The 144,179-nt window shown below is 40.4% G+C and overlaps 1 protein-coding gene and 1 long non-coding RNA gene across 3 annotated transcripts; both read left to right on the forward strand.

Annotated features, from left to right (window-relative positions):
- Positions 1-5,022: 5,022 nt before the first annotated feature.
- Positions 5,023-30,791, forward strand: LOC122862031. The gene is made up of 3 exons (XR_006374621.1): positions 5,023-5,664; positions 19,501-19,640; positions 29,764-30,791. It is a non-coding gene; the product is annotated as an uncharacterized LOC122862031 (long non-coding RNA).
- An 11,192-nt stretch (positions 30,792-41,983) lies between these two features.
- On the forward strand, positions 41,984-103,336 carry LOC122862003 (protein jagged-2-like). 2 transcript variants are annotated; one of them, XM_044167148.1, is made up of 26 exons: positions 41,984-42,334; positions 43,358-43,681; positions 60,940-60,997; positions 69,031-69,285; positions 70,256-70,316; positions 77,628-77,758; positions 78,637-78,756; positions 78,907-79,020; positions 79,672-79,785; positions 81,443-81,556; positions 82,907-82,953; positions 83,808-83,981; positions 84,098-84,248; positions 84,385-84,549; positions 85,144-85,257; positions 85,886-85,999; positions 86,495-86,608; positions 86,800-86,916; positions 87,456-87,483; positions 90,582-90,667; positions 91,511-91,624; positions 92,199-92,314; positions 92,479-92,742; positions 94,285-94,416; positions 98,918-99,077; positions 99,522-103,336. In XM_044167148.1, the coding sequence occupies exons 1-26, from the start codon at positions 42,266-42,268 to the stop codon at positions 100,031-100,033; spliced, it is 3,768 nt and encodes a 1,255-aa protein (XP_044023083.1). In that variant the 5' UTR covers positions 41,984-42,265; the 3' UTR covers positions 100,034-103,336. The 2 variants fall into 2 exon arrangements, with proteins under 2 accessions (XP_044023083.1, XP_044023084.1); XM_044167149.1 differs by lacking the exon at positions 81,443-81,556.
- Positions 103,337-144,179: the final 40,843 nt, after the last annotated feature.

A 144,179-nucleotide genomic window follows, 5' to 3' on the forward strand; every position in this document is an offset into this window, starting at 1 on the left:
GATACAGTTAAGCAATGAGCATCCGCCTCTGCTGTGTGACATGTAGAAAAATGCTGAGAAGGCGCAGATCTGAGCCCTGCTGGACACCTATGGGAGGCTTTGGACCGGTGGTGTCAGACCTGCGTTTATAACAGCAACATTTCAGACTGAAATCATTTCAGTGGAAATGCCACAGTCAGTGGATTCACAAATGGGCCTTTTTTCATGTCACAGTAGGAAAAGCACAGGCGTAAATAATAAAACATGGTCCTGGTATTGTACGTTGGTCATATCGAGATATGGCGATAATTCTCCAGTCGGATAGCATCGCTGCAGAAGAACCAGTCAAACCTCAAATGAATGTAAACGATGAAAGACCACTTGAACCTGAGCTCAAGTAAAAAACAGAACAGGTTGCAGAGAGGACTTCCTGTATCAGGTTGTTGGGTTTTTTTTTTTAAATATTTGGCAGCGATTACAGAAATGTGAGGAGCCAGGGAGGAGCAGATTATTCTGTGTAATTGAGTTGACCTGGAACATGAGAGTGAGGTGTTATGTTGAAGATGGAGAGACGAGGAGGAGGAGGAGGAGGAGGAGGGAGTGTGAAAGGCTACATTATGGTTTTTTTGTATCCCAGAGAATGAATCAGAGAATGAATCTCTTTGCGACAACAACAATGGAGGAAAGAGTCACTTATTTCATCGTTATGAAGCCGGGGTGTTTCCGACTGGGTGCCCTCCGATGGGCCAAGATGATATTATTTAATGATGTAGGTCTGTAATTAAATGTTCAGCCCTGTCCAAATATTAACACATTATGTTTTGTTTCTATGGAAACATAGATTCCAGGAGGCACAGTGACTGTTATATCACAGTATTTTTATTTTTTAATGATAGCACATGGGTCTCATAATTAGCAAGCAGTGATAAACAGCTCACTTCACAGGGGACATTATGTTTTAATATTTCAGACAAAGGAAAACATTTTTTCAGGAGAAATACATGGATAAAAAAAAATAAAAAATCTAAATCAAATATTACCCCAAACCACATAGATGATAAATTAGATGTTTATTGTAATATAAAGTCACATAGATTCATTTATAGTTATTTATTCATGATTTTATTTATGATACAGATTCATTTGTCATAAACGTTTGCCTAGGCTCAGACGTTTTACATTTAATAACCATTTGAGTGATGGAGCTTTAACCACAGGCACAATGTAGAACTGAGCGGATAAAAGATTATGGAGAGATAATACCTGCGTGAGGAGTATCATGGCGAGGTAGCCTTCTGGTTGAATTTCTGCTATAGTTTTATTAACACTGTATTTTAATAATTAATGTCATATATACACACAGTACTGGAAGCTTGGTCCTTAAATAACTAATAAACAGTTACAAATTACACTGCATAATATCAGCAAGTTATTATTTATGAATGATAAGTCTGTGTGAGGGGAAACAGGGAGACAGTTGACCTGGACGACCCCACAGTAAAAGAACAGGGATGGTCGGTCGGCGCCATCCAGTGGTGGAAAGACAACACTGCAGCTTCTGTCAACACAACTTTTTATTTGCCTCACTCTCACTTCCAAACCTACTCCACTTAAAATAAGGTTTGTTTTGCATGAATGGGTGACAGCTATTGTTTGAATGATATGACACGATATATGTAGAAACACTTCCTCTCTTTTCCTCACCTTCTCTCAAACTCCCCCCTCTCCTCCCCCCTTTTCTTCAGATCCCTTTTGTCTTTGTCTTTCCGTTGTCTGTCTCTCCATCTTTTCTTCCTCCTTTCTGTCTTTCTTTGTTTCTTTCCTTCCTTCCTTCCTTCATTCACTCATTCTTTCTTCTCTCCTTACATTATTTTCCTTCTTTTTCTTCTCTTTATCCCTCACTTTGATTCTTCAGCCTCTTCCTCTTTGTTCCTCTTCACCCTTACTCCCTCCTCTACCTTTCTTTCCCTGCTTGACCTTCCCAGCCTCCTCCTCCTGCTTCTCCTCCTCCTCCTCCTCCTCTCTCAGTGTATATATACCAGAAGCACTCAAGCACCTCCTCAGGCTGCAGAAAGACCAATTAATTAAAAACACTAACAACCCTTTCTCTACTGGGAGAGAGAGCATTTTCCTTCTCATACATTATTAATGTGGCTCTGTATGATCATTTGCAGGTAGTGTGTGTGTGTGTGACATTCCTATCTTAAAGAGTGCTACTTTGAACAGATGTGTGCGTGTGTGTGTGTGTGTGTGTGTGTGTGATAGTGATTTTCACTCGGCGGTGCTCATTAAGAGCTGACCAGCTGAGAGTGAGTAAGTGAGTGAGACGGTCTGGGTGTGCATAGTAAGAGCTGGCCAAAGTGTGTGTGTGTGTGTGTGTGTGTGTGGTATCTTGTAGCTCATTTGTAGCTCTTGTTAAGTGGCGACTGAGTGGGCCCCGGGGCCACTCAGATGCAGCGAAGAGGAAATTAAGTTAAGAGCCTAATGAAAAGGTTTTCGGATCCTGATCTGTTACAGTTTTTCTCTATTGTTTGGATGCAATGTTTGAAGAAAAGCCCAGTTATGAGAACCGGTGACACAAACACCAAACGAGGAGGTGCGTACCGCCACGCTACAATGTGCCTTCACGTGAGCATTTTAGTGCATTTTGTTCTTGATATTCCAAATTGTTCCAAATATTCCACAGTGTGACACAAGTGACACCGTGCTACATTACGGAGAAATACAAAACCGTAATAATGAGCCTTTAAAATATACATTTTACAAGGGGCCCGAACCGAGCCGCCTGTTGCTAACGGCAAAAGCGGTAATGATTCTGAGTTGGAACAGCCAGCAAGGACACAGAACATTTTGTTAATATATTTCAACACAGTGTTGTTTTCCCTGTCGTCACACTGGGCTCCATCGTCTCGGAGTTTGTGTTCGATCCCGGTCCGGCCGCGATCACTGGGAGGCTGCTGAGCCGCCCCGCCCCGGGCCTGAAAACCTCCTCCTCTCAGAGGGCCGAAGCTCCTGTGTTAGCGGCGAAAACAAACACCAACACTCCCCCGGTACTCCGAGCTCCCCGTCCGGGTGGAGTCAGCCAATATGACTGCTAAGTTAGGTGACTAGCTAACGGCAGCTAGTACAGTTAGCAGCAGTGCCGGTAAGTGACTTCCTGTGCTACAAGAGAAACGGTCCGTGTTGCAACAATCGCCTGGTAGTTTCGTCCTGCTGACAAGGCGCAGCTCCCGAATGGATTTTGAGGGTTGTTTTTTTTCTGCCTGCGACTACACGACTTATGAAAAGGTGGTCGACTAAGACTCTTCTCATCGACTAACGGTTAGTCGACTATTAGGGGGCAGCCCTAGAAACAAGCACATCGTGGTCGTGCACAGAGGAATCTCCCAGATAACCCAGAGAGATTTACTACTGGTCTCTGTGTCTTAGGGAAGCAGACTGTTTCTTCAGGAAGATTTGACTTCAAGCTTCAGGTTAGAAGGAAGAGCATTTGTCTGTCAACCCTACTTAGCAGAATAGCCATCGAATTTTCTGGAAGCAGCAAATCTCCATATTTAGTGGTAATGTAGCCTACAGTGTGTACTTGTTTTCTTCAGATTCTAATGATTCTAATTAATGTGGATTTTGCCTTCTTTGCTGTCTTTGCTACTTTCTATTGCAACACAATAATTTGATACCAAATCATTTAAATGATACTGTATAATGTAGTTTAATCTAAGTGTTATGCCTGTCTTTAAATGTCAGGACACCACAGAGTCCAATAACCACAGGCCTAGCTTGGGTATTTTTCTCATGCTTTATTTTGCAGAGTTACCTTCATGTTGTTTTGCATACTTTTTATGTGAGATGAACCTCTATTTTTGTGTAACTGTCTGCATCTTCTGTGATTTTATGAAAATGATTCAAATTAAACAACAGGTGAACTTTTTATTCAAATATGACTTTTTGTGGGTGACATTTATTAAATGGCACATTTTAAATTTCAAGCATAACATGCGTGCTTTCAGTATCAGAGCAACAACCATGCACATCTGTCTGTGCATATGTGGTGAATACACGCAGGGTCGGACTGGGATGTCACATTTCGTACGGACTGCCCCCATAACCCCCCTTTCACCTGTCCCTCAACAGGATTTACAGTGGGCTACAGGAACACTCAAAGCCAACAGCACAATAACTAGAAATGAATTCACCTGTAGCTCAACAACACAGGATTTACAGCGCAGGTACACTCAATTAAAGCCAACAGCAGATTCACAAAATACACAAATAAGAGATGAGTTTAAGCACTTAAGCACAACAACAGCAAGCCATGGTGTCACATATAGCATACACAGGAAGACTTTATAAGCCAAAATTAATCTTAGTCATCTTAGTCCTCAGTTCATTTCCCGGACAGGTGTGAGAATGGCTGCTGCACCTCGCCCCCCGACAGTAGGACAGGTGTCCCGCCGGGGTCTCTGTTAATGTTAGCACAGCAGCCTTTTCCTTTTTCGGCCCTTTATCCATTTCATTTGTATTTTCGATTAGCACTAAGCTCTTTCTGTCTTGACCTCTGACATTACATGAATGGATGGATCCACTTGAAGGGGTGGGGGGAGGTGACGGTCGGTACCACTTACTGCACCTGCCTTACAGTACAGGTAGCCTATTGAGAATTTCGGGACCGTGTAAACCCCGATCAGATGGGCTGTTCCAACATCAGATGGGTCAGATTTTTGCTGGTCCTGCTTCTGGCATCGGCCCAAATTGCAGATGGCCAGTCCGAGCCTGAATACACGTGTGCTCTACCTCTAGATGTATGTTATACACTCATTACCAGTGCGTAACAAGTGAGAAAAGTGGGATTATTGTGCCTTTATGTGGTTGTTCAAACTAATGACGAAAACTAGTGTTTGATACTGTGCCCATAATGAAATAAAGTATGAATAAAGATTCTGTGAGTTTTCTTTACTTAGTCTTTAAAAAAAAAAAGTTTTCTTTTAATCAAACAACGAAACAGACAACCCCACACAGTCAGGGCAAAGACAGAGATACAAACCGTACAATAAAGAGTTATAAAGTTGGAGTGAGACGGTTAAATAATAATAAAAAAAATAAGTAGGTAAATAGATGAATAAATAAAGCAAGAACACAAAGGATCCAGACTTGGACACAACAGGTTTATTAAAGGGTAAATCAGATGACACCGTGGTCATTTTAATAATAAGATTTTATAATTTTATAACTTTGTCACATAACTGACAATTTGAGTTTCCTCAAATGAGTGAAACAGCGCCCCTCTGGGTTGTAACGGCTGGTGAATGTCTGCCAGTCTGTGCGGTCAAACGAGGCGTTGCACCCTCATGGTATGGAGGTGTTGCGAAGAAAACAAAGTGAAGTTGCATCTTTTCATTATAAAATAGTACGTGGATGCGGTCACTGTCAAGCTGCTGATAAACCGAGAATGGACAGGTGTCTGAAAAAGAAACCCTGAAGTGAATTGTGAAGCCAGTTAAACTCACTACAAACAATACAGTTAAAAACGGTATTTAAATGAAACAACACAGGAGAGTTAGCTTGTTCCCAGTGTTGCTAATCCTGCTAGCTAAGTGTTTTTGAAGGGCTAAGCTAGCAGCAGATGGAGAGAGGAGTTCTGCAGTGGGACGTTATATGATGTGGACACTTCATCTCAAATCAAATAACGTGAGTTAAATACATCTTTTGACTGTTTCTGTGTCTGTCTCTCTCTTGACCACTGGTTTCTTCTCTGATGGTTAAATGTCTCTCCATAGTTGTGTGTGCAGCCTTGGCTCCATTTTAACAACAGGAGTTTAAACTTCCAAAACAGATTTGCAAATAGAGCATTGTACAACATAAAACATTTTGTGAACAGTGAATTTTAATCATTGTTGCAATTTAAAATGAAACAATTGTTCTCAAATAAAGCTGTCAAACAGTAATTCTTATCAGGAGTATGCAGTGGTCATTTTTCTCCAGATTGTAGAAATATGAGAAAAATGCAGTTTTTAAGTCAGTATTTGAAATGATGCAAACTAAGAATGACATTTGAAAACTTTTTTTCAACTTCACTGAACATGCTGCATTCCTGTAAACATGGATAATGAAGTCTAGAGTATGACTTTACACTGCGTTGAGAAAATCAGGAGAAATTAAACTGCACCTGTGGTTCAATCTAAACCCAGCTGCTGTGTCCTGTGGAAACCACTAGAGGTCATCCTATCTGAGTTTTATAAACCTGCTTCAGACCTGGTCTAACAGAGGTGTTAGCTCACAGAGTTCAGTACAGGGACAGATTTCATTGTAATCATTTCTAAAAGTAAAAAATGTTCACCATGTATGATCTTATGAAGGCAAAAACCATCATAACTGTGAAACTAATGTAACTGTGTAATTGGCGTCACATCTGCTTCAGTTTAGTTTTTTACTCCAGAAAAGAGTGTCACTGATTATCTGACAAACTGATAACTCACAATAGTTCAAATAATTATGAACTAATGCGACACTATAAGTCCTGTACCTGTCAGTAATGTCGGGAGGTGAGACACGTGAACTGTTTATTCATTTGAGGCTGTAAGTAACAGAAAAAACAGACATGTAATGTAACAGATGTATGTAATGCAATATATTTTATAGGTTATTGATACTGAAGTAGATTGTAAGTTATAATTATAGGGGCAAAATATTTTACAATATGATTTCCATTTGTATTAGGCCACCTGAGCTTTAAATAATTTTGAACTTAATTAATTCTGCTTTGGTTGTTAAGCTACCTGTTGACTGTGTGTGATTTATTTATTTATTTAGAATATTTGCCTGTGCAGAGGGGCTGCTCGTGCTTGGGAGAATTCCTTCATTTTTGTATTGTTTTTAAGTTATGCTGTATAATGAATCATTGGCATTAATAAGTAACTAGTATACTGTAGGCCTTGTAGGCACACCAATCATATAGATAGAACTGTGTAAGTCATGTATTTAATACATGCAATGATACTTTTTGATGTGAACATCAAACTTTTCAATCTGTGAATGTTTTTAATGTTCAGTACTGAGCTCTATGTGCATCAGTGCTTTAACTGGCCCCTGCATAAGAACAGCTTACCCCAGTCTGGCCCCTGTGGTTTAAATGGTCCAGAGCTAGGGTCTGACCTAATCCGCAGCCCCCTTGTGGGCAAAAATTAGTTGTGGGCTCCATAGTTTTTAATTCCCCACCGTGCAGATTTAGGGAAGAGAGGTGGACTCATATATACGTTGACAATAATTCACAAACTACATCACTGATTTAATTAGAATAAGTTATTTCCCTGATGAAATGATTACACCGCTTAGGCTGCAATGTTAGGCTACTTTTTCCTTGTCCCCCTCTTCACTCATATTCTTTCAGAGAAAGAAAGTAGTCGCTCCAAAGACTGTAAACTGTGATTCAAGTGGACGTTGAGGGGCCCTGAAGGAGGCTTGTCTCGTCTCTTCTCCCCTCCTGAGTCCGACTAATCCAATATGACTGCTAATTAGATCATTCGAGTGTCTGCCACCCTGTCTGCGGCCCGCTAATGCATTATTACCAATACCTGCCTTAACTGTTAGGATGAAGGAGCGCTTCTGTGACGAGACAGGAAATAGGAGAGATGACGAGTGTCTTTGAAGCATGCCAGAGGGGGAGGAAGAAGACATTTCCTGGAATTAAATGTTGCGAGGATGAAGATCAGAGTCACATGATGGCTGAGAGTTTTTAAGTGAAGGTGAAGGTCTGTAGCAGTTGTACAGCTGATGAAAGTGAGCTCTGAAGTGTTTGTGATATCGAGGCCTTGTGCGCATCAGAGGCTGGGAGAAGATTTGACGTTTCATGTCAGGATTAGATTCAGTGATCTGTCATTTCATATTTCACTTTTCTTTAATAATCCAGGAAGTGCATTTCCTGAGTGTGCATGCTCTTTCTCCTGCACTGATCTGCTTTTTAAGGTTTCACTGATATGTGGTTTTAACCTTCTGACACACAGTTTTCCCCTTTTTGACCTTATGAAGCCTTAACATTGGACAAATCATCTTAGTCCACTGGTGGTCTGACAGTCTCACATATATATTCTCATATCAGCTTGTTCCAACTGTACTTTGAAGCTATATGACGGTTACACTGAGTGAAACATTCAAATTCAAAATGCTTTTTATAGCTGCACCATTCCATCAAATGAAAATATAGATTTCTTGTGCATAATTTTAAACACATTTCACCCAAATAGACATATTTGGTATCTTCAGCACTTAAAATGGTTACAGGTCACTACGGTTATTTTTAAACTACAGCTGTGAAATAAATGTAGTCTTTGTGCTGCTGCCGCCAGGAGGTGGCACTGTTGTCTAGGCAAAGGTTCTCGGTTCATGTGGAACCGATTAGTGTTTAACTTTATTCAGCTTGTGTGAATCCATCTATTACATACTCACACACACACACACACCGCTCTTGCTTGTTGTCAGGTATCAGGTGTCAAACTACCAACCACACACACTTGAGGCAGTGTCGCCACAACACCTGAGAAGCTGAGAAACCCCCTCGGAGCTCAGAGAGGAGGACAGGACAGATGCTGCTGTGCTGAGAATAATAAACTTTACTTGCATAGACTTTCTTAAAACAGTCACAATAATAAAAATAAGAGAAATGTGAAGTCCAACCTGAATTAGTAAGGAGGAGTTGATTAAAAAAACAAAACAAAGATTCATTTTTGAGGAGATTATTTTGAAGCAACCTCCTTAGATTTTAGATTTATTTGACATGATTCAGTTTATCACTTTATTCGGTTTTACATTCATATGGGCATTACCCAAGAGATCACTGTTGGCGGTCCTAGGATGTCGTCCTCTTTCTATTTTCTGTATCTTTTCTAACCCGGTTCAGTTTTCTACCCAATTCTTCTTCTGTTTATTGTTAACAAACTGCAGCTGCCAGAGATGTTAAACATCTTAATTTTAATGTTCACAAGGTTTTTACCAGAGAAAGGCTGGAACCAGGCAGTTTTGCTTAAAAAATGGCTTAAATGATGAACAGATTATCAAAATTGTTGCTAAATATTTTCCTGTCGATGGAGTAATTGATTAAGCGTTAAGGCTGTATTCTGTTTTATGTGTTCTATTGTCCTTTTTAATTGTCAAATGTTGTTCAGTCTGATAAAACAGAAAGATTGTTTTAAACATGGATGATGCACAGACAGAGTTGGTTTTTCACATATGAAACATTAAGTTAGTCATCAAGTTAGAGCGAGGATTATAAATCGAACACCCCTAAACATTGCCACCCTTTAGCAGTCCGTTATTGATTGTTCGAAAGCGCAGTTTGCGGCAGCGAAGGCTCCGCTGCCTGCTGCTACCTACCTATTACAACGAAGTTCAGCGAAGACGTAGAGAGAATTGCACAGCTCAGAGGAAGACCTCTCCTCTTTATCATAGGGGTACCCTCTTTGTCTTTATGTTCTTTAGCTAACTTGCATTTATATATATATATATATATATATATATATATATATATATATATATATATATATATATATATATATATATATATATATAGGACCGGATATCTTAAGGACCACTAAACTCTATTATAAGATATTAAATTCCACACTGTGCCAACTCACATACACCAAAAGTGACGAGTTTGCTGTAACGTTACATCAATTCGCTGTCGAAATTTCCCCCCTTGTGGGCGTATTGTTGGATGTCCCCGGGTAGAAACATCAGTAGCAAAAATCGGTTTAAATTCACGGTTTATTAATGAATGTATGTTAGCCTTATGTCTACATGGTATGGGTTTTTACTAGCCTATGTTTTCTGTTATGATTTGATTAGCTAAACTAAATTTGTTTGTAATAAGCTAATAGTGTTTGCTACTTCAGCAGTTAACTAACATAGGGGACATCAATAATCTTCACCAGTTTCCTCCAAGCACGACTTTTCCTGTCATTATTTTTGTATTGGGGAGATTATATTGGAGATTTTGACGTTATATGTATTGTATTATATGTTCAATAAAAGTGTGTAAGTCTTGAAGCATTTTATTAAATGTTATTCAACATCTACAACTGTGTACAAATATGTGTCTAAAGCCCTTCTTGTGTCAGTGGGCGTGCTAAATAACTTCAGACGGCGCAAAATAAAACTCATGGACTTCAGAAACCTTGGGGGAAACACTGAACCCCCCCCATTATTAGGAAAAACTTCTTTCTTCTGCTATTTGGTACACAATTTCTTTGAAATGTTCGCACACAAACACATTTTACCTGAATATGTAGAAGTATATATATAATGTAATTATTTTTTTTATGAATTTTGATACATAGCAGTGTCTTGTAATCCCATGTGGGACGGGCCAAGCGTTTGGCATGCCATGGAAACATAAACAAACTCACTAACTAGCTTCTGTGGATTGTTGAAGTGATTGATTCATTTATTTGTGGTTGCAGTTTTCTGAAGTTTATTGGACTTTATTTTGAAGTTCCATGTGTTCATTATACGCACAGGTGCATGAGAGTGGGATTTATTGTTGGTATGAATTAGAGTGAATGTATACTGTATAGTATTATTCACCTTACTACTGATGACCACCACATGAAGAGCTCTGTGAAAAAGAACAACAGAGTTAATCTCACCCGCTCAGGCCTACCTGCTGTCGCCGGGCGAACGCTACAGCGAACGTACTGATTGGCTATCGGCCTCCGGCTCCATTGTTGAGGCCGCCCTTCTGTTGTCTCATACCTCAACAGCTGTAATGAGAGAGGAGAGGCTGGGAGGGGGGAGGCGGGGGAGGACTTTTTCCCCTTCTGTAGGGAAGCTGTTGAGCTTAATGTTTAATAAGCCACTGGACACAGAAGGAAACCTGATCCTCTCCGGAGAGGGTGGCGTGTGTGTGTTTTTGTGTTTGTGTATTTGTGTGTGCTCCCTCTCCGTGCATTTGTTGTGTGAGTATCCAAGCGTGCTGCATTATTCTCTGGTCAATGTGTGAATCAGATACACTGTGTTGATTGGGCTCTCTTGTAATCGACTCTTTATTCAACTCAAGGCCGGCTAGTATTTCTCCTCAGAGCCCAGCTTCTTGACAAAACGGAAGACTCCTTTTTCTTTTTGTCTTTTAAAGCTCAATAGATCAATATCTTTATTAACACTGAATCAATGACTGCAATATGTGAAAGATACAGTCGCTTGTTTTGATGAACCCACGGGGAATTATCCCCAACTCTGCAACAGAGCTTTTTAGCCTCCTTAGCTTGCTGTTTTGGTTTTACTGCACATACAGACTCATTTACACCTGCTATTAACATGGATAATAAAAAAATGCAAAAAACGAATGCTAATGAGAGATGTAAATGCAGAATGCAGATACTGAATGGTATTGGATTGGGCAGGCTACATCTGGAGGTGCCACATTTAGCCATTTAGCGGCTCAGTTTGCCAGATCACTAATACGATTGCGATCTGTGTTAGTTGCATGCAAATCAGGTTTATGAATGAATGATGAATAATAATGTTGCTCCGTCTCTGCTCTGTGTAAATAGGCAAGTGTTTGCTAACCTGTTAGCAATAATAACTTTAAAGGGCTTTCAGGGCTGTGCGTCTGTCTGCTTGTATTGGAGTTATTAAAATTGATTATTGCAGCTTCAAGGTGATGTCTTGTAATGCTGGTGGCTTGCTTGTACTATTATCATCTATCTTAAAATATCAACATGCGGGAAGGTTTTGATCAAATTGAGGGAGCCTAGGTTTTGTCAGAAAACATTTAGGCGAGTAACCACCAAGTCCTTCGGTGTACAATAAAAACACATTTCATGTGTAGTGGCCCTTTCATTACTGCATCTCCTTAAAATGAAAAGGAATACAAATCTCATGTGACTCCGCTTAACGTGACGACTTTTATCCTGTTGGGGGGAAAAAAGTGAAAATGAATGTTCTTTTCCAGCAGCTGCTGGATGTTGAATCATCGAGTTTATTGTTTTCCCATTCATCACAGCCCCGCTGCATCTTTTACTTTATATCTCATTGAAACCTATTTTATTGTTTCATCCCTAACAGTGGAACAACTGTGTCACTCCCCTCTCCTTTACTTCCCCTCTCCTGTCGTAGGATGAAATGTAATTGCCATCCTTCTCAAATGAATCATATCCTCTCCTTTGCATCCTTCACCTCCTTTTATTTGCTCGCATTAAAAACGGCTGCTTACAAGCCTTTTATTCTGTTTCAGTAACAAGTTTCTCAGCCTTAGCCTTCTTAGCTTCTGCACAATGGCTAAGTGTAACACCATACTGTACAGCTACAGTACCTTAAATCTATCCATAATCCATATAGTATATTATGCAGCATGGTATTGTGCTTCTATTAATTCATTTGTTTTGGAGTGCCACATGGTTTCTGTGTGTTTTTTTTAAAAAAGTAAATCTTAACAAGCTAGAAATGCTTATACGGAGTCATCTGTGTGACTCCATCCATTACAACAGCTGATGGTTGGCTAAAATGTTGCACTGCACCTTTTTCAGTCCACTTAAAAGATATTTTTCATGCTATTTTGACATCTTCGTCACTATCTGCTAAGTCGGACCGTGAGATCCAGAAAAAGATAGTAATAGCACCTTGAGTCAAGTGTTTTGTCAAACATATTGGGTATGTTTTGTCAATATGAGTTGCTATTAATATACATGTAGGGATTATCAATGATCAGCTGTGTGTTTACTGAAAAATAATGCATGGCAATTTATGGAGGGTTACTTATACTATGGCCAGCAATCAAAATATAAGTAATGTTTATTCATATTTTAGGGCAATATGTTCTTCAACTGGCATTATGTTTGAATAAAAGTTGGATGTGCTGAAACTAGAAGTGCTCCATCTCTAGGTATTTATTGAAATGGGTGATGAGGACATCAGATCTGATCAGAGCTGTGCAGTTATCTGAAATTAATGCACACTCTCCAGCCAGTGCTCTCCCTCCACAGCTGCGTGCACCACAGCAGCTGGACACACACTGAGGCTACAGTTGTAGGCACCAGCCAGTTAAGCGTTTATATCAACCACATGGTGTTTCGCTGGCGGTAATAATACAGCTTTTACTCATCAACGGTCACACTGAATGGCTGTTCTGCTGTGGTCACGTGTCCTCTGTTGGCTGAAGCCGATGGCCTGCCTCCTGTCCTGGGACTTGGGTAGAGTTACAGGGCAGCTAAAGCCTCTGATCTATTATTCATCTACTCATGTCAGATATTACAGGGGAACAGGGTGATGTGGGGAGAGGGTGCCATGCACTGCTGCACCACAGGGTCAGGAAGTGGACACAAACAGGCTGACAACCAGATAGACAAACAGGCAGCCAGACAGGGACTGTAGGGCTCTGTCCCTCACGATGCATCTGTCACAGTGTCCCCGAAAACACTGTCGTCCCTCTTCTACAAACGTCCCATCTGTTTCCCTCTTGTTGCTTTCAGTCCAAACTTCAAGAGTGGCTGTAAACTTCACTATAAGTTCATTAAAAGCCTAATCCCTGAAGCCAATATAACCATAACTTTAACTTATCAAAGACAAGTGTCATTTTTCTGTGCTAGAGGCTCTGAGTCGGGCCAGGTCCAAGTTATATTCAGTCTAATTGGGTTGGATAGGATCCCAGTGTATTGCCGTAGGTCTCAGGTCTGTGTGTCAGTATGTCGGATGGTGCGTCGCCATCATCTCAGGAAAAAAACGTTTTTCGAGGCGAGACAGAGAGCGTGAACTGTGTTCTGGAAAAACGATGTGTATTGCTGCTCTGTTGAACCATGGCTGTTTTTTTGGTGGTGCATCATGCTACTGCCAGAGTTGGTGTTCTTTATCGTGTCTAATTATCCTGCATTTATTTACACACATTAGGTAGGGGTCCATTTCGGATCGGGCCTTACTTTCTGACCTGTGAAGATTTCTACTTTCTGCACAGCATTCACAAAAATACGTCACAGGCTCCAAAGCGAATCTGAGGAAACCTGTGACAAATATGTCTTCCGCACAAATGCACAAAAAGCTAAAAGCTATTGAAGTATATTTATACGTGCCTCTTGGTGTGTAATCATTTACTTTGACTTTGCTTAACTTGCCTAACTAGGATACAGGGCAAAATGTGTCTTAATGTCGATAGGGGCCCGCAGGTCATTTTTGCACTAGGGCCTCGAGCTGATTAATCTGACTCTAGTTTCACCAAATGTTTGTAGTGAAAACTACATGCAATTACACGTTAACGCATGGTAGACGAATGTAATGAAAAAATTACATTTTGCCAGCCGTCACATCGTGAACAGTTAAGCTAACGCATTTTCCGCCAAGTTCATGATATGTATGTACAATATGTATGTTCTTTAATAAAATTGTCTCTCGCAAGTCTCCCAATAATAGTTGTCATAATGTGTTGTGTCGGTTATTCTGTAAACAAATACAGATCATTTCAACGCAGTGCTGTTTTTGCTCTCTGATTTGATGATTAGGTGACTATTCCCACAGCAGACAGTAGGCCATAGAAGAGAACGGCGTTGTCATTGTCATTGTATTGGCTTCACAGCATTTAGCAGTGGAATAGAGACCTCAGGACTTTGGTCCAATGACGGGCCAGGCCGGACACCAACCAAACGCCCTCCTGTATTCCCAGTGAGATCTGGAATTAGCAGAGCACCCGTTGCCTGTGTGATCCATTACTCTGTACGCACAACATGTGGAGGAGGGGGGAGAGAAGACGGTCCTGAACAGGGTGAAAAAAAAAAAAGTTAAAACCTGACCCTGTCCCTGCACACAAAGCCTAGGGGTATGTGAGGGGTATGGGAGCAATAATAGCCCTGCCTAAAAATAAAAGGGGCAAAATGACAGTGGAGGATACCGTTACAAAGAGCTCCAGTGGACAAATAGGAGGGCTAGCGCTTTGAAGAGTTTCTCACAAAAGACGGACCACACACTCCCCTCCCCCCCCAACCTCCTCCGCCCGCTCTGCTCTCCCTCCGATCAGGTTCCCATTATTGGCGAGGCCACACGGTGGAGAGGGCAGGAGGGGTTTGAAATGCCTGTCAGAAGCCGCTCGTCTGTGTCCGGCCTCCGTGGCTCATCTGAGGCACGCAGGCAGCGGGACGGCATGCACACACTCACACAAAGGCAGACAAACAAACACATGCATACATGCCTAGTAATGCTTTCTAGTAGTACAATATTCATTCCCCAATCCATTCTAAACCTGATCCTGATCATAACTGGTAACCCTTTCCTAAACTATATTAATTCATTCATTTTCCACTTATTCTTGTTCAGGTTCGCAGTGGGTCTAGAGTAGGGCCGCACCCATAGACTGTATATAAAGATGGACGACGTGTCTCCTCCCACTGTACAAAAATGAAGCCAAAATATCGAGGATACGGGAGCTGCCATCTTGCTCTGGTGACGTTATTTGGAGTCTGCGCAGTAGTGATCAGAGTTGGAGCTGCAGGCGCGAGCAGGGCTCAGCTGTCAATCATGACGTGAAACCCTTTTTATAGCATCAAATAACTATTTAAAACCAAACTTATAAGAAAAATGAACACTTGAACATATATCAGCGTGGTAAGAACTACCTAAAATGACAGAAACCATCTTTGGGGAAAAATGTATTTGCCGTGTACTTTGGCTTTTAGTTTGGCTCACGTCCCATCCGCTTACATGGAGGGGGCGGGGTTTATGACCTATACTGCAGCCAGCCACCAGGGGGCGATCCAGATGTTTTGGCTTCACTTTTGGGGAGCTGTCATGTTGTCCATCTTTATATACATTCTATGGTTACCCCTAATGATTATTTTCATCATCAATTATTTAATGTATTGTTTTTATTAACCATGCTAGCAGCATGGCTCAAGGGTGAACTTCTTTTGGATGGATTTGGAAGGCCATGAAATTTGGTATCCACATTCATGTTCCCTTCAGGATGAATTGTTATAACCGATGATGCCCCGACTTCTCTTCTAGCGCAAGTCAATATTTTAATTTGTTTAATACTTTTGTTTATGGCTAAACACCTTCGATATTATTCATGTTTCACTGGATATGTGAAAACTTTGACCTGCTGATGGCTCTGGAGGAAAAGTTGAGATCACCAAAGTCAGCAGGCTTCATCTTTTGTGGATCATACAAACTTTCGTGCAATCCAGCCAACAGTTATAGAGATATTTCATTCTGGACAAAAGTGGTGTTACGACTTCTTGGCATTTTCAAACCTTCTTGTGCTCCATTAAGAGCTCTGTCAGGCTAAATTAACTGCAAGTGACCCGACTCTCAGAGCAGCTGCAGATACACTTAATTTCAGTATGTAGCTTAGAACCAGATGGGTGGGAATTTAGTGTTTAAAGCGAGTTGTCACTTACAGGAAGGTAAACTGAACAAACTGAAACAATATTTTCCTGTGATTGAACACTTCTTTGCTCATTGTATTCTCTAATATGGTAAACCACACCCATTTAGTAATTCAAAAGGCTTAAATAAACCATAAAATGTTTTCATTCTCACAGACAGAGTGACTGACAGAGTGGTTGACTAATGGTAGTGACTGAGCTACAGGTGTGTGTATGTGTGTGTCTGTCAGGGTGCCCAAGTGTTGGACTAGGTCCACATGTCCAGGCATGTGTCCTGCTCTCTGTGTCCCACAGTTGGCCTCTGTAATTAGGGTAATGGCCGTGTGCACTCCCACCACCACTCTGACATGAGGAGGACAAAGTTGCCTCCAGATGCTGATGGAGTGTAGTTGCACAATAAGTGATGGTGAGAACATCAGGATCAACAAGTGCCTTCGGGTTTTATGTTTTGTTTTGGTGACATAAATATAAGGTAGTGATGGGAAAGATTTGGAAAAGTTAAGATAGCAACTGCAGATGTTACTACTGCAGATGTTTGTATTTACGAGAACAGTCCACTGATGTGGAATACACCTTCAAATTTTCTATTAGGTCAGAGTTCACGAGTTACGCTGTTTTTTTAAAATGTCAACTTTTTCTTATTCAGTCATTTCAGTTCATTCAGTTCACCACTTCAGTTCCATGCATATCGATTACCCATGTCAGATTTCATCCTCACGAGTTCTATTTGAAGGCAGCATTATATCAAACGTAATTTGTACACAGAACTATCTAGAATGGGCCGTGGTTGCTTTGCTCACGATGGGGTATAAAATTGTGTTATTGTTTAAGAGAGAATTTGGTTGGGGTTTAACTGCTTTAAACATTGGACTTATTCACCATCTAGTCTCTAAATTTGTCTGTCTGCTGTTTGGTGCTGAGCAGATTCTGTACTTTGGGTTTTTAGAGCTTTTTCTCGGAAAACTGCCCACTGAGGCCGAAAGGGACGCTGTGAGAGCAGTGAGAGCGAACCAAAACAGGCTGAAACTTGCTATAAAGCTCTGTAAAGAAATATTGTCATTTGATACATTATTATTATAAAAAAATATTGATTTAAAGCAGCTTTAAACTGAATGCAGTGCATCACTTCCCAGCTTCAGTTAAATTAGCAGCAAGGTTTTCTCAAGGACAAGCAAGTATTTTCTTCAAGCATCCAGTCTGTTCTTGAGCAAAACACTGAATCCCAAGCAGCTGCTGTTCTGCAACTAACCCTCACCTCTGACCTCCCTGTGGAGAGTGGACAAATAAAAGGACCATTTTGCTAAATGGTCCTTACTGGTAAACTTTCACATTGACAAAGATACTCAGAACATGTCACAACATATGTGTACTTAATGAGGTTACACACCTGTGGCCTATTTTTGGTTGCCTAATCATCCCTTCACAGAGTCTTGACTTTAGAGAGAATACAAAGACACTGAACCCTTATTAGTTCAGTCATAGCTTTAAAAACTATATTTATTATGATGTGTAGTCACTGCCTTAAATATTTGAGTTTTCTTGTGTATTTGAAAGGATGCAGTAAGAGCAATAGCTCGTCTCCTTCTCCATTTCTTATCTCCTGTTCCTCCCAGTTATCTTGCTGGATGCGTTACTTATCCTCAGTTGAACTGAGCCACTCACGTAACTGCACCTTAAATGAGTCACCTCTTTCCTCTAAGTCCCTTTTTTTTTTTCTAGATCATCACATCCCTGGAGGATTTGGTGGTAGGTGACATCATGCAGGGTCACTCAGGGTGTTAATCAGAACAGTTCGTACCGCGGCGCTCCCTTGTTCTCGTCACAGCCTCGTGGCAGGTGCTTATCAGGCCCGCCAGCCGGACCACTCCTTCAGCTCGGAACCAGACCGGCCGGGGGAGGATACCGTGGCCCACTCCCATTTTCAACACCGCATTGTTGTGACTGGCAGTGTGCTCCGCCAGATTGAGATCTTGTGGGAGAAAGTGTCATTTCCTTAAGCTAAACCCACCCGAGTGCGGCCCGCTGCCACCTTCTTAAGAAAGCCTGGAACGTACATTTCCAGTCCGTCTGTCACTCAATGCAACACAAAATGACCATGTATTAACAATGCGGCTGCACCCTCTTGAGATCCTGGCCACGATAAACACACATGCACACACCCACGAACACATGTAGTCACACTGCTTTGGCTTTTTGACCTTCAGTTCCCACAATTTATTCTCAAATGCTGACTGCTGTATCTGTGTTGTTCTAAGTAAAAGTTATCTTTACCTTTTATCTTTTTTGGGGGGTTCCTGTTGGAAAGAGTGACAGAAATAGGGAGCAGAGGGCAAATGAAAATGGGGAAGAAAGAAAACATAAATGCTTCGTGACGAAAGGCTGAACTAAATAAAAAGAAAAGGGTAGATTATAAATGGAACAGTGTACATTGACAGTGCAAAAGAGGGAATTCTCAGGTTTCCAGCCAAGTCAGGCTGACTGCAGCAGAGTATCGGCACACTCGGCTGTGTTCTGACCAAATGTGAGCTGGCTTAGGCCTACGTATGGCTACTGGATTTGTTCAGGTTTTGAGGGTGTGGACTTCAGCCAATTTGGGCTGAAAATCAGCTGAAGTTAGCCGCACTCGGGCCATCTTTCTAGTTGCCAGTGTCGGCAACCGGAATCCAACCAGCGCACTTAATGACTGATGTTATTTATCTTTTGTCTGGAAACTTGCGCTGGGTTTAGGCTGCTGTTGGACCAAAAAATACCCAAAAGTGATGTCTTATTTAGCTTTATTTCAACAATAGTTTTAAAAATTCACATTATTATTGAACCTATGTGCAGACATTTGCAGCTTTGCGTGCAGCTTGTAAAACACAGCTTGCTGAAAAATAGAAACGTGACCTGTATTTTTCTTCTACGTTGAATCGTAGTAATGAGTCGAGCCAGTCACGGGTTGTTTCGGCTTTTGGCTTTTAAGTGGAACGTTACACGTTTCAGCTGTAGAGCTTTCATCAGAGTACATAATTACTTTCTACTTTTTAATTAGTACAGGTTGAATGAGATGAGGTTGGCGTTCTGCACTGACTCTTTTCATTATTTCTTTTCTTCTTTTAGCACAAAAAAAGAGAAGCAAGGTTCTCACCCAACATTGAAATTAAACTCTGTTTTTTACATTTTGTAGGCCCGATCCAAGACCATCATACTATGAATCATTATCATGCAAAATCAAAGATGGCAGTGGATTTCTTCCCCGGCCCCTGAGAGTGCGTCTCAGCAGCAACTTGACACTATCCAAGCTGCACCAACGCTGTGATCCCACCGGTACCTACGCCACACAAACTACACATCCTTTGAAAGTTAAAACATTATTTTTCACCTAGAACCAGTAAAACACATGAGAGGAGACATTTCTTTTTTTTAATATAATGCTACATCCATGCTCAATCAAATTCAAGGTCCTCTTAGTTCATTTTGTTCCTGGGCATGCCTGCTGTCTATATCACGACCTAATGGGGATTCAGAGTCACAATAGGTTGGTATAGACCTTTATGTAGGGGTCCCCTCCCTCTGTAGAGACATATTAACAGGCTTCTGTGACTAATGGATGTAGTGGGATCTAATTTAAAGGATGGAGGGTATCAAATCCACGCATGCACAAAGACATTAAAGGACGTCCTTCGGGAGGCCGCAGAGTTTTGATCCCTGCCGCCCCCCATGGGACGCCTAGCCATTCATTATGTCGGATAAAAACCAGGACAAGAAAGAAGAAAGTACAGTATGCTGTGCTTTTAATGCCCCTGTAATTTATCGAACGATACACAGCGTTTGGAGTCTAGATCATCATCAAGTATCATGTCTCAGACAGGAAGTGTAGTGGGTGTGTGTTGTACTTTGTTTTGGATGTGTGGTTGTGTAGATTATGACCCTCTAAGAGAGGAGAGTTTAAGAGAAATAAGTTGGTAAATAATGGTGCCATTCTGGGCTTGTTTTTGTCCCATTTAAAGTACTAGTAGTTCACATTCACCAAACACTTTTACGATGCAAACAATTGAACAATTAGTTTAGCAAGGCACTCATTATGAGTTGCTTGTAATCTTAACTATCCAAGATTTCCAGCTTGTTTTACAGTAGCATTTCATCTAAATAACTGTATACAAGTGCTTGAAGGGTTAGTTCTCCCAAAAAAGCATTATCCCGCTTAATCCTATTGGTATGTAGCCATCCAATGAGTTTTGATTTGAAAACATTCACATTACAGAACTCTTTCCAGATGAAAGGTGTTCACAGCAAAGTAGTTGATTTATATTAAATACCTAGAGGCCTTTCTCAATACAGAATATGCCAAATTCCAGCTTGCGTTCCTGGGACTTTGAACCCTAAAACTCCTGAGAACTCGTTGCTGTTTTTGCATTAAGCACCAGCTTGTATTGTGGTAGCGATTTTAGACAGTTTAGATTTTTGTCAAACAACATTTTGTGTGACAAAATAATCCAAATTCAAAGGTCCAGGTAGCTTTTTGAGAGCTTTCAACCACGTCGACCTTGAGCTGTGGTCAACCCAATATCCTCACTCTAATTTATATTTACAATAAAACAAGCTGGTCTTGCCCAGGCCCCATTATTTTGTTAAATTGATTACGTATTTAAAATTTAAACAGTTAATTTTTCGCCTAAAAAAAAATCTCAAATCTAAATTTGGAGACAGTAACAGTTGTAATGCAACAATTCTAACAGTTGTGAGTCTCCGCCATCGCCGCTGGTTGATGTTAAATGCATGCTGGGATACTTTTCTACCCCAATTTCAGACAAGTCAGCTCCCAAAATATTTTCGATAAAATGGGTGAAGAAGGAACACTTTGGACCTTTTTTCTTTGCTAAATGCGGACTTTGAATTGGAACGGTACTTTTGCCGTGACTGATGACGTTTCACAAGAACAGACAAGAACACAGATTGAGACAGACCACAACATTGTTTCCTGCGAGATATGAAGCTGTTTCATTTTTCAATGCTTTGAGCACCAAATATGAAATTCCATTTAACTCTGATGTATTGAGGTCAGAGCAGAAGTCTCAAAGATGGTTATCTCAAAACCTCAGCAAATGAAACCAAAACCACCTACATGGCTGGATATTTGAGTTATTGGGAAAGTATGTAGTTTTTGTGATTCGTGTGAAGTGACCTTTTACTGCCTTCAAGTGACACTTCTCTAACGAGGTTAACTGCTGTTGTAAATTAAAGGAACAAAAAGTGTAAAATCTGGAGACTGTCATGTGTCATAGGATGCTCTGCAGTTACACTATCTTATCAGAATTCCAAACACCTGCTTTTAGCTGATTTGAAAAGATTGTAAATCAGAGAGGGCTGCAGGCCTCCACATGCTGGTGACTACACCTTGTAGCTAATCATCCATAGAATGCTTTGATCAGAATTGAACGTGAAAACGATAATGAGACATGTCTTTGCTTCATTATGGCATTTAAAAAATTACTTTGATTAAAATGACAGAATGGCCCCAGGGGAGCTACAGTTCTCAGAGTATAGTAGTTTGCATATAGTGATGAACTTCTGCTGTAACTGTAAATGGTATTCTTGTGCATGCCTTTGTGTTTCTTTGCATGTGAGTGCCTATGCTTCGTGATAGACAGCATGGTGTTTAGTACAGTGATTTGTGGTGTAGAGCAGTTATGACTTTGTGTTTTAATTGCTCCTCTGCAATGCTGCTGCTCCTGCTGTTGACAATGACATGCCCAGCCCTTCCCTCTGCACGTCGCAGTAGGATATTTTCACAGGAGGTGGGCACCTGCCTCAGCTTCCTCACTGATTGTTTCCAGGACCGGGGGCCTCTATAGTCCTGACATTTTTTGCACTGAGGTAACGTTTCCTTGCATTATGGTCGCAGAATAGCTCCCCTTGTCCATTGTGCTGCACGTTAAAACTCCTTATGGATTCGTGAAAGTGGAGGGAGGGAAGGGGGGAGATTCCGGGGAATTCCAGTGGCATTCCTATCAGATTGCCTTCCTCACTCTTTTTTCTTTTTTCTATCAGCATAATCAGTGCAGCTCTGTGGTGTCAAGGCCATGTTAGAGCTCTGTGCTTAACACATAATATTAATAAGAACTTACTGCATACTTTTGCAGCTTGATGAGCGTCTAAATAAACAGTGATCAAAAGTCAAGAAATGAGAAATTCCGCTAGGAGAGAAAAGAAATGTTAGGATATTCCTTTCCCCTGAATGTTTTAACAATGAACCAAAATCTTTAAACAGCAGGCCGCAAATGTGAAAATGAAAATGAAAATCCCAGTTTTAAAAAAAGAGGGAATTAAAATTATTTATTAAGTTTAAAATTAAAGTACTCAATTAAAGTACTACCACAGGCATGGGAGCAGTGCTGAAAATGCCTTACGAACTGACTCCTTAGAGGAACAAGGATGTTTGGGTTTTCCCATCCCAAACACAAACTTAAAATGGAAACATTAAACACTTGAATCATGCAGCTATGAGAGTACCTGCTGCATCGAGTTTCAGAGCGATTAGACCAAGAATCCTCCAACAATGTGCCCGCAAATAATGCTGCTTCTCCGCTGGAGACAGATAAACAAAATCACAGTTTGAAAAGGCTTCTTATCTGTGTTGACAGTAAACAGAGAACAGAGAGTGTGCAGCAATAGAGGAACAGAGATGGAAGGTCAGTCTGAGTGCTGTCGGTGTGATGAGGGAGCAGCTCAGGTCGGTGTGTTTACCCCGGTGCTGCTTGGTTTGACTTAAAAGCCTCAAAGCCAAATCCACCTCCCCGTCACTGACCATCCACCCATTTACTAATTCATCAGTCACAGACAGTGGTGGACAAAGTACTCAGAACCCTGACTTAAGCAGTAATCCCACAATTTAAAAATACAAGTGAGTAAGTGCTGCGTTCAAAGTTTTGCTCAAAGTATTAACAGCATGTTGCAATGTTCATGTATCAAAGTACTCATTATGTAGCGCACTGCAGCTTAAGAGACATGAAGACAACATCTTCATCACTTTGACAACACATAGAAAAAAATCCTGCAAATAAATAAAACACAAGCAAATTAAGACACACATTCACCAGTCGCACTGCAAATACAGAAACTCACAGAACAAAACAGAACTATGTTCAACACAAAAGAAGTTTCTGTGAATGTAAAAACTGATGAATGTAATTTGTTTTCACAAAGTTGTAAGCAAGTTGTAGGTTTATAGCCAATATGTTTAGTAATATTGGAATCATGCAATCACAATACTGTAAATATTGTTACCTCTAACACCAGTACTGCTTGTCCAGGCATGATTATCATTTGAAAAATGTGAATTTTCTGCTTACAGTTGTAAGTTTGAGTAGTGTAGGTACTGTCTGCAAAATACAAGTGAGTGCGCTAACATAGCTAACAATAGTCATAACATTCAACTCATCTTAGCACATTATTATCTTGAAGCGACTTCTCTGTAGCTCTCCATGCATGTATTATTGTGACAGGAAACAGGAAGGATAAAGATTTTAAGGGACAACGAATATGGCAGCAACACCAACCACCGATTCCCAAAGCTTGATATTCTTCCTTCATAGTAGCTAACCAGCTATGATTGTAAGATAGCTAGCCAGTTAGTTAGCAATTATCAGTCTCTGGTTGGAGCTACTGAGCTAGCTAGATGATATAATGAAGATGTAAGTTTAGAAAAAAATATTAGCTAGCTAACTCGAAGCTGACATGTTGAAATCATTTTCTAAATGTACTTTCATCATCATTTGCAGCTCTTATAGTCAGTACAGGAAGCATAAAACTACCTTCTCTTCACCAGGTGTGATTCATGGAGCTTTAAGCTGTTGTGAATTCAGATATTTCTTAAAATATCTTATATTTCAAATCATAGTTTTGTCATTTTTATTCTGTTTTTGACACCTGACCAAATCAGGCGAGCTCTATAGTTACTACTAAGGGTTACTACATCAGCTGTAAGGTTCAACAGCAAATTCTGACATCCACAATTAGACTTTGCAAGATTACATCAGATAACTTCTAGTAAGCAATGCAACTCCTAGACTACCACCTGATTGCTCCCATATCCTTTATGAATAATAGAGAAAAGCTAAATAAAGAAATAAAAAGCTGGCAGGAAAAGTATTTCTCTTTTTTTAAGACAAGGGCCGGATCTGGTCCAAGTTCAGGAGAAGGTTGGACAGAAGGAAACTTCAAGTGTTTTGAGGAGATGGCTCCTGCTTGGATCAGCTCCAGAGCTTCAGGTCATTAGTTTTCCTACAGTACCTCTGATGTTTATCACTGCAGCCCTAAATCATCTTGGCATAGACTTCTTGTTAGACTACTTATGTAAGTAGCCCTACGTGTTACTTGTCAGCAGCAAAAGCCATGACATAAGAGTGAAATGTTGGGTATGCATGAATTTTTATCTTTAATTTGTCTGAGCATAAAGGCTGTAAGTTTGATATGTGATGTCTTTTTCTACAGTATCTGTGTCCCTTCCACATCTGTATTGTATGTGTTTGTGTATTTGTGTGCGTTCGGGTGCTCCAGAGAGCACACAGGAACATTTTCCCACTGCTCCGTGGAGCCGCCATTCTGTTGTCGCGAACCCGCAGCCACGCTGGTCATTGTATTTGTGTCCTGTGTATCACTTCCTGCGTCAGATTGTGGATTGTTAGCGAAACAATGGTGTGTTTCGCCTTGAAAGAACACCTCAATCATTTACCACTAGGCTGTAAATGCAGACATATACAGCGCTGTTGCCCTAGGACAATATGTATTTTCCCGCTTGTGCTGTCACTTGAATGCAGCCTGAGCCGGCAGTCGTGTAATGCATTATAATTTAGATATGAGCATAGCGCTGATTTTTTTTTTTTTTTTTTTTTACAACATCTAAATACAATACAATGAACTGCAACTGGCATTCAGTGTTCCCCATCAAGTAACAGGGCGCCAAGTTTCTAAACCCTCCCATTTCTGCTGATAAAAGAAAGCAAAAAGCAAAAGAGAAAGATCTTCTCAAAGATAATGCAGACAACAATTATATTTCCAGTGAAAAGAGAAGATTTATGTCTTCTTCTGGTGTTAAAAAACAGCCTGTCTATGAAAGGGGCTTATTTCCTGTGAATTCAGCCAGTGCAGGGTATCACCTACTATACTTGAACAGAAATATTCGTGTGAGCCAAAGCAAACATGCCCACCTCCGCAAATATGCAGTCAAGCACACACATGTCGCTCCTGGTTGTGGTTGTGGTTGTGGTGATGGTAGTGAGAATGAAGCCTCTCCCGCATCCCAGCTCACCTCCCACCGAGGATGTTGTGCAAAAAAGAAGAGAAAAAAAAAAAAAGTAATCAAAGCAAAATGTAGGCCAATGCAAATCTTTGTCAGAAAAACTAACATGTTTAGACCGAATGGCATTCTTCAGGTCAGGAAGTCAGTTTTTATTAGGCTCCAACATGTTGCTGCTTCTGCTGTGGCATGACAGCAGTCTGTTCTGAAATGGAAAGTACAGTAAGTCAGGACACTTTCTGTTGCTAAGTGCAGTATGGAAGTATTGGTATTTTCTTTTTGGAAACTGTATTTACTAGTCACTTTGCAGATTCACATTTTTACATTAACATGAGATAAGCTCATAAAATATTGGTATTGTCAGGTAAAGGTCTCATTTCAGCTTTATGACAAAATTACTTTTGATATTGTGTAAAAAGTCTTAGAAATGTACAAAGATTGGATCTCAGCTCTTGTAGGAGCAACTCTTAAAGTTACTGACCATTATTTCCAATTTTCCAACACTCTAAAAGGGATCATACTTACCATGAGTAATATACCTTTGATGCTTGAGTGCAGTCAGGTGTTATCATTGTTTAAAATAAAAAAACTAATGAAAATCAGATTTTCAAAAATCAATAATACAAAAACTCTGGTGAAAAGCTGACTTCAAAAATGCCATCTGTAATTTAAACCATAAAACTTAGACTTGCAATGAAGAGCCTACTTTCAGTTTCTACCCACCTTTCTCTTTATGTTCAGTCACAGCCTTTTCTGAGCTCTGTTCCTCACAAAGGGACCTTATTTACTCTAAACTGCAATGACCAATGTCTTTCTGTGGGAACAACTTCTGTGCATGTGAAGACATTACATCCATGTGTCCATGTGTATCAAGTTTAAACGTATCTCCTTAAATTTGAACTGATTCTCAAGTTTGAATACAATGCACAAAGAAATTCTTATTCACCTGTGAGGTTACCCAAAGCCGTGCTGAAATCTTCATCTTTTCATCAAAGAATGTAATGTGTTCATTCACACTCACACCCCATAGCAGTGAGTAGATAACACACAGAGAAAGTGGTGGTTTCTTCCATCACTATCTGCTGCCACAGCAGAGGGCCATCACAACAACACAAAGGCCATGTGCAGATAAAATACACAATTCTCAGATCTGATCGAGATGTAGATGATGCGTACCATCTGTTGGGAACCATTGGAAGAGTTTTATTCCCAAAAGGAGCTTACCACTTTTTAGAAAAAAGAAATGGACTGAATCAACTGTATTTTAAAACTCCAGCATCAGTCTTCTTATTACATAAATAGCATTTACGTGATGCTGTTCCAGTGTAGCTTACAGAAACTGAACGGGGATGTCTCATTCTGCTTCATGAAAACCAACTTTGACCAACACTTTGGTCCATGACCAGGTCTCTCAAAAACAAATGGATTTCCAGAGGATCAGTCCTAATGTTTTTGGTGACCTCCTGAACTTTCCTGTAACGCCACCAATTTCTTGCACACAAGAAATAACAAAATGTAATGGGCAGATTGCTATTAAAGCACATTAATGCAGATGATGAACACTCCATGTTTCGGACACTCTATCAGCCATCCATTAGAATTTCCTCTAACCCCACCATCACCTAAATTTCCCACAGTTCATAAAGTGTTGCAGATATATTTGTACGGAGTAAATATATTTTCATGAAGAATTCACTTTCCTATAAAAGGGAATGCTGTGTTTTAACAGCCAGTACAGCAGTGTTTTATTTTACAAACCGTATGTGTCACACTCCGGCTAGCCTTACTTTCTCTTTTTGTTGTGGACTTTTTCCCAGGAAAGTATGCATTTTCCTTGCTCTGTTTTACTTTCGGTGTTTTTGCAATACATGTGATGCTAAGTTACTGTAAACAAGTATAGTTATTTCTATGCTTTGGAGCTTAAGTTTGACTTATTTTCTTATATAAATCTGTTAATTAGAGGGAAAGTTTGCTGAGGCATGTGTATAGCAGAGCTGCTGTGTAGCTTGCAACATTAGAGTCTACTTTGCCGTGGAGCATTTTGGGGGTGAGCATTCACATTTGACACCATCAAACTCCAGACTCCCTCTCTCAGACCTCTAGGTCTTTGTGTTCAGTGTTGCGTCTCCTCTGATATCCCAGCAGAGAGACACTCAACGGGTCACCAGAGAAGAAGTCCTGACCTCTGTTGACCCTTAACACCTAAACCTGCTTTGAAAAGGGACAAGTTCTTTTTTGTACTTGTCTTTGTCTTTGGTGTGTTCATGTGTCCAGTTATGTGCTCATAAAATGCTTGTGATTAGACAAATGTTCAGCACATAAATATTTGATCTGCATGCTCACTGATCTGACTTATCAGGTGTGCAGGATGCAGGAAGGAGCCTCATCCATACCTTTTTAAAAGCTTTCACAGACTTCACAGAAAGCCCCTTGAGCTCGCGCAGGCATTAATTTGCAGTGATTACCTGTAGCTTCACAGGACCTGCAGCACCTCCAGCCAGCAATCTCAGACGGGGGCCTAATTGACACTGTCTGTGGGGAGGGGGGTTGCTGTCGTTTTGTTCCTTCCTTTTTAGAGCTGAGGGCTCCCCGCCCTGCAGAGCTTAATGAGATGTTTACAGGAGCTGGATGTGGGAACTGGGGCCCATATGCCGCTGTGTAAGATGACAGGGACCTGCTTTGTGTTTTTGTTGAGGTTTAAGTGCTGAAATCAGAGCCTTCGGCCTCCACCGACCTGCAGCGAGGTGAGAGACACTCAGCATAACATCTGCTATCAGTCAAAGTGCTACAGCATAATGGAAGAAAAGGTTTCCCTTTATGAAAATCCAGTTAAAACCCACTTGAAAGACAGTTTTGGATCTGGCTTTTAGCATGTAGGCTGACTCAGAAAGGTTCCTTAGTTTAACAGACACACACTCTCTTCTTTTTATATGGCTTTTTTAACGAATTTTAGAGCTGCAGATTCCCCTCTTAATGTTTATTAGGGCTGGGTATCTTAATTTTTCAGTTCCAGTGTCAATACTTTTTTCATTACCTTACTTGGAGGAATATAAACATGCCTTTTCTACAAAGCTGTTGTTTTTTTTAAAGAAAATATCTAACTTCTCAGCACATCAACATAAGCAGCCCAATGAAATAAAATACAGTCTAAACTAATCAAAGTTATCAGAATCCGAATCAGAAATACTTTATTGATCCCCGACTGGAAACCCTTTACTCTTTATGATTTGTAAATGATCAGGAAAAGTTTGATCACAGGTTAAGTAGACAAAGGCAAGAATGAATCACTTGATGTCAACTTTCATTACTAGACAGTTTTTGATACTTGATACTATGGACACATTTCAGTTGAATCTCAGCAAGTATTGGGTTCACCATGCTTCCATTTCTCCCTTGCCACAGAAAAAGCAAATCAATTGCAAAGCTGATTGCCATCCAGTTGCCACAACTTAGGGGCCATAGATATCGCCTGTTTGCCCAAATTAATTGATGTTAGGTTTGGACACTTCTACAACCACAATAAAGGACAAACTGAAACTTAACCATGTGTTCTAAAAAAAGCAGAGTGAGCTCTGTGTTCAGAAACCCTCTAAAGGGAGGCATCCATGAAGCATCACATGCTCAGAACACCTCAACTGACTCCTTTTAATGCAAAGGAGCAGCAGTTCCACTCCAAGCTGCCTCCGGATGTCTGAGTTCCTCCCCCCTGTCTCTGTGGATGAGCCCAAGTACCCTTTGAAGGAAACCAATTTCCGTCGCGTGTAACTGTGGTCTCGTTCTTTTGGTCATTACCCAAAGCACGTGACCATAAGCGATGGCTGGAATGTAAATTGACCAATAAATCAGTTCCCTCTTCACCACGGCAGTCCAGGACAGCATCACCAGTAATATGGACACTTCCGAAACCATGCTCTATCTTACCCTCACTCGTCAACAAGAGCTCAAGATATGTAAACTCCTTCATCTCAGACTTGGAGGTGCTGATTCTCATTCTCACCTCTTTACAAACTGCACACTGGTGGTTCATTTACTTCAATACAAATTCGAATGCAGGACTTTTTACGTGGATAATGTTCTCACTTTGTTGTTGCTATTTTTAAGTACACTTAGTAAAAGAATGGCCTTTTTATTTTTCTTCCTCTGCTTTTTCAGGCTGTACATTATCAGAACAACTTGTCATTAATATCCCTGTCAAGCCTGCGTTGCATACCATTGCAATCAGAAAAAGAGACTTGGACAAACTGACGGACAGGACGGACAGACAGGTTTAAAGGTTTCAGTCCTCCTGCCTGCTGCTGATGATAAAGGCAGTAAACCATCATGGCTCCAGTGTTATCAGACACACACCTTTGGATTAGAGCGGCTACACCTGCTGCTGCTGCTGCTGCTGCTCACACACTGACCTCAGCTCGGAGGAATTGAATCCGCCTGCCAACAAACACCTGCTCACCTGCCATCTGCCCTGTATGGGCATCTGTGATTAGTGTGTGTTTGTGTGTGTAGGCGTGTGGGTGTAGATGGGTGTGGGCTGGTCGGAATGGTGGCTTTGGATTATTGTGTGCTTGCATCTTTGTGTGTGAACTTGCGCCCTATGATTTTTATGTGTGTTAGAGGAGGTTTGTGTTTGTGTGTGTGTGTGTGTGTGTGTGTGTGTATGAGTGGACATGGATTATGAATGCTTTTGCCGTGTCCCAATTCCAGACTACATACTGATTCTAAGCAGGTTTTTAGTATGTAATGTGTTTACACTAGAATAGTGACAAAATAAAGTATAAAACAGCCAGTATGCATACTAAATACAGTCTCCCACAATGCAGTGCTCAAAGGAAATGGAGGGGCTGCTCACGGCTGAAAAAGAAATTGTGGGTAGTGGTGAAACAACTCCAAAAAAATCAAGTATTAAATCATAAGAAAAACATTTGATGTCTATTTGTGATGTTTAATTAGCAGTGATATTCCAAAGTTGCAGTCTGATTGATATCTGTGACGCTTAGTATGTAATACATACTGTATAGAATTAGTATGTAGTATGTATTTGGGACACAGCTCATGTCTTATTTGAAGTGTTTCATTGAACCTATCTGGCTCTTAATTATGCTGTGACATTCTCTACACCTTCTCTTGTGGTCCTGCATTCATGTATTTTGCTTTTAAAAGACAAATTATATATTTTGTCCCTTGTCGTCGTGTTTGCATTTAACCATCACTGCAAATCCTCCACTGAACACCTTCATCCCAATGTTACCTGACTGCCAGTGTGGAATTGTGACCAATGAAGCACTGAAGTTACATAAAACGCTGATACAATTGTTCAGGCTGAGGCCACATTTACCAGAAAACAGCGACGGTCCAGACTGAATATGTCATATTCAGTGTGATTTATTTCTGTTTACACTGTCATCAAAACAGATGATGGAGGGGAAAAATTCCGATTGAATCCACTTTAACCTGCAGTCTGAATGTAGCCTGATAGGAAACTGGAGCCTTTGGATCAGCCCCAAAGCATTCAGAAAAATGACGCATAATCCCAGTTCATTGCATAAGGAATGTTTCTACAGGCAGCATAAGAACTATGTAAACAAGGAAAATATGTGTGTGGGGTGTGTGTGATTCAAATGCACAGGGCAAGAGGAAGGTAATGCTTCATTTGCCTGTTCCAACAGTTCAGTCATGAGGTAGAGACAACTGTTTGTGTGTGTGTGTGTGTGTGTGTGTGTGTGTGTGTTCCCTGGCAGGTATGTGCAGAGGTGGAGAGTGGGCTTCCAGCCTGTCAGCGAGCTGTCAGGTGATCAAACAGTGTTTCCTCTGAAGGTGTGAGCCTTTTAAAGCAGAGGTGAGAGGAGCTGCAGACTGAGGTCAAACAGGGTTTCGACTTTCTTCACCCTGTCTACCTGCAGGAGGTCCCATCTCTCAGAACGCTGCAGAATATGAAGCTGTCTTGCTCAAAGGCACTTCAGCAGGGTGGACGCTTGCTGACATGGAAGCTTGAACCTCGTCCCCTCAGGATATTCTCATTGCTCTTGGCATCATCAATTTATAACCCTCCAATTGGTATAAAATATTACCTGTAGTGCAGGCCATGACTATAGAAAACATACAGCCTGCTGGAGTCAGTATTTATGAAGAAAGTAATGACACTAAACCTTGCAGCTGCATTGCCTTTATTTAACTCTGACCTTCCAAAGTACGTCCATACAGATTACTCTTGACTACGGATCTTAAGCACAGAGAAAGTGTCTTTGTGTTACCAGTGATACATACTTTTGCCTGTACAGCACCTTCACTGGGTGCTATAGGTGTCAAATGACATGATGCTACATGATGCAGCTATTGTGTCTTGCCCTTTATGATATATTCTCAACTAGCAGCCCAGTGTCCCTGGGAAGTGTGTCCAAATCGGACGATTCCGTGCCTCACAATTTACTTCCAATGTCAGCGTTCCCTTGCGATGCTGGAAGTGGTGTGCCCTTTATGTAGCGGGATGGAAAGTAAAGGTGTGAAAGTTGGGATGAGGGATGAGCGAGACCGGAGTTCACAGACCTGCAATTAACATTTGCCTTTTTATTAACCATAACCACGATATTTCCCTGAACCTCACCATGCTGTAGTTGCCATGCACAGATGCTGTAGAAAGAAAGAATTTTGAAATCGTTTGCCATTAGATAAATTGAACGTAATCTTGGTAGAATCGATTTTGCAGAATCATGTAATATTGATGTTCTTGCTGGTCTGGCGATAGGGTTGCTACTAGATGTTGCTGCTTGTTATTTTGTGGTATCATTTTGAAAAATTACTTCATTTTAAATATAAGGTTTTGTTACAAAACATAAAAATCACTGCTATTCTGCTCCACTGCACCATTTGCACCGTAAAGAAGGGAAAGTATTTAAGAATATGGTCATTTTCAGCAAATTGTGCCTCTGCTCCATGTGTTTGCTCCTTCCAGTGGTGCTAAAGTCTCAGTTAAGAAACAGTGAATTCACTATTTTCTCTTCATCCCTTGTACATCTTTTAAAACAACGTTCAACCACCATACCAGTATTTTTGTCTTCTTTTCCCCAGATTATCTGCATTCATGTGCTGAGGGAAGAATTGACGGATGAACAAAATTCACGTTATCATTTAAAGCTGACTATGTTTTCTTACTGTTTGTTTTCCTAGTTTGATTTGCTTGATCTGACTACGTAGCTTGTGAGTGTAATGCTTTTCAGCAGCCCGCACTCAAGTTTTCAGATTGTTGCACTAGCACACACAGTAAATGCAGCGCAGAGAGAGACGCAGAGCAGACAGCTTTGCTTCCAGACGCTGATCCACATCTGGGTATGACACGCTCGTCTCAGACTGCCTGATACCTTACCTGACGCAACCTGAGGACTCCTGATCTGTGAACTCCACGTGCCTGCTTCTCCAAACAGCTCACAGCTACTATTTGACCCAGACCTTCACCCCACCCTGTGATGAGCAACAGTGATCTGTCAGAGGGATAGTTGCTGCTTTGGGAATTGAGCATCACATGTTTGAATCCCTGCTGGGAACTTGAGAGTGAATCAGCAACTCTCTCCACTCCCTAAACAACAGCATCATCAACTTCACATATCCTTGATCACTGGCACTGAGTGTGTGAATGTGTGTAATCCTCTTTTTTCCCTCTCTAGAAACTACCCCCTCCTGAGCTGCTCCCGTAAACAAGAATGCATTTTCATTCAAGTTGCTGGGTTATACAAGAATTGAAAAACTAAGACAATCATCCTTCTGAGAAAATGATTCTCCAATGTGCTGTATTGTAGTTGAAAGACCACAAAGGCAAGCTGCGACAAGACTGTCTAAAGTTTACTCTTTTGTCAGATAAGAGCTCTACTCAGTTCTGTTTGCATTCTTCAGGACGGGACTTGTAAACGTTTCTATGGCAGCTCTCTCAGCCCTCAGCCTGTTTGTGTGCTGTTGCACTCAACATTGTGTGCAGAAGCTGCGGGTGAAGGTGAAAGTGATTGTGTTTTGGGGCATATCCCTTCCTGAAAACGCATTAGTCTTTTAGGATTTTCATCAAGATCCTCGAAAAACAGTAGCTCATGAGGAAGGAGATAGAAGTCAGAAAGGGAAATCAGGGGTTTCAGAAAGACAGAAAAGCAAAGATATGAAGACTCTAAAGCCAGATTAGAAAAGAAAACTTAGAAAGTGATATTATTTTACTGGTATGATGAGTCATCAGCAGAGCTTCACTTTCAGAGTTTGAACTGTATGGTTTTTGAGGCTCATCCCTGTAGCGATTTTGTAACATTGGCAGATAAATTTAAGAAAGTGAAAGAGAATTCTAACCTAACAAAGAGACTCCTGTCTTGTGTTTAGAAGTTCTAAGAAGGCCTTTATTTTTCTATGGCTGGTCTAATAGTCATCGACCGTCACGGACTGTCACCATGTTCTGTCTGTTCAGCAAGATATTTTAAACAACTACAAGTTCATTTGACTCAAATCTGTGGAACTGATGTTGCTCAAGTGAAATGATCAGCAACTATGAAAACAACATTTTTATTCTGTTTTGTCAGATAATCAGAGTGGGGCAAGGTTTTTGAATAATAGAAGCTGAATTAGTGCATTCTACCTTTTCAACTATTCTTTACATTTACAAGTGTCTTTTGACCACATAAATTACTGTTAATATATAATTGAACAACATGACAAAGTAAAAAAAGCATCATTCTTTTGTGTTTGGGATCATAACTTTATTATTTTATTATTAATGAAGACAATTTGATTCATTGATTAACTTAATTATGCCTAAGGGAAATTGGTTTGCAGGGTGGGCACAAAAAAAGAGCATAAAAAGAACATAGACAACGAAAACAACATAGACATAGGCCACACGTGCAAAAAGCAAAGTGCTGGCTGCTGGCAGCCCACGTGATAGCTCACCGTTAGAGGTGGGAATGTTTGGGAATGTCACGATTCAATTCAGAATTGATTCTCGATTCAAAACCGATTCTTGATTCAATAAGCAGAAAAGGGCACTATTCTCAGGCCCCTACTCTGGCGCACTGTGTGCCGAACTATTCACTCATGTCCTCGGCCCACTGAATTGTGATATGAAACTTAAATGTTTACAGTCTTCTGCCTAAGTACAATAAAACAAATGTGTAATTTTCTGACCACCGCCGAGCTGTTCTGTCTCCAGCGGAGAACAGCTTCTCTGCTGTAACCCAGTTACCAGTGACACCCATCATTATCCACAACTCTGTACGGTCGCAGGTCCATTGAAATGAAACAAACTATGGACACTCACTTGCCTTCTTTGAAGATGAACCACAGAATTAGGGGTGGTTGATATTGCCCTAAAATAATATCACGATATTTCAGGGTATTTCTGCAATAATGATATTCTTGATGATATGACAAAATCCTGAAAAATATTTGTATTAGTCTACTGAAAAATAATTATATATATATATATATATATATATATTTGAAAGAATATATTTCTGTTTGGTTATGTCTTATTTCACCATTTAATTCTACTTAATTCTCCACCTTTAGTGTGTGTTTTTAATGTGTACTAGTTCCCCCCCTACACACTCTGTCTCCGACTGCACACACACCAGCTTGCCCCGCCTCTTTCTGTTTCTCTCTCCCTGTATCTGCCCGCTCTGTTGACTTTCTTCGTCAGCGGTATGTTTTATAAAGTCGCCCAAAAAACACAACTCGCATTTTGGATTTTTTCACATCATTTTTCACAACAGCAGGTGAGCTGTGTGAGGCTTGTTGTTAATGACGTCGCCTGTCGAAACAATCAAAACCAACGCGGTACTGAATGACGTCGGCACCAACAGGTGCACTTACAAGCTTTTACAAAAAGTCTCTCTCTGTGTTTCTCTGCAGAGCATGTGCGATTGTCAGTAGACCGCACGGGAGGGGTAGAGCCAGGGGAGATCGTCCACTAGTTAATCAATAGCGAATGGCGTCGTTCTCTTGGATGGATAAAAAAATAAAATATTTTAAAATCGGTCGCCAAATATACCTGGGTGGTCCGCCCAAGTAAAGTCTATGTGTGGGAAACACTGAAACCACTTCCACACTACTAAAGTCGCTCCCCGTTTTGGAACTAACTTCTTCATAGACCATAAGAATCATTATTCTTATGTGAATCCCCCCTACACACCACGCAGGGAGAAGAAAACAACACATCAACAAACAGCTGCGATACTATGCTTCACTGACCTGTAGTGCTCATACAAGTACAAGTGACTTCACGATATTACAGCATTAGAAAACATTAATAACTTATATTTAATTGTTGTCTTGTGTAAGTCTTATTAAAAAAACCTAATAACTGGTTGTAATTATGCGTTTGAGTTTTGGTAGTGTGGTGACCCTTTTAATTGCATGTGGATCTCAGATTGTAGCTTTAATTCAGGGATTACCCACTGAGCTTTGACCTCTCAACCTGAGTTACAAAATGAATCCCTTCACATGTAGATGGTGTAAATTCGGAAAAAGTAGATGGAGTTTGAACAGAGTTATTTGGTGATATGCAAGTGAAGCCATCAGATGCAAAATAGAGCCATAAAAAGTGAAGGGGAGTCAAAAATCACTGAGTCCTCCTGTGCAGGTAGGCACACGCTGGGCTGTACTCACCCGTGGAGCTGACTCAGGACTTCAAACACCGACAGAGGGATAAGTCTGAATATTTCATGTCCACTCAGATCGTTAAATACAGTCATCAGAGGCACAATTACTTTAATCACCAGGTGTGATTAATGTGCAGGAATTTGTATCAGTGGGATCGGTGCAGAGACAGACCTGAGCTTGTAAAGTAGTGCAGGACATACACAGAACGGAAGACATGTAGATAGTATAAATCAATCGACAGTAAATATATAGTGCATAACTATATATAGACAGCACGCTTTGGGGTAATGGCAAACAATTTCAAGAGAGACCAAAAGAGAAACCAACATGTTTCAGATTAAATGAGAGCTCTGGATTGACACATTAATAGTCTGAATCCACATTTTTAAATAATGAATAAACCGTAATACTATTTAAAAAAACAACAACATGTCATATCCTTGGAGAAAAGTCTTTGTGGATGGCGGCTGAAGGATTATTTGACGTGGTGCGGTGCTCGTAAACATCAGCATCATATCTACACTGCAGGACATACCAGATCAGTGTGTGTAGACTTCAGCAGGGCTCTTGTTTAGTCTTTGTTCCGCATTAGAGGCCCCAGCAGCGAGATGGGACTTTATCTCCTGCTGAATTTCTTAAACCTTCAAACATTCAGCTGCCGAATATGAAAACAGGGTTTTTTTTTTAGTTGTACTCTTCCATCTCCAGACCAAAAGTCAACATGTACAGTAGGTCTACACATGCTGTACTGTACACAGTGTTATGATCCTTTTCTAAAGGTAATTTGTACCAACGGTGCCGATGTACATTTCCTTTTCACTTAAACAACTTCATTTAGAATATCTTGATTTGTGTGAGGCTGAAACTAAACAGGTACCATTTCAATGAAGCCACCGAGACTGGCAAGCACGCCGCATGGCTCAAAGGATGGCGATGTCGGTTGGTCTGTCACTTGGTTCGTCCACCACTTTGGTCCAGACTGAAATATCTCAACAACCATTTGATGGATTGCCATTATATATGATATAGATATCCATGGTGCCCAGAGGATTAATCCTAATGACTTTGGTGATCCTCTGACTTTTTCTGAAGCGCCATCAGCAGGTCAAAGTTCTCACGTATCCTGTGAAATATCTCAACATCAACTGGATGCACTGACACAGTATTACATTCATGGTCACCAGAGGATGTGTTAATCTGCAATGTTACTGCAACTGTCAGTGGAGTAAATGGTGCAATACTTTCATCTGAAATGTTGTGGAGGAAAAATAGAAGTACTCATTATTTACTCGCATAAAGTACACGTATCTCCAAATTATACTTAAGTACAGTACTCATACAGTTAGACCTGCCTTCATACAAGCATATGCAGGTTTGTCTAATTGTGACATTGTGAAGTGACCATTGATCCACTGCTAATTAACCTCATTACTTCCCCAATTTATCTGTCTGAGCCGTGTTTCCCATACTTCCTTATCACTGCTGGTAAGAGCCATCGTAAAGAGATGAACACAAGACGTTTGTGTCTGTGTGCAGGCATGTGAATGAGTCATATTTACACAAGTATTTGCAAATGACAAAATGTGTGTGTGCGTGCGCGCGCGCATGTGTGCGTGTCTGCACCTGCTTCCCTGGGAGGAAACATCTGCTGCAGGGTGTCAGAGGCCACCTGTCTCTGTCCTACAGGAACACAGCAGCCGCTGCCTGACCAGCCTGCAGAACTGATCTACTGTCTGCACGAGCTAAAGCTGCAGCAGGAAGATCTGTATGAAGAGAAACAGCTGTCTTATTAGACCGTCCCATGGCCCGCGTTCTGAGTGTGGGTTCACCCTGTTTGCTCAAACGAAAGCCTGGTGTGTCGAATATGGAAGCGACAGGAAATCTTCTCTTCATGCTGGAAGTAAAAGATTGAAAGGGCTTTCATGCTTGCTGAAAGGCTTGAAATTGAAACAGAATTGGTCTGAAACATGGCAAAATTGCGAAAAGTATCCTGAAAAACACAACTCACTTGACAGGAAGAAGATTGATGCTGGACAATTATGCAAAACATTTCTGATTAATAGCAACTTATTTGAACATTCATCTCTATTTCAGCCACATTAGCATTGTGGCAATAGGAATGGCAATATCGAACTGTTGGTTCACCACTTTGGTCCAAACTGAAATATCAAAATTGACACCAGATTTTGTACACACATTCATGTTGCCCAGAGGATGAATCTCAGTGACTTTGGTGATCCTCTGACTTTTCATCTAGTGGCCACCATGAGGTTGACATTTGTGGTTTTGAGTGTAATACCTCAACAACTATTGGAGGGACTGGCATGAAATTTGGTACACATTGATGAGGATGAATTGTAATAACTTTGGTGATCCAATGACTTTTCATCTAACGCCATCATCAGGTCAACATTTCACTTTGTCCAATACTTTGATTTATGACTAAAAACCTGCAAAACTAATGATTCTCTCATCAGCCTCGGCTGCACTTTTATTTTGGTGTTAATCGGCAAATGTTAGCATGCTAACATGCTAAACTAAGATGGTGAACATGGTAAACATTAAACCTGCTTAATATCAGCATGTCAGCATTGTCACTGTGAGCATGTTAGCATGCTGACTTTAGCATTTAGTTCAACTGAGCGCCGTGCCTAAGTACAGCCTCACAGAGCCGCTAGCATGACTGTAGACTCCTAGTCATGTTTGAAATGCATTATTCTTACAACATCCGGGAATGGCACCTTCACTATGGTGAAGGCATGGTAAGTGTGTTCCATACCCTCACATTTTTGCCGAAATATGGCTAAATATACACTTTTTGTTGGTCACTACTTCAGTTAGGTGTTTATATTTGTATTTTCTTGTCCAATGTAAGCAAAGACATTTGCATGTGTCAAAGGTAAACAGCTAACTGTGCTAGCAACAAACAGTTGTGAAACAGTTTAGTGAAAATATGAAATGTGTGTTAAGAACATGCCAAGTATATAACAATAAACAGAGTAGACATTATACTGTGGTGTGAGTGGTTTGAAAACGTTCTTGTTGATACTGTTTTTTAAAGAATTTTATGCCTGCATGCCAGGAGATGAGAGGAGAGAGATGGGGAGTGACATGCAGAAATGGTCTCCGGCTGGACTAGAACTGGGAACATTGTGATTTAAGTCCCTTAAAACCCTTCGCTATCAGGGAGCCCCAGACAGCTTCAGACTTTCAGTTTGCTGTGAAACTGGGTCTCCATTGGAAGCCACTGTAATTGTTTTAAATTCAAGCCGACCACTTCTGCTGTCCCCCATGAAGGAAAGATAAAAATATTTCACTGCCAACTTCCAAGCCTACAGGTGTTGAGTGTTTTGAAAGATTGTCATCATGGTTGGTTGTTGGTTCAAGACGAGGCACAAATCGACTTCTCAGGCATCGAAGTTGTACGCTTTACTTGCCCATTTCTACCCTGCCAACGCATCATTATTTTTCGCCACACTGTGTAACGCCACAAAACTTCATTTATTGGTACTGAACGCTGGCCTTGTATGTAAATTATGTTTTGCAGAATTGTGCTATATTAACATAATTGCTTAGAAGAAAAAAATGAATCAGTTGCAATATTGTTATAAAATAATACAACAAAGAGGCTCCAGGCTCTTGGCGCCATTGTGCTGAGCAGCTTACAGGTGTCTTCCAACGGAGTTTAAAAATGTCTGCCAATTCCAGGGAAGCTGCGATAATTTGGATTTCCCAATTTATTTTGCTTGTAGACATTTTCTCTGTTTCTAATAACTTGGACCTTTTATCTTTTAATAAAAAACCTGTTATCTGATTTGAATACATCTCATCAGTTTGCCTTTCAGATTCTGACTGACAGATAGCGGAGGGTTATCGCTAGCGGCTGTTTTTCTGAAACTAGAAATACCTGCACGGATTCACCTCCAGTGTTTTATGTTATTTACTTTTCGTACACTGACAGCTGCAGAGGCACTAAAGAAGGCAGGCACCGCGTTCAAATTAGTTTTTGTTAAGTGGCTTAATGGCAGTTTTTATGGAAGTAAATGTATCTAAAACCAATGTGCTGATCATTGATTTCAGATATACTGTAACAAATAGTACCAGACATCACAGAGAGCGGTTAGTATGAACTGTTGAGTAAAAGTGTTTTAATCAGTTGAGGTGGGATGTAAACACAGAGATGATTGCATTTTCTTCAGAAACTGAATTCATTTTCAGTCAGCGCTGTTGTTTACATCAATATTTAATTTGGAGTCTTGCATTCTTTTCTTTTATCTGCTGGTTTCGTGCCTCTTCGTGCAGCTTCCAGTCTGCCTGAGGACGTGGATAGTAAATTCTCCACCAGTGCATCGTCAGCTGCTTGTGCTCATTATCAACCTTTCTTATGGAAGACACTTTGAAATCAAACACAGGTGTAATTAATAAAGTTAATAAAGGTTGCATTCCATTTAGGTGTTCCAGGTCGAGGCTCTTGCTATTGTGCATGCTGACTTACATAACTGACTGGCACACCTAACTGGAACACAGCCATTATTAATGTTAGCTTTTCTTGCGATTACCTATCAAAGGCTCTACAGTGAGAAAGGTCTGCAAGTCATTTCCCTTCTGCTATCCATCTACTTAATGCTTTCTAGCTTTTCAAATGCTCCGCAGCCGTTGTTTTGGTGTTTGTGTATTAACGTCTTACTTGAAGTCCCCCTGGTTTGTATGTGTAGCCTGTGTTAATACTATTAATGATGTTTTAAATTAGATTTTTAATGTGCAAAGAATTTCGATCATATTGCTTTATTAAGTGGCATAGATGTCACACGCCACCACAGTTTATCTTTTAAGCTTTAAGGGTTTCTGTATTATGTTGTATGCAGAGCTTTAGATTAAAATATCCACCACATTATATTCACTGGTGGAGGAAGCAAAATAGTCCAACCACAGTGGTAATAAATTAAATTATTTCTGATTTTTACTCCAGTAAAAGTAAAAGCGGTCACTGAAGAACAGTGTGCAGTTTTGCTGGTGGATGAAAACTACAGACAGACAGACAGAATGAATTAGAAACACAAAGCAACTACAAGAACAGATACAGACTAGTAGAATAGAAAAATGAAAGCCTCCTAAAAATAGAGACACTCAAACAAGTACAACCACTACCTCAAAACTTTACCGAAGTACAGCATTTGATCGAATGTAGTGGCTTTCCACCTCTGATCGCATTGCTCTTACCACTTGACTGGATCTGGGTGTTGTTGGGCGGTCAGTAGAGGACGCTAAAAGCCGTGTTTCCTCTGCCTGCGGGTCAGTGAGGAGCAGCTCGGGTGTCCTCCATTAAACACAGCATGTACCAAACTCTGCATGTTTTTACTGATTATTTATGGGCCCGATTTATAGCCTAAACTGTGTTTTTGTTTTATTGTGTTAACATGAAATTTCTGAATCACAATTCTGCATGAAACTTGCAACAGAAACATATTTTGACTTGGATTTATTTTGGGAAAACTCTTATTTCAATGTAGAGAGAGACGTATTTTCAATAAAATGCCTTTTTAGGGTGTGAATATCGTAAAAATACCAATACAAGCTCCTGTGGCAGCAAACTTCCATAATAAATCCATCAGCGATCCTCCCCTTACTCCTTCTCCCGCCCCTCTCTCTGATTGGCTCTCCGCTGACAAACGTTCCACCCAGGCGGCCTGTGACTGCCCCACGCAGCTGTCCATCATCTGGGAGCGCCCGGCTCTGGCTTTGGGCAGCAGAGACGCACCGCTGCTCCCCTTCTCCGCTGTTTAGTGCGTCGAGCGGCGGAGGGAAGTGGAGTTCGCGCGTCTTGTTGTGCGTCCGTGGACCAAACAGCAGCAGCAGCAGCGGTGCGCTTTTCCTCCTCCAAAGCAGCAGGCATCCCGGGGAGCAGTCACACCCTGCATGCCTCGGACACCAGCAGGAGGAGGATACTGTTCTCTTCTTCATTATTATTTTGACTGATTGAGACATACATATTTTTCTTTTCCCTGATGGTAACCAACACTCAGCGGCCGGAGACATGTGGAATAATCTGGGGAAACTGTACCGCTTCTCACTAGCGTGTCTTCTCCTGACGCTGTGGGCTGAGGTGAGAACTTTATCTTTCAGATCCATAAAGGGAGATTCTATTTTTAATGGTGGTTTAACTTATCAATCGACTGGAAGTTTGGTTTTGGACGGGGTTAAATTCCAGCTTTAATTGAATTGCCTGCCCGACAATCATGTGATCTCGGAATTACTAAATGTGCGCTTCCTTCGGGAGATAAATGAAGTTTGTAGTTTACAGGCAAATTTTTTTAAAGCATCTGATGTGTCATGAGCTGTGTGTTTGTGTGAGAATACGTAGCTGCTTCCTAGCGATATAAACCTAAACGTTATGACATGGTTTGGTGAAAGTTTTGTATTTATCCATAAAGTTTCATGACCAAAGGATCGGTGCCAATATTGAGTTCGTTAATTAGTGTTTAAAGCTGACTCTTAAAAGCTTGGTTAGTTGAAAATAGTTTGGTGAAATAGCTTCACATGTTTACAGTGCAGCTTCACCTGCATGGACCATTTCCAGCAACAAGTCGCAGAAGGCAGATCGCAGCCATATTTTCAATATTTTAGCTCTTTGATCGATTTGTTTGTCTGTCAGATGTTCCCCCTTTTTTTTTTTTTTTTTGAGAGAAATCTGATTTTGACTCAAACTCAGATTCCAGGTCTCGCTAAAACGGACCTTTTGTAGTGTTCAGCTGATATGCAGAGTGAGCTGAATTGGAGTACTAGGTCGTGTTATCCAGCCCTAAAGTTCAACTGTGCCAAAATGTACAGTAGTGTGGGCTGCAGAGTGACTGCACACTGCAAAACACAAGTAGAAGCCTTAAATCTGCTCATGGTGTGAGATCATTGATTAGTGGCATTTTCTTGAACATGCTGTTATTGCCATTTGACACCTAATCCGCAAAACACTCAGATAATCTGCATAGAAATAAATAACCTGTATGTGGCAAAAAAAATGTTGCTTTAGAAGAAAATGAGATGTGAATGACCTTTAAAGACTGAAACATTGTTGCAGTGTAACATCCTGCAGACCTTTTCAGCCCCTCTCACTGTCTTATGTTCTCCTCAGGTGTCTCAGTCCACCGGTTACTTCGAGCTGCAATTGATTTCGGTAGAAAACCCCAAAGGTCAGCTCCTGAACGGCGACTGTTGCGACGCAGAGAAGAGCGCGGCAGAGGGCCACTGCGGCGCGGACGAGTGCGACACCTACATCAGAGTGTGTTTAAAGGAATACCAAACGGAGGTCACGACCAATGGACCGTGCACCTACGGCTCGGAAACTACTAAGGTTATCGGTGGGAATACTTTTCAGTTCAAGGGCGGCCAGAAAACCGGCCAGAACCGGAACAACGACGCCGGGAAGATCATCATTCCCTTCCAGTTCGCGTGGCCGGTAAGTGGATCATAGTGTCACTTTGTGGAGGTGGGGATTCGCCACCTCCACAAAGGGAGTTTTGGTGGTGAATCATGACGCAGCGTTAAATCGGTCAATCCAGCTCGTACAAACTGTAATTTGGCACATTTGGCACAGTTTTGTGTAACAAGTCTCTCTCATTGCTGTCCGAGTCTCATTCTTCACTCTCTGTGTCCATTTGGCAACTTTTGGCGTCTCTATATCACCAAAAATCTCGTGAGGGATCTCACATTCCTTCTTTTGGAGCTTTTGAGTGAATGTTTGTGTGTTTCTGATCAAGCGAAAGTCCTGAGCGCGCATGACGCATGCCTTTTACGCATAGCGGCGGTGCAGTTGTGTATCGGGTTGATGAGTTACCAAACAAGCTGCTGTTTGTGTGGCTTCAGTTACAGTGTGTGGTGGGTGGGCGGGGGGGATGGGAGTGTTTGAAGGGGAAAATCTAAGGATTTCCAAGCCAGTGTTGATTAAGAAGTGGCAGGTAACTTATTATCTAATCTAAACAGAGCAGCGGAGCCAATCAGAACCGGCTCCCCCTCCTTATTTGGAGAGCCAGCGTGGGAAACAGGAACAGTGCTGTTAATCAGAACTTTACCAAAACTTCTTGGCTAAAGGAGCTGCTGTTACACTCAGAGATCTGTATCAGGGAGGTTTAATGGTGAGTGTGACGTCCTGTGAAGGAAATGTCACGGGTTTGAGTCCCACAAGCACTAGCTGAGTGAGCTGTCAAAATAAGAGTCCTCAGACATTGTGGAAAAGAGTAACAGAAATGATGAAAGTTAAAGTTGATCAAGTGTCCATAAATATGCCTTTTGAAGTGTATGGAGAAAAAATTCCTGGTTGTAGCTTCTCTAATTTAATGATTTGTTCTTCTTCTCTGCTTCATATTAAGGCAAATTGAATATTTTGGGTTTTTTAATGGTTGCTCAGATAAAACAGTTTGATAAACAGTGTGAAGACTTGAATTGGACTCTGGGAATGTGTGATGGACATTTGTCTTAAAGATTTGACATTTTATGGACTCAAAATGTAATTGATTAAAAATATCGTGAAAATAATCAGTAGATGCAACCCTAATTTTTGCATACTTGCAACAGCACAACATTTAATCGCTTTTAGAAAACCCAGTGTTTGAAATCATTGAACAAGATGCTCCAAGCTTGCTAAAATAATTGAAAATCATGCGACTCATTTCAGATATACTTGCTGTGAAAAAGCAGAAAACCTGTGTGTGTGTGCATGTCAGATATGTAGCGGGTGCTTTGTGTGCACGGCTGGCTACGTGACCTCTCCATTCATCACTTCCCATGGTCAGCTGTCAGCAGAGGGTAAGATGGAAGTAGTAAGTTGGGGCCCTGCGGGCGGATACGGTTACCACTAAGTTGTGTGTGACACAGGCGGTGGATATCAGTGTCACCAACTACTCAAACAAGTGAAGATCCCTGGTCAATCTGGGCCGGGGGATGCCTTTACCTCGCCGCCTCTCAGGTTCACGCTCTATCTGTTATTGGGTCATTGTCTCACTCGGCGTGTGTGGGGTCAGTATTTTCCACTATCTGCCCAGGAGGGGGTGGAGGAGTGTGTGTGTGAGGGCGGCACAAAAGAAGATGGGTATCAGTGTTTAGCAGCTACTTCTGATGAGGCTGTCACGGTTGAGGCAGTTAAAGGCATTTCAAAAATGTCATTACACTTCACATTTTTTAATCAGTTCTCTAGACATCTCATAAAGTTTTCACTGGTTGTTTGAAATGGTTGTTTCATATCTGTGGTGTATACCTCTCTGTGCATTAAAAACCAACACCACTAGTTATGGTCAGTTAATGGATCTTTTAGTCTATGAACTGTCTACAGACTAGTGAGAATTGCCCATCACTAATTCACAGAATCCAAGTTAATGTCTTCAAATGTCTTGTTCTGCCCGACCAACAGTCTCAAACCCAAAGATATTCAATTTACAATGATATAAAACAGAGAAAAGCAGCAAATTCTCACATTTGAGAAGCTGGAACCAGAGAATGTTTGGCATTTTTGCTTGATAAGGACTTTAGTCAACTGAATTGACTAATCATATTGTAATTGTAACATTGTTGTGTCTACTGTGTATATATGACATCTACTGCCTGCCTGTCGATCCTGGAAGAGGGATGGAGGGAAAATCAAGTGTCTGAGGACAGAGGGTGTTGTATAATGCGCAGATTGCAAAGATCTATCAGGCAAATTTATAAATAAAATCGACTTGATGTAATCGACTGATCCTTTTTGCGCAACTTGTAATGATAAAGAGGCTAGTGTAATGTGACGGTGATGAACATTTTGTCAGAGGGTTTTTCTGTTATCATCTTGTGAAAATTGCTTCAAATGTTTGGCTTTCTTCCACTTGTCGGATGGTTTGAAGTAAAGGAAAAGACTCCATCCATGACTGGAATAAATCTGGAGTTCAATATTTTCTTTACAAAGCACAATTGCACTCTTTGCATTAATGAGCTTAGGTTAATTATGTTTCCTCCTCTGTTTGCACGGTGATCGAAAGTCAAGTCTCAACTCAAGGTCCACTTAATAGTTTTTTCAAGAGCTCTCAACCACAGCTCACGGTTTTTCTCTGTGGATATAGTTGGCTCTGTTGTCATGGAGAATGAGAGTGGACTTTGAATCAAGATTTTTATGTCAAACTACAGTTTCCAAGATCAATCCCGTCATCATCTCAACATCAAAGTCCTCTCATCATGTCAACAAAAAATGCTCTTTTTAACTTGAATGAATGAATCGTCTTTTGAGGCTGTAAGCTTCACTTTTTCAAGACGCGATGACAGATGTCTCACTCTCCTCATACTTTACTAGGCCAAACCTTGTCCTTCTCCTACCGCAGACTGTAGTTTGTACTCTGGCGTGCTGCTGGTCACTGACAGAGTGTGTTTGTACGAGGCAGTGGCCTGTAGCCTCTGGTGCTACTATAGTGGACTCCTTCGGTCGGCCCCAGTATCTGGGCCACTGGTCCTGACACGAATTATCTGCTGAAAAAAAAAGAAAAAGAAGGGCATTGTTCTGCCCTCTCCTCTGACGACCATTTCCCCTTCATGTTAACCCCTCTGGCTGTTTGGGTCTTTAGTGACATCTTTTTTCATCAAAGGGACAGGAGGAGGAGGGGGGAGGGATTGACCGATGGAGCGAGGGAAGGAGAGATGATGGGGAAGAGAGAGGAAGCAGCCCCCTTCAAAATTAATAAACACTCCACCCGGCTTCCTTGTGAGGTTTCTGTCACGAGGGAGGTGTATTTTTAGGATGCAGAAACTTAAGATGTCCCCCCTTTTTTTTTTTTTTACAATACTGAGTGGAGCAAAAACAAGCATTTACTTCTTCTCCTCTTCCTCCTCTGCTGCCCCCCTCTCACCCAAACCTTCCCTGTCTCTCCATCTCCATCTCCCTCTCCCTCTCTCCTTATGGGGTATTTTTAGAGCTGCTGTCCTTCCCTCACCCCTCTGTGAGTAAATCAAGGATCAAGGGTTCGTCCTCCTTCAGTTTCATGGCTCGTTTTCTTCCCTCTGCCCCTACTCTTGCCAGAATTTCCTCCTCAGCCTGGCAGATCTGAGAGGACAGAGGTGGAACAGCTGTTGTTTAGAGACCTCCTCCTCCTCCTCAAATAAATGTTTTAGTGAAATAGCATTAGGAAAACAGGCTATGATTACAGGGCGCCCAGCGTAAGATCACCTCACTCGGAGGAGTATCAGTGAGCAATCACAAAGTGCAATGTTGGACGATGGCGAGTCGTCTTCTTCTTCGGTTGTTTTCTCGATGCCGTCACTGCCGGCGGTTGGCTCGTTTGGCTCATTTGCCGAGTGCATCCTTGGCACGCTCGCCTTCCCTTCCAGGAGCTCTTCTCAGTTTGGTGATGCTTTTATGGTTGATTAGTTTTGTGAAAAGAGGAGAAGCGTGCGATGCTCACGCGAATGGAGGTGTAGGGTTGGTGTGGTTGGGTGGGTGTTAGGGAAGCTGAGTGAGAGAAATGATGATGTGGTATATTTGGGGTCCAGGGATGATCCTGCAAAATGTAGAAAGACTAAAATGTCATATTTTTTAGGTTTACAGTTAATAAAATATTTGCATTACTTGCAAGGCTGTCATTGTTATGAACGGTGAGCACCAGATGCTGCAACTAAGTAAAACCCTGATATCCAGTTTATTAAAGTCAGCTCACTAATTCATCTGCTCCTGCTGTTGGTGCTTCTTCACTGATATCTGCAGACAGCTAGCTAGCTAGCTAGCGTTAGCTACCTAACTGATTAGTTTTAGTTTTATTATCAGGTACCTGTATTAATATAATTTTACATTATCCTTTTATGTCATTCTTGTGTGACACACAATGAGAAAGGAGATATGTCACTTCTGGCATCTTTGTTTGGAATTAAATGGAGTCACAATTTGGAAAATGGGTGAAATGGGTTCAATTTATCGCGCAGTGGACGGACACATTTTTGATCCAGATAGGTAGAAGAGTCTATGATCATTTTGGAAATACCTCTAAAACACCAGTAAGTTTAACAGCCTTCTGGATTTTGAAAGATCCCCAAGAATTGATCTTTCAGAAAAACAGTTGATTAACTGTGACTGGAATGTAATGCTTATGTACTGACACAAGAGGCTAGGGGCTTCTTTGAGTTATTTTCCTTTAAGCTGAAATCCATAACTTTCTGTATGTTGTTAGTGCGCAGTGTTTCAAATTATGCTGGAACTGTAACAAAGACGAAGCATCCAGAGTTACAGCTGTGACATCGTCTGTCATTGTTGTTGTGTGCGAACAGCTAGCTAGCTCGCTCAATTAAAATGCATCTGAACGACCAGATAACATCCTCGATAATGAATTACTTGCCAACATCATGTTTACTTCACTTTGTGTGCAGTGGCTCTAGTTTGAACAGACTTCATTGGCACTGTCAGCCAGGAAGGGATTGAACTGCTATACAGAGCAATGAGACTGAAGAGCAGGACATAGTTTTCCTTTTCTTCATGCATACATGACTTTGGAACAGCAGAACTCCAAACGTTTTGTCTCATGAAGCATGGAGGGTAACCTGGAACATGTTTGTCTTTGTAAAATAACAAATTCAGACCACAAAATGTACCCTGCTTCCTCTGCATCCCGTCCCTGTTCTGTGTGTCTTTAATAAGCCTAAAAGCCTGCAGGATGGCCACAGCAGGGCTCTGTTACGTGCTGTGTGCTGGCCGTCAAGGCGGTAGAAAGCTCTCTGCTCGGTTAACTGCGGTCAGGACGGGCCTGCTCATCTTTCCCACGCTGCCGCTGGTTCCATGTCAGCTGACCTGGTTCGGAGGCGTGTAAATATGTGATTAGCTGCTCAGTCTGTCCGGCTGATCGATTGTTGATGCTGCTGGTAGTTTTTGGTTTTATGTGTGACTGTGTCTACAGGGGCAGCTTTGTGTACTTGTATTCATCACGCTGTGGGGACATAAATCTGTTCTCACTGATAAATTATGTGGACATAAAGCAGGTCCCCACAAGGTAAAGGTGTGTGTGTGTTTGTGTGGGAACTGTACATAGGCATCATGTTGATACTTATATGGCATTTACTAGTAGTAAAAATCACATGATGAAAAGTTCAATTCCTCTTCATCCCAACAAATCAAAATCTTATAATTTGCAAAATGTTCCTAAGTATTCAGGAACTCATACTGTGACACATTTTGGTAGCTTTGTTAACGTAATCATGAAAGTTAATTCTTGATCTTGATTCACAAAACAATCTCTGCTAAAGGCCCACTTTCTAGCTTTAACTTGTAGACCTTGAGTTGGGATTGTTTTGTCAAATTGGTTAACTTGTTTTGGCAACTCGTTCATTTATACGGTAACTCTAAGCCACCCTATCTAAATATGAGAATACTGCCAATATGACTATACAGAGAAATTAGAAGTGGCAGTGTCCTTATATACATAAAAAGAGGCAGAGAACACCACAATGTGAGCGGTAGCGTTTCCTCCACGCAGTCCTTTACTCATATCAGGACACCTCAGACTCAGTTATCACGCTTATATCATGACCTCTTAGCTGGTAATGTAGCGTGAAGCATTAACATTGTTGCTATGGTTACCTGTAGTTTATTCTACACTGAGCACTGATTTAGAACTGTGGTTAAACTTGAGCTATGTTTGAGATGTCCTGATATACAGTTTCAATGGACACCTGCCAGCCAAACAAGTATTTTCCGTAGCCATGGTATATTATTGAATTATCACCAAGCCCACTGTGCGTGTGTGTACAGTATGTACAGAACAGTTTCATGCATGTGTGTTTGTTTGCCCATGGAAGTGTGTGTAAGCTTGTGTATGAGTGCATGCACCTGGTACTAATAACCGTCTTGTTATCTCGATTCTGTGCACATTGTGATTTTGGCATTGTGTCATTAAGGATCTCAATGTGCAAATTAGGTAGGTTGAGCTAAAAAAGAGTAATGCTGCTGTATGTATCTACTTCTTTAACTTTGCAGAGGAAGGGGTCGTCTATAGGTTTTTTCTGGGCTTGGTTGACAGCATTAAAGAGGCTGAGTCAGGTGGTCTTTCTGCTTGTTCGGTGCATTGTTTTCTTAAGAATATGGCCAGACTCTACAGATGTCTTACACCTGCTGAGAACCGATCACAGTGCGAGTCAGTCCACCTCCAGATATGGTTTCGCTGATCCGATAGCGTTCCAGTTGCGATGCCTTCTGCATGCATTTACTCCTTGTATTAACTTTTTTTTTCTTTATCCAGATAAGATATCCACTTACAGATTACATGCTAATACCAGGCGTAAATGGAGTCTGTGTGTGTATAGCCAAAATGCATGTGTGTACGTGTGTGTGTGTGTGTGTGTGTGTGTGTGTGTGTGTGTGTGTGTGTTTTAGGTGTGGCAGAAGTAATAAAATGTGAAAATAAATTGTGAGCACTGAGGTGAGCATACACAAACAAACACACACACACACACACACACACACACACACACACACACACACACACACACACAGCTTAATTTCCCACTTGACTCCCAGTAGTTGTTCACAGGGCTAATGGAGCTCAGCTGGACCTGAGAGAGAGACTGAGCGAGAGATGTTGAAAGAGAAGGGAGGTGGGATGGGAAATAGAAAAAGAGAGGTCGAGGTTGTAGATGATCAAACCCTCTATTGTTGCTATATTTGTTTATCTCGTAATATCTCACGTATCCCTTGTTTATCTTGTCCATCTTTCCCTTTTTCTCTCGGAGTACCTACCAGGAGGAAACCCCGTAGCTACATATTTTGTGCGTTAGAAATCATTTGGCTCCTGTGTTCCAGCTTATTTTGCTAGCTTCGAGGGTGTGATCACACCTACAGTTTGCTTTCTTTGGTCCGAAACGGAGTGGGGAAAGATCATTGTGTTGTATTTTTGTGTTTGGCTCACATTGTGAACCAGCTTATGAACCTAAGTCAGAAGTAGAGTTTTGGATTCCCATCATTCACGATGTTAGAGAGATTTGTTAACCATGGCCGGATTTTTATGGTAGTTTCACAAATGAATTCCTGCTTGCCCAATTGGCAGATCTTTTTGCAGTACTTTCAGCTAAGCATGACGGATTTCTTGGTCATTTTTCTTGTTTGGTGTTTATCCCAGTAAAGAGCACGTGAAGTAGTAGCTGGAAATGAATGTCTTCCTGAAATGACTGTCATTCTTTTCATGGACTAATAAACCGAGTTAAAGGCATAAACGCCCAGAGTTCAAGTAGACCGCTGAAAACACGCTGGGTATGAACGCACCCTGACTCATCATTTGGCTTTCCAAAAGTATGCTGAAGAAATCAAGCAGGGCAAATCTGATGGAAATTGTCCCTGACAAGTATTACTACAATGTTCTTCTTCTTCTGTACGTTGCTGCAACATGGATGTCGTGCAGTCTGTTGTAACCGTCCTCTCCAGAGGGTTTGGGTGAAGGTTCAGCAGGGTTTCTCAACACATCTCAGCATCTCTGTTACCCAACCTCCCACTTCATGGAGAGACCCCTATAGCACTCTCACACACTTCTGAATCCACAACATGTCTAAAAGGATTCTGGTTTATTACAACTTGGGTCTTAGTTTTGAAGGTTTGCTTGTCATTTCTATCAGTTATGATAATAGTGTGCATCGTACAAGTTTAGAACTGAGATCTGGGAACACGGTGACAAAGCTTAATAGAAGTAACACGAGCAGTCAGACGTTCAGACAAACCCTTGGTTAGCCTAACTTATTTGTAAGAGAAAACCAATCACAACCCCCAATTACAACATTTCCTGGTTTCCTGGCGACATCTCTTCTGCTGATGAAGTCAGTCAAAAGCTCCAGAACAAGCAAGTAAGTTGACCTTGAGTTGAGATAGTTTAATACACTTTTAGTAAATTGACTGAACTACATGAATAAACTTTTCCTAAATGTTCCTTTCCCATTTAAGTCTTACTAAACACGTTGAGTTTTAGTTTACTGCAGTCATTGTCTTCATCTTTTTCTCTGACCTGATGTGTCTGTATCTCTTTCGCTTTTGTGTTTACACTTAAATGAAGCCTACGTGTGCTCGACTACATGACAACTGTGCAACTCGGCACCCAAACTGCTCTCATGCCTCTTGAAGTTTCTCCTCCCACTGAAGAGTTTAGGTTAAAACAACAATCGGAGCTTTTGTTGCATGCAGCGTCTCTCTCCTTCCACCTCCTCTTGACATTAAAGAGTTTTATTTGTGTTTGCTGTTGGCTGTTTGTGGGCTGTTTATTCGTCACATCTGTGCTCAGGTGGATCAATGATGAAGGAGCCGGTCGGGGTTTTCCCATGGCATGAATATCACTTTCCCGGCGGCGCTGTGGAAACGAGGGCTGCCTTCACCTCTTAGTCACGGCACCTTTCAGCAGGAACAATGACTTTATACCTCAGCTTTTGTGCCCAGATATTGAGTTATCAAGACGAGTGGAGGAAGGGGGAAACAGAGAGCTTGAAGAGGGAGATGGAAACAGAGAGAAACAGAGATAGAGGAGGGCAGCTGTGCTAGGCAAAATGTCAGGAGTAGATTTGAGAGCGTTTACATAAGGCCTCTCTTGTGCTGCTCTCTGGAGTGCAGCATGCTGAATCTGGTATTCACGCCTGCTTCAGGTGTTTGCTTCTCGCTTGACTCAGAGCTCTGAATTTAGAGCTGCATCCAGTTAGTAGACGAGGATAAATAGTCGTTTTTAGGATCCATCTCAGCAACTGATGGTATTCTTGTATCCTCTGCTGGGCCCCCCAGAGTCTCCCATCCACCTCATTTGTAGATCTTCCAGAACTTTTCAGAAACTAGAGCAGTCTAAGAGAATAGAGGGGAACATGTAATAAAATTTCCAGCATCACGGATGGAATGTGAGTCCCACTTGCTTCGTGGTGACATTTCAGTTTTCTTCGCTGAACCCAATATGTCATCTTCCAATCATTTTTTGTGACCTACAGTTAGACATCCTAAGGGGATTTAGGCTAGTTAATTTGATATTATATGAGACAGGGAAAAGCTCCATATCGTCACACTGGAGAAGCTGAAATCATACAAATAACTGCCATTTTTATTTGATAAATTCCGTAAAACAATTAATCATTAAAAAATGTGAATTAGTTTTCTATTTATCAATTAATGAATGAATCAGCTAATTCCGCAATATTTCAGATATCTGGATAACCGAGCTTCTGGCACATTTTTGCACTAAGCATGTCATTTAAATATTCATCAGGCGATTGGTCGTTTTCTTTTGCATATTTGTTTTTGTGCTGTGGTTCCCTCTTAGCTGATGCTTCCTCACACTGTAGGACATTTGCATAAAGTTTAACAGGCTAATCCTCAGACCTACACAACAAAGCTGATTGTGTGTAAGTTTTGTGGGGACATAACAGTGTCCCCAAAGGTGTCCTTCCACCTTTACTACAGTCAATATTAGGGCAAAAACTCAAGGAACAGATTATTCATTCAAATGAATGTGCACACAACACACGTAGCCTAATCCTCAACTATGTTGTAGATTAGATGTTCCGTTCATCCGCGGTGCCTTTGCTGCTTCATTTGAGTCGCAAGCTAGCGCTACTGTAAGGCAGTTACAATTCACAGTGACCGCAAACAGCCTTACCTTCTATGGTGGTGAATCCAAAGTGATTTCACACACTACTTCGCAGACGGTTGGCGTCATGATTATCTGTTCAGCACGGCTCCCTAGTTTTCTCCACTTTGCATTAACAAAAAAAACAACGATTGTCTCGTTTGCTGATAGGGCAACAGGGCATGCAGTGGGTCATACGGCTAGTGGCCATTAGAAACGCCCCCAGCTCAGGACAAGGAAAGGCCTGTACCACTTATACCTTGGGAATTTTGATTACAGATTACAAATGATTACAGGTTGAATATTCATTTTTTTTCCACGTTCAAACGGTAGTTCAAATCTTTAATAAAAATCGACACCTCTCGTCATTATTCACAAGTCCTCAAGCGGTTTGCTGTTGACATACGCTGTTGTTTTTCTGATGAGGACAGCATCTTTCCACCTGTGATGCTGGTGCCTCCTTCTGTAGCAGGTTTCTGTTCAAAAGACTTCTTCTGCTTTTTGTCTCTTTATAGCTTCATGTCTTCATTTACTCAAGAGCCAACATGCTACCTACCTACACACGTCCATATCATTTCAATCATGAAATGTCAAAGTTGCTTGAGTCACTGTGGACTTTTATGGTCGTGGTTGGTCTGAATTTGTGTCTCTCTCTCTCTGCTCTCCCTCTCTAGTCTTTTCGTCCACTTTACTTTTTTTTTTTTACAGCCTGTTATCGAATCAGTAGCTTCAGCCAAGCATTTGAACTGGTCACAGACACATTCCCAGTATTACACGCGCTACGAGTTTGTAGAAAATCTGTCAGACAGTCCACATTTTGACAACTGTTGTATAAAAGCTTTATACATCCAAAAGACATTTTTCACAGGGATGAGAGGATTTCAGTGATGTTGACATGAGTTAGCTTTTTCTTAGAATTAATGCTCTAATGAGGTGATGTTTTTGTTAAATACTTGCTTGATGTATTGTCATTGTTCAGGTTTTGCTCATACCTTTGGTATCATGTCATTTTCTCTATTTTCAGCCCGATATTTCTCTGTTCTGTTTTTTCTCCTGTCTGACAACCTTGCAGCCCTCCTTTGCGAACTTTCTGTGCCCTGTCACCTTCTTATAAAGCACAGTGCCAGAATCAAATGCATGGAAGCACGTTACCTATTGTTCTGTATGTACCTCCAAGGAGACAATGCATTCAGGAAACAAAGAGCCTCCTCCTTCTTATTGCCTCTGAGTCTAAGATTACGAGTTAGGACATGAGTGAAAAGCGATTGTGGTTGTGATACAAGGTAAAGTAGTAAAGGATAAGCCAGCATCTCTGCTCCTGCCTTGTGGTTGCAATACACAGTATACTGTACTTCATATACACAGTGGTTGAGAGAGTGTAACAGAGCGAGCGCAGCCAGATTCCCAGCGGTAGCATCTGATTACAGACGATTTGACGAGGAGGTAATAAAAACTGAGCACAGTGTTGTACTCAGATTTTATCTCTGCAAGTGCTTTTTTTTGTTTAAGTCCAATATGCAATGTGAATACTCCCTCTGTGAGATAAAACACATCATATTTTGTTTACAAATCTAGAGCAACATCTTTCTGTATATTTAGGACGGACAAAGGCATATTTCTTTTCGAGTATGTCACTGAATCAGAGGACTAACTAATGGATTTAAGGCGGTATTTTCTCCTGATTTACTATAGAAGAAAAATTCTCAGAATTCCTCTGCGTCGCTGGAGGAGCTGGCGTAACCTGGAGCGACAGAAATAGCTTTTCACGCTTTTGGTGTGGGAAAAGTGAATTGGGTCATTTTTCCATTCTGCAGCTCAGTATAAAGACCTGATTAGATTAGCTTTGATTAGATTTGCTGTCTGAACGAGGCCTCCTGGGGGAGGGTTGGTGCAGTGAGGCCTCCTTAGAGAGAAGAGGTGGTGGTGGTGGGTGGTGGGGTGGAGGGGCAGTGGGCTTGTTCTGTTAATAATGTGCTAAATTAACCATCCCAGCTCCTCTCTGCCGGGAGCGACATGTTTTATTCATGTCAATAGACTAACAGGTGTGACGTGACAGGTGTTGCCTCTGCTTTTTCTTTTTCCTCTGATCACGACTCGAGAAAAGTTGTTAATTGGGTCTCAGGCTTTTTCTTTTTTTTTATCATTAACAATTCCCTGCTGCTGTGAATTTTCCAATTAAAGGAACATTCCTCTTGATTTAGGTCCACCTTAAAATGTAAAACTTTGGCTTAAAGTGATGATGCCAGATGTTTTTGATGCTAAGCACACATTGTGGTGTTTTTTTTTACTCTGTTCTCTTGTCAGTCAAGCAGTGTGTTTAATACTGGAACTTCTTACTGTTGAAGTTTGAGTATCTGCAGGTGATGCTCATTTCTTTGTTCTCTTGTTGCTCGCATGTTAGCTAGCCAGTTCTTCTTCTGTTTATTACAAGCAAACCAAATTTCTTGGTCGCTCTTTCATGGGAAAGACAACACCTGCGACTGGAGGCTTTAAAATATTGATATTGGCAGAATCACTGCGGGTTATTCATCAATGACAAATACACATACTGTTATACAAATAATGTTTAACTGTTCAATTATATGATAATTAGATATCTCTATACCAGCTCCAAACTAAGACCTTGAGAGTGTGTTTTTCTTAGAAAAATAAAAAGCCACTGTTCACTACCTGCTCAGCAGCAGACAGCAGACAGACGCAGTTAGAGTCTAGCGGGTGAACGTAGTGGAGCATTTAGCAGCTAAAGAGCCAGATGTTTCCCTCAGGAGTTGGTGGAGACCAAAAACAGAGCTAAAAGAGAGAGAATATCAATCAGGTGGACACAAACACGACTCCAAATGAATGCTAATGTTAATCTGCCGATTATTTTCTCGACTAATCATCAGGTCTACGAAACATGATACATTTTTTTCCCAGAGTTTAAAGTGACGACATCAAAGGTCTTGTTTTGTCTGACCAGCAATGGTACTAATACGAACTAAGTAAAAAAAAACAAACCCAAAATACTGCACATTATAGGCCAGAAACTAGGCTCCAAAGTCAAATATAAAGCCTTGAGTTTTTCACAGAGAGTAAATCAAGAAAGGAAGTGAAAGTGACTTAGAGATAATCCTGAAACTATGTAGTAGTAGCAGCACTGAAGAATAAATCTTATTAGCATGTATAAAAAACAAAATTCATAGCATGTGGAGCAGCTCCAGACTGTACAGTATATTCTCAGTAGAGTTGTGTGTTGCTGGCGGCTGTTCCTGCCACGTGGAAGCAGTAATTTATTCATTGAACAGGTGAAGGCGGTGAGGAGTGGGCTGGTTTCTCCTCGCCTAATGAAAACTCAAAACCCTCTGACTCCTGTAAATTGGTTAGGAGGTGTCAAGTGTCTCCCAACACGTCCCCCCCCCCCTCCCACCATAACCCCCACACACACACACACACACACACACACACACACACACACACAGTCGACTCATAAGGTTGTCTCACTGCAGACAGCAGGGACGTGACACTTTGATCCTCCACCTCCTGTCCTTCAAGGACACACATACTGCACACAAACATACACTTCAGTTCAGACACACACACACACACACACACACACACACACACACACACACACACAGTACACTCATGTCAGGCTCCTGTGAGGCCATGGGACAGCCCCATCTGTCTGGGAGCCAGTGGCTGTGACATTTAAATTGATTACAAAGGGAAAGATTGATTATGATAATGTCCACTTCTTTTCACTCATTACAGAGTTATGGCTGCTCACTGGGCTCATAAATCACTGCTGTGTCATCTCCAACTGATGGAGAGGAGCCTCAGTCAGGAGGCCGGTGGTGTCGTTTGTGCTGTCATCAAGGTCGTCCTCAGGCTGAGGTCACGATTTTTGGGTTATTAGTGTTTGGAGCAAATATTTGTGTAGTTTTGAGATTCTGTTCTACACCTGACAGACTTTGAGCTAAGGAGTATATGTACTTTTGACATTGCCTTTAATCTTCTCAATCGACCAAATCTCCAGTCCCACCCATTCCTTCAATTCTTGAATTAATATGTACTTAAGTCATGCTGCACCCTGATCACATGACTGGGAACCTTGCTGATGTGTGTTTTAGTTTTATTAAATCATTTCAGCATGTTGGATGTAGAAATATCAGTAGTTGAGTAAAACCTGTGCAAGCACATTGCACAAGTCAGTTTTTCTGACTAAACACTGTAACACTAAAATCAAGTAAAGATGCCAAGTGGTAATACAGGAGCTAGTTAATATTACTATGATGTCTTGTGCTTTATACTGAGAAATGTAGATGAACTGCACTGTAACTGGTAGGAAAATGGTGATTACTGCTTTGTGTTTGTTGCCTCGACACATTTGGTTGAATAGGATCGACAGCACTGTTAGCGTTGTCATCTTTGCAGTGCTGTTCCTGACTGAGCCAGAACCAGTCGATCTAAACTGCTGCAATCCTAATGTCTAACAGTGGAGAATGAAGCTCCTCCACCAGATGGTTGAATTAAATAGTTTAAGCAGTTGCATTTACAGTCCGAAGAGGAAAACTGTCACTGCAGACCAGAGCCACCACAGTGTCCCTATCCCGTCTCATTTGGTGATGTAACTGCTCTGACAGCTTTGGCTGTCTCTCACTTGATGATGGTGTAATATGTTTTTACACTCTCAGAGGGAAAGGATGGTAAAAAATTAGATTGTGAAAATGCTGCTGTGAATGCATCTGGCTCTCTCTGGAAGTTACATGACATTACGTAGACACCTCCAGGCTCACAAAACCTGTCTGAAAGATTTACTGGATACATTTTCCCACATTTGATTTTATTGTTAATTTTTGGAGTTTTGACACTATAATTCAGCCAAACATACAGCACAACTGCCAGCAGATCTTTTTCACTCTCAAATGAGATCTTAGATCATGTTTGCATGCTGCTTACTGTGGAAACTTTATGCCAGCAAACAGCAGTATGGCTGCAGTCACTGAAATGATGACCATGTTGTTAAATGTTACTGTAATTGGTCCAAATAACAGAAGGGAAATTTACTTTGGTGCATTTTTGCTTCTGGTTTGTTTATACACATTTATAAAAGCCCATAACAAGTGAACCACAGCTTCTGAACAAAAGTCACAACTCAACAGCTGAAAAAAATCAAAGAAACCGATAAAGAGCTGAAGCAACTTCTTATACTAATTTGTGCTAATCTGAATAATTAACTAGGTAATTGACTTGTTTGAACAACATTCCTTGGTTTAAGCTTTTCAAATGGGAGATTTTTAATTATTTTCTCTTTTATATCATTGTAAATTGATAAGATGTCACCGTGGACTCTGGGAAGTGATGGGCGTTCTTTGGTGTTTTCTTAGATTAAACAATTCATCGAAAATGAAAACTATCATTAGTTGCAGCCCTAATGTCTGTCTCTGCAGTGTTATTATGTTTTGAATGTCATTGTTCTCACCTGATCAAAGCCAAATATAAAGAAGTAAATGCTGCCTAATTTGAAGAAACAGCTCTAAACCTGCTTGTTGTGAACACACCCAATACTTGAAACAACATGGTCTCATATCTGACTCATGATTTTTTCTCTCCTGCATCTTTTCGGTCTCTCCAAACCGTGAACTACCCCCCCAAAATCTGAGTACCATAAAATTACCTTTAAAGTGCCGTAAAGCACTTTAGCCCTCTACCTTTTTGCTTCATGTTTCTGTCTTCTCTCTGTCTCTAATCACTCCCAGGACCACTTTGTAACCTCCCCTGTAATCTTCCCTGCAGCCCTCAGTCACTCTGAGTCAGACTTGGGTCATGGGAACTCACAGCTGCTCGTCCGGCCCCATGCAGTTGACAGACAGCAAGCTCCATTTCGGTTTGTTTGCTGATGCCCGTGAAAAAAAGGAAAAAAATAGCCCTGCACCTGAAACAATCCAGAGTTTGAGTTTGTTGCTGTGGTATGGAGTCTGTCCCCTCTGGAAAGTAGGGCATAGTGTGCAGGCATGCTGGGCTTTTACACACAAAATCAGAATACTCTATCATTGCACTAAATAGTGTATAGTGATTAATATGATGTTAGTTTATTTTACAAAATACTCTGCAATCTTCAATTTCGCTTTCAGAATTACCTGCACTAAACAAAATAAAATGACAGCAGCGTTTCCTCCAGGAAAGTCTTTCATCAGTGTGTTAACTTCTGTTACTGATGTCACTGAAACGAACCTAGTGACATTAAGACATCTGGTCAACTAATTGTCAAATGAAGCAAAAAGGGTTGAAACATGCTCATATTCCTTATACTCATTCAAATTCAAATGTAACTGTATTATCCAAAAGAGATAATTCCTATATTATAATAACATATAATATAATAATTAAAATAATAATACAAATTCTAATAATTTTCTCTGACATTAGCTGAGACAGAAATCCTGAACATACGCTGAAGTGTTTCCCCTGCCACTTGACTTAAAGGGCACACAGAGTCCTTACCAGATCCCTACGGAAAAGGCAGGACAAATACATTTCCCCATTGAAAATCTATACATTACTACATAAAGTGCCCTTGAGCAAGTCATCAAATCCTTACTAGTTCCAGGGGTGCTGACCTCGACCCAAGGCAAGGACAAATGTCCGTCCCCTAGGATCAATACAGGATCACAGTAAAGGTGATCGAGAGAATAAATCCCTGCCTGATCCAGAAATGACAAAAGAAAACTGGATTTAGTTTTTGGCTCTGAAACCAGATTATCATAATGAAGCAGACCTGTCTGGTGAAAGAGGGAAAAATGGCCTTTGTTGGTTACCAGGTGGATGTTTTGTTTTTCGACAGAACAGTGGCTGCACTTGTTAACTAGCCTCGAGCAGATGGAAGCTAATCAGTGACAGCAGCGTGGGAACTGGGCGTATTTTCCCATCGTTACTCACCTTTTCTGCAAAATATTTGCATGTGTGTGTTTGAAAGTACTCATGTGTGTCTGTTTATGAGTGACTGCAGCTCATATCTGAGTTTCTGTGTAAACGCCACATCATGTGCACGTCTACGTCTTGAAGTGGGCATATCTGAGTTTCTCTGTTTTTGTGTGCTGTTTCTGTATTAGCATGCACTACGATAACCTCTGCCCCCCCCCCTTCTTTCTCTCTGTTTCAGCGAGCATACACTGTGATTGTGGAGGTGTGGGACAGGGACAATGGCACACACAGCAATGGTAAGGATCACCCCTCTGTTTTAAACACAGTGTTATTAAAAATAAATGATCTTTTTTCTCCTCTCCATCCTGACTCACACTCTGTCCTCTCATCCTGCTTTAGATTGAGATAGAGTTTTTTTTACGTTTCATAGCACTATTGAATGTGATTCTGCTCTGGTCACAGTATGTGTTTCACATTTTGGCTTGCCTGGCACATTACTATGGCTTTGACTTGTGCACTGCATTAAGACCAGATAGGTAGCTGTACCATGAATGCTTTTAAGTAAAGATGCTGGTCCAAAAGTGTGCACCGCTACTCCCATTTTTACAATTCATCACATCTCGCACGTCTCTAGGCCGTTCACCCAGCTTTCAAGTGTGGCTATTTGGAATAACTGTAAACCTTTTTGCCCTCAGACGTTGTACAATGAAGTTTGTTTCAAGCACACTGACACCTTTACAGCCGCAGCAGATTTGGTGAGCAGGCATTAGCTTGAAGAACAATAAGAAACAACAATGGAAAGAAAGCCAAACAGCCTACCTGATCCTACTGACATTTTAGAAGATGAATAGCCATCCAAAAATCACCTATGAGCTGAGGCTTGGACTTTTCTGTACAGAGATCTGGCTTGTGATTGACAGGTAGCTTATTTGTGCTCCTCCACTACCATCTCCCCTTTTCTCACCCTCTTCAGGGTCACTCAGACTGTTTTCAGCTCTCCTCTATATTAAGCCTGTGAGAGCATTGCATCGTTAAGCCATTAATTACGGACTGCAGCTCTCTTTTTTTGTCCCCCCTTTTTCCTCTGATGTCTGTCTCCTAATTAGCATCCCGCCAGCTGTCTGGCTACTGCACGCCACTTCATTATCCTGAAACACTGCGACAGGCTGGCATCCAGACTGCCGTGCCGCGGCCTGGACGGCAGCTCTGGTGGTGGGACGCTTAAGACTTTGCTTGCTCGACCACCTGAAGATGTGACGGTGTGATGGCTAGGGGGATGCTTTATTAATCCTCATAGGGGCGAGGCTGGGCGGCAGTGACAGGCAGGCAGGCAGGAGGTGCTGACGTCTCGCCCGCCGTGTCCCCTCTTGTAGACTTGGCCTGAGTATATTCTCATTGCATGATCACAAGTTTGATTCTGGAATCTGTCAGTGAGTCTGTCAGCAGCCAAGTGTCCTGTCAAAGTCAAAACCTTACCTACTAGTTTCATTATATGTCATAGTGGATAAGCTATGTGTATGCTAAGTGTATGTACTTTCACTTACCTGTGTCTGCCTCAGATTGGGATTTCCTACATTTTCTGGAATTTCTTTCGACGAACGTCAGAGAGCAGGCATTAACCTGTTGTATCCAGCTGTGGGTGTTACATGCAGGTGGTGCGAGCATTAGCGATACTGTAGCATAATTAGAGAGAGAGTGAGAGTTGTCATCTGTTACAGGCCAGGTGTGCGCAGGAATAAGGTTTTGCCCGAGAGCGAATTTTGAGATTGTCTGCCAACACAAGTCCCCAGTAGACTGTCCTGTATTTTCATACGTAATACAGCTGCACAGTGCATATTTAACCTACAGTAAATGAAAGTTAGTAAAACCAAGTTTGACAGCTAAATACAGTAGCTCTGCATTCTGAAAATACAGCCAGTATCACGCATTCACATATCAGTCATTCTCTGGTTCAACCTTCTCAAATGTGAGGATTTGCTGCTTTTCTCAGTTCTAATTTTTGTTATTGATTAATCTGAAAAGTCAGAAAATAGTGAAAAATGCTCATCCCACTTTCCTAAAGCCCAAACTTACACATTCAAATGACTTGTTTTATCTGATAATTTGTTGAAAACCTGAGTGTAGTCAATTTACAATCATAGAAGACTAAGAAAAGCGGCAAATATTTACATTTAAGAAGCTGGAAACAGAAAATGTCATAAAAAATTGATCATGCTTTATTTACTGTATACTGATCCATTTGAAGATGCCTTGACGGACCCAGTACCTATCTGGCAGATTAGCTCGGGACATCCTAATGAGGAATATAGTCTGCCAAACAACTACATGATGGCGTTACAATAAAGATTATAATAATAATGGGATTACAGAAAGGTGGCTCTGGGTGGATTTTTTGAGAGGGCATGAAGTGAGTTTCCGGCCCTGTGTTACAGTCTGTGCTACTGGAGCCTTGTGTGAACAGGTCTGGGCAGCAGGTTGGAGGCCTCAGGAAAAAGAAGGCTTTGTGAAGGCTGTTTATGCCTCAGGAAGCCCCCGCCTGTTTAAAAACAAAACGGAAATAGCAGGAAAAAAGAGGACAGAGCTGTTGTTGACTCTGTGTGCTGGTGGATTGTTGGCTGGTGTGGAGCTTCACTGGAGTGTCGAGGTTTACCGATATTGGGTCCGATATTGTGCTGATAGCAGCGGAACATCTGTACTGGAGAATCCCTCCATTCGAAACCAGGGGTAAAAGTCTGGTGATATTCTATATTTTTTTCTTTGTCTGCAAATCGCATAAAAAACACATAAACCAACAGTGACTGTATCCTACTAACAAGTTATGTGTGTTCATCCAAAGCCTGATATCTTCTTCCTCTGCGCCACAGAGCTCCATTGTTGTCTAAAACTATTAAAAACGAATCAATAAAGCCACACTGGGTGACATGTTCCTTCACTACCATGAACACACACACGTAGTTTATTTTGACTCAATCCCACAAACACCGTCTTCATATACTTACTAGAGCACCAAATGTGGATTAATCCGCCACTGAAAATAGTCCCCAAGAAATGCACCATTACTCCTGTTTGAGTAACGTTTGCTAAAAACTACAGTAGCCAGCTGTTTTAAGAAATTATTTAGCCCCTTTTAAAAATCAAACAATATATTTGTGGGCTATTTTTTAAAGATTTAAGTCTTCAGTAGGAACCAGTGGGCTTGGGGATGAGAGCCACAGACAGGGTAGGGAAGTCAGAATGAGAGATGAACTAATAAAACATTTTTTGTTGACAATAACAAAAATATAAAACATTGCCAGCCTTATTCTTTAACACTATTGCACTGACAGTTCAGGTACCAGGTAAGGTATCAGAGAAAGTATTGTTTTGGTGTTGGTACCATACTTGCCAGCCCTCCCGAACGAAGAATTCCCATTTCTTATGGAAGGGGGCAGGGACAAAAAAAATGAATGAATGAAAACTGATGAATATTAGTTTATGCCAGAGATTCAGGCAAGTTCATGCCAGACGGGCGAATTATTCTGTATTCTGTCCTGAGAATTAAAAGTAATATTAGAAGTATTTAACATAAAAATGCTGTTGCAGTTAAGTGACCAGAATGCAGGAAACAAAGTCTCTTTTGGTTTTCGATATCCTCGCTATTTATGAGGTTTCAAGGTTGGCAAGTATGATTGGAGACTTTGGTATTGTATTGACAAAACAACAAAAACTGCCCAGCCCTATGTCAGATACTGATTTATGTTTTGTTACCACAAACTAACAACTTAAATCTGTACAGTATTGGAAAAGTAAAGTGGTAGCCTGCTCATATAATGATGAAGATTAACGTGAGCAATGAAAATAAGGTGATTTGCATCTTTACTGAAGTTGGTGTGTGTGCCAAGCTGTATGCAGAAATAAAAAGATTATAAAGTTTTGGCAATCACAGGACAGCATTTTAAAGTTGATTTAGTACTATTTCTTGAGCAACTTTCATTACGCTATCCGAAGCATCTTGATGCATTTAACTCCACCCGACTGGAGCGGCAGGCAGGTTAAAACAAATCCATTGAGAGAAGAGAGGATGCATTAGCTAACATTTTTGAAATGATGTTTATTACAGTTGAGAAGAAAAAAGTTTCTTAGGGCAGCGCTGATCCACCTGGAGGCAGAAGCTTTGCAAAACAAAAGAACTCCTTAACAACCAGGTTATCATCACTGAATCATTGTTGATGTGAGAGTGATGTTCTGGCACTGTTTCTCATTCCAGGTGTTCTTTTACAATTATTTTATCCATCCGTACATCTATCCATCCATTATCTATACCCAGGATAAGTCTGAGGCGTCACAAAATGATTCAATGGATAAGAAAGTAATAAAATTGATACTTTCCCCTCCTCAGGCCTCTAAAACTCCTTCAAGAAAACAACCTGAGAAGGAAAAATCACTTTTGGTTTAACCACTCATAGCTCGTGCCCACACTAAGGCCATAAACTTTAATGAGGGGTCACAAGTAGCTATTACCCGATTTCAAGGGATCGTAAGCAAAAAAGGTTGGGAACGACTGCTCTAGACAGGTTGCTGTGGTTTGCTGTGTTATGGCTGACACACATAGACAGACAACCATTTAATATTTTTGACTTTTTCAGATTTTTCTCTTTTATCTTTGAATCATTCTAAAATGAGTACTGTCCAGTTTTTTTTAGCTGCTTGCTTCAAGTTTTAGGACAACAGTTTTGACTCTGGGTTTGCGTGATGGACCTTTGTCATTATTTGTCCTTTCATAGATTAGAAGATTATTTGATTTGCTGAAAAAAATATGACTGGCAGATAGATTGATACGAAAAAGTTCCTTAGTTGCAGCTAGAGCTGGAAATTAATGCTCAATATTTTGTTGGTACAGACTAAAATGTGTCCGTAGCACTGAGTATTGAAAACTGGCAAGTACCAAAAGCTGCCATTGAATGTCTGATTATATTTGTAATCTTGTTTACTTCATATCAAATTATGCCAGTTTTGCTTGTGTTCAGAAACATTTTATAACTTTGGTTTCTTTTGTAAAATAAAAAAAGGGGCTTTGTAAGTAAATGTCTGTATTTCTTAAAGTAAGGCACGAGTACTGAAATGCGGACACATTTTAATTTGAGCATTTAAGTAAAGATTTGTAGTTTTTGTAGAGCACATCCATGTGGTCCAGAAGGAAACTAGAAAAAATGTGACTGTACATTTCTATGAAAACCATCAGATGTCAGGTGAAGGAAAACAAAATGAACTGATATATTTGAACTGGCGGTGTCAACACAGCCTTGACTTCAGCTCAAAGATCACCACTGTTACAAGCGACAAGCTGTAAGGGGGTCAAAAGTGCAACAGCCCCCCCAACAAAACACTCCAGTTACAAGCAGCTTGTTGCATGTAACTAAAAAACTGTTTTTGTAAAAATCAGTCACGCTGTGTTTATAAAATGAATCTTCTCTTCACACAGACAATCGTGTTGCTCTTGATGCGATCAGCTTCTCAGATCTGAAGCCCCTCGTTGTTTATATAAGCTGGTTTTATATGGCCCACTCTCTCTTGCTCTCCCTAGTAACAACGGCCTCTCTTAGCATGTCTCCTCCAGTACAGAGAGAGCTCATGATTGGTCTATATTTTTATATCTAATTGCTGGAGATGAACAGCAGTGAGTGAGTGCCTGGGTGTTTCAGGTGGTGGGTGTGGGACTGAAATCTGTGGCAGTGTGTTAGCTTGCAGAGACACTCAGTAAATCAGGACAGCGTGAAAATGGATTCTTAGTGGGTTTTCACTCTTTTTCTAAAGTGCCAAACTTCAGCAGTTATGATGATGATATTAAAATATGCAAAGGGGTGTGTGTTACATTTCACATAGTGAAAACCCTTGATACAAGGAAGACAACATTTTTAAAACACTTTAGATGTCAAACAAAAAAAAGTATCCTAACCTTTCACACCTGGAGGAAAACGTGGTCTTTCTCAGTTCAGTACACTCAGGGGTTTTGCTGCCACAGCCTGACTTGGTTCGCTATGGCCAGTAGCTTATGGTGGCTAATGTTACATGTAGCTAACGTTAGCTAACTTTTGATAGATATCACTGTGTGACATTACCATGTCAGTTCACTGACGTGCAATGACTCTTTTTTACTTTTACTTTAGGCTACTATTATAAAATTGTTACAAAATGTAAAAAAGTAAATTTAGCAAAAAAAAAATCAAGATAAATGGATTACATTTACCACAATTAATCTACCACATCCTCTGTCTGCCAAATTAATTTCACACATTGTCCCTGTCAAGTGTAGACCATGTATCTGTACCATGTATTGTTTGTGGGTTGAGAACATTCACCTACTTCTTAAGCTAAATAAACCATTAAAAAACCCATTGGATTACCTGAAAAACTGCATTGTCACAAAGCTAAAAACTGGGCCGTTTAGCTTAGCTCCCGACAAGCTGACATGCTTTCACAGGAGATAAATGATATGTGAGGTAAATATCGTCTTAGTTATGAAAGGAAATGTTAACAGTAGCATTTATAGTCAAACCTTGTTGTCGAAATGTAGCTTATGATGGCCACTGCAGTGGTCTCGTGTTATTCTCAGCGGATTTAAACTCTGGCTGCGTTGGTGCTTTGCTCAATTCACTCAAGACAACAACACTCTGAGCAGTGAGGATAAGTTCTTCCTTCCAGCTCTGTCTCGTCCAGGTCACACTCGGCTCTGCAAGCCACAGCAGCAAAGCCTGCTGGGTCACGGTTCTTCTGTTCCTTGAGAACAAGCTAAAGGGCCTTTCCTATGTCGCCCTTCCTTGTCTGTTCCCCGTCTCTTATTATTTCCGGCCGGGCTCCGATGGAGTCGGGGCTGGATATCCTGAGTGGGGGGTGCAAGGGAGGAGTGGGATTGGGGGACAGAAAAGCGTTTCACCAAGCAGGAAAACTGAAAAAGCATTTCGGTTATCAAGCCCTCGCAGACCTCGCTCCTACACCCTCTGTTTGTGCTTGCTTAATTTTCCTATTCTTTCCCCTTTTTCCTCTTCTTTTTTTTTCTTCTTCCACATTCTTGGTGGAACAGTCAGGTTTGACCGGAGGTTACACCTTCCCTCTGATGTGTATGAACAACAAGCATTCTTCGAAGCCTTATCTCACTAAACACCGGGTTGTTGGGTCAAATCCCTTAACCGGAATAAGTCCTGCTCCTTGGAATGTCATTCAGAATTTTTGTTGTTAAGACTTTCCTATCTAACTGACCCAAATACTTGACGTGATGAGTGTTGTTGTGTTTTTCTTTTTTTGTTTTTCTGTCGTGCTTAAAAAGTAGTCGATTAGTCGGTTGACTGTTCGCTAAGCCCATCTCCTGAATGGTGACTGTCCAATCATAGCTTAGCAACTGTTACTGTCACTGCACAACAGGTCTGTCAAGCTTTGGATTTCTCCACATGATGAAGTGGTGTGCATGGGGCTGTAGTAAGAGCGATACTGGGTATCTAAAGACTTTGGAGGTGGTGTCTTTTTTATAGCCTTTCCAGAACCAGAAGACAACAGCAGAAATGCAAGGAATGGATTAAACAGTGTGTTTGTCTGCTCTCATGTAAGCTGCCCCCGTTAGCAGCAAAATGACCAGAATGCATCTCCCTTTTTAACCTGCCGCCCCCCCCCTCCATCCCCTAGTAGCAGAGGAGTTGTTTAGTTTAATATGTTAGTCTAGTCTGCCTGACTCATTGATCCTTTATCTGACTGAGGGTTGTGCAAGTTAGAATCTATGGCCCCGACCGTGGCTCTGAAATATCAGTAGCCTAATTGTGCTGTGTATTAATAAATCCATGGCGCTGTCCGTAGTGCTGATGTAGGATGTAGGAGACGTATTTGTAATTGTGACTTTTTCTCTGAGTCCCGCTCTTCTGTCAGTTTCGTGTTGGATCTATAATATTCTCTAAACTAAATAGCTATGGGGGGTTAAACTAGCGTTATGTTTGCCAAACTCATCAGTTAGTATTTTAAAATGAGTCAGCTGGAGACAGCGTTTTCAACCAACTGATGGAGCTAATGTTAGCTTAATTAGCTAGCTAGCAACAGCTGATAAAATCTACCCATGACAAGCTGACCTTTCAGCAGGCAAAATTGATGATCATTGGTTAAAAATGAGATGCTGCTTTTGTCTACCTCTGTCTGAACTCAAGGATCCATTGTTTCAAAAATGACTAACATTCATGAGTGGTAAATCTGTCCTCCTTATCACTGTAAACTACATGTCTGCCATGCGGGAACAGAAATCAATCAGTAATGAATTCAACAGTGTCACTGCCTTAACATGTTTGTATTGATTTGTTTGTCTTTTGTCCAGATGATGAGCTGCTGATTGAGCGCAGCATCGACAAAGGGATGATCAACCCCGGAGAGGAGAAGCATACGGTGGAGTATAAAAGCCTGATCGCCAGCCTCGAGTACACCATCCGCGTACGCTGCGACGAAAACTACTATGGCAGCAAGTGCAACAAAGTTTGCCGTCCCCGCGATGACTACTTTGGCCATTATGTGTGTGACCAGTTTGGGAACATAGGCTGCATGGAGGGCTGGACGGGGCCGGACTGCAAAACAGGTACAGGGAAGACATCAGTCATACTGTAAACACATTGAAAAAAGAGAGAACTTCTTCATTTTCTTCCATTAAGTTGATCTAATAAATCAGAACTGTATTTATTTTACTCTTCTACTTATTGTTCAATAGCGCAATTTATTTTTCAGTTCCTTAGTTAACTACAGTAACAGTACTATCTATTAAGGTATTCAGTTATATTTTTGACTCATCTGATAACTTTACTGCATTTTTGTTTGTTTTGGGGCTCTGTACTTGTGACAGCTCAGAAAATGCCTCTAAAAACTAAAAACGAAGCAAAAAACGTGGAGAAAATGCAAATTTGCTGCTAATTATGCAAACGATTTTCTATAATTAAGTAGGCAAGCAATAAATTGTTTAATGGGAGTGTTTGTGCTGCAAGTAGTATTTTTAAAATCTGAATTTTAAAAATCAGATATTTGTAATTCTTATTTAATGTATCTCATCTTTACCATTATGTTGAGTTGAGTTAAAATAAAAATCCAAAAATACACAAGCTTTTTAAAAAATGAAAACCAAAACTAATCAGCCAAAAATAAACACACTTGTACTATCTGTGATCACTTGGACTTAGCTTTCTCAGTTTTTTCCTCCTTACTGCCCTTTTCGGAAAACATTTGGGAGTTCATTGAAGTTCATGTCAAGTGTCACTTTGCAAGAATTCAAAGAATGTTTGGAAACTCTCGTCACTGCTCGAGACACCTTCAATTTTCTGACAATGACTTTGCCATCCATTGTTACCACAGCAAAGTTTCTCTGCCTTTTCAAAAGCAAGAAAACACAGGAAATGAGATTTTAATGATTTGACCATCTGCAAAACAAGGTGCCGGACAGGAACTTAGAAATGATGCGATGTTATAGTTTAAAAAATGCTGTTGAAATGATGATTCTGTCACAGATTCTAGACAAAAAATAACTCAAACTTGTCACTTTCTCTTTCCTTTCCCAAAAGCCATCTGCAAACAAGGGTGCAGCCTCCAGCATGGGACATGCAGCGTTCCGGGGGAATGCAAGTGAGTCGCCTCCCCATTTTTGATTTTTTGTTTGTTTGTTCCACTTTGTTCACCTTACAGTGCGGCTGTCAAGCGATGTAAAATATGCTCTTGTTTGGATGGAAACCCCCCTCCGTAAGAGTTTAATGAGGATAACAATGGTGACACAAGAGAGTGATGAGGCGGTGAGGGAGGGGGGGTTGTTGATAACATACCAAGCAGCCTAACCCCCTACCTCCCCCCATTCTAGTTCTGTGAAGTGCCCCCCATCCCTCCACCTCTATCCCTCAGCTCCACTCTGATCCAGAAGCTATTGTTCTCCTTCCTGTTCTAAAGCTGGCCTGCTCCTGCCCGCACACACACACACACACACACACACACACACACACACACACACACACACACACAGATAGAGAGGCCTGTTTTTTCGCTATATGTTTCCTCCCTCGTCCTCCTCCAGCAGCAGAGAGGCACTGTGCCCCCCCCCCCAATGTCTGCAGCCCACATCACCTCTTCCTATCCTGGGCCTTGTTATGGCTGGCACTCGCCTGTTGGGAGGTATGGATTCCATCCAGTGAGCTGCAGACAACAGGCAGGCAGGGATACAAGAAGGGGGGTGGGGGGTTAAACCCAGCTAAAGAAAAACTCATGGTCCGAAAGTGAATGTGTAGTGACTGTAAATTAATAATATTAAACACAATAAGGTAAGCAAATTCATTTAGATAGTTAGTTAGTTTGATGCAAAGTGCTTTACATTATGACACCTGTAAAAAATGAATTATTGTTGCCTTTTAGTTATATGGACTGACAGGTAACTCATTTATTGGACAGTTTTGGTGACTGTCATCCTGCATCATCAGCTCTACATTGATCCACGTGGGGAAATCACAACCAAGTTTAGTCTGGTGACTGATGGCAAGTCATGTGGCACTTTACTGTGCCTTATGTGTTTATATCTTCTCTGGTGTCACAAAGAGCTCACGAGGAAATAACTGATTATGAGCATTATTAGTCGAGATTGCAACTGGACAAAATGTTGACGAGATGACATTAGAAGAGAACTGTTGGAGAGACCAACAGCTACAATGGCATATTAGCCGCAGTACCACAATAGCACAAATTCATGGAAGCTGTCATTTTTTGTATGCTAATAAGTTAATTGTTTAACTTTGTTAAAATTACAAAGGGTTTGAATTCTTATAGCAAGTGATATAGTAGGTAATCATTAATTAACTATTTCCTGACTCCTGTGTCTTTATGAATGGAGTTAGACTGACTTGTGTCCACCCTGAACACACAAGGAGGACAGTTACACACAGAACTGTAATATGGCAGTACAGTAGTATTTTAAAAAAGGCTGACCAGGCATTTGTTGTAGCAGTTATGTGAACAGGAGAGGAGGCAGCCGAGAGAAATTTAGATTTGGTTACATGTGGAACTGTACATTTAGACACAAGCCAAACTGCACGCGTATACACACACACACACAGTAGCAAGTATTTGGAAATGGCAGGAGAGGAGAGGAGAGGTGGCAGAGGGGACGAAGGTGAGGCAGGTTTGATTTAGTTAAGATCCCATTAAAAAAAAATGAAGCTGACATTTCTAATTGGAAATGGCCGGAGGATTGGAAGAGAGAGGAACACCCTGGAATGTGCCTCAACATGTGATTTGGAGCTTTATCGCAATCAAGGGCACGCACACACACATGTACACACACTGCTGAAAAAGAGGAAGACGATGGATAACATCCATCCAACAAGAGAGAATAAACGCTTTTAAAGGAGACAGTAATCAAAACTGACACAATAAAATAATCTCAAGATTTTCATTGAAAAAAATGTCTGTTAAGTCACTATCTATTGCCGAATGAGGTAAGACAATGGTAATCGAGCCTATGGCCCACTGATGAAAATATTGCAATATTTATTTATTTGCAGTATTCTGAACTGGGTGTCAGTGGTGACATTCCCGGGGAAAATGCCGTATTAAGTTACTGCCTGCTGCTGCAGCTTCACATTAAAAGCATTTAACTAGCGAAGAGCTGCAGGCGTCAGGCTGCACACCTCCAACTTCTCAGCGAGGTAACCAACTCCATTCACTGTGCCCTGCTGATCGCACACTCATGCTGTGTGCAGCATAAAATCAGATCACAGTTGCTCACAGAATGATGGAAAAGGCCAATTATTGCCTGACTTCTTTCTTAAAACGACAATAGTTTGTTTTGCTGCCCCCAGAATTCTGTGACCTGTAGTATTAAACCACATTAGCTGTCACCGCCAGTAACTACAGGTGTCGCCAAATAGGCTTGTTTCTATCCAAAATAAATATTAAAAAGTGCCAGAGCTGATGAAATGATGGCCAAAACTACAAAAATAAGACCTAACTTGTAATAACCCTGACTTATCCTTTAGGTAAGCAATACAATCAAACAGTTATAACATATACTAAACAGATTAGGGTGAATCTAACACCAGCAAAAGTGAAAAAGAGAAATAAACTGGGAAAAATTGAGAAAAAGAGACTGAAGGGTTAAAGACAGAGAAAGCACAGAGAAAAAGAAAGAGAGAGAAACAGGGAAAAAAGCATCCTGGCAGAGGAAAACTAAAAATGTGTGTTTGGTATCTTGTTTCTTACACAGCGCATTCACAACCTACGCTCCCTCATGTGACACTACTAAACATGTAGCTAGGCAACAGTGGGCTAAGTCCGTCCGCTGGATTTGGGCGCGAGGCTTGCCTGTAAATAATTCAGCGGTCCCACACACACATATACACGCACAAACACACACACACACACAAAAACACGCACAGCTACCTCTACCCCTGCCCACTGTCCCGTCCTCTGGGTGTGGTTTGTCTGAGGGGCAGCAGCGGGGCGGGGGTTGTGGGCAGGCGGGATATTTTTGGCTCCGGCTGGCCCCTGTGGCCCCTTCCATTGATGGGACGGCAGCAGCCCGGCGACGGGGCTTGTGGGTAATGCCACCCTTGGCCTGTGGCTGCTCGAAACCATTTCCCTGCTCTCCCACTCTGCAGCCAGACAGACTGGCCACGCTGCCACCGCTGCTGCACGGCTGACAGTGTGCAGGGCACCGCCGCCGACCGCAGTGCCGGACAACACCACATACTGTAGTAAACAATACACAGCACTGTCACACACATACATGCACATAACTGGGCTTCACTCACCGAGCGAGATCAGATTAAAGTTACTGCTTTGTGCCTGCAGTTAAAGGTGTTTCAGCTTACAAACTGTGCATGAAACAAAACTTGTGCATGTTTTAACATAACCACAACTTGGTCCTGGCTGCTTTTTTACTATGTGAATCTTTGATGATCAGTATCTGATAAATAAACTCCAGGACGCAGAAATCTCAGAGAACGACATATGACTAATAAAACCAAAACTATCTTCATGGATAGAAAACAGTAGAGCTCACTGAAGATATGTTTTTTGTAATCTGGATGAAGTGACCCTTTAAAAAGTTTTAAATCAAAATTGAAATTTTTTGTATCAGTTTCAGTTTTTGTATCATTTTGTATCAGTTCTGTTGGTACTGCAACCTCTTACACCTTTTGCATCAAAAATGTAAAAAACTATTTGATGGATTGTCGTGAAATTAGCTACAGATATTTAATGACCCTGGATGATACATTTTTAATGATTTTGGTGATGACATTACAGGTCAGAATTTCAATTTTCACAGTACTTTGGTTGCAGAACTAATGACATCCGGATCAGCCTTTGTCTTTATTGGAAATTAGCAAATGTTAGCATTCTAACAGGCTAAACTAAGATGGTGAACCTGGTAAGTATAAAATGCTAAACAAGAGCATGTTAGCACGCAGATGTTAGCATTTAGCTCAAAGCACAGCCTCACAGAGCCTCTAGCAGGGCTGTAGACTGAGGGGTGAATTCACAAAAGGATTGTGCTGCTTTTGCGGGCGCTAAAACTGCATAAATATGACAAAAAGAAACTGTGTAATTCTCAAAGCACCCGCAAAGGGTGAACTGCACCCGTAACTGCGCTGCCAAGCAAATAGCGTCTCGGTGCTCCGGTGCTATTTGCATGTATGTAAATTAGGTAATATGCATACATTTGGTGCAAAATTGGCCCCTTTCTATGCAAATTCACACCAACTCTAACAGCCACACACAGTTAGAGTGAAATTTTTAGCATCTTCAGAGAGTTGGTGGTAACTGAAGCTCATTTATAACGGGCATCACACCCAGACTTTCCAGTGATCATGGCAGCAGTGATTGCAGCCAGGTGAAGCAATAGCGCATCACAGATGGCACCGAGACAGTAAAATACCAATGTTCACCATGAGGGAATGAAACTGTAAAACAACATAAAATCGGCTGCTGTGAAAAGCGGAGACAGTGGTTACGCACTGTAACAGTCCAGCTCTCCACGCGCCCAGAGGCATGAGGGAGAGCGCACTGTTAAAGCCTCCAAATAACAATCACTGCATACAGAGTGAGTCATAGAAAAATGAGAGACGTCCCGCAGATAGAAATAAATGAAAGAGCAGGGAGTTAATAGATAATTAGAATAGTTAGAATTAGAATTAGAATAAGTTCTCTTTCAGATCAAACATCTCTTTCCACATGAGTGGAAAGTAGGCTATTGTTCTTGCAACTGCATTTGTAACATTTTTTGACTCAAACGTTGCTTAACCATGTCATGTGATCTGCTACTTCAGTAAACCTTAAGAACTAATATTACTGAGACCACTACAGAAAATCGCAGATGAACATTTAACAGATGCACAACAATGGCAAATTGCACTCAGCTGCAAAACTTTAAGGGCGTGTTTGCAATATCATTTGCGCAATATCTTTTGTGAATCAGACCGCAAGACGGGGCAGATAGCGGTTGCAAATGATGCACAATTTGTGCTATCAGCGGCCGCAATTCATTCTTTGTGAATTCGCCCCTGAGTCTTGTTTTTGATTTTGCAGATACAATACCTGAGTCTTGGTACCAATGCCAAAACAATATTTTTGGAAATGTGGTATGTTCCTTCCTGAAACATAAACATGTTTTTTTTTATAAATCCCCTTTTTTTTAATAACTGAAGAAGCCAATGTACTCAAACGTTAAATGTCTAAATTCAAGTACCCATAAAAGTCTGAATAAAATACAGTTTAAAACTGGTAAAATCAATCATTTGAATCAGGAACTGATTTAAGTTTACCGATTTAATAAATAAACAAGATTACAAATCTTATCAAACACTTAATGCCAACTCTTGATATCTGACAGTTATCAGTAGTCTGTGTCATAGACACATACTGTATTGACAGAGGTTCGATACTCAGCCCCACCAGTGTGGTGCCTCCAGTCTGTCACTGTCCTCTGCTACCCAGTGTACTATAGCACATTACAGCTCACTACACAGCAGTATATCACTGCTGGTAAGAGAAGTGTTTGGTCGGCATCCATTTTGAAGTGTTTGTGAGCCGCAGTGGAGGGAGGGGGGTGGATTGCTCCCTAAAATAGCCCCGACAGAGAAATGACAGGACAGGTGGGGCAAGGTTACCCCTGGCCTTGGAATAACAGAGTGCTGCCATAAACCAACAGATTAGCTAACCCTTCACTGGCCTCCCCTTCGAGAAGACTAACCCTCGTTCCACAAACCTGCCGCTCATTCCAAGTTTGACCTCGACCAAGCTCACGACACAGGAAGAGAAGACATGAAATGCAACTACAAAAAACACCTTCTTAGCAAGTCAGTTGTGTCTGTAATCGAGTGCTTAACATCTTATTTTCGGAACAGTGCTGAAACAAGTCATTTATTAAGCAAAAATGCCAAACTTGCTCTGGTTCCAGCTTGTTACAATTTATTTTTTTGCTTCTTATTATTGGACAAAACAAGCAATTTAAATATGTCGACCTGGGATCTTAGAACTTGCAAGGGACATATTTAACATACTTTTTGACATTTTTAGAAGAAAATATGAATGAAAATAATAGGGATTAATCAATAATGACAAAAAGAATTAACTGCAGCCCTATTTCATGTATAAAGTGAAAAAATATGCTACTGCAGCCTTTTCCATTGCAAATCAGCTCGCTTCAAGTATTTTCTAAAAGCTTAATTGATTCTAGTGCAGTGATATGCCCTATTCTTTGTTGTTTGACGATACAGACACTCATTCTCGATGCAAGTTGATTCCTACTGAAAACATGTTGAAATATTCTTAGTTGATGGATAGATTTGACACTTTTTACTGGAAACAAAACTTTTATTAGGACTCAATTAAGTGCAGAAATGACTTGATAAGAAAGTGATTTTTTGCAAAGTTACTCACACAGCATGATAGGACACATTCACACACACACACACACACACACACACAACACAAACACATACTCGCTGCTCAGGAATGTCCCCTGGCGCTGTGTGTCCTAAGATTAGGAGCTGCTGCAAACGTGTCATTCACCTTGATAAAGACGTTCTGTCCGGAAAATGACTGCTGTGACATTCAGCTGCAACTCAGTCAACGCTCTCCTGCGATTTCTGAACCTTTTTACTCAACATGTGTCCTGCATGAAGAATTCTTCCCTCTTTACATGAGTTGAAATAGTTAAAAGCATTTCCCTTTTCTTGGTACCTACAGCATTCTTCGTGTTTACCAGGGGACGTTTAACTGGCACGTTGCCTGACATCAAGCACTCCTCTGTGTTTTCACACATTGTAAAAGTATTAAATGATTTGTTTGTTATCACTATGTAACTATCACTGTTTTTCATGGCCAACTCCCCCTGCGTTATTAAGTGCATCTGTGTGCCTGATAGTCCCTCAGGCTGGAGCTGTAAATAAGAACACATTCTCAGTGTGCTTGTGAAATAAGAGGCACTTATTTTACCGAACAATCTACTCAGCCACTGTTGCACCCGCTGAACTCTGCTCTGTGTGCTGTTTTTTGATATCAGTGGTGGCACAAGCATTCAAGTATTTTACTGAAATAAAAGCAACAATAATTCAGTAGAAAATATTACACGTTTTAGTGAAATATATAAAGTTTAGTTTTGCTGTTAGGTGAAAATACTCCCTTCTATCTCTAGTTTGGGGTTTCAGATCACTTCAAGAATGAAAGAAGAAATTAAAGAGAAAATGGAGGACAGACGAAAGGAAGGAAGTGGAGAAGGGCAAAGGAAAAGAGGGAAAGAAGAAATGAAATAAGATAGGAAAGAAGGAATAAAGGAAGGTATGAAAAAGGGACAAAGCGTGGGAAGGAAGTAAAGAAACAAAGAAATACATGAAACTACCAGTATTCCTCCCAGGTGTACAGTCTGTATCACTGTTAAACCGCTGTGTGTTGCAGGTGTAACTACGGCTGGCAGGGTCCGCTCTGTGACGAGTGCTTGCCGTATCCCGGCTGTGTTCACGGTACCTGCCACGAGCCCTGGAAGTGCACCTGTGAGAAGAACTGGGGAGGTCTGCTCTGTGACAAAGGTCAGATGCCCCAAACAATGTTTTAATCTATTTTTCTTCTGCACAATATTTACTTACTTACACAAAGCTTAACAACATCTAAGATATCCATCTTTTGGATACCTTGAAGTCAAAGGCAAATGGACTTGCTTTACATTCTTGATGGCATTTCACCTGTCATCTAAAGGCTGCTTCAGGTTATTTAGACAATTATAGAAGTCAATTTCAGTTTAAAGATGATTCCTTTTGATTTCCGATTCTTTAATGTGCTTTTTGTACTTTTCAGACAGCCATTGGTTTCAGTTCTTTTCCATGCAGTCTTAAAATGAAATGAATAGAAACCAATGGTTGCCTAAAAGGAAAGTACTTTAAAAAATCTCAAACACTAGAGTATGATTTGCTAAACAGTCAAAAGTTATTTCGAAGTATTTTTGATTTCCAGTACATGGGCTAAAACATGCAGAATCACTGGTATGGTCCTTTAAAGCTTGACTGCCTTGCGCCACATGAGTCGCATGAGGACACAGTGTGATTGGTCAAGATGCAGGGAACTAAAGTGGAAATTACATTTTCTGTAAATATGTTCTTACATTGTGGTCCTTGAAACCCATAATCAAATGCTTTTGAAAGAGAAAGAAATAATGAAATGGAGCCTGTAACAACAAGTTATTGTGTATGGCTGTTGTATTTTAGAAGTCAAACAGCACAGAGCTGCAGAACGATGAGAAGTAAAAGCATTTAACTGATATTTTGATAGATTTTTTGTCAGTTAAGTTTTTGTACACAACAATTAGGTATCTTCTCTCCTAAATGTCACTGTGGCAAGTTGTGTATTATTTGTTGAGTGTTTTACATGGACACACACAGAGTAGGTCACATCAGTGTTCTTTGTTGTGCAGATCTGAATTACTGTGGGACCAACCGGCCCTGTAAGAACGGAGGGACGTGTATGAACACAGAGCCTGACGAGTATAACTGCGCCTGTCCAGACGGCTACTCTGGCAAGAACTGCGAGATCGGTGAGTCTCTAAATCAAGTGCACCATAAACCAGGTTCAAAATCCAGGTTTCTGCGCCACGTCACGTTCAGGGCAAAGTTCTGAGGAACTGAATAAATCTGATAGAAGATTTATGATTATTCCTACTTTTCTCTTATTTTTTTCCCTCTAGCGGAGCACGCCTGTGTGTCCAACCCCTGTGCCAACGGAGGGACGTGCCATGAAGTCCCATCAGGCTTTGAGTGTCACTGTCCAGCAGGCTGGTCCGGGCCAACCTGTGCTAAAGGTGACAATTAACTCTTCCACAGATGAGATGAGGGAATGAGATCTACCATGTGGTCTGTTTGGTAACATTCAACTGAAAATGTCTATGTTTCTTCTTTCCAATCACTGGGTGATCAAGTTTTATGTTTTCTTTTCCAAACAGCCGTTAATGTTATGTGTCCAGTCTTGGTATTCTATGTCTAGGTTTGTGCTTGTGTTAGGGAGTTAAACTAAGTGTAGTTTAGGGCAATGTGACTACATACTGTGAGACGATTGAAATTCATCAACCATCCGAGATTTTGCTCTACTGTTTCTACCCAGGTATTTTCTCCCTTTAATATCTCAGGGTTGTAGCTACCATTGAGGACACCAATGCTGTGCCCTTAGAAGTTTTCTTTCTGGGAATTTGGGGATTTTACCCACCGTTACTTTTACGTCTAGATTTTAGTATTATAGGTCCCGTTAAGTTGGCAACAGAAACAAACAGGCTAATTTAGCAGCCACTTTCAGTGTTTTACCAGATTAACATTCAGACTTAAAGAGGACCAGCTGGCTTCCTTTCAAAGTAGCTGACTGAGTAGACAAAGCTAACTCAGTGTCACCAGAGAGAGAGAGAGAGAGTGATTCAGTTTTTTCAAGTGATAATAGCTTCAATATCTCGTTTATATTTCAGACACAGATGAATGTGCCTCCAGCCCCTGTGCTCAGGGTGGAACCTGCATCGACATGGAGAACAGCTTCGAGTGCCTCTGCCCTCCACAGTGGACGGGCAAGACCTGCCAGATAGGTACGTCTCACTGAATAATTGATCAATATGTTGTCAACAAAGACAGCTAAGATCCTTTTTAGATTTCAAAAAGATTCATTTGAGTATATCTGATTGTTGCTAAATATCACATAGCTTTGTTTTTCAATGAATTTGATTTGCAGCATTTTGGAGGGAAACTTGTAAATGTATAGCTGAAGTTTAAATTCATATATTTTTTGAAAATCCTGATTAAAAATATTTTTGCATGTTGGATGATATTTTGCTGTGAAGAAGTTGGTGTGTTTCTGCGTGTGTTGCACCTAGAGTGAATGCCTTGCGTCCTAATTCATTCCAAGAATCCCATTTGCTTGCAGAGTTACAGCATATCTGGCTGTTTGTTTATCTTGCCGTGTTGTTTAACCAGTAGTATTACTGCAGGAGGGCCACTAATTTCAACTGAGTGTTTGTGTTCGTGTATACGCACGCCCAACCGAGACACTCGCTGGGTATCATCTGCAACTCGAGCCAGGTTACTTGAGTAAAGCTAAAAATAACCTCCCGCCTGGCAACTGCTAGCCTTGGGACCAAATATACTCCGCCGGGGGGTTATCTTTGGCTCCAGACTGGGCGTAACAGGGGAGTATGTACACTACGGTGAGGCGGCGCCCCGGCATATTGGAGCCCTCACCCCCTTCGCCTTCAGCCAGGAAACACTTTATAACCTGTAAGCATGCACGGGGAGCAACCGAAACGCTTCGGTTTGTGTTACGGATTCTGTTATTCTCAGAGCGCTTCCCCTTTCAGGGAGCGGGGTGGTACCTGGGAGAGAGTGGGATGAAGAGGAGGGGTAGTGAGGGAGGTTGGGTTTTTGGGAAGGAGTTGGGGGTGTTTAGTTTCAGCAGACCAACAGGTGCCACTTACCTCCTGGGAGTAGTATTAATGCACTGTGTCGGTTTATAGTGAGCGAGGCGGCACGGCGGGGGCGGCGATAGCCGCCTCTGAAACTGACCACTTGGAATGCCGCAGGTTGGCCTTCAGGGAATGCCATAGAGAGACATTAACCCTGAGGGAGGGGGGTGAGGATAAAGCAGTGGGGTGATGGAAAGCTGTGGAAGAAATGAAACCCTGTCAGACATGAACTTCACCCTGTAAATGTTCTGGAAATTTTACATGTTTGAAAAAGACCCCAGGTCGTTTACCCATAAAAGTCATCAAAGCAGTCTGACTACATAGTACCTAGTAACGTAATTGAATCCACTCACAACAGAAAGGCTTTACCACACACAGGGTTAATTGTGCACATTAGCCAATTTAAATTTGTAGAGATGTACTACAAGAAAATATTGGAGCAAATATAGCATTTAAATGAAAGCCAGAAACTAACATCTTGTCAGTTTTAACTGTGCTTAGGCGCTGTTGACCTGTGTAAAATATACAGCTGAAATCTACTTCTCATTTCTACTTCTGAAACTGAATTTGGGGATCTACTAGTGAGAAACAGCAGCGAGAACATTACAGATTCAATGTCTGAAAGGGGCTTTAGTCATCAACAGTTGGAAGTCAGAGAAGACCTACAATCTTTGGCTGTAATTTTAGTGTGTTGTACAACACGAAGCTACGCTTGGTGACGGGGCTTCTAAGCAGATTCTTAGCTCTCTCATTCATTCTCTCTGTGTCTCTCGTCTTCATTTTACAGACGTTAATGAGTGTACGGGGAAGCCTTGCCTCAATGCTTACTCTTGCAAAAACTTGATTGGTGGATATCACTGTGCCTGCTTTCGTGGATGGGTTGGCCAGAACTGTGAAATCAGTTAGTATCAATCCAGCAAATCATTAGTCTTCATCCTCTTTCCACCTACCTGTAACACTTTTAGAGCCGAAGTCCTCTTTGCTGGCTAGCTTCTGTAACCCTCACTTCGTATTCCTTTATCAGTCTTTCTGAAAGACTAAAAGAACTGATAAATTAGTATATACTATTATACTGGACAGTAAAATGTTAAAACTTTATCAATTTAACCAAGAAAAACTATTGTTATTTTCTTAGCATTGAACAGCTACAGCTTCCATTAGGCTTTGATAGTACGCTAATGGCCAGTTGTTGCTGGCAATGCTGGGAAAATAATACTATCTAGTACAGTAGTAAATACTAAATTATCTTTGAATATGGACAGAAAACATATTTCACTACCGATCCCATGAGGCTTTGACAGTGTGCTAACGGCTATTCCATATGTTGTAATTGAATGCTAGCAAAATAATACGTGCTTTTTCTTTCTTAAAATGGCAAGTTGTTTAAATTTTACTGTCTAGTATAGCAAAATCTTAGAAGGAGGACTAAACACCAGAGACATGTTACAGCTCCCTTGGTGCTTTGATAGCATGCTAATGGATAAGACCCATGGGATGCTGAATGCTTGCAAAATAGTCTTAGATTTTTGTCAAGTTGTTCAAATTTACTATCTAGTACAGAAGTAAATACTAATTTATCTTACAGCTCCCATGGGGTGTTGATAGCATTCTAATGGCTAGAACCCATGGGATGTGTTGTTGTTGAATGCCTGCAAAATAATCAATATAGCAATATGGACAGAAAACCACAGCAACGTGTTTTACTACAGCCCCATGAGGCTTCAGCAGCATGCTAATGGTTGAGACTTGTGGAATTTGTATTGTTGAATGTTAGCAACAAAAATCGGTTAAAATGACAAATTGTTCAAATTATACTGTCCATTACAGTAGTGGATACTCATATATCTTAGCAGAAAACAACAACATAATTTTTTGGCTTTTCAGAAAGAACTATGAAAAAACCCTTGGAACAGAGGCTAACTAGGGACTTCAGCTCTCCATTCATTCTTCTTTCTCTTGCCTCACAGATGGCTGTTTATACCTGCCATACCCTGGCCTCACTCATCTAACCTATAAGACTAAAACTGACTTTTTCCCAACTGAGTAAACCTTTTAGAGAACGTCTAGTTTTGACTTCTGCAGTTTGGTTTCATTGCATGTTCTTACTGCACCTCTAAATCTGCATCTCACATTTCATCGAGGCATGGATCACTTCGATTTGGTTGTATCGACCACTTTTCTGTAGCAGCTGCATGTTCCAGATTTGTCAAACTCAAACTTGATGTTTTCTTTGTTTTTGTTTTCTTCCCAGACGTGAACAGCTGCCATGGTCAGTGTCAGAACGGAGGGACCTGCAAGGTGAGATTCAGAAATGTCAAATGTGAAGACAATTTTTATAGCTTTCAAAAACACGGAGGTCTGTGTTAAATTCATGCATTTTTTCAATGTAACATGACACGGTAATGGAGTTGGAACAAGATTATTGGTTATCATCAAAGTACCTGTCAGAACATAAAAGAATATGCTCAAGGGTATTATGGTTTTGAAACATTTGTTACCAACTTGTACAGCCTGAAAGTTTTTTTTCCTTTTCTAATAGTGAATACGTACAAAATAAAACACAGGATAAGTCCCAACTCCACAGAATTACCCTGTTACACAGAGATAAAAAAGCACTGTAAGGTACTGTCAGCAAGATTTTCACAAAGTGCAAGTAAATGTTTTGACACAAATATTGACACAACTACCTGGATCAGTGTTAAAAACCATCATAAATACCAAGCCAGATTAAAACGACATCCATAGTCGTCAGTTGCTTTTTGACCAATATATCTCAAATATTAAAACAATTTTAAGTTTTGTTTTAAAATTAATTTTTAACTGAGCCGTAATATCATGATGGGAACATTGTTACATGTTGGGCTTGATATTGAATCATCTAGGCCTATGCGTTGAACTTCAACTACTAGAACTACTACATGTTGCCATTTATCAAATTCTTGTGGGAGTGCGCGGCTGAAATGTATTTATTGAATTCATAGAATTTCATTTTGTTAAATATACTATCCTTGATAGTATATTTAAGGAGTTTTTCTTTAATGATAAAGGACACTTCTAATTTTGTCAGTAAAATAAATGGTAAGCTCTAACACTTTGATCATCTGCATCTAAGTGAAATGTCAGTTTTTGATAACTTCTTGTTTTTGTTCCAGGAGGTGGCCAGAGGCTACCAGTGTGTTTGCCAGGCAGGATTCGTGGGTCGGCACTGTGAGGTTCAGAGAAACCGCTGTGCCAGCAGTCCATGTAGGAACGGTGGCCGCTGCCACGCCCTGCTGGACGGGTTCATGTGTGAATGCCCGCAAGGCTTCGCTGGTACAACCTGTGAGGTGAGGACTAGATCCAGCTAGTAAAATACTCTGTAAAAACAGTTTGGTGCTTACACTTCAGCTATATTGCATTGTTGATGAGAACACACGTCTACCTCCCTGTTTTCCATCTGTAGGTGCAGAATGACCCATGCAGCCCGAACCCATGTCACAATAAGGCCCAGTGCCACAACCTGATAGGAGATTTCTACTGCAGCTGCCCAGACGATTACGAGGGCAAAACCTGTTCAGAGCTCAAGGACCACTGCAAGACCAACCAGTGTCAAGGTAACGCAGCACCTGGAGAATCCTTGTATCTATGATTTCAAGATATACTTTAATTAACCAGCTGGAAGTAAGAGGCATATACTTTCCGTTTAAACTTTCTGCTGATCTTCTCTTTTTTTCACTTCTTCACTTTAAGTGATTGACAGTTGCACTGTTGCCGTGGCAACCAATGACACCCAAAAGCGGGTGTGGCACATCTCATCCAATGTGTGCGGTCCCCACGGCCGCTGCATCAGCCTGCCTGCCGGGAACTTCAGTTGCTCCTGTGAGCCGGGATTCACTGGCACCTACTGCCACGAGAGTGAGTCATTATTAGCTCAACACACAACACACAACACACAACACACAGACTATATTTATCATCAGTTACCGTCACTGGGAACCACATGATTCTTACGGTAATTCAGTCTCCAGTTTCACTAATCATCACTCTCTTAGTTTAGTTTACTGCAGGAGGAAAAACAACACAAAAAGGAAATCCGGAGGAAAATATGAGCAGGAAAATACACCCAATTCTCAAAAGCTGATAGGAACAGGAAAAAATTGTGACAGATGTGTACCTCTGAAATGTCAAAAAGACCAAAACATAGTGGTTGTAATTTGATATATTCACTTTTTAGACATAAAGCCAATGCTCCTACAGCAGAGCAGGTGAGAGGAGTTTATCAGACAGTATAACCATAACGAAAAACATAACACTTGTCAAGAGGATGTAGTAACATAACAACGTATGTATCCAAGAACAAAACATAACAAAAAAGGCCGCATGTGAGGATTTTTTTGTTTGGTAAATATTTGGAATGCTTGGTATTTTATGCTTTTTGAAAATGTAATAACTAAGCCCAAAAAATGAAATTAATAACTCTGTAAATATCTCTCCTCTCTCTGCCTGCAGACATTAATGACTGCGCGTCATCCCCTTGTAAGAACGGAGGCACATGCATCGATGGGATCAACTCCTTCCAGTGTTTCTGCCCAGACGGCTGGGAGGGCAGTTTATGTGATGTTGGTGAGTATGTCTGCCTGAGAGAAATGGGTCTTTGGGGTTTTGGGGAAGAGCATTAAGTCAAGCTAAGTCATGCTGTCTGTGAGTCACATATCCTGGGAGAATCCATCACTGGCCTACAGCAGCAGAGGAATGATCAGCAGTCTGAGAATCTTATGGAGGACAAGACAATGGAGGATTTGTTTTGGAGATAAAAGCAAGCGGAAAAATGTGGTAACCTAACCAGCTGACTGATTCTAAATCTGTTTAATAACTAGCATACAGTTACTTACATTGGTCAGTGTGCGCATTTGCAGATGACACTATTACTTATATTAATATTTAGAGAGAACTGATCCAAAAGCAGAAATTATTTAATTGAAAAGTGACTATACATAAATGGTGATCTATATGAAATATGATCTATTTGATATATTTGGTTATTTCAAACAACAACAAATATCAATATAGCAATCTTAAAAATATGCTGCATATCAAACAACCACATGCAAGGTCATAATCTTAAAGTTCATAATAGTGTGAGTTTGTGCTTCCAGACATTTAAAGAATGTAGCTCTCTGTTATCAAAAGATAAAATCAATATAGAATCAATAACTAAAATAACTGAACTGACTGTTTGACTTTGTTCCAGATGTGAATGAGTGCAACAGGAACCCCTGTCAGAATGGAGGCCAATGTGTCGATCTGCTCAACGACTTCTACTGCAACTGTGTAGACAACTGGAAAGGAAAGACCTGCCACTCAAGTAAGTTAATATGTTTCTGTGTCAGATATTGTTAAGACATCTGTGACTATAAGTTGTGTGCCTGTGGATGTCTTTGTATATGGCATGATAGAAAAAATGTAATTAAATTTGTATATGTGCAAAGTTTAAATGGGCATTTCAGCTCCATGCCTTGTTATAAGATGAATTTTGATAAGTTGCAATAGTTAGAAAAAGATAATTTTAATTGTTATAGTGCAGCAAATAAGTGAGTGAACAAAAATTCATGAAGCACTTATGAGTGGCGTCTTTGTCTTCCTTTTCCATGTTCTCCAACATGTCAGGTCTTATATTTTTTAACTACCTCAGTCTCTTATTCTTCTTTCTGAGGCATGATGCCCTAACTGGCTGCTGTGCAGGCTTGTTTTCCCCTTTGACGGCGTCTCTGAACTTTGCTTTAGAGCTGAAGTAATCGCAACTCAACATTGGCACAGAGTCAAATGTTTGAAATCTTTTTCCCATGCTGCCTTGTTTCAGGTGAGAGTCAGTGCGACTCCACTACCTGCAGTAATGGAGGGACATGTTATGACCACGGAGACTCCTTCCTGTGTAGCTGCCCCTCAGGCTGGGGTGGCAGCACCTGCAACACAGGTCAGGCACTCACTGCACTCTAATTACACTGTTATGGCTCTGGTAATAATAGAGTAATGATACGATGTGATATTACGTTGTTACAACCTGTTAGACTGTGATCACAGGCCAAAGAGCAGCTCTCCCACTGTGGACTAGTCAGAATACAAACATTTCATAAAAGGGAATCTTCTTTGTTTTTTATCTTTTAGCCAAGAACAGCACATGTGACTCGGGTCCGTGCGAAAACGGAGGCACGTGTGTCGGTGGGGGAGACGCCTTCACCTGCATCTGCAAGGATGGCTGGGAGGGACCCACCTGTGCACAGAGTATGTCACTGTTGGAGCTTATGCCATGTTCATGTCATAAGGGATAGATCTCATAAGGGATGGATGATTCTAATATTTACAGCTTGAGAGCGTCCATTTCATTGGGCAAGTTAAGACAGTTGCATGATTGTAGAGCTGGTCGTGTGAACGTTAAACATACTCTTGACAATTTAGCACTGTATCCATTGAAGTTGGGTTTAATCACCTTGAACGAAGGACTTCAACTGACTTTAGCTCCCAATTATTCAGTGCCAAGTTACACGTATCAGGACTTTCCAAAAAATCTTTGTTTCTCTGTCGTAATTATGACTTGGATGTTGACATGAACTTCGTTGTGAAACTCCTAAATGTAGCAGGAATAACTTGGAATATTCCTTAATAATTAAGCTGCCACTTTTTAACAACCTGTAATGCGCCTGAAATAGATGATTTAAAAGTCATTCATTCTCACACATTGGGAAAATGATATGACCAGGTTTCAGGTTTTGGCGGGAATTCAAATTTGAACTTTACTGATTGTCATTTGGTCTCTCTTGCAGATGTCGATGACTGCAATCCACATCCCTGGTAAGACAGATTTCTTTTCATTATCGTACTGAAACATTTTAGCAGAAATGCAATGTTTTCACCTTTTTGACCACTACTGGTTGTGGATTATTTTCATGGCTGTGTAGAAAGTCCAGTGCAAGTTCGACGTTTGACAAACAGTTATTGAAGGTTGTTAGCTGGTCTCAAAAATCTGTATTTCATCTCTTTGATTCACAATTCACAAGTTTTTTTTGTTTCTTTTTCTGTTATGGTGTTTTAATTGGATTTTTTTTTTTACTGGTGCTTCAAACAGCAGAAGTGGGGATTCATCTGCAGAAACCTGTTCATGGTGTCAAACTTTTTTTTATTGATCAGTTGGATGTTGAGGTGTTCAGCACAGGAGCACTGCAGACAAATCTTCTCCTCTTTAACCATTTTTCTCTGCATTTGCACACAGTTTATGGTGTTGAATATGACTTGATTTCCAGTTGTAAATTAAACTTGACCTCACTTGATCTTGGGAAGTGATTCAACTGAGCTGGTCTGGACTGCTGCCCTAAATTCTAGTAACTCTTTATCGCTGCTTGGTGCTGCACCATTGATCCTCACCTTTGCTGTTATTAATCTAGATACATCAGCTCAGTTGACATTTGCATCACTCTGGATAAACTCCAACAACCTGAGATGCATTGTTTTGACTTGGGAATATGAAACAGAGTGTTGGATCAGTTAGAGGGCTTCCCAGCCACACAATTTTTTCTCATTAAAGATTGTGACTGTGGAGGTGTGAGTGAAGGTGTATGTATTTGAGTTTGTAAATGTGTAGGATGGTATGTGTGGTTTTGTATCCCTGTATGTTTGTTGGAGTGTATTTGCACTTTTGTGTGGGCAAATGTGTTTAAATCAGTGTGTTTCTGTGCACATGCCTCTTTTTTCTGTGTTTTTCTATAAATGTGTGTGTGTTTGTATGAATTTGTGTGAAAAAATGTAAAACCTTGTTTGATTTTTGCTTGTCAGATGTGAAGATTTGCTGCTTTTTCTGATTTATATAATGGTAAATTCAATCTTTGGGTTTTGGTCTGTTGGTTGGACAAATCAAGACATTTAAAGGCATCAACCTGAGTTTTAGGAAATTGTGGGGAGGTTTGTTCTATTTATTGACATTTTATTGACAAAATTAGTACAAAAACACACAAGTGGAGAAAAATCAGGGACTCCTGATTAGTCTGCATCAGTGAAGCTACCCTGGACAAAAGCCTCCCCCTATCTCTCCTCCTCACCCTCCTTTACAATGACTGACAGGTGGATTAGTGGCGGTTTTGGTTTTGGGAGTAGGGGGTGGAGGGAGAGGGGGGCAGGAGAGTGTGAAGAGACGCCCCTCTCACCATTCACCGGCCTCGACCTGGGGGTAGTTGTGAGAAGTGAGGTGTTGGATGGGGGGGTGGGTGGGGTGGCTCAGTATGTGGTCAGCAGGGATTTACATATGAAGTCTGGACATTGCTCAGGGATCAGCTTCAGCCTGCTGACACTCACAGTCTTTAGAAACTCTGCGGGAACAAAAGTCTGTTAGTTTGTCTGCAGCTCAGAGAGAACATGAGACAAACACCAGAGCGACAGACCCCATTGGGTTAATATGGCCTCATAGCCACTTGAATAGTAGTGTAGATGTATCTGTAGGCAGTTCTAGTTTAGTGTGAAGATGATTACCAAAGGACAGAAAACAACAGATACAACAACTTAAAGACATGAAAGTCATTTACTTTTGTTAGCTGTTACTTAGGACACATGTACATGTTAAAAGTACAAGATATTAAAGAATAAGATGAAGTTTTTGTCACAACTAAACCAGCAAGTAACTGGTGGGAATACCGGTTTCTTCACTTTCCTAATCATTTCCCAAAAAGATTTCTTGAAAGGACCATGTCATGTTGTAATTATTATAGTGAAATAGAGAAAGACTACAGTTGGCAGATGATAAATATCTTCTTTTTTGTCTCCTAATATATTTGAGTTTCTCTGAAACCGTTGTAAAATTAGATCACAGTCATACAGAAGATGTTATGTTGGTGAATTAGTGATGTTGAAACTTCATGGGGAATTGCCGGTTCCATATGAATTACTTTTAAGGAATTAAGGAATTCAAGAAAATGAGGGAACCAAAACCATTACAGCTGAGTGTACATCATGCAGCTCAGTGGGCAGGATGAGACACAGTTAAAGGTTTAATTTCCACTGAATTTCTGCAGGACATTGGGTTAAAGAATCCACTAAATGGCTGATATCAGTCGACAGTGACACCTTTTTGAACTTTTAATTGGAGGTGAAGCCTATGTGACAAAGATTTCCACAGACATGAACTGACATTACAAAATTTTGAGAAGTGTATTCCAGGCAGGGAGGTCAACACAAAAATCAGTTCTCAGAATCAGATATATCTACAAACTAAGTCTTCCCATGAAAGGATTTAGGCTGTGGGCTGTTTATTTTAGTCAAAACAAATATACTTGTGGACTATAAATCACTCAGAGCTTCACCAAGGCTCCAAAATCCTCTAGATTTCTTTTAGCTATATCAGTTATGTTCATGAAATTTCCCAGTGTTGGCAAATGAATCAAAAAACGGATCACTTCGCTCCTGTCACTAATTTTGTACTGAAATCTCTCAGCAGGGTTGTTGGGATGTCCTGATGACAAACACACAGAAAACCAAAGCGCAAAAAAACATAGAATAGTTAAAGATTTAAACCAGAAATGTGGAGAATTGATCATCTCAACAGAGGTAATGGTAGTGTAATAACACTTCTTACTGTATGTGCCATTATGCTAGTACAATCACCGGCCATCTGTCACAGACTACCGAATATTGTGACCTTCTGAAACGTGTTTTCAAGACTTGGTGAATTTGATATTTTCACTGGGGAAGTCAAAAAATATCAAGGAATTTGTCGCTCGACAGATACAGCTTGCCAGAAGTCCTTTTACACATTCATCGATTTACAGTTTTCTACAAGCCTACCTGCAAGGAGAAGCAGAATATTTATCCCCTCAGGGAAGAAATATGAAGAAACTCTCCCTGAGCCTCTGTCAGGTCTGCAGCAGCAGTGAATTCATGTGTTTCTTTCTGTTTCCTTTTTGCAGCTACAACGGCGGCATCTGTGTTGACGGCGTGAACTGGTTTCGCTGCGAATGCGCCCCGGGATTCGCCGGACCGGACTGCCGCATCAGTAAGTCCCTGGGAACCGGAGGGGGGCGTGTGGAGGGGTCAGGTGGGCGGGGGGTCAGAGGTGAAAGGCCGCGGCGGGGGAGCATGAGCCGATTGTTTCAGGGCGACAGATTAGGAAGCCTTTTAGGAAGACGGTCTTAACCTCTCCCCCCTGTGCTAAGCCGAGGTCAGAGCTGAGGTTCGTCAGACGGGTCAGTGCGCTCTCCCGCGGCCTTCTGGGAGAAATCTCTTCTGAAAAGCCTTTTCAGAACCAGAGTGTTATCCAGTTGAAGCGTTTCAAACTAAACTGCTATGTACCCATTGTGCAAAGAACGATTCTCTGAATTCCATCACTCATTGAAGATATTTGAATATAACATTCAAATCTCTCAAAGCTCAGTTTTTTCTCAGCTCAGGTTAAGCTTCAGAAAGAGAAAGACTTGATGGAGAATTCAACAATGCCAGAAAAACACATGTGAAATGTATAAATTAAGATGAAAAAACATATTGTTATTACTGAAAAAGTTCTGCAGCTCTTTTTTTACTCAACATTTTAGATATGATGCACTACAAGTCTGGAACTTTCTACTTGTTACGTTTGATATACCTAAACAGTTTTTTCTGATGCTGTACATCTATTTCTCTCAGTCCGTGCATCTGTCTTGTCTTTTCTCCATATGATTAATAGGTATTTTATAACCAAAATCAATAAGAGATCATCGTTGTTACCTTGAATTACCTGGACAGTGCTTCCAGCTCCTGGAAGCTCCTAAATTGGGCCTTGTGACTTTAAGGTCCCATGAGTTAATAATTCTCTCTATACTGCATGTGTTTAAAATAACAGCTGTGTGGTTTTCTTTTACAGACATAGATGAGTGTCAGTCGTCTCCTTGTGCCGAAGGTTCAACCTGCATGGATGAAATCAATGGCTTCCGCTGTGTTTGTCCTCCAGGACATGCTGGACCTCGCTGTCAAGAGTGTGAGTGCAATAAATCTCAATCACATCAGCGTTTATCAGTTCGGATTTGCTGTCATGTTTGTGTTGATGTATAATAATAATATCATTCTCATATCGAATTAACATAGTGAAGTTGTATTTTCATGTCAATTCGAGTACAGTGTGTGTTTGTGTGGTTTAAGTTATGAGAACACTGCTGCTACGTCAATGCAATATAAACAGATGTTGGCTAGTTTCCTTTAAAAATGGAAAAATAATTTTTTGCATTTGCACATCAATTTTCAGGCACCTCAAATGAGTAGACAACAAAATGAAATAAAGATCTGAAAACATTTTTAAAAGTCTTTACATTACAGCTGTGAACTTGAAGCTAAATAATTCTCACAAGTAATTCTTGAATAACACATCAGTGGGTTGTTCAAATGGGATGTTGATGTGAATACGGTAACATGACTTTACTTGAAGGAACCAATAATAATCAATTTAGTAATATTGTAGGGGGTTTGGTGGATTTCCTGCAGTATCAGTTAAATAAATGGGAAGATTGACAACTGAACCACTTCCTTTTGTTCTCAATCTCTCTTTTATTCTCTAGTCATTGGACTTGGGAAGTTGTGTCGTCACGCTGGCTTGCAGTTTCCTCACGGCAGCCGGTGGGAGGAGGAGTGTAACGCCTGCCAGTGTGTTAACGGATACGTTCGCTGCTCCAAGGTCAGGCTCGTTATTTTACCAAAATAATGATGTCGTATAATGATGACCACCTGTTAATCTGTTCGTCATTGTTACACAAGAAACAACAAGAAAGTTTTCATAGCCATTTTTCTGAATTATAGACAAGTTCAAACCAGTAAATGACTGAAGCCATGTTCTTCCAGGTGAGATGTGGTCGTCGGCCCTGCCTCCTCCCGAAGGCTCTGCCTCCTCCTCTGGACACGAACCCTCCGTCTTGCCCTGGAGGTCACGAGTGTGTGGAGCATCAGTTCCTCACCTGCTTCTCACCGCCCTGTCACCAGTGGGGTGTGTGTTCAACGCCGGACCCCCCGACACCCCTGCACACCCAGTGTGAGCCCAACAGTGGTTACCTTGACAACAGTTGTGCTCGCATCACGCTCATCTTCAAAAAAGACAAAGTGCCACAGGTGAGTGACTTTCTGTATGTAGTAAAGTTAGAACGTGGTGTTACTGTTTATGGTGTGTTGTGCAGAAACAAGGTGTTAATTAATCAACACGTTGGATAAGCGATTAACAGTTAAATTAGTTCATTAAGCAAACATACAGAGCATTTTCTGCTTTTGTCTGTTTTATATTACTGTAACTTGAATATTTTTGGGCTTTGGGCTGTTGGTCAGACTAAACAAGTAATTTGGACACTTGGAAATGCATTTTTCACATTTTTTCTTTATATTTTATATGCAAAACATTGAATTGAAAGCTTGACCGTCAACAACAGGATCAGTCATGCTTTCCTGGGCTTCAACATCTGCTGCCACAGTGTGAAAATCTGTGGTTTTACACAGCAGTCACAGTTTTTTTTTTTTTACAGTTTTTATGTTTTTAATCTTCCTTCCCCTTGGGTAATAGAGAAAAGAAGAGAAAATGATGGTTGGCACACTCGGCTTTAAAAGTTACGTGACGAGAGAACGAGAGAATATGTAAACTATGACATTCAAGACATGGCATATCAAAGCAAGACCTTTAATGCGGAGGGTGTAGAACTGTTGTGCAGTAAGAGACCCCGATGGGGCTGCTGTGACTAGAATTAGTAAGTCTCAGCGAGTTCTCACTGAGAGAAATGTCTGAAATAAGACTGAAGAGGCTCATTGTCATTTTTCATCCTTGTTGATGTGTCATGTCAAAACAATGCATTTCAAATCATTTTCCTCCCACCCTGGATTGTTAACATTTGATAATTGCTGAATTGTTAACAATTATCAAATGTTAACAGTCCAGGGTGAGTAGAAAACACGTGCCATGCCTCACTGTATACAGAGAGAGTTTTTGACTCTGACAGTTTGCAGTAGACAGATTGTCTCATGATATATATCCTCACATCGCCATGCATCATGTAACTTCTGGAGGCTGTTCTTGTCTTTTCCCAGACAGTAAAAACAAATCATGGAGGGAAGAAAAGTCAGTAAAGTTGCAGTTTTGATCAGATTCGGATGTCTTCTTTGTTGTTGAAAACTAAAAAGTCCAGAAAAACTTTGTATGTTGTGATAAAAAAGCTGACAGTGGTCTTAAAAATTTCAGTCAGGACTAATCTTACTTTAAGCTGTGGAGGGAAAAGATGTTGTGATGAAGTCCATGAACTTCCAATTAAAGTGACAGACGTGCTCTGTCCTTAATGAAGCTTGAATCTTCACTCTTTAGTAGGTCCAGATGGTATTCTTGTTTACTAGTGTATCATGAAACCTTAACTGGCCCCCTGCGGCAGGTCTGAATAAGGTTTTATGAATGGAAATGAAACTGTTCCACTGGCAAGATACTGATCTGAGATCTGAGCCACAGTCTTCCCTGCTGGGCAAGGCATTCTGATTGGCTGCATCTGAAACAGACTTAAGAGGAATTAGAAGCTGATTGTTCCTCGCCAGCAGTGCAGATTCTCATGTCTTATCTGTGTGTGTGTGTGTGTGTGTGTGTGTGTGTGTGTGTGTGTGTGTGTGTGTGTGTGTGTGTCACAGGGCACCACTGTAGAGAACATCTGCTCCGAGCTGAGGTACCTCCCAGTGACTCAGACGCTGGCCGAGGAGCGAGCGCTGCTCATCCTCTGTGACCTGTCCTACTCCAATAGTGATGCCGTGGAGGTCGCCATGGTGATTATTACACACAAAAACACGCACATACCTGCCCACACACACATTGATATATAGTATCAGCCCAATAACTGTCTTTGACTGTCTTTGTGGTGGTCTTGGTATTAGAGGATATATCTAGAAACATGCTCCACAATCTGATACAACAAAATGATACAGATACATTTGTAACTATACTGATTCATCTCAAGTTTTCACTGAAATGCTATTAAACATGGTTCCTGAGACTGAGTTCCAAATTTGGTATATTCATCAACGCTGTATGGGAGCATGTCCTTATACTTATGGCTTCAGATACCCCCAACGTCCACCATCGGCTATCTTTACGCGTCTACAGTCGACAGTATTATGTATTATTACTGACATACATACAGAAAAACTGTCACTACTCCATTGAAGTCTGTGAAGCAGGAGAAGAAATGATACGGTTTTCCTTCTGATGATATACACTTTTCAGGAAATACAGATACAAAATAAGGATAAGACAGGGTACAGTAATTAAAACGAGTTCATCAAGTAAAGTACATCAAGCAAAATGAGCTTCAAACATGTTTTCAATAAGTTGTAAAACAGAAAAAAACTTGAAACAATCTAGGAAAAGTGTCTGGTGAAGAACACACTGCTTGAAGATGCATCACTTCTGAAACACTTCCTGTGGACACTTGCACCTTGCTGCAGACTAGCAGCTAATGCTAATGCTAATGCTTCCAATGTGCTTTGGAAGTAGCATTGTCTGCTAGCGCTAACGTTGATTGGTCCTTGTGGTGACTTCAGCGTCAGCGCCCACATTGTCTTATTAAAGGATAATTGTGTTTTCTTTTCATAGTCTTGTCCCTTTTTGCAGTTACGATAACATTGTAGTCACCAAGTTAATCGCTGAGATCTGGCAACAGCAGCGCCGCTACAAAAGTCCAATGTGTCGAGAAACTCGAGCAGACAGACAATCAGACAGGTTGTAAACAAGCCAACAGTTTAGCCAGATTATCTAGACCACTTTATTTAGAGATACGACTGAAAGTTAGTACACCTGGAGTTTCCATTAATAATGTACATCAGTGAGTTTGATATATAAATACTCAAGAATACTTTTGACGTATACAGTGCCAGGAGAGAACAGAAGAATCCATGCAGGTATATTAGGTATATAGACAAACCCCCGAACACACACCTACAGATGTAGAAGCTGCTGCCTTCTCTCCCTCTCACTCTCTCTCCATCTCACTTTCTTCTCCCACTTTATTAACTCACACTTAATTTGTCACTGCAAATCGTTTCCAGAGGAGTCCAGTAAAATCTGAACTTTTTTCTTTTTCTGTTTCTTCCCTCTGGGTTAAAAAAAGAAACAAGAAAGAGGAAAAGAAAGAAGAGGGAGAGGCGTTTGAAGCTTTTAACAACATCTGGATGAGATTTAGCTTTTCTGTTGGAACACCTTGCTGATCTTTGTCTCTGCTCTCCCTCGTCTTCTTTTTCTTCTTCTTCTTCTTCTTCATTTTCTTCTTTTCCTCCACCTCCATCTTCTTCTTTCTCTTCTTCCTTTTCCCATCCCCTCTGTCTCTTTTACCTTTCCTGCATTTGCTTTCTTTTGTGTTTCTGTTCCTCCCTTACTCTTTTTTTTGTTGCTGTCTTTTCTACCCCTCTCCCTCCTTTCTCTTATTTTCTGTCTTTCTCTCTCCTATTTTCTCTCTCTCCCCTCCTTCTTTCTCTCTCGGCCACCCAGACTCGGGGGAAAACAGTCACTTCGGGGCTCTAAGCACTTAATGGAGGGGATTAGTTCTTCTTCCTCTGATGTTTTCAGGCCTGTTTTGAGTGACATATACAGGAAAAGGAGTGGCGAACCTGACATCCACCCAAACCCCACAACAAGGCTTTCATAAAAAACCTCACTCCCACTCGCTGCCGACTCGTGTTGCAGCAAAATGTCAGCGCTCATTTCCACGTGTGGGTGAAATCTTCATAATGTCAGCGAGCCTCGCAGAGTGCGGCCAGTTCTCAGCCGCCGAGTTGTGGCGATTTATTCTCTTCCAAAGGCTCTGGGTGTGTTTGTAAACCCCTGAAACTGATCGGTGGGAGGCTCTGCTGCGAGGCCTCCAACCTGAGCAAGAAACAAGTGGTTCAATATGTTTCCGTGTGTTTGCGGGAAAGAATGAGGAGCGCTTGGTTTGTCTTCATTTGAGTGAGGCGTCCTTGTTTTATCTTGACATGTTGTGGCTGCGTCAAGTGTGTTGGAAGGAAAATCAAGAGAGCCTTAAGTAGTTTTCGCAAAATATTTGGAAACGACTTTCAGACACGATGTTAGTGAAACCCTGAGAGCCAAGTTAGATTTTTTTCATCAGGCAGGTTCGTCACAAAGTCCTTTAAAAAGGACATGGCTTGATATAGATTTCAATTACGGTACTAGTTTATAAGTCTTCAATGCTTACTCAACTGTAAATTTAAAATGCCAGTAAACACATTTAAAGGATAAGTCCGCTGATTCTATATTTTTCTTATTGTCCCATGAAAAAAAACAACCAACAATGAATTAAATCTTAATGAAGCTTAGTAATACGCATTGTGTGTACCCAAAGCTTGATATATCATTGTTGTTCAAAAACTCAGTGAGCCACACTATTGCACTTGGTGACATGTTCCTTCATCACCATGAACACACACACTGTAGTTTATCTTGACTCAGTCCCACACACACCGTCCTGCTGCCCCAAACACTCACTAGAGCAGCACATGTGGATTAATCCGCCACTGAAAATAGTCCCTAACAAATGCACTATTTCATGCAGAATGCGTAACATTAGCTGAAAACTACAGTGGCCATATGTTTGTGCTTAGGTGCAAAGATTATACACTGTAACGGGTGTAAATTATAAGATGATGCGCATCCTCAAAAATGTTTCAACACCAATGCAAACACCTGTGTATTAGGAACAATGGTTTCTTCACAATTTATTAGACACAGTTTATTTTGTGTCTTTACAAAAAACATTTTTTTCAATCAACAAAGTAAGCCAAACTTCTGAAATGCATCTTTCTTTAATGCCACTTTAACACAAAAAGCTGTACAAGAACTTTGTTAAACTGAAAATAGCCTAAAATTTATAAAATTATGATTCAAATACGTCAAAATCTGATCAAAGAATAAATGAAGCAAACTGATGTCGTCCGACCTCCTCTGAAGGTAAAAATGTTCAGACCTGTTTGGAATGCCCACGCTCAAAGGTGGGCAAAAAAACCTGCTGTCATAGAAAGGGCGCTGGATGTGACACTGTTCAACCAAGCACTTCGTTTGAAGCATACTGATGCCTTAAGGAGCATACTATGTAACCACAACGTCCTTGGTGCATGTCGTTCTCCTCCCTCTCCCCTGGTTTCCTGTCTGTCTCTCCGCTGTCAACTATCCAAATATCATCTTAAGAAAGTCAGAATAAGGAAACACAACAAAGAAACTGCAAAGCATTTGATGCCAACTTTCAGTAGATGATCATTTTGGAGACTCAGTGCTACAGACACAACAGTACTGAGGTTGGATACTCAGCCTTGTGTTGCTGTGATGTTGTCTGTCAATCACTTTGGGGGCGGGGTTAGAGGTGTGTGAATGAGCTGCTGATTTCCTCGGGAGAAGAAAAGAGGAGTGTTTGTCTCCGGCCGAGCAGGGAGCACAGCTGGCCTGTTCTCTATTGTTTGTCCTAATTGAACTGCACAGCACACAGCTAATCCCCCTCTGTCCCCCCCACCACCCCCTGCTCTCATCCTCAGCACCTTATTAGGCAATTAACTCCACCCTCCGTGGTCTCAGTGGGGGGGTCCGCAGCCTGCCAGATGTTAGGATGAGAATCTCTTTTATTCTGACAGATGAATGTGTTTTTTTTTCTCTCTCTTTTTTGTTGTCCCGCATTGCCTCAAGCAAGACTCTGACCATTTGGCAAATGGGCCCTTTTCTCTACTGTACTGATTAATCTGTGCTGTCAGTTTTTCACTAAACCTAGTGAAACCCACTAAACCTCTTGCATGTTTCACCCATTAACTACAAATCAGCTTTTTCTTTACATTTTGTGTTTTTGATTGTCCTCTGGGTTTTGTTTTTCCGGGAGTCACAGCTTGTGAAAATCTTGTCTTTTCAGCACCAGAATATTAAATCTCAGTTGTCAAAGCTTCCTTGAACACAACAAAAAGGACAGTTTTCAAAATGGTGCCCCCACAATGATAACGTAACTTTACCCAAAAAATAAAGGCAATGAAAAGTTCTCTCTGATGCGTTACCTAGCTCAACCAGATTTCAAGTTTTTATACCATAAATGGAATGAACTGCAACAAAGGTCTCCCTGGAAAATAAGAAATGAGTGTAAAAACTTGGAGAATGGTTGTCCTTTATGTATAATAATATATATAATATAATATACGTATGATTACATATATTAAATATACAAGATTGAATGAGCCTATAAAGTGATGGGGAAAAAAATCACTAAAAATCACTCCATCTCTCTCTCTCTCTACATCTGTGCAGTCCTTTGAGCAGGACGGACGATCAAAGGACAGTGATCGCGGACAGATCCAGAAGGCGGCCAGCGCCATCATCGGTGCCCTGTCCAAACGCCACAACAGCACCGTCATGCTGGCCGTGGTGGAGGTCAAAGTGGAGACGCAGGTGGAGTCGCCCCCTGTTGGTGAGTCACATGTTCCTAATTTTTGTAGTTAGTTAAATGATAAAACGTGGAGAACTGGCTAACAAGATGGTGGCTAATAGTTCAGTTCCTACCAGTTCACATATTTGCAGAAATGTACTTATTTGCTACATTTAGTGCAGAGGTAACATTAGTCTGATGTGTTTAGCATAGCTTAGCAAAAAGACCAGAAATAGTGGAAAACTGCTAGCCTAGCTCCTCAAAGGCCTTCCAATGACTCCAAAGCTGTCTTATTTACACTGTGTGTGTGTGTGTGTGTGTATTTAACATATGTGGAAGGAAAAAGAGACATGGTGATTTAATGAGCAGTTAGCTTATGCCCTGAAGCTACCTTTTTGCTATGTTCAAGCAAAAACAGGGTCAAGAGCTCTTTATTTTCTTACCAAGAAATGCCCTTCTAACATCTCCTCCGACTTTCTCCTTCAGGATACCTGGTCCCGGTGCTGTGCGTCGTCTTCAGCGTCCTCTGGATCTTCTGCATTGTTGTTTGCGTTTGGTGGACCCGCAAGAGGAAGAAAGAGCGCGAGAGAGTGGCCCGATCCGAGGACACGACAGTCAACAACCAGCTGGAGCCGCTGCGGAGCCACGCCCTCAAGGACAACCGCGACAAGGACATTCAGTACGAATGCAAGAAACTGATGGGCCCCTCTGACAGGACGTGCGACGGGGCTGAGGGCGAGGAGGAAGGAGAGCAAGAGGGGGAGCAGGAGGAAGACGAGGAGAGGGCGTTGGGCATGGGGGAGAAGTGTCCACCACAAAAGTGCTCCAAAGCCGGGGCGCAGGACAGGGGGATGATGGGTAAGGGAGGGGTCATCTGCACAACGCGCAGCGGTCCGGTCAAGGCTCCGCACCGGACAGCGTACAGCCCCAAAGACAACCGGTGTAAAAACCTGAATGCCGCCAAGCTCAGCGAGGACATTAAAGACCACTATGTATGAACACATGAGAGGAGGAGGGACCTTCCTGAATCAAAGAAAAAAACTGCAATGTCTTCAATGTCACTGACTTTTCGACTCTTAAAAGCACCAAAAGTGAAGATTACAGATACTTTAATTTTCTATTTTTGTTTGTCAAACCTTATTTAACTTCTTCGTCTGCAGCACGGAGGTTTATTTAACCAAAAAAACCCAGAAAAACAACAACAAAAAAAAAGACATGTAAAATAAACATCACAGCTTTGGATTTCAGTTTAATCATCACTCTGTTGGAATCAAGAATGTTCTTTTCACCGCGCCTGATATTTTTCTGTTTACAAACTGTTTTCCACTTATGCTTACCTTTTTTGGAGATCTAACTGAATTGGCTGGCAGCTGTTAACATTGTTTCTACTGTTTGGTGCATTTGGTTCCTGTCTGCCTTAGCCCAAACCTGCGGGCCTTTTCTACACGTCGTCTTGATATGTCTTTTTATAAAAAAAAAACTTTAAAAAAAGATTTTATATACATTAAAGTCCTTGAAAGTTGGCACAGAGAATCCACTGTATGATACCTGGCATGAGCATTTTTTTGTTTACATTCATAAACATCTTTTCCATTTTGTGTTAAAGCTTAAATGTTCTTACATATATCCTTAAAATAATTGTGTCACTGCTTCCTGCAAGTCTACATGATGATCTTTCAGTATTTGCTTTGGTAGAAAAGTGCCTTTGGCCCTCATTTTTTTTCTCCTTTTCTCTCCTCCTATAGAGTTTATGCAGAATTTAAATACATATAAAGGGAAAGATGTCCTAGTAACAACTCTACTTACCACAGTAAAGGTTATTTTCTTTGCGATGTACATATGTAAATATGAAAAAATGGCTGTGTATATTTGAATTTAGTAACTTAAGAGATGCTTTGTATCATAGTTAATCTAAAGAATAAGACTGTTTTTTGTGGTTGTTGTATTTTTAATGATGTCATTCCAATCACTAGTGTCTGTTGACACTATGACAGGTTTTATACAGATGTTCGGACTGTGTCCAGGGTCCCACTGAATCATGAGCCTTGGTTTAAAAAGAAAACAGATCATGATTGTTTGTCTTTATGTGTTATGATTATTTCTTACAGCTCTTAAGAACACAAATACAGAGTTTGGAGAGCTGTTTGTTAGGCCTGTCAATCATTGCGAGAGGTTGTTAGGATGTGAGCAGTGTTGACTAAGAGCTTATACAGCTCAGTAGTCATTGCTACAACTACAGGAACCTCCTTTCCAACAGTCCTGTCCTTTCATTGGAGACTTCCAGAGTGAAATTTGATGTGTTTGAGGGACTTTTGAGCCCCTAAAAAACAGATTCTGAGGGCCACCCCGCCTGCAAGATTTACCTTTCTATAGCTATTTATTTTAGGTATCTTAAAATGCCCTCCCACACCTACAAATCCAAGTCTTATGGGCCACCCTACTTGCAAAAATCACCCTTTTTAATTTAATTTTTTATTTATTTCAATTGTGAGTTTGAGTATCCCACCCACAAATTCAAATCGTGGGCGAACCCTCCAAAAGCATTCTAAATGTCATTGATTTCAATGCTGTTTTTTAGTAAGACAGCTTCTAAATGATGTTTTAGCAAATACTGTAGGTCTTTTCTGCTTTTTACACATTTCATGCTGGTGTTTTACATCCTACTGGCTGTATGTACGTATGTAAATAATACAAACACCCAGGTAGCATCCCATTCGAAAGCAGCAGAATATCAGTGCATAGGCAGGTAGTACTGGGCGACCTGGCAGCAGCCAGCAGGCCTCCAGAAAGGACACTTTTGGTTTCCTTTTGTGTAAGACATTTGCAAATGGAGAAAGCTACAGGTCTTTCTCCCAAAGGTCTGGAGATAGTTTATTTTAGCATGTGCCTGAACCCTTCATTGCGACTGATCTCTCCTCATCGATCCACAGTTCACCTTTTTTTTTAAATGATTCTGCAGGATGAAAATTGCATTAATTTCTTTTTTGCCCAATAGTATCATGGAAAATTACTTAAGCTGTGTCCAAAATGACTCCCTCATTCACTTATTTAATACTCTCTACATGAAAACAGTCAGCTACTCTATAGTGAGTCCTATATTGAGATTTATGACACATTAGTAACTTCAGTTTGTGCCACCTCTGTAGTGTTGCATAACCAAAAATTCGAAAAATTTGGAACATTTAAATTTTTGGTTACAGTTTGGGATGTTTTTAAAGCAAAAGAAATTCTACACTTAAAATACACCCAACAACACTCTTACTTGCCACATAAAATTGTGGCAAGTATTGGTGCATCAGGTTGCAAATTGAACAGATTTCGGAGTTGCGGCTTTTGACTTTGTTTTGTAGTTTTTGTATGTGATTTCACAGCGTCCATTTTGTTTCATAATTTTCTATCCCTCTTTTTTTGTAAATTTTTTTGTAAATTTTTAGGGACTCCAGTTGTTTAAAAAGTTTTTGATCCAAAGTTCTAAGGAGCTCTGCTGCACACTTTCTAATCCATTACTTGCTCTTGTTTAGGGATTCTGAATCGCACCAAATAAAGTAGCCCTGTGCTGCGTCAGACAGTCGGGTCTTGAACCAGCGCTGATGCATCTTATTTCTATTTTCAAAACACACTTACGGGTCACAGGGTCCAAACAACTTAAAAGCACTGCTGCCAGTCTCTCGTCAGCCTGCTCATACTTCAGTTATAAAGTTACAATTTTACAGTGTGTTGACAGTGGAGTGCCACGCAGAAGTGCCCTATTGCAAGACACTGAATCCCCATCATAGACAAATCAAAAGGTGTGCGGTTTGAACGGGAATCGACTCGCAGTGGATGAGTGTGTATCCAAAAATGTTTCCCCTCTTTAGCCCCGCCTCTCCTTGTGTATCTATTCTGGTCTAATGAAGGGAACAAGTTTTATTGTTGTTGATGTTGACTGTTGTGGTTGTTGTCCAGTGTTTGTAAAGAGTCTGTTTCTGCACTAGAACACGCAGGAGAAGAGAAACGTTTAGCATCACCTCCACAGCAGTAGTGAGAAAACAAAGAGTCAAATATTGTCACTATTTGTGGATGAACATTATGTTTTCAATATTTTTTGTTTTTGTTAATAATGCTGATGCAAATCACGTTAAACCCAAATTCATATTCTGTCAGTAAATTTTACATTGTGGTCGTCCCACAGGAGGGGCTGAATGTGCAGAACATTGTAATTATTTTGTACAAAATTTGGTAAAAGTCTTGGTTTGTTAGTGGAATTTTTCTTGTTTGTTCTTAGAACAATCCTATTATTTATTAAAGTATTTTATACCAAAGATTATTTTGTTTTGTCTTTTTTTTATGTTAAGATGTTTGAGACAAAGGTTTCCTCTTGGTTGTTGCTATTCGCTAAGCCCCGCCCCCTTAGTTGCTGCTGCTATACCTGTCAAACTTTTCATCGATCTTCACATATGCAGTTTCCAATGATAACAGTGGCAGATTCATCAATGCAAATTTGTGTTAGTTTTGAAACGGTGGGCCCTTGAGTTCAGACAGAGGTAGACGAAAGCAGCTTCTCATTTTTAGCCAGCAACGGTTAATTTTACTGGCTGAAATGACTGTCATGGGCAGGTTTTATTACTTGTAGCTAGCTGGTTAATTTACCGTTAAATCACCGTTTTAAATATTGATTTCATTGCTACACACATGATATAACTCAGGACAGTGTTATAATGTAAAAAAGACTCAAGGCTAAAGCTAACAGGTCCCAGGCAAAAAGCAGCATCTTCACCATCCGATGATCCCGTAGAAGAATTAGAAGGAGCAGCATCGTTCTCGTTTTGCAGGGTAGTATGGAGTCAGATCAGTCTCATTAATAATGAATGCACAAGGATTCACAAATGTATTTCAGGATTTATATATAAATGACTCTCTCCACATAAATATCCTTCAGTGCACACACAAATAATTATCGTATATAAATATAAAACAAATTCACATGATCAAAGATACGGTTCACAAATGTATTTCTGATGTACACACAAATATTTCTTGTTTTAAATATATAATAGAAACCCACAAATATATGTATTCAAAAGTATTAGCAGTTTTCATCAAAAACACATTTGGATGTTGTTACATTTATATACAAAACTGTTAAACCTGCATTTACAAACTGCTTGTAATCAGTTTTTTTGAGACTCCCCTGACGTGGTTCGATTCACAAATACATTTTTTTCAACAGATGGCTCCTTCCTTTTCAGCCAACTGTTCCAGGCATCTGCTAACGCTAACGCTAGCCTAGCTATGATGCTAACCGGCGCTCATAATAAATCTATGCCGGCGCTACGAAATAGACAGGCCCAGGAGGAGATTTTTATTTCCCTGTTGACAGATGGTTTAAATATCACAGCACTAATGTCCATTGTAAGGAGAGGGATCCCTCTGTTGCTCTTCCTGAGCTTTCTTCCATTTTTTCCCTGTTAAAAGGGTTTTTTTGGGGGGGAGTTTTAACTCATTCAAATCGAGGGTCTAAGGACAGAGGGTGTTGTATACTGTACAGACTGTAAAGCCCCTTGATGCAAATTGTGATTTGTAATATTGGGCTATATAAATAAAACTGACTTGTCTTGACTAATTAATAAAATCATTCATTGTTTGAGGCTTTGGGTTTCAAAATGAGATATCCAGCAGTCCCATCTAGTCTTTCAAAATTATAGAAAATAATAGCACATTACAGAGTTTTTCTTGTAGCATTTCTTTTACATTTTAGAAATGTATGAAATTGTAAATTTCATTCACATGTATATGGGATTTTATACATTCCGTTTTTTTCGAAGATGGAAATTCATCTATTTGAAAGTTAAGTATTAAAACCCTGTACAGTCTCGAGGTAGCCAATCAGCCATCTTTCTGCCTCCCGCCTCATTTAGCGCCAGGCCGATGAGGTGTCCTTTGCGTGCCTCCATCTGCCCCTTTAATGACACTGTGGGAAATGATTAACATTAGCCTGCTCTGCATGAAAGCCTTCCAGCAGCTGTGTTGGATATCCATAATGCTTGGTGGGACATTATGCGCCGTGCTGTGTGTTCATTAACCCGGCAGTTGTTTTGGGAAGAATGGGAAACGTGTCTGGAATCCTAGGTGGCGCGGCGCTCGGGTCACGTGCATGTTCAGCGCACGATTGCTGACATATTTGGAAAGAAGTACAATGAAGGAGAATGAGAGATGATGCTGTAGTAGAAGCAGGAAGGGCCTGTGGTGGCATTAGGAACGCGTGTCATCCCACAATGCAGTGTGTAAGCTGATACCAGATTCCTACAGGAGCTGGTTGTAGTGAAGGCTATTGGCCCACACAGGTTCATTTTTCCATGCTGCATGTTGTGCATCACGGTGTTTCAGTGCCAGAGAGTGTGTGGAGCTTTAGTAGTAGCAATAGTAGCTGCAAATAATTTTAGCATTTGAGCTGAAAAGTTCATTCTTGACATTTGAAATAGCAGTTGACAAAATAATCTCACCATAAGGTCCATTTAGTAGCTGTTCTGAAGCTTATAATGATATCAAATGAGATGACCAAGTTGTCACAGGATGTTTAAATTTCCATTTTTTCGGAGCACTTTGAGGTCTTCTCGTCCTTGTTGGGGCATTTGCAATTCAATGACATCTGGGCAAACTCCATCTGCTGATAAAGTTCATCTGGTGTAATTGAAGTCCAGAACAGCTACTAAAATGGACCTTGTGATGAGATTGTTTTCTCAACTTGTTTTTTCAAGGTCAAGAATTAACTTTTGAGCTCAACTTTTAAGCCAACGTGGACGAGAAGTCCTTTAAGTGTTTAGAATGAAAATTTGAACAGTTCCAATGTAAGAGATGGGTGTCAAAATCCACAGGCTTTGTTCCGTTAAAAAAATGCATTTTAAAGTTCAGCTGACGTTAATATGAGGCTTCGGCTTGACAAATCATGTGAGCATTTTCCAAAGTTACAGTATTTGTTTGTGTTCAGTAGGAAGGGATCCCTTTCTATCTCTAATTACAGCGACTAACTCTTTTAATGTACATTTGGGCATGTGAGTGTTGTATTAAGATAGACTTGAAAAATGTGAACCTATACTTAAAGTTAAGTACTGTAAAGAATACTTATCATGTTTTCTTTGTCTTTTGGCACTTTGAAATTGTGTTGTGTTTATAATGTTAATGCGACAAGCCCATTTTAATGACCTACAGATGTGGTTTTCATGACTATGTTAGTGGAAAGTTTCTTTAAACATTTTAACCGTTTGTTGTCGGCTACTTTCAGTTCCTAAACATGACATTGGAATGCAAAGAAATAATTGACCATTCTTTAAAAAGGAACAGTTCTCACGACTTCAGCCACGGAAAGCTGTCAAAAATACAACCTCACGAGTTACATTTGAAGGCAGCATTTAGCTCATGTTTGCAATATCAGAAAGTCAATCATTGGCTGTCTTAGTTGTCACTCACTCATGTCTGGTCATCTATTGGCTATCCTTAGGCCCATGGCATCGTGGTAGCCAATGAGCAGCAAAACTCTTAACAAACCGTGAGAAGATTTCAGGAAGTGGAATTATTTAGCAATATTTTAGCAAAAATAAACGCGTGTGGAACATAGCTGAGAATTCCAGTGAATACCTGAGATGTGCAACAGGATGCATTAGTACTTTGGTGAGTTTCATTGTCACATTGTTTGTTGTTGTTAAATGGCTGTCAAATTTGGAAACCTCTTTGTCTGTGAAAATTTTAAGTAGAGCAAAGTTTTTCCACCTGGTATTTCCAGCTAAGGAGGATGAGTGTAATTAGAATTTTGTGATGAAATGTTCCGTTTAACCAACCTCTTGTTCTGCAGACTGTCCAAGTTTACTGCTGTTTCATTGGATTGAATATATTTAATAGGCAGTCGTGTTATTGTGTCCAACCCTTGTGTCTTCCTGTAATTGTTAAAAGCAGTCATCTGCAATCCTGTGCTCAGATTTTAGTTCCAAAGACTACTGCAGGTGAGTTTATCGATGATTGACTGCTGGAATCTTTACAGTCTTCAATGGTCTTCAATAGCAGACAGTACTTAAAGATTTCTGGTCATTTGTCTCTTGTAATATTGCTCTACATAGGTGAATCCACCAATTTCATACCAGAGATGCATTAATAAGGCAAAGCAGCATCTACATGTATAGATTTTCTTACAGTCCTCCAGAATGGACCAGTTTACGAGTCAGCATAGGAAGAGACACACGTTTGTTGCCTGGATGGCAAACCATCCTAAATCTGACTGCATGCTACACTAACTGATGTGTAAAGCTTCATGACAGAACATCATAGTTTCACGCTCCATTTGATGCTTGTCCTCTTGGATCATTTAAATGACCAACACAAAGCGGTCTCCAAGGTGACTTGATGGAGGCTTAGCTTGATGTTTAACTGAAGGCCTCTCATCTTCTGCATCCAGACAGACAACTCACTGTGGCAGATAATCTGCTGAGAAGATGGATGGCTGCCATTCCACAATCGCCAGGCATGCAGGAACAGTGGAGCCACCACCTTTCAGGTAAGTAGACCGGTTCACCGGAGCAAAGACGTTATAATGGATGGATGGATGGACAGATCTAAGCACAGCAGTTACACTCCAAGTAACAAACCTTTGTTTTAAGGTCAACATTCTGATTGCTGCATATAAAATCTGAAGATATCATGTCATTTATTGGCATATTTCATAGACAAAAATAAAAAGCTAATAAAAAAGATTTATTAGCTACTCAACCGCATGTAAGCTAAAACTTCAGTAAAGTTTGTACTGAAACAAAAACATAAGGCCTGAATCAGTAGTTTTGTTTTAGCCATGTACAATACGTAGCGGGAGCATCTTCTCACAGGTACAGGTAGACCAGAAATGTCAAGCAAATTCCTCCAAACTGTTTGTCCACTTTAATCGGTTCATTGTTGCATCTCAACTTGAGACAATGCTGGAATGTAACAGAAACCAAAAAGGTTTACTCAGGGTCAGTGGCATGCACAGACTCTCCAAGGCAAACTTTTTTTTTTGTCATGGACCCCTTAACAGACCAACATAGGACCACAGAAAAGACTTAGTACCAAAAATTAGGAGATTTTAAATTGTGTGACTGTCTACATTGTATATATGGAGAAAAGGGCTGTACAGCGCACTAAGAAGCCCCTCTCTGTTAACGTTAGAGGCCACACAAAGCTGGGCTCTATCTTAAAACAATAGTCAGGTGCCCATATAACACTGAAGCAGGTTTTTCTTGCTGTCATAATTCTACCTGTTTATACTGGCCATTAAGAGATCCCGTAATACGCTTTCACTGTAAGCGACGGGGGACACAGTCCTCATTCTGTGCAAAAATGTATTTAAAACTTCAGAAGTGAGGGTGTTTTGTCAAAAAATGAAATCGTATATGAAAAGTCCTAATACTAAATGATAACTAAACCTGTCACAGTTTCTTTTTGGTGTCTGGTCAAAATGTTACACAGTGTACTGGGACACTTTCAGCTGCAGAGTGAACATAAATACCAAAATATCATAATTAAACTTTAAATATTACATTGAAATGGCTAACGTGGGTGAGGCTAAGTCACCGTCAGACGGGTATCCAAGTAGTGACCGCCTCGTTGCGGTATCACAGTAAAATTCTGAGGTATTCCCTGACCTGCTGGTCTGGCGCCACTCAGCTTCTAAACACAATGAGCCAGATATAATGAAGCGGGGAGGCTCAATGACTTTCCCCAGCCTCCTCCTGCTTCTTACACACACCCTGTCTCCACACACTCACAAACCTCAGTCCACGCACACCTGTTTTCATCGGCTCACCAGCAGCGTGCTTTTGTCTCACACGCTTGAGTGATGATGAAATACTGCCACAACCGCTGCTGCTGGACCAGGTCCCTGTGAGTCTCTGTGTCAGTATCCAGCTCACGTCCAAACGCTCAGACCACCTCACCTAATAATAAACACACAGGCTGGCGCTCTGGTCATGTTTCGATTAAAAAGTGGTGCAACGAGGACTCTCGTTTGCAGTTCTATACACCCCAACAGCTTTACTGCTTCCGTCTTGCTGGTGGAGTGGAGGCCTGTAGCGGTGAGTGGCAGCATGACATGAATGCTCTTTCAACAACAGATGAAGCACAAGCAGGTATTCAACACCAGTGTATTTAAAAATCTGTTTCCATCAGCCTTTAATACATCTTGTAATTTTCGACTGGCCAACTTTTTCACCTCTACCAAGCATTAAAAAAGTTATCTCCCTCCCCCCTAGACTTTCTGCTCTGTCTTTATGCCCATATTTAGAAAATTTTGAATGTGCATAAAACAAGTGTAAAAGTAACTGCTTATTCTTAACCAAGTACTTTCCTATCATTTAGATCAATCTAATATTATTTACATTATCAGCCTCTGTACAAATGTACTGGCTAACTGTACAAAAATGACTATACAGTATGTATCAATAACCCCCTGGATCAACATCAACTAATAAAAAACCAGAGATATTTTCTTTTTTACGATGTCTGGCTAGAATCAGATAAAAGTTTTGATTCATTTGTACCTTTACGTTACTTAATTTGTGCCCACAAATGACTGAATTTGTTCCCTCTATGTGTTGTATTGTAACTGCAGGATAAGTATTAAGAAGTAAACTGTTGTTGTAGATTATCCGGTAAGTTAGCTGTTTGCGGTCGGCTAGCAGTCCACAAATTTCTGAATGAATTCCCAAAAATGAATATTGTTATCACATTCATTCCCCTTGTCCCCTCGACACTCTCTTTCTCAGACAGTTTTAGTACTTCTGACATGTTTCAACTCCTCCATTGCTAGCTTTGGTTGCTAGCTTCATCTACATGTGTAAAGCAGTGCCAAATAAACGGCTGACAGTCTAGTTTAGCTCTTACGAGTAGCACAGTTTTGATTAGAAATGTGACTTCACACATTTGACATTTTGTAGAATAACAAGAGCACAAAAACTACTTTATACACTCAAATTATTAACCAATTTACACCTGATACCTGCTGGGCTCTATAAAGCTCATCACATCTATTTATTCTACACTCAAACTCATTTTGAGTCATCTGCTTTAAAGAACTGCTAAACCTAAACGCATTTTACCTGTTTAGGTTTCTGAAGTTGGAAGATGATTTGCGACTTTGACAGGAATAAAACTTTGGGATAAACATGTGCTTCCCCAACCCCACAGTTGTTGAACGTACCAATCGGATGTGTTCGAAGCAGACAGAGGCTCAGGGTTCGACAGCATATTAGAAGGAGCTGAGGGAAACTTGGACACGGACAGGGAGAAAGGGAGGGAAGCAGGAATGCTCGGCGGAGCTCCTGAGGACAGCAGGAGAGCCAGATTCCTCCTCGGAGCGACCACGCCTCAGCCTCTCAGCTGGCGGTGAGCCCTCCGACTCCTCCCAGGGTTAGGGCTGAGTCCACATGTTCAAACGGAGATGAAAGGCCCCCGGTAGGAAGGTTGTCGCTGCCAATACCAACCACCTGCCAAGTAAGCCCTGCTCAGCGGCGCTCTCCCAGATGTTCCCAACACTGAATATTCTGCTCTTCGCCTCTCCCCGGGGATGAGGAGGGAGCCTCCGCTTGACCCCTTCACATCAAAGTGTGGAGGAGGATTCAAAACAATGGGCACTTCCAGATAGAGAAAGAGTGAAAGGTGTGTGTGTGTATGTGTGTGTGTGAGAGTGAATGAGTTAGGAGGGTAAGAAGTGGGTTGGACCCCTCATCAGAATAGCTGACGTTAATGCCTGTGGGTATGTATCCAGATCAGAGAGCACAGAATAAGCCAACACATACTTTGAGCCCACGCTCGCATCCTTTTGCTAAACATTACATCCATACTGTACTGTATATACATGCAGAGGGGAGTTTGATTCCCTGTTCACGGCAACATCTGCTTCACAGTATGACAGTGGTGTTAGAAGTATTCATATCTGGAAGTAAAAATAATAATACCACTATGTAAAAACACACAATTACAAGTGAAAGTCCTTGATGCAAATTCTTAAGTAGTAACTTTCAGAGCGTTTATATATATTATTGGATTATTATCACTGATGCTTTTCTGTATAAGCAGCATTTTCATGTTGCAGCTGGTTGAGATGGAGCTCATTTTAACTTCTTTATATACTTTGACAAAATATTCCCAACTCAAGGTTCACTTGCCATCTTTCAACCACATCACATAGTCTTCATCAGCGGATGGAGTTTGCTCACAGACGTCTTGTCCAAGTGGGCTCTAAGGCATGCAGGCATGAAAGTTCATTCTATACAGTGGTACTTAAAAAAAGGTACTTAGATGCTTTACTTAAAGGATAGGTTCACAATTTTTCAAGTCTCTCTTAATACAACAGTCACGTGCCCACATGTACAGTCCACTGACATAGAGGTGGAAATCACAAGTCACTGTGCTGATTCAAATCACTTCGTTCAGTTCAGTCAAACATTCATAGTCACTGTAGCTTCAGATAAAGTTTTAAATACATTTTTGCACAGAACGAAGACTGTGTCCCCCATCGCTTACGTTAAAGGGGAATTAAAGGATCTCTTCATGGCCAGTATGAACAGGAGGAATTATTACAGCAAGAAAAACCTGCTTCAGTGTCATATGGGCACCTGGCTATTGTTTTAGGACAAAAACAGTTTTGTAAATAAAAAATTGTGAAGCTATTTTAAGTAAAATTAGCACTACCACAATTTTAAAATCCTCTATTAGAAGTACAGTAAAAGTCCTGTATTCAAAATGTTACTTTAGAAAAACCACAAAATGTACTTAAAGTATCAAAAGTAAAAGTACTCACTATGCTAAATGGACCCATTCAGAGGTATGTATTGTTATAAATATTATGTTATTTGATTATTAGGGTTGATGCATTAACATGTAAGTAGTATTTTAATGTTGCAGTTAGCAACAGGGCTGAGCTGGAGCACTTGTTAATACTTTATATATAGTGTTGGGCACTTTCATCTATAACTGTGCTTCATATTTTGTAAGATTACATGTTTTGTATGAAAATGATTAATCTGTAAAGTAACTAGTAACTGTAGATGTCAAATAAATGCAGTGGAGTAAAAAAATGTAGTGAAGTGGAGGTTTTAACCAGCCAATGGAAATACATAGTAAGTAATCAAGTTGATTTACTGCATAATCACGTGTCCCAATATGCCGCTGCTCTTTGCCTGATTAAAAGGATGATAAAGTTTTCCAACAGGAACCATTTTCAAATGAGTAGGATTTAACCTTGATAACCATCTACTGTTTTTTTTTTAAAACATTGAAGCAGTAGGCTCAAAACATTTGTAGCTTTGAGCCTACTAAGCAGTAAGAAAAAGTAATACATTAAAACACAAGGGGTTCAGTCAGAATAGTGTGCAATAGTTTGAGTCATTTCATTGCCTTTTGAAATCTTAAGAGTTTGATGCGGCATGCCTGGCTTACACGCACACCACCCAAGGCTACACATCGTATAGACAAGCCTCAACTCAGAGAGGAACGCTGTAACTCCCAATATCATCCACCTATTCATCACAGTAAATGGACTGGATCTGTTTCATGTCGGAGGTTTACTGCTCACACATAATGAAAGCCAAAGAGATGCTTTCACAGGGAGGGGAAAGTGGTTCTTATTGTGTTACTGTAAAACGCATTATCTTGATGTGCTTACATAGTTGTGTGTGCCGCACACTGTTCATTTGTCAAATGACGTTGGTCTGTAAGTTTTATAAAGCAACAGCCTGAAGGTGAAAGGAAAAGTTCAGCTACAATTGATGGTCATAAAACTCTCGTCGCGTTTCTGCACTCGCACGTACAGACGGCAATACTTCAAGCATCCATTTTGAATGAATGATATAATTTAAACAGAACAATTTGTTACAGAAATTATAATAATAACACAAATAATAAAGTACTGTTTTGAGAATATTACTAGTCAAATAGAACTGTTTGAAACTAATGGAACATTACATTTTAAAATATTTTTACACTTTATATTATAATAATATAATATAAAAATACTAAATTATTTAAGTTAAAGAAAATATGCGCAAGTACTAATAATGACAATAATGAAAATATACAAAATAGTAGAAGTACTATATTTATATATTTAAAATGTTATATTTTGAGTATAAAATATACAAATCTAGTTTACAAAGGTACATCCACATACCGACATTATTAAAGTATATATTTTGAATATATATTATTCATAATAGAACTATATGAAACAACTGAAAATGTAATAGTCTAAATATTTTACAGCATATTATAATTTTAGATTTTATACTCTAATATATATTGATATTTTAAAGATTCAAAAAAATGTATGCATGTAAAATATGTATGTATACAGTATCTTTATAATATAAAAAATACAACTCTACTACACAAATGTACATGCATATACAAACATTAAGTATTAATGATGTATTTTGAATGATTCTGTCATTTAAATATAACTTTTTAGTCAAATTTTAGTCGTTAAAATAAATAAAAAATGTGACTTTTTATATAGTTATGTATGTATCTTTTTGAGTAAACACTGTTATTTAGATACAACTATATAAAACATATCAAAATGAAACAAAACTTTAAGGTCCAGTGTATAACATTTAGGAGGCTGTGCAACTCACACACTCACTTTCTGTAACACACACACACACACACACACACACACACAGACATGACACGGGGCGAGGCGGACCTTACGTCATGCCATTTGCACGCAGTGAGGTCGCGGCCCGGGGCGTTTGGGTTGAGACAGCGTGATGGAAGGACCACTGTGTCATCAGTTGGCCCGGAGGTGCAACAATAAGGCTTAATGCGTGATTAAATCCCAAATCAGCTCTCATTATGAGTGAGCACATCAACCGTGAGTGCACCCTGCATCCAAATCTGCCCTCAACCCCCCCCCCCCCAACTCGTACTGTGGCTCCACGACTTTCTGCTGTTTTAGTCTCTTTGCATCTTTGACTTTGTCGTCATTAGCCAGCGTCTGTCTTCCGATACTTTATTTAAAGCTGCAACACGGAACCTTTCAACATGAGTCAGCAGATATTGGTGCCGCCTTTAAGTTCTCACTCCAGCGCCTGTCATTCAACTCTCTAAAACATCTAGCCTGAGGCCGAGGTAACCGCCATCCCACAATCCTTCACAGATACTAATGATACAGATTGTAAAAACTTAACCCTGAGGTTGAGTTTTTAAATGGGTATAGTCTGCTGCTTTTTAGCCTCACCCTTATTTCTGCTTTTTACCAGTTTGACTGATTTTTGGCTTTTTCATTAGACTTCCCTCTATGCTATTGGCCCCTGAGGTCATTGTGAGCACCGCTGGTGTAGGACTCAAGTCATCAAAACATTAATGGAGAGGAAATTAATTTCAGCTGCTTGTATTGACAATCTCAGTCTTTCGGTCACTCCCCGGAGTTCATGACTGTAGGTGATGAACAGTAACTAAGCCTTTTAAGATGGTATAAAATCATGCAATAAGCCTATGATCTTACCCCTGCCATGTTTATAAGAAACTAAATACATTAAGTTCTGATCACTTCATTACATTTGCTAATAGAAAACTTATCCTGTTGAGTTGTGTGTATTTGAATAATTGCCAATCTAGGAACAAGTGTTGCAAATGAGCGTGGGGTCGTACATTATGTTCATGTTTCCCATTTCTGTTTGGGTAGGGGAGTTATTTTGATCTGTTTTGCCCTAACTAATCACTTAACTGTCTCTTGACCTTATTTCAATCCGATATAGAAGGTGTGGTAGTGGTAGCTAGGAGCAGTTAATATAATGTTTTGATGATGATTGAATACACATTCAGCCCTGATCTCAGCCACACTTATCTGCATTTTTGTGGTCATTTTATTTTTTCAGTTTTTCATGGATGTAGTTAGCTATCTGTGAGGGAAGATGATGTTCCCATTCTTAATCCTTCCTAAAAAAGCTTTGATTGGTCGATTGTTTCGATTGCAGGTCTGCAGGCACATTTTGTTCCAGTCTGGGGTTTAGCTGCCTGTGTACTCCACCCTCTGCTCTCACGTCTCCTTCTTTCTCCCATCAGAGTCACTTTAATTTCCAAAGGCCAAATATACTGCAATTCATCTCGATGACATTGGTGCAAAAGCACTTTTAAAGCTTAGAGAATGTGTTATTTCAGTTTATACAGCAATACATTGTGAAGAAATATGAGACCGGTCATACAGTGCAAGATACATTACTGTTGATAACAAAAGGCATGACCAATATGGATGTTTGACAGCAGGACAAAGTGGACCATTTTTCAGCACACAAAGTTCCTAAAAGAGATTGAGTGTTTTCTCCAAAAGTTCATTTTAGCCAGCATTATGTAGCACCTAAATTGGTTAATTTACCAAAATATTATTACAATATTTCATTGTAAGTTAAATAGATTTGTTTACATAGATGTTTATGTAAGATGTCCATCTAGTGTGCAATGATAATTTATTTTTATTGACTTACAACAGAATCAGATATTCTCTTATCATGTCATCGTTCTACAAAAAAAAAAATCAACCAATCTACCAATTTTGAGCTATAAATGAAAACTAACAAAATGAATAATAATATGGAGTTTTTGTTTTACACATATGAAGAGTTTGGTTTTATATAATACATTAACAGTGGATCACAGTTCATGTCTTTGAACATAAGTTTGATCACGGATGGATTATTGAATGGGCCTACAGGGCCAGGAGCCCAAAAGGGTAACTACAGAGAGACGCAAACGACTATAAAGAGACCGAAAACAACTTCAAAGAGATAAAACGACTACAAAGACACAAAAAACCAACTGCAAACACACACCAAAGAACTACAGAGATGCAAAATTACTATGAAAGATGCAAAACTACTATAAAGAGACAAAACGACTATAAAGAGAAACAAAATGGCCACAAAGCGATACAAAAGGCTTATAAAGAAACAAAAAACAGCTACCAAGAGACACAAAATGGACTTTGGACACAAAAAGGACCCAAAACCACAAAGAAATGCGAAACGTCTACAAAGAGATGCAAATTGAAGACAGACACACAAAAAAACGATAAAGAGATGCAAAAGACTACAGAGAGATGCACAATATCTACAAAGAGAGGCAAAATACACACAAAGAGGCACAAAACGACTGCAAAGACATGCTTCATGTGGGAGGGTTGTGGGCCGTTTTACATGCCTGTGCCCAGAGGCCCGTTGTCTCATAATCCACCTATGAGTTTGATCATGTTATAGGTGATTTTGCATACATTTGCGCACAGTATCGGAAAATATCTTTATTAATGTTGTGATAATGATTTCAGCCATATCACCCAGCCCTATGTCCGACATTTAATAATAGGCCAAAATCAACCCACTATCAGTCAGATCCTCATGGAGATTAGACTGTATGTGTACATTCTGATCTGCTAGTAACAGGATGCACTGGGTGGTGTATGAGATGAGTTTCGCTTTGGGGAAACACTCTTAAAGACACTAATAGTCTTGAATGCAGGGTGTCTGCGTGTCTCCTCATATTTCGCCCATCAAAGACTTTTCTTCTTCTCTGACAGTCATCACATCCAAACTTCTCTAAAGTGAATTATCACACTGATCTGTGTATTCCTGCATTGGCCTTGTTGGGCACATTGAACTCACACAGCACCAGTTTTCTATGATGTGTCTGACACTTTCTCTCCCTCCTCTCCACGCTCTCGTCTTGCCTTGCTCGCGCTTTCATCAGACTCCAACCTTCAGTCTCCCTCCACAAAAACTGCCAGATTTGGTTTGTGCCAGGCAACACCTCTGTAACTAAATCTGCCTCCTTCTTTCTCATGTTAAACCCCATCCTCGGTGAAGGAAAGCATTGTCTTGGATGCTCTATCTTTGCCCTCGCCTCCCTGGGCACATTTCACTCATACCACTTCATGCTACTTGTCTACCAAGGCTACACCACGGGCGCTAGTTGCAGTGACAAAGGCTGATGGAATGATAAACCAAGCTCTTTTTTTTTTTTTAGCCGGGCTAATCATTCTGAAACCTCCTCCACTACCCTCAGGATTTTGGAGGAGCTGAATTGGTATTTTAAATCCAACATGTTGAGATCTGCCTGTTTCAGAGTACAGAGAAAAGCAAAAGAGAGTTTGAGAAAAGTTATCTTATAGCTGCTGTGAGATGAGAACACTGGAATTGCAATTTTGCTGATTTTTAGGGTGCTTTTGCTTGAATTGAAGGAGTAATTGTTCGTCTTTGGGTCGAGGAAGTTTTAGAACCCTTGAGCTAAACAAGTTCTTTGACTGCTCTGTGCTAAAAGTCACAGATTTATGGCTGTCAATCAAAAATCGCTGCTGTTTTTCTGAAGTCCTCATTCTGCAGAAACACCCAACAACTGAATGTATACTGCAGAACATGAGATTGCAGATATAGATATTGTACATTCATCCCCCAGCAGGACAAAGTTACACAACAGACATGAGGATCTGCCCAGATTACTGTAAGAGGCCTTGCCTGATCACCAGCACATGCTTATTTCTATTTAGGTTTGTTCCCTGATCCTATTGGACTCGAGCCTTGTTGTAGCGTGTTGTAACGAAGGCCAAATCCATATTCATGCATGATGTGACTTTTCTACACACATACACAAACTCTGAGGGTTATGATAAACATGAGGTTTCTGATGATTAACATGTGAGACGCTGTCTGTATCCCTCTGGTGTCCATCTGTGACACACTGCAAACACACAGACAGATCTGCCAGTGCACAAACTGTACTACACAAGAACATACAGTACACAGTGTTACTACAAAATGTATAGCACAGTACAGGGTCAGGAGGTACTCAAGACAAGAAGTTCATCAGAAGTTTGTGATATTAAAATACCCACAGTAAGTAAGAGTGCCTTCCATTTGAATTCCACCACATTTATAGTTTTGTTATTGTTGCAAATTCACATGTGAATGTTCCTGATGTGCCATGTGGGCCACCATAGTGACTTTGGAGAGCCCAGGGACCTAGGCATTCAACAAAGTCGAATGCAGCACTTTGAATAAGAAAGCAACAGGGAACACACAACGTTCTATTTCACATTTAAAGAAAACCGTGTATTCAAAGGACTGAAATTATGCTGGTGCAGTGTCATCTCCTTTCAGTCTTAAGGTTCTACACTGCCAGCTCCATTATTGTGGACTGAATATATATGTTAGACAACCAGGATGTAATTAAGATGTAGTGTGTTCAGTTTGTACTGAAATGCAATGAAAAAACCCCCAAATGTTGAATTTCTCTTTTTATTGTTGTTCCCTCTATTGTATAAATATAAATGAATACATTGTAATATATTTGTGGGAGGTCAAAGCGTCTCACACTTCACCAGCTTCACTCAGTAGGCAATATGCTTCAATTCTTTTCTTTTACATGTTTACTCTTCTCCAACCCACTTACTTTTGAACAGTATTGCCTTGCATTGTGCCCTGCTGCAACTTTCTGTTTCAGTAGGAAACCTACCAAATGATAAAAGCAGGAGGCCAACAAAATGCAAATTCTTTTGGACTCCAAGGTTTCCAACTGTGCATGTTGGCAGCTCAAAATGACAGTTAGAAGTCAATGTTTAGAAATATGACCTGTAATACCCCGCAAATCATGTAGTGTACTTTCCATACTCTTCACACAGCATGCTCATGTTCGCTGGCAGCTGGTTTGGAATGATTTAAACTACAGGATGCAAAAAAAAGGTGGTACTGCTATCTTAGAGACAAGTTTGTATTTCACTTTTAAAGGACCAGTGTGTAGGATTTCGTGGCATCTAGCTGTGAAATTGCAGATTGCAACCAACTGAATACCGCTCCCCTTCCAAGCCTGTGGGAGAAACTACGGTAACCACAAAACTCACGAAAGGCCCTATTTAGAGCCAGTGTTTGGTTTGTCAGTTCTGGGCTAGAACTGAATCATGTAGAATCATGGCAGTTCAACATGGCGGACTCCGTAGAAATGGACCCGTTCCCTCCGTAGATAGAAACGGCTTATTCTAAGGTAATGGAAACACAATGATTCTCATTTTCAGGTGATTAAACACTAATGAAAACATACCTATGACAATTATATTCCGCTTCTGCCAATAGCTCCTCCTAAACTGGACCTAGTAAGTTTTGCATCACCAGTTCTTAAAGGCACACAGTTACCCATAACTAATGCCAGTTCTTAATTCAGGTGAGCAGTGTGAATCTGCAGAATATATATGAGAGGATCTTTACTGTTGCAGCCCCACTTTGTGTAGTGAAATCTTTGAGACTGTGCACTGCAGTGCAATGACTGCATTCTTACAAATCATTAATTGTGATGAAATCTTTGGTGAATCGTACTTGATGATTCACAGACACTCAGGTATGAATGTGGCATCATCAGTGATCACTTTGGCAAACCCCTAGAATATTCTGTGATTTACTCAACTTTGGTATGAAGACGTCATTGCTGAGGTTGAGTTTGACACACCCTCTGTATAATCTTCACTGGGGGAAAGGTACAAGCATCAAGTTTATTTAATCAGGAATCATGTATAGCTGATGATTCATTGGATTTTTGGTACCAACAGTGAATAGTTACCATTAAGGTGGGGTTTGACTATTTGTTGTTTTTCACTCAGGGATTGACTAACATGGCATCCGCACTTCTACAGTAGGTTTGCCAAGCTATTGTATAATCTGTAACTCTGACCACAGCAGCTGTCAAAGTAGAGAATAAGTCGTGTATAAACATGGATCAACCTTACAGGCGAACACGACCAGCATATAAATCTTCTCCTCTCAGAGCCTCGGCTTTGATGTCCGACAACAAGAAAGGACCTGTGTTTTTCCACCCTGCAAGTGAAACCAAAGGCCTGAGCGGATTTTGGGGAGGTGGTCGAGGACTCGTTTCTGCTGACCTCAACTTAGAAAAAGCCTTTGAACTGAACACCTCTTAGCAGGCTTGTTGTCCTCTGCACCACTGCTGGTCCTGGATGGATGGATGGATGAAGGGTGGGATGGATGACTTCTCTTGAAAAGAGAGGTTCACTGCTCTTCAGAGGTAGCTGAGCTGAGACGACAGCAGTGATACTAAGTGGCTCCTGTGAAGAGTCCTACAGACATCCAGACGGAGGTTAATGGGCCACTTCACCCCTGAGTTTCCAGGTCAGATCTCAAGATAGACATCAGCTCTGTGACACAGACAAACCCACCCACCCACCCACAGCTCAGGCAGGAGGGGGGAGATGTTGCTTTTCTCTTGTTAAACCTTCTGGTATAATACCTTTCTATTAACACATACTGTAATAATGTATTAAAAAGGGTATTTTCCTATTTTCATGACAAGGTTTGTTTTTTCCAACCAGCAACCTCTACTCAAACAGTTATTTACATAACACCAGCAACATTCATTATGACTGTGCTGACTGGCATACCCTAAGTACCATGCCTAGCAATACATGAACTTGATTCAGGCCCTTTGAAATGTTAGGCACTAAAAATCAACAGTTTTTCCGTTTGTGACATCACATCGAGGGGTAGTTCAAAATAGCTTGTTTGAATGGTGCGATTTCATCACACTAAAAAGTTGGTAAAGGAACGACGCAAAGTGCTTCAACAGCAGTTAGACAGCATCACTAAGGGCAAACAAGACTAAATACTTCTTATGTTCTATAGTACCCTGTAAAAGATGAACAGATGGATTTCTATTAGAGAAAACCTGATTTCTTGCCCCCTTAGATACATAACCAGGTTTTTAAAGGGGTTTCTATAGGAGCACATGGGCATGAAGACTTAAGAGAGGGAGTATCACCGTGGCAACAATAGGGAAGGATGAAAGAAAACTCATTACCTTATAGTGGTGTCTTCATATCTATTTTTCTTTTTGGACGATGACCTGCAACAAGGTCTCCTGCCGGACTTCAGTCAGGGAAATTAACTAACATTCAGACACATTTGCATCATGAAGGAAAAACGCTCTTCACTACAAAGCCCATTCTGTTACTGCTCCATCAGCCCAAATTCTCAGGCAAAAACATAACTAAGGAAGCTGCATCTTATATATTACATTAAAATAAACCCACCATTAAAAATACGGTTGGGGATGGAAATCAGAATATTGACCTGCTACATTTAAACGCAGGTCAGCATGTTCTCTGCTGCTGTAACCTCGTTTCTTTCAGTCATATGGTTTCTTGTGTGCACACAAATATAGCCATAGATATCATAGCTGTCTACAACACTTGAGATACCGACTAACATTCAGATTGAAATCTGTAATCCATTCACAGATTTGATTTAGTTTAGTTATTAAACATTATTTTAGTGAATCATGACTTAAAATTTCAAATTCAAGTTTATCAAACTTCCAGTGATAATATAAAACTCACAAATCTAATAATTGTTACCTTAGGATTTTTTTGAATGAATTAGATTTTTTCCCAGTCACAATAGAAAATGTCATCTTTCAAATTCAAGTTTTTTGTTTCCCCGGGTTTTCCTTACTTTAACCTTACCACACTATCAGAGAAGTCTTTTCTGTTTCAACACCTTTCACTGCTGCTTCTACACATAAATAACTATGATGCATCCTCTAACTGCAATGGAATTTTAATGCCTCCTGTAAATGGATCCATGTGACATAAATCATCATATCTTACTGCTTCAACATGCAAACATGTGGAAGCCGAACATCCCAGTTTTCACAGTGCAGAGGAGTTTAAGTCGGTGTTACAAAACGTGGGCAAAAAGAGAGGAAAAAAACACATCAGTGCATATTTCTGTACTTCCTGTGTGATCCCCACCCCCCCGCAGCCATCCTACACCTCAGCCTGGCCAGTGCAGGCAGGTTGGTGCATTGGCCCTCACTTCAAAGCTTTTAACCAAAGTCTGACAGAGAGAGAGAGTTTTTGTCCCAGATGCTTCTTGTGGAAGTCCTGCAGAGTGCCAGGAGATAGATCTGAATAACTGACATGCTGGAAAACAGAGAGAGACAGACAGTACACAAATCCTGGTGTCTCCAAGCTGCTCAGCACTCTTCTCACCTCAGTGAAACACAACTCTTATTTTAACACCACGATCAACATGCAGAGCTTGTAACATGAGAAGGAAACACTCACTGCAGAGGTATGCAGATGGGAAATTTGGCCTCAACATTAAAACATTTTTTTTACTGATTTTGTTTCCAAAGCCAAATGTATTATTCAATTTCACTTTAAGTCAAATTTATTAGTTGGAACAAAAGTGAAGTTTATTTGTGTAGCCAAAAAATACTCCCTATCATGATAAAATGAATGAAAACATACGCCATGGCCATGGAAAATACTCATTTCTGATTGGTTGCCATGGTGTTTGTCAAAATCAGCACCTCAAACATAGTTTCGGTTAAATCACTGTTCTGAAAACAGGGCTCAAGGATTAAACTGCAGGTAATCATTGCAACAGTACTCACAGTTAACTCACTAGAGAATGTAACCCAGCCATTTCAGTAAGCACTGATTTTGTGATTTTAAATAATTGATTATCATTCTGGGGTTTAATGATGATTAAGTTACACCACAGTTGTAATGACAGCTGCTCCGGCACTACTGGAGACCCTTGGTGATTTGACACAATCTGTGAAATTGCGCTACTTTGCCGTCTTTTCATTGACTGGTCTAAAGAGTGGGGGAACAGGTTAACTGTGGGTGTGGAAATCAGGCTTGTACACATGTCAGTTTTACAGTGATTTAGATTTATAAAACATAACCAAGCATTTGCACGGCTTTATGAATCTGACAAAAACAATACATATGCAAATCTCTGTCTTTGTGTGTACACACAGTTTTACTCATGGCCCCCAGACAGCTAGAGATCTTTTGCTTACTAGGATGAGTTAAACTCACTACACACAAGATTTAAACATATGTCAACCTTTTTCTCTATCATGTATCATTGGTATAACCATTAAAAATGTATACTGGTAGCCAAAAACCTAAATAACCCTAGAAGATGGAAAAAATTATGACCAAAAAATGCAGCACCCACATTCATTTAATTGAGGCCACTTTGTCGTTGCAGCAGGGGTCCCAACGCAGAGGGCTCAGGCAAATTTTTTTAACCTGGCTCAACTTTTGCCGAAATGCAACGCGTCGTCATCCGGCAAGGCTGATGGCCAGTTAAGTTTAAGTGCACATTCCTGGTAGACTACTTTGTAATGTGAACGCTGTTTACCTTGTGATCATTGTGGCAGAGCTTAAAATGATTGCTGCCGTCATAACTTTCCAGAGCACTACAATCCTTCCTCATTATATTATAAACCACTGTACAGTGTTTTGGCATCTGATAAGCCTACAAACTCATGGATCTGTTACTGAGACTGCCTTCCTAATTGTATTTCATCATCTCACCGGTACCTGAAACAACACGCCGCCACCAACTCAGCCCCTTGCATTTTTTAAATGCAGGGCCATTTGTGGTCTGGACGCCCACTCATGCATTCCTTTTTTAAATACTGGAACACCTACTACAGTGGTGCATTTTTGCATTACATAACACCCCTTGTCTTTAGTCCTTTGAAATATTTATTTAGACCCTAAAATATTCTCCTGCACTTTTGTACATTGCTTAGGGTGCTTTATCTTGAGTAAAATGTACTGAGTTGTGCTTTAAATGCAGGTATGACGCATTGTAATGTCCTATTTAGAATTGTGTCCCGGAAGTAAAAATGAAGAGATGAGCGCCTCTGCCTTAACCCCGAAACCTTTTATCGTTATTATTAATAACATTATTGAGGAGGTGTTGACATTCCTGAATTTTCTCTATGATTTGTTTTTCTGATTCATTTGAACTGACCAAAAAGCAACAGGGCTTAAAACCCATTGTACTTGTACAGTAAACTGTATTAAGAAAACCAGCTTGGATTTCAAGGCCGACATAAACAGCTGCCTCCATTTCTTGGTCCAAAGGATTGTCATCAATATTCTGGGTGATTAGCACCTTAATAATGCTGCCTACCCTAGTTTCAGTGACATTTCTGGCAACCAAGAAAACCTGTTGAGCACCATCTGATATGAGCACATTGTTCAGCTGCAGCTCAGGTTTCCAGACCATCACCTTCCAGTTACAGCTGGACACGAGCTCTGCAGTATTTTTACCAGGCTAACACACACCTGCTTCTTATTCACACACACATGCTGTATCAGTGATGATCACTGGCAGGTTGGTTTGCTCATCCTCCCAGAGAAATGTCCACAACTGAGGAAGGCTGGATCCACTCATGAGGAAAAAAGAGGCTTTTATTTCAAAGCCCGATTCGTTTTCAGGAATTCATCAGTCAGTACTTCAAAGATGCAGATGACCGAATCCTCAAAAAATTTTAGTATTTGGTTGGCAAATGGCAACTCTCATGACTTTTCATGCTTTAAAACGAATGTGATTCTCATGTTGGCTGTTTCAGAGGTTATAGTGCACATTTTGGAACTAAGCTTCCCTCAATGCAGACTGAAACTCTGTAAAAGTTTTTTGAAACTTGCATCATTCTCTGAACATTGTCTTGTCCCGGACAAGAATATTATGTCCGTTTTAGGAAAACTCTCGTGTGTCGTGGAGCGGGATGTGAAGCTTTTAATGTGAAGCTTTTAATGGAAACAGAAAGGAGCAGATGTGATTGGCCACTGTTGTCACTTGTCATGGACACACCTACATATAATGTATGATATTGGATTCTTCCTAATCCCATCTGTATCCAAGTGTGTCCCATGTGTGCCACACACCTCTGACCATAAAAATATTGACTGCTTCGCACCCTGTGCCTTGATTCATCACATTAGATCCCTATAAGTCCCGTGGCCCCTAGAAGATGGAAAAGTCATTACATCCTACAATGCTACAGTGTTTAAAGTTATCCTTAAACCTGCTTTCATAGATTTTTTGGGGTCACATGGGGCCAGTGTTCATATATCACCATATAAAGTTGATATTGCGAAGTTGCCTAATTACACATCCAGCGGACACAGAGCAACATTATCATTCATTTAAAGTCATGTGTCCTCTGGTGGTTTTGGGTCCAATATTTACTCAGTTTTGGCCACAAAAATATCTGGCTCTTTAGCTGCTAAATGTTCCACTATGATCAACAGCTATTTGCTAGCTTCGTCTGTCTGTCTTTTGGTGCTGAGCCAGCCCGGTCTCATTCCCAGAGCGTCAAATCCCAACATTTTGGCATTCTACAGAGATGCACAAGGCTGCCAGAAAGCCTAAAGGAAGTCAGGTGATGTAGTATAACGGCCGACATAGCGAGAAAGTCAGCATGTGGAGGTGGTGAGGTTGATGGATGGGACAAACACAGTACTTTCACCCAGGAGACTGGGCTTCGTGTCCTGTGTGAAACCAAAAGTTAATGTTCAGTTTTTTAAAGTTTTAAGTTTCATGACTTACGTGTCAGGTGACTTCCTACTACCTAACCAAGTAGTTTCTGAAGGTGTCTCCTACCGACGCTAAAAAGTACCATGTACGTCTGTAGGAGACGCCGAGGGGCGTTGACAAAATGTTACTATTTGACACCCTGGGAATGAGAACGGTTTAGCTGAGCAGGTAGTGTACAGTCGGTTTATCAGAGCATTTTCACTGGAAACAGCTGCCTGCTGCGATGAGGTGAGATGATGATGATGAGTGCTGAGACTGAACCGTACAGTAAAGTTGTGGGCTGTAAAACCAAAACAATGAGCTGAAAGATGCTAACAAGACGCTAAAAAGTCAGTTCATCACAACGAGTGACACCTTTCACCTTTCAATTATCTGATCCATTGTAAAGTCTCACCATCAGTGGGGCTAAACATGTAACGTTTTTTTCCTGCGGGTGGATCGAGAAGAAAGATCACGAAATAATAAATGTGAAAACAGTTTATCCTCTGGTTAGCAAGAATGTGGTCAGTAAATTTAAAGGTCCATCTGTCCCTTAGATTTTTACATTTCTAGTGTACAAGATGAAATGTTTATCCTGATTGTGGCACTGGAGGAAAGAGTCACAGAATGTGGAGGCTTTCTGGCCAGAACATTTCAAGATAATGGGTTCTGGATGAAATTGTTGGACTGACTGAGCTGACACTGCGTCCTTGGGGCCTGCTGCTAGTTTAAGACAAATATTCTTAAAGACCATGTGTCAAACTTTGTGCGTCCACCCTGTTCAAGCTGGACAGCTCTGATCTCAGTGACACGCAGACTTAAACTCATAGTCTTTTATTGTTCCATGTGTGAATCCCGTCAAACAGGAAATAGCTACAAGATCCATGTGGTGAGGAGTGAAAACATTACAAGCCGTGATGGCTGCATACCTCCTCTGATGCCGAGTGCCATAACAGCTGGAAGCCAAGCGTTAGCATCAAGTGTCATCATCTGTCTTTTTCTTTTTACGTCATTTTATGTGTTGAACTTGGACCTCAGAGTTTTCTGAGCTGATTTTTCAGCTCCACTTACATTCCCCCTCTATTCTTACAGCGGTGAGACTTGGCAACTGATTTCAGCATATTTAGAGTGTTTACAGTGTTACTATGCTCATGTGTCTGTCAAGTTCAGTTCTAAAAGGTGCTATAAGTAAAGATGCAGATGAGATATGTTACTTCATGTTGTTGCAGTTCCTTTTACATGATGTTCCTTTTACATGATGCTCCTTTTAGTGTTCAAGAAGTATTCAGAGCATTTACTTGGTGATTCAGTATAATCAGTTCAGTTTGAAAATTAGATGATAGAGATTTGTTTGTACATGAACTGAACACCTCTGTTTCAGTCAGCAGAATAGAGAAGCTGACGTCTGTAACTGCTTTTGTCTACGTCTGCCTGAATTTAAGGGGAGGCTCCTGTTCCAGATGACTGTGCACAGAATAAACTGGTATAGAAAATGGATGGATAGAAAAAGAAATAAAACTAGGGCTATACTCTAACACACCCAGCATACAATACTGACATACAATTATCTCATAATTGTACTTAAGTAGAGGACTTAAATGTACTTGTTGTTACTTTACATCACTGCTTTTAGTGTGACTTTCTTAGCCATTTGAAAATTTCAAAAATTCAAAGCTGAGAGCGCGACACTCACATGAATACCAGTTAAAGAAGAGACAGTAAGTGTCTGTGTGTTGAGGACATACCATGCCTGATTATTCATGCTGTTAAGACAGTGACTGAGCTTGAGGTCTGCAGCAGCTGTTCTTTTGTGTGTGTGTGTGTGTGTGTGTGTGTGTGTGTGTGTGGCTTGGAACAAAGTAATCATGACAGTTTGGCTGTGGTGATATTCAAGAACCGTATTGAACGTCTGACCTGACTCATACACACAGACTAGACACAACTCATCTGATCATCACACACGTCTCCTGAAAGGTGAACATTTTATACCAGAGACACATAAGAAACACGTACAGTATAATATGACCTGATGATATTTATATAAGAACAATTTGCTGAGATGTAAAAGTTGCTTGCAAGAAGTAAAGCGAACAATGTCACATTTATATATATTTTTTCATTATCATTCAAGGATGACCTAACATTGGGGATTTAAGAGTCGGCTGCCAAAAAGCATGCCATTTGTGAGCAAAATCAAACCCAGTGGACAAACAATAAACAAAAACAAATTTATCATAAATATTGGTTGGTTCTTGCATGAAAAAAGCTGCAGTCGAATTACCTAATTATATAATCATGGATACAAATTGCAATAAAAGCCTAAAAAGTGAACATGAGTGTAAATGAGATTTACTGTAACCTCTGATGTTACCTTAGTGTTGTGACCTTTGTACACACAACAATAACCCATGACTTCAGGCAGAGACACTGTATCACCACTAATCCCATCTCACATCACACTTTCCTGACTGCGGATTAGTAAATTCTCTTTGGAACTGTAATCTGGAATCATGATGGAGCTGATTTCCACGGACTCTCCAATCTGTCTTCCAATCATCTTTATAAGGTTGTTAAAGTGAGACATCGACAAATGAATCCAGTAGAGTCACGCTACATGTAGGACTGCTCCTGTAATCAATGTTACTACTGTAAAAATAATGATGAACAACTTCATTTGCACATCATTTAACAGTCCTGATGTGGTTTGCAGGCATATATAATCTATGAAAAAAAATCAAACATGAATTTAAAAAAAGGTTAAATCAGAATTGAATGGTTATGCACAAAAATTAACTACACATAGTTCACAGAAAACTATGTGTAGTTTTCTATGAACAAGTTTTTGTTTGTATGCATTGCCGCGTGCCACATGTCATACTGCCACTGGGGGCGCCAAAGTCTGACATTTTAAAAATCTACTCAAAAAGGCTTTAAAATCACTTTACTTTTTGTGAAGTAAATGCAGTACCCAAGCTCTCAGTTATATGTAAAATCTATGATAAGGTCTGATAAGGCCTATGTGTTTTAAAAACTGTGGTTCCAAACCAGTTGTAATGACCCCACAAAGGAGTCACAAAATAAATCTGAGGGATTTTCTGCTCCAAACAAATTTATTTATTTACTCTTTTCTAATATTTGCATTTTTCTTCAATATTGTATGATTGTGTAAAAGAAGAAGAAACCAATTTAAAGCCACTCTGTCTACTTTTTTCACATGTATGTTTTTGTTTGTGTGCATTGCTGCCTGCCACATGTCTTTGTCATACTTACCACTTGAGGTGCCAAAGTCTGAAATTTTAAAATCTACACATAGTGGCTTTGATATACTTTTTATAAAGTAAATTCAGTTGTCAGGTTTATTTTTAATTGATATGTCTATACTGAATGCTGCTTTTATGTCTCATATTATTGTCTTTTATTGGTTATTGATATATATGTATATGTATGTATGCGTGTATAGATATATATTACATAAATTAAAAATAAACCTGACAAATGAATATAAATATATATATATATATATATATATATATATATATATATATATATATATATATATATATATATATATATATACCTTATTAGCACATGCAACTTGTCACAAGGTCTTGCAAGTAGACAGATTCATATTATGGGGTCACAAGCCAGAAACCACTGTTCCCAAGCACTAGATATTATTATGTATTGTGAAGTTATAATTTATCATGGGAAATATGTTTCTTAGTAGCTAATCCAGTCATTGCTCTGACAAGTCCTCATTTATTTACCTACTAATTACTCATCAATCTTGTCTTAACAAATCTGCATCATGATGCATCAAACCTAAGTGATATAAGCACAGTTTAGCAATCTATTATGTGGGAACCAGCTTTTTTTCTTTATCAATAGTAAGACAACAGTAATTTGATGTTTGCTGTGAAGAATCTGGTTAACAAACAAACTTTCTCAAGGAATTCACCACAATCGCATAATTACCTTTCTTGACTGTGCAGGAGACAAAACCTTATTACTCATGTTTTAATCTTTAGACAAGTGAGCAAGAGCTTGGTGTTAGCATCTACCAATTATTCTTTCTTCACAAATGGCCTCAGACTGGAACATCAACAACTCATATATGCAGAGATGATCCACTGCGTATTCATCCAAGAAAACTAGAAATTAGGCTTCTGATAGCCAGTAGTTCCTCATACTCCAAAGGCCAAGCAGAACAGCATGAAGTCTGGGCTGAGATTCATGCTCCTTTTTACTAAGTTACCAAAACTCTGTTTAATTAAAATACTTCTGGGTGCATGTGATGTTGTTCAAATGCATTGTGACTGTGCAGACTGAACCTAAACAAACCAAACACAGAAATGCAACAAAGTCATTTTTTAGATGGTTCCAAACAAAGAAAATGGACAGTGCAAGTTTATGAGAAAGTGTAAGAGAAAAACTGTTGTCAGTGGGCCATAAAGAAGTCTGGAAATTCACCAGTCACATATTTTCTGTCAGCATCCATAGACCAGAATGTCAACAACTGAAGCACGCGTGGGAGATGCAGCATATTTTGATATTTCTATGGAGTCTGTATTAATCTGGTGATTACCCTTATGAAAACCTGCCAACACAAACCGCTGCAGCCAATGGACTCCAGCACTGACTCAAATCAAAACCACTTGTTCTCTTGGTCGCTGATCCTTAATGAAAGAGAAGGACAACTCAGTGTGACAGAGACTTACTAGTGTTTAATACTCTGAGGTGTGCTTCTTTGTTCCTCTTTTGAACATTACTGTCAGTGAGCTAAACCCTCTTCCCTGCCTAAACACGCCGCCTTCGCCGTGCCTACCTGTGCTTGTCTGGGCAAACCGCAGGCGAGCACGTTGAGACCGAGAGTGTTACAGTGATGGGTGAAATACCTTGGCACAGAATAAACATCTTTTACACATAGCCGCTGGGGCCCATGCACTGTTCGAGTGACTCAACAAGAGAATCTGCATGAGTGGGCGATTTGGCTTTTTCTCCCTGTCTTTGATGGAAAGGAGAGGCTACCAGCGGCACACCCCTATCTGAAGGTTTCACTGGCAACTTCCTGTAAAGATCCTGCAAGAATTGAGACGCCACAGAAGAGAAGAAAAGAACGGTGCTTTAAATGCTTTGACCTTTCATTTGCCTTGACATAAGTTTTAGCTGTATAAAAGGTCACATAGTCCTGTAATTCATTTTTAAGATGTTATCTTTCTAAATGATGAATGGCGTCAAAGAATTCTAAAAATGTCTATAGCATTTGAGGATGTTCAAGTGAAGCCAGTGGCATTTTTCCTCTTTCAAGATGTTTTCATCTGTGAAAAGTCAGAAGATTATCTGATGGTAAAGATAACAGAGAAAAGGCCTTCATAAGGCATAGAGGATTAGCAAGTCATGCTGAGATCTGCACAAAGGCAACAGAATGAGATCCCCTATTGACCAATCCGAAACTGCGCCCAAAGTTTCTGTTGCTACATGTTGGACAACTTCTTGGTCAGCAATATTACAACGTCTATACTGTTAAACCAATGTTACTAACTGCAGGTGGGCTATATAGTAAACGTTAGCCACTGCTAGTTACGTAAACAGAAACCATGTCTTTTAAGTGTTACGTTTGAGCAGACAAAGGTGTACTTACTGATGTTGAACACACTAATAGGTTTCGGCGCAGCTTTATCTAATTTACTCTTGTCATTTAACTGGATTTCTTTTAGGATCTGGAAATGGAATGAAAACACCATCAAGATAGCTAGTGTTTTAGGCTCCATTTACACTTGTCAGTGTCTCGTATCCACATAGAATTTAGTTGTGACTTAATTCACTTTTGTGCACACCTATAGCCACATTTATGTGTCTCCGTTAGTCAGATCACACATCTGATTGTAGTCTGTCTTGGTTTTCCTGAACTACATGCAATTAAGGGGTCGGCCTTACTCCAGTCCAGAGGGTGGTAGTAATGCACCAAAGGCTGGTAAAAGTTGGTAACAGACAAACGATGGATGACTCACATTGATGAACTACGAGCAAGATCCGCTGCATCTGCCTTCAGAGAGCTATCCAATCCGCCCAACAAGCATAAAGTGGCAAAGTGTAAATGGTGTTTTTTTTTTTTTTTTTTTTTTTTTACATATACATATTACATATTCCCCCAGACACATCTTTTGACCATCTTCAAAGTGTCCTTGTTGTCTGTAACATAGTATAAGTGTAGGCTCTGAGCAGCCAAGGCATTAGAGTGGAAAGATGACCAAGGTCGTCCAAGTTTGTGCTTAGCTATGATTGGCGCATTGAGAGAAAGAGGCAGTGCCCAGAATTTCTACTTTTTCCACACTATTGGAAGTTTTCTCACCTTTCAATTTACTATTTCTTTTGAAAACCAGTGGTGTAATCTCAGCTCCTGTAAAATATCAGTTTAAGGAAAGTATTATGTCACACATCTAATTATCTCTTTCCACTGGCAGATCTTTACACTTTGGGTTAAAAAGAACATTCAGTTCCATGCTGAGATGGCCATGCTTTGCAGAGACACTATAAAATGTGCAAAGATGTGCAGACTTTGAAATGTCAATAAATCAAATTAATTGTGCTACCCTGGTGCAATTACTGTAAACAAATATCTCATACCTGTGGTATCAGTGATAGTGTTTCTCAAAATTAAGAACACATTCCTTATAAACTCTGTTGTTCGATTGTGCGTCCTCATCTTTTTTTTTCCTCTTTGGTTTTACTGAAGAAAAGAAGAAGAGATTGTGGGATTGATTTGACCATCTGCCATTTGCTTATACCAGTTCTGCCAGTGAGAGAGATTTCATTGTAGATCTGTTCACAGTGACAAAACAGCGCCCTCTTTCTGTTTTTGTCATTAAGCAATTGACTAGATTTCCCACAAGATCCGATCCAGTGCTATGGAGTTCAAACTGTGGTATAGAGGCCAGAAAGGGTTTTGTTAGTTTAATTATACTTTCGCACTAAATTTGGTGGTGATATATTGTAGCTGAAAAGCTAAACCTCACACTTTCAGTACCACCATTGTTTCCATCTCCTTGTCATTCAGTCCAGAGCAGAAGTTCCCAGAGGAAGTGGATTTTTTTAAAGTAAGTCTATCGTGTGGTTCGGGGAAAAAGTTCCCACCTTTGTGATGTCGGGATTCACAGGCCTCGCTCTGCCTTGGCTGCTCTGTTATGGCCTCTTCCACTCTTGTTCTCACATGTTCTCTTTGGTTTGGCTCAGAAAATGAATGGGCACTTCCTTCGACATAAAGTGGAGAGCAGTGTGTCTGCTTTTTCCGGTGGTTTGGTCGGTAATCATCACCTCTCAGTTTCGAAAGATTTGCTAAGCGTCGTGTTTGAAAACCACTTACTGCATCATTTGTTCAAACTCTCTTTCAGTTTGAATCTAGTAAAGATGGGAAAGCGTGGACGTGTTGGTGTAGAGGTTGTTCTTATGTCATCCAGATTATTATACAGTAGCTCTGCTTGGAAAGGCCCTTAATGACTCAATGTGTGTGTTTATGTGTGTTTGTGCACGCTCATGTACTGTACTCATATCTTTGTGGGGACCTATTTAAATTCTAGACTTCTAGAGAGTGAGGACACTCTCTGAGCTTATTGGAAAGTTAGGACATGTTAGAAAGTGAGCATATTTTTAGAAAGTGGAGACATTTTGGTAAGTTAAGACATATTTTAAAAGTGAGGAAGTAAAAATGAAGTGAAGATAAATCACTTAAAAACTTTTTCAAAATAGCTTTTTATTGATTTATTTATTTGTTGTTGTTGTTCTGATTTAGTTTTATCTGTTGGATTTTTATGTTGTTTCAGCATATCTTATTGTAAAGCACTTTGCAGCTGTGTTTTTGAAATGTGCTACATAAATAAAGTTTTATTATTATCATTATTATGCTTTGGAAAGTGGGGGCATTCTTCAAAGGGCTGTTTGAGGGTTACTCTAACCTTACCTTAGAGTAAGGAGCTAGGAATGCATTATACAATTATTGAATAGAAGTACATTGTGTGCACAGAGTAATCTCAAGGTGAACTGGAGAAAGTCATACAAACACAGTCATGATAACTGTGTGTGTTTAGCGGCCTGTACATAGTTACTTGTGAAGTCTGTTTTACCGCAGCATTAGCAGCCATTATGGAACCATAACACTTGTCGCGACTCATCATGAGGTACCTTGACCTCCTATATGCCAAAACATTTGTCATAAACAAAGTTGATTGATTTTTACACTTCATTTTTGAGGGCATTCTATATTTTTAGCACATACTGTATGATATTGAGATACATAAATATATATAAAAGTGCCACATGTCTTGTAATTGTGAAAACATAACATTCAAAAAAATTGCAAAGAGGTCAGCGCACTTTGGTGTGTACATGATTAAAAAAAAAAGATAAATATATAGTAGAAAGTGTAGAATTTCTATTTCAGATACATAGAACACTGCCTGCAAAGACTGGAGGCTGAACATGCTCTTCCCTTCCACATGAGATGGTTTACAGCCGATTCTCCACAGCATCATAAAAGGTTCAACCCCTAGCCTCACAAAGATTAAACTAATGCTGAATTTGGGTGGTTCTCCTTGACTAGTAAAGTCAGAAATGTGCAAGTTTTTGACCAGAAAGTTACACTTGAACATCAACTAAAATGGGAAAATACCTATGTTAAACAAGTTTCAAATTATGACATGTCACTTATGCACAAAATGGTTAATTGGAAAACAACCTAAAAGGTTAATTATAAATATATCCTTATAACATGCAACTCTCATAATTTGTGTAAATGTCACAACCTACATCTAATAAATAAAAACATGCAGGTTGCTTGTTGATAGCACCAAACTCAGTCATGTATTGGTAGGTGGGGAGCTTTGGTGTGGTGTTGAAATTCCAATAAGTGGTTAGATTTGATTCCAAAACAAAATAATTAGTATTTGATCAACATCCCTGCAATGCCCTGCAGATAAACTGTGGGGCAGTAAAAACTCGTAGAAAAGCGTTTGTGAAACGTTTTTTTACAGCCTGCCAAGAAAACTGCTGCTGAACAGCTCCAGATTGTCTGGGGGAGCAGACTGAAGACTGGCTCCTAATGCTAGACACTGACATTCCCATCCCTCACACACACACACATGCACACACTTCATGTATACACAGGTGTACATGTACACGTGAACCCTAACACATGTATCAACCCCACCAGTCTACACCAACCTGCATCACTGCTTGCATGCAGACACAAACACACGTGTGTACACACCTCACTGTCATTAGAGCGCCCACTCGCACTCACACACACCCTTTCCTCCCTCTCATTATCAATGCTCTCTGGCACCAAACTCCAGGTAAGAGATAACCAAAGCAAAGCACCCTCATTACTATCTGAGGCTAATACAATAACTACCACGTATGTCCCCTTTGTCTCTCTAAGTCTCTGTCCCGACCTCAGCAGAGTCTAACCACATACTGACTCCACCCTGCAAGTTATCATCATAAGTTAAATTTCTACTTTCATGCAGTAGTTGTAGTACTTGTATTTTTGGTGATTAGTAGTATTCATTCCTATTTTTCCTCATACCCTTTTACTCACTGCAACAACACTATATAACAGAGTCTAGCATGAGTCGCCTGACAACTATATTTTAAAAAAACTAACCATTTCACCAAATCATCTAAATTAAATCATTTGGGTGAGAAAGCACTAAAAAGTATAGTCTCCAAATCCACACAACAGTCAAACCATATTATTGTCTCCACCCTGCCAGGAAAATTATTTTGATTTAAGTAGTGCACTAACAGTAGGTAATGTTTAAGGCTCATGTACTTGAGTTTCAGTTTAGGGACTGAGCTTCCCATTTCCTTTCCAAACAAGAAAATTACACCTAAAGTAATATTTTGCAATTCAGTGTTTAGGTTGTAACTTTCCATCATCACCCTGCGCGTGTGCATGATGGTTCTGAGAGTCAAGGGAAATACTGCTGCTGAATCACAAAGTTGAAAACGTATTTATTTAGTTGTCGTTGAGTCGGCTCTTAGATAGACTGTCAACCTGTCCAAGGTGTTCAGCCCATTGAATGCTGGGATAGGCTCCTTGACCCTAAAAAGGGATGAGCACATATCAAAATGTCTCAATGAACATTTTCACATGTACATAATAACATCAATAAAAAGTTGTATTTCTAAATAGATGGAGTCATTATTAATGTTGTTGATGAAGCAAAAGGTGTTTTCTTCTGGTCTGTTTGAAAACCTGACACAGGTTCCTGGAGTTTTCTATCCACAAGATCAATGAGAATCTACTATTGTACTAAAAATTGAGCATCTTGTGATTCTGAGATACAACAATTTTTTTGTTAGTTACCAACAAGACAACTCCCACGTATCTTAGCTATATGCATGCTATCAAAACCTGATCAGAGGTGACGTTGTTTAATGCTAATAAAATAATCAGTGTTTTACCGTGGTTAACTTGGAATAAGGACAGAATTTGATTAAGTTTTAGTATATTCAAAAGTCTGTACAACATTTCTGGCTGAAGCTAATGGAACAGAGGCTAGCGTAAATAGTAGGGCAGGACTTCAGCGTTGTATTAGTAAAAGCTTTTTCAGCTAATGCAATTCAAGATGTCCGCTCTAAATAGGGCCTATGCTGGATGGATTTATCAAATTACAACATGAAAATGTCCTCATTTGAATATATACATATACACAAACTTAAATCATAATACTGGACAACTTGTTTAATAATTACACATTCTTCAAAAGTAATAAACTCCAGCTACCAGGACACATGCAACAAAGCACAACTGAAACTTGTTGCTGCTTGTTGCTTTCAACACTGTGAAGTTAGAGGTTTCATATGTTTGGATCTGTGGTTTTGATGCCTCAAAAAATCTTCCAAGGTGCTTTTGGTTATAAATGCTTTTAGTTGCCGGTACTTGTAACATCACAAAACTAATGAAATTGTAAACTAAAAATTTATAACATGTACATGTTACAATGAGACAAATTGGCTCAGAAGGTGAAAAAAGTAAACTTTATGGTAATTAAATTTGCTGAAACGTGAATAAAATGCGGCATGACTGTCCTATTGTGCTGAAGTCAAAGGGCTGATGTTTACATAATTTGATTCAAGGTGTGTCTTAATAACTAATTCTTAAACATCATAATTGCCCCAGAGCTTTCCATTGAGTTCCCATTAGCAATGGTGAAATATTTTAATTTATTTTATGCAGGGAGAAGCAGATCCAAACCACCCACTTCAAAAATTAACCCCGAGGACTCATTTTCTTGCAGACTCTGGCTGAGCTCTATCATGTTCGGGCACATAGTGAAACTACTAATTTTGGGTCCTGAGCATGTGTCTGAAGGAGTGCATGCAAGAGCTGATGTGGAGCAAAGGTAAGCTAAATGCACACTGACAACTAATTTCCAACTCAAAGCAAGTGCAACCCATAGATTACATTTTTTTAAGAACTGCTGCATCCAGTCAAGTAACTTCAACAGGTTGCATGAGACATTTCTTCCATTTTGTCTGTGTTAACCTTTGTATCATGAGTTCATATTTAAGGAAACTATACTGTTATCCCTGCCATTTAGGATGTTCTGGCCTTGTAGATGATTTTCATACAAAGATAGTCTTGATAGTCATAAACTGATGGAATAGCCAAGAATCATCTGGTTCCCAGTGTAGGAATAATAGCAAAAGAGTTTCAGTGGTTTGTAGATTTGTACAGGATATTATGAAGCCTAGCACTATCAAATGAAACAAGACATAAAGTTAAGTACCATATTAATGTTAATTTTTGGCATGTTTAGCATTAGCATTACCACTTATTGCATACAGTGTTAACATGCTAATGTTTGTGCATACTATGCTACATGCTAACATTAACACTAGTTAACACGCTAACAACCACATTGTACAGCTAGCATGTTAGCACATACAGTTACTGACACGCAGTATGTTACAGTACTGACCGAAATTTGGTCATAGTTTTTGAATTGTCATAAATTGGACGAGTGGACTATTTGATCTGTTGGTGAGGGATGAAAGGTCACCAGAGATATTGGGATTCATTCTCCCACAACCATGAATGTTTGTGCTAAATTGGTAAGTTATCCAAGCTAGCTGGTCCTAGCCCGCCTTAAAGTTCTAGCGTCTTACTTACTAACTGTCTCAGCTAGCAAGTTCGGAAACCATGGTCATTATTTTGACAAGCGTTCTGTCTTGGCCAGTTGTTTGCCCTTGTTATTTAGCCAAGTTTTACAACTGAGGAGTACTGTATAAGTCTCTGACCGGCACTGACTCCAGACTGTATCTCTGTGAGATTTGAATACAACACTGCGTAGGTCAAACAGGCCTGAAAGATGTTTAATCTTCTGTGTGTGTGAAGTCAAAGCGTGAGAACACGGAGGTTATCATTTACAGATCTGCTGCTTTGTAGTTTTTTGTATTGCTGCTTTCTATATTTCTACATTTGCGAACAGCTCGGTGAAGGTCAAATTGTGCGCCAACAGTGATATACTGTTGTGTGTGTATCTGATTTACTGTGTGTGAGAACGTGGAGCCTGTCATTTCACAAAACCACATGACTGGCGCTAAAAGAGGAGGAGGAGGGGGATGTGTGTGCAGGGGGGGGACCACATTTGGATATGTTAAGAAGTCCTTGAAGGGTGGTTATAATTGTCAGATATACCAGTCTGACTCATTGTTTACGGCTCGCGACAAAGGCCTGTGTGTACCGTAGCCTTCCATTCATCAAGCTACCATTACTGATTAGGCCTGTGCTGAGTTATGGTGGGAACCAGTAACATTTCCTCCCTCATGTAGACCCGGGTTCCTGCTGATAACAAACAACCGCACAAAGCCCTCGTGTGTGTACGTGCACCACAGGCTGTGTTGTGTTGCATTGGTGAATGGTGCATTTGAAGGCCCCGTTGCATTTATATTGGTGGTGGGGTATTAATAGATTTATGAGACATGAAGGGCCCTTATATAAACCAGGAAATACACATCAGAAGGAGGTTCCTCCCAGTGCCACTTATTCTGTTTTCTATTCAATCACAGTCCATGTCAAGACGTGGGCGAACTTTGAGTGTGTACTTGTTAACTCCAGTTGTGTGTTTGATATACTATTGTTAAACACAGTATTTCATTCTGTAATGATAAAATATAAGGAAATCATCCTTTATATTTTAATGTTATATTGTTTCCCAAAGCTTGCACTCATTTTAAGAAATCAATCAATGACCAAAGACTTAAAGTGTATATTTCTGAAAGTTCACTGAAGTCGTAAGGTTTCTCTTTGCAAAAGAAGGGATGTTCATGAAACCCACAATCACTCAGACCCTTGAATGATGATGATCCAATATAATTTCCCAGACAAGAGTTGTCATTTGATCCTCCAGCTGTTAGAGGAACATTTTAAAGTATTTTACCAGACATTTTGCCTTTATTTTATAGCGAAAGTGTAGAGGTGACAGGAAATAAGAGGAAAGAGACGAACAATGACATGCAACAAGGGCCCTTGGCCAGACTCAAAACCCCAAGAAAACCAGGACGCCCCATTGCAAGGACATCTGACAAAAAATGTTTTTGTTGCAATCCACCACTTTGGTCCAGATTGAAATATCTCAACAACTATTAGATGGATTGCCATGACATTTTGTACAGATATTCATGTTCCCATACTTTGGTGATCTTATGATTTTCATTTAGTGCCATCATCAGGTCAAAGTTTCAATTTGTTAAAGTCCCCTTCCACTCAGAAATGGGTTTTGCTTCTTGGTACTCCACTTGGATGTTTGAGCTTCACTGTGCAGAATGATGTATGTGACATCACAACTGGTCTGGAAGCCAGTCGTGGTCCAATTTGCAACTTACACAAGTGTTATGTGGAAACTTGAAGCCTCCAGTGCAAATACCCTAAGAATGGACTTTTCAGTAAAGTAGGAGACATCTTGTGTCCAGCAGTAAAACTGCTGTAAAAATATTTACATATTCATAGGATCTGGATTTTTCAATGATGGAGAAGCAGTAGATGTCATTTTAAGAGTGTGTACAAGGTAATTTAGCTTTTTGTGAAAAAAAGACACAAATTATTATTCAAAGCAGAGTATTTTTATATGTCTTAAAACATGTCTGGATGGGATCTTTAAAGACCAAAAAGCTGAAAAACAAATGAAATTCCCATCAGCCTCAGATGTACTTCGTATTTAGTGCTAATTAGCAAACGTTAGCATGCTAACACACTAAACTACAATAGTGAACATGTTAAACATTATTGTACCTGCTAAACATCTGCATATTAATATTGTCATTGTGAGCATGTTAGCGTGCTGATGTTAGCATTTAGCTCAACGCACCGCTGTGTCCGAGTACAGACTTTATACAATACAGTCTGTGTGTCTGTGCTGGAGATTTCAAATGTGTGTTTATAGAACCCCTGCATTTATTCCTGTTTTATCTAAGTGGTTTTATGATATTTTACTTTGTGTTTATATTACATTTTTCTTTATCGCTGCATTCTATCAAAGTTCATTTCTTTTGGTTGCTGCATTGACTTGCTTTTCTCCACAGGGACCAATAAAGTTGCACCCCCTCGCCTCCTCTACAGCTACTCCTACAGGCCATTTCCGTAAGTGAGAATATGTTTTTTCTTGATCCACAAACTTAAACAACCCTTTAAACTGTTTAATGTATTAATGATGACAAATGGATCTGTGTGTGTGAGCTCCTCTCTCCTTTTGTTCCTCTCTGAATCTGCTGTGTTTGGTTTGGTCTCCAAGCACCGAGATCATGTTTGACAGTGGCTTAGAACGAAACAAAAAATATCTTTGCACTCAAGGTGCTTTGGAGAGGTTGAGCCCTGTTTGTTCACCTGTGTTGTGTTGTGCCTTTCGGCTACAACAATCACTGCAGTGTCTACCTGGAACATTAGCTAAGATCTTTTGTAAGCCAGACTAATTACCATGAAAGACCTCCACTGTAGGAGCTGATCAGATGTTCAACTGCACTGTGGTGGTACATGTTTAGCTTTTGGCAAAATTCATAAACAATAAACCTGTTTTAAGTCAGTGAGGGTTTGATCACTTGTTCATTGTTGCCATTTCTGTTAGAGCTTGTGCAAAATGATGTGGTACAGATTATACTGTATAATGTATTGAGTACATATCTATGTGACAGATATTATAATATTATATATAAAGAAATCAGTAGAGTACATTTACATGCACTCAAGAAACTAGGCTACTTGGAGAAATCAGGTTCCGCAGGTAACTGGTCGAGCTTAGTTACTCTAAATCTACATATGTGCAGCAGATCAGTAATAGGATTTCTTGCCTACCCCCAACCTTATTTTGGAAGCATGACTTATTTTAAAGGGCCTGAAACTTATTTTTGGTTTCTTTCTATCAGTGATGGGATCCTACATGAACACACTATTTTCTCTCAGAACAGTTTTGGTTATTTCACATTAGAGATTTCTGTATTTCTTTTTTTCCTCTATGTTCTTCTTACTGGTTTGAGGTGGGCGGGTACTGTGAGGAAAAAGATGATGTCAGCATGTGCACCAATCAGGATTTAGCAACATTTGAATCAGAATCTGTTGTTTTGTCACTGTCAATCAAATCTGATCAAACCCCACCCTCACAGTGTATATTTTTATATAAGGGTTTTTCTGTGTGTGTCAGAAAGCTGATGGAACAGAAACACTGTCAACTCTTCAGAGGTAGAAACTGACTTATTTGGACTTCAAGAGGCTAATTTATGTCAGTTTAAGTTTTAATCTGTTTTTGGATGGAATTATTTAGTATATATACATTGACATGTGTAATGATCCTTACTGTCATCCAGCCACTCTGTTGTCACAGTGATACTTTCCCTGTCTGAAGCCTTCATCATTCACATGCGTACATACAAAAACCTGATTAGAAACCAGCTTACATGTATGGCCAAGAAATGAACTTTCGGCAGGAGAAATCTAGCTGGGGAAATCCGGTTTCTCTAATCCCCTTTTTCACTTTTAAGGCCTTTTTCTCAGCAGACATTTTGGTGATCTGTGGGAATCACAGGGAAGAAGCTCCAATGCAGGCAGAGCAACTGAGATGGAAAACAAAAGAAAGAATCTTTAAAGTGGAAATCTGCAAGATATAACAAACCAACAGGAAAGAGTGTAATGTTAAATCTACAGCTCTGGTGCAAAAAAAAAAAAAAATGAAGCAAATTTTTCTATAACCTACTGTATGTACAAGACATTAGAACTTATCTTTCTAAACTACGGCTGTGTGAGAGAAAAGAAGTGGTTGTGGCTGGTAACAACAGGACAGGCCTGATTAGTGAGACACAGAGGAGCGCTGGCTCTGCATTCCCAGCTGCCTCTGTCCTGAACACACTGTCAACAGCACATCAGCAAACCCCCAAACCCCACCCTCCCAAAATCACCCTCCAGAGAGGTGACGCAAATCCACTGTCCTCCAGACCTGGGTAGTAGTTAGCAGCATGGCAGTGGGGACAACGTGTTCCTGCTCTGCTGAAGGAAAGACAGTTACTCTGAGAATCAATAAAACACTTTCTAACGCAGGATTAACATTAGCTGGATGCTTCCTGTCCTTTTTAATAAGATCTTTGATGTTTTGAATCCTGTGTGAGTCTGTCATTAGGACACAGGATCCTTGATGATACTAATTTTAGGCAATTCAAACTCTTAGTAGTTGAAAGCTGTCAGCTAATTGTCTTTATGTCTAGCAATTAAACTTCTTGAATGCACAGTTTCTCTCTTCCTTCAGTCAGGATTAAATGCGGCAGTGGTGGAATGTGGCAGAAGGTTTGATGCATTTTTGGCAGGAACTTAAAAGTTTGCTTTGTCCAATCAGGATGTAAAACACCAGCATGGGAATTTCACCAGCTCATCCCCATGTAGTGCAGAGGTTGGGGTGTTGATTGCTTATGCCAAAGATGTTTTCAGTCCCATTTGTCTGTTTGTTTGATAGTGGGGTATCTAAAAAGGATTTTTGGTGCAAAGTTAGGCCATTAAGAGGCCATGAAGGCTGGTGGTTTTGGGAAGGCTGTTGTGTAACAAAGCAACAAAAGTGTTTAAATGTCAAATCTTATGAAAAGATGTCAGCAAACCTGTGCTGATATTCACCCACAGCAAGTAAAGTAGGAGCGAACGTGGTCTGAAAGCAATGATATCAGGGATCAATTCTGGACTGCCAGGTAAGATTAGGGGCTAGAAATGATTTTTAAACTGATTAAAATTAACTTTAGAAAGTAATGAACTCCTTAATTCCTGTTTAGAAAATGGTTTTCATGACCCAGATCTACTTTACTAACCCTCACGTGTTTATAGTCAACCTAGTTGTCTCGACCATCGATCACAAATCCATCTTTTTCCAACATTCACTCATCCATTCTGCAAATCTGACAACTTTATTGTCCATTACACTGAACATATGGAACTCCATCTCTGGCACAACAACATGGCGGTTAAATATAGATTTAAAAGCAGGGACTGACAGATTTACAGTACATGACATAAATAACATTAGATCCTTACAACCCACCAGACACCATATGAACAGGTGTCCTCCCCGGTATTATTCAGATTGTTCATTCAACCACAGGTCTTCTGCTTACATATCCATGTTCAGGGGCTGGGTGTGCAGAACTGAATAGAAATTGATTTTTTAAAAATAAAGAAAATACTAGATTACAGGCTTCATTTCACGCCATTTAGTCGATGCAGACACACACACACACACACACAACCAAACCCAAATGCATGATCCTCTCCAGTGTTGAACATTTAACCTCTGGGATTTCCCAGACTCTGGCAGCATTAAGAGCTAAAACATAAATACTCATAACTCATGCTCTGTGTGTTTCTGTCAATCAGTTATCATCTTGATATGCAGGATTTTTTATATGAAGAATCACTCTTATTATCACTGTTATTCTTAGGAGGTAATTTGTATCGGATGATATTCGTCATGCTTTCCTTGCACCCGTCACTCTGAAAAGCTGTGAGCGTGGAGACGAACAAGTCAAACTGGGTTCAGGTCATCTCCATTTCCTGCCCTTTTGAAATATGTGAGGTTTACTTTGATTTGGTTTGTGTTTGCCATCTTAGGTGATGTGGGTTTTTATCACACAACATAAAATAGTGTCAGAAACATAGACCAAATGGTTGTAGTGTCTTTGCTGTCACCAATAGGTTTCTGAAGTGATTTTATTAGTGGGCTTATTGGGATTTTGTCAGGTTTTAATGCCAGAAAAGCCAAATTTAAATTTAAGGAACAGTGTGGCGCCTGAATGAAGCTGAAGTGGAAGGAGAAAAGCACAATTAAGAAAACAACTAACCCCCTCTAATAGTCTAAAAATCCTCTTAATTAAGCAAGTTTTAAAATTGAATGGCTATTTTCTTTTGTCAGAAACAAACTTTACTGGATTGTTCAAATGAAACAGCATTTCCTTACTCAGCCACCATGTTGTTCTAGTTTGAAGTTGCTGCTGTCATCTGTTTTTTTCCAGCAATGTCTCAAAAGTGAGAAGGGTGTTTCGCAAGCTGGACATAAACAAAGCAGCAGGCCCAAACCATCTAACCCCAGCCTTACTAAGCCACTGCTCAGACCAGCTGGCCCCAGTCTTCACAGACATCTATAACTTACTCACTGACCTCCCAACAAAAGGTCCCAGCTCCCTTCAAAAACTCCACCATTATCCCCATTCCCAAAACAGCAAGAATATCTGGCCTCAGTGATTACAG

This window comes from Siniperca chuatsi, linkage group LG15 (genome assembly GCF_020085105.1).
Source record: "Siniperca chuatsi isolate FFG_IHB_CAS linkage group LG15, ASM2008510v1, whole genome shotgun sequence".
NCBI lineage: Eukaryota > Metazoa > Chordata > Actinopteri > Centrarchiformes > Sinipercidae > Siniperca > Siniperca chuatsi.

Bases quoted from the DNA above. Each gene is read 5' to 3' on its own strand.
- LOC122862003 (XM_044167148.1), top strand. From the start codon at position 42,266: ATGTGGAATAATCTGGGGAAACTGTACCGCTTCTCACTAGCGTGTCTT. The intron at 79,786-81,442 runs GTACGTCTCACT...TTCATTTTACAG, and splicing joins GGGCAAGACCTGCCAGATAG to ACGTTAATGAGTGTACGGGG. The intron at 92,743-94,284 runs GTGAGTGACTTT...TGTGTGTCACAG, and splicing joins AAAAAGACAAAGTGCCACAG to GGCACCACTGTAGAGAACAT.